Raw genomic sequence first — 144,179 nt, 5'->3', positions numbered from 1 at the left:
ATATAACATGAACAATGAGGAAGGAATTGGAAGGTCCACATCGGATGGTGGTGTGGAGTGGAGTGTCTAGATTGGGAAGAAGAACAAGAGAGACTTGTTCTAAGCTCCATTAAGGAGTCTGGTTCTGGGAGTGTTGAGCTGAGATGAATTTGGTTGTTTTGTGCCTTAGACCCGAGAACAAGAGATTGAAAGAGCAGAACTGGGAAAGAGAGACAGGAACAAGAGCAGTTCCTGAGATCAAGATAGCGAACCAGTAAGAGATAAAACTAAACATGAAGGAAAAGGGAATGCCGACTATGAGATAAAGATAGTGTACTACTAGAATGATCATATAGGGGACACTAAAGATGAATCTTTCTCTCATATATCAACTTTTTCACTGGGATTACGTTCCATTATTTGTCATGTAGGTGATATTATTAATGTCTGTGGGAAGCATTTATATTTATAACACTTTATATTTATATATATATAGATTTATTTTTATATTTAAAACACTTATAATATTATTATTATTATTATTATTATTATTATTATTATTATTATTATACTATAACAATAGTAACCAGGTCTCATTAAAAATATATCCATGAAAATAAACAGTCCATCGTTACTAAAAATGCCCACATTTCAGAAGAGAAATAAGAATAACAACAGGTTAATTCTGAGAGGGTACCATGATAATCTACAATCACCAGGGATTATGCCACTTTGAGCCTTGTGATGCAAAGACAATGTAATGTTTGTTCCCAATTGTAAAGCGCTACGGAATTTGCTGGCGCTATATAAATAAATGTTTATGATGATGATGATGATGATGATGATGATGACCTCTTATTTCCAGACTGTATGGAGTTGCTACCAACAGGGGGTCCAGGGAAGAAGATAAAGAGTCATCTGACCAGTCTCTGAAAAGATAAGACCCTCTAATTGGGATAAGAAAAGTGAATTGCTCCCACCTTTACCCAGAACGCTTTACCATGAGACTTGGAGTCGGTATAAAAGTACAAATTGGTTTTGTGTTTTCCTCTAGGGGAGAGTAGGGTTCTGGAGATTCAGAGGTATAACTAGATCTGGAGCAGCCTGATGTGTGCTGTCTGGATGTAGAAAGGTGGCTGCTGGGTGGATTAAGATGGCTGTCCCCACATGGCTTCCTTTGTTGTGGACCAATGATAGGAAAAGGGAGTGTCTCACTGAAGAAGGTCTAGAGGCCTTTAAGAAGTGAAGTGAAGCAGTGTATTGCATCTAAGGCTGGGGATTAGAGAGATCAACATTTCCACCTAGCAAGCTATAAAAAGAGAATGCCTGGCATTCAGATGTCAAAAACAACATCTGTGAATTGCTCACAGTATGGGCCTGTCTGAAAAGCAGGGGAACACTGCATCCAAGAAACCCAACACCTAATGATAATCCTGCCTCCTTATACTAATAGTTCTGGTGGTAAATGTATCAAGCTGCGAGTTTCCGGCGGGTTTGAAAAATGGAGACTTTGCCTACAGCAACCAATAAGATTCTAGTTATCATTTATGTAGTACATTCTACAAAATGATAGCTAGAATCTGATTGGTTGCTGTAGGCAAAATCTCCATTTTTCAAACCCGCCGGAAACTCACAGTTTGATACATTTACCCCCTGATTAGGTTTACTGTGTGGATTTTTAGGATGTGGAAAAGTTCTTGCTGAATGTAAGGCTATGTATTGTAGATATGTGTCCTTACTTTAATTTTTAGGTTTTAAATAAATGTAGGTGGTTATGAATTGTTATATCTGAGTAATTGTGTACCTATACATAGGCTGTGAAATAGACCTCACTTCCTTTTCAGCCCATGATACTCTCTGTTGGTCTTCAAGGATAAATACCCGAAGGGTAGCCCCGGTATTGTGCAAACCACACAATACTAATAATTTAGCAAGATGCAAATTTACAAATGCAGTGTCTAGAATGGTGTTCTGTGGATTGGCGAAGCAAAAGCGGAACTTAAAGATTGCGTCACTCAAACTTCGTACCTCGGCGAAATGGCCTATTCTGCCATAAAACTTGATACATTCGAAATTTTGCTAGTGACTAGTGCCTCTGGAAATGGTTTGGAGTCAGGCAAATCATACAAAAGAATTATACATAGTAATAGACATGGATATACACAAGAAGTCTCAGACTACAGACAGAGGCACTGCTTATAAAGAGTCTCACACCTTTTGAGTGAATACTAGTTAAGCAGTTTAGAGGACCACTCAACCGTGTCCAGGAAAGTTGGGAGGGGATGTTCATGATTACTAAATCTACATAATATACTATGTGGCATACCTCAGGAATAAACTGCGGGGATTGTAGGACATGGCACAGACCCACTTCTGGGCAGCACAAAGAAGGCAGAAATGAGGGTTTAACCACCAAAACCTGAGGCAAGGAGCTGGATGTTCTGGGACCCGTATGATGAAACCTCAGATGAAAAAGTTACAGCAGAGGTGCAAAGTACCAGCATTACAATCAGCTAGTACCATTCTTGCATCTCTCACAGTTCATCTTTGCTATTTCCAGCTAACTCTCAAACAGAATCCCTCGAATCCCTCCTATGTCTCTGCAAGTAAGGACCCCCTACCTGTGGTCAGTGGCACTTTCATCAACTATTATTGTGTCTGCTATTTCCTGTTAAATGGGGTATGTTGTCTTTACCTGTGAGCAAAATATATTTTCTGAAAACCACACACTTCTAAACACTAATTAAACTTAGCTTGAATGTATGTATGTATACGTTCATTTATATGCATAAGTCCTGGTTTAGAGTCAAAATGTATTCACATATTGGCGTAGCTTAGACCTAGGCCTATTACACCTGGAGAGACAGAGAAGGCAGAGACTACAAATATACATATAGATGTAAACTTAGTCCCATGGAGAACTGACCTATCTAGACTTGGCTGCATCTACTGATACACTTCTTAGGAGACATAACTTTTGCGGTACTGGTGTGAAGATATGCGACGATGATGATACCAGCACCACTATATAACCACTGATTGGCTGCTTGTGTATTGACTCCTTCATTCATTATGTCAAATTGCATCTGTCAATTCAGGTTTGTTATTGTCATTTCCATCTCGACTAATGCAGGAAAGAAGATTCTTATTGTATTAATAAAGTGTTAAACTACAGATGAGTGGGCATTTGTATTTAATTACACCTTATATTGAAAATGTAACTTTTAACACTGTCAAGGTGCATCTTATACGCTTGGGCGTTAAGTATATGCTTTTTTTACACTTAATATATGCCTAACGTAGAGATACTGCTCTATTTTGAGTTGGACGAATCTTCAAATGTGAGAAACTCAAAATACACACATAACACTGCAATTGTTGCAACCAAATTTTTATACATTGTGACAAAGGGAAGGGTTTGCCACAGGCCTCTAAGAGAGGAATCAGCTATTCAGCTGACAGTCTGCAGGTAAAGGCTTGCAGTGTACCTAGGTTAAGGTATACAGGTTTAAGACATGTATGACTAAGTATAAGCATAAAGAGTGATTTAACTTACATGCTTTGAAAATGGTTTGAAAGTGTCTTTTCCACAGCTAACAGCAAAGCTGACAAGGTGTGTCTGCAGTGAAGAGCAATTACAGAACACCTGCAGAGAACTCCATTTTAAAGACAAGTTGAGAGTGTCACCTGTTCATCAAGCTAAGATTGGGGAAGGAGTCTCAAGTATAAAAACCTGTATTGTGCTGCTATGCATTGCAACTGAAACCAAACAGTGACCGGGAACCAGACAGGACAAGTATGTCTAGTCAGTGTTAGGTTGCATGGTGTCATCCTGACGGAGTGTATGCTGTTTATTGTGATGGAACAATATATGAACTGTTAATACAACAAGAAATTATACGTGTGCATCACCAGAAGGATGGCCGTGTCCCAACTTGTATTCAGGAGACAAAAATTGTCAAATTTTACATCAGGCCTATAGTCACAACCCCTTGTAATATTAGAAAAACAATAAATACTGGGGGCATCACATACAATGACAATAGAGATTACTCTCTATCTTGTTTTAATATGTGTTTTCCCTATCTAAACATCTCACAGGATTAGTTGCGTTCTTGAATTGCAGTGTAATGTAGATCATCCAACGTGTTGCAGAACTGCCATAGACCCACAATCTTATTTAGATCTTGTACCCATCACAATACGATTAAACAGTGTATAGTGTACAGGGTCATTAATCCCAACTTCCTTCGTCTCCAGATTCCATATGCGTGCTGCTGACACCTTGCAGTCCCGAGGTGATGAAAAGCCATGTGTGATGTGAATGCAAGTTGGGAGGTGCATAGTCTATACAGTAACTCTGAAATACATACCAGCAGTTTGTGTCACTTGCTGTAGCAACCAGCAATCAGCACAATTTGTTGGCAGAGAGGGAGATAAAGGTCAGTGATCATGGATTAGTTTATGAACACACTTCTCTGCCAGCACGTACTGTACCAAATAATATCCTAGCTAGAATAAGGCATGCGGTACGTGCCCTATATTGTGCAAGTCATGGCTGCTAGATGTGACTAGCATGTATTATATTGACCTCCATGTAACAGAGAGGCAGCTTGCTTATTATAGTTATTGTATAGCCATTAGCTTATAAGATTTAGGGAGCAGGGCTTTTATAATGTTCTTCACTAAGTGGCATCATATTTTGATGTAGATTAAGAAGAATTCCTTTGTTTTCCGAAAGGCAGATAAAGATCTCAGTTATGGAAGTGAAGGTGTGTTGAAGAGGATGATCTAAAGCACACACAGGAAATCTGTGGTTCTCCAGCTCAGTGCTATAACGCGGGTGGTGCGGGCGGTGCCGTCGCCCAGGGCGCAAGGCCAAGGGGGCGCAGCAGCCACCCGCTACCTGCCTCCATGAGAGAGAGAGAGACATTCACATTCACTTACAAGACTTTGAAGCTTCAACCCTTATGTCCCGCATGTGCGTTCCACTGCGGGACTTAAGGGTTGAAGCTTCAAAGTCTTGTAAGTGAAAATCAATCTCTCTTTCTCTCTCTCTCTCTCATTTTTAAGCGCAGAAGCAAGTATAAAAGATATAAATTGGATTTTAAAAATAAAGGTTTAAAAAGAACAGGTAGGGGGTATTTATACATTATATTTGTTGCTTTGTAATGAAAATTTAAGACTATAAAATTGCTTTATGTACTAAGCTTCTATGGGATTAAAAAGATTTTGGAATGATACCAGTGTGCACATGGATATATAAAAATTAAGAGCAGATAATGGGAGTATTTCTCACATGTACTTTACAGGCTTTGCCTAGATCACTCCTATAGCAATACGCTAGTGGACGTGACATATTAATCTGAAAACTTGCGTGAGTATCAAGAAAATAGACAGGTAACAATAGCCACAGCCACTTGTCAAATGCCACTCCCACTTAGATGGGGGGCGCCGGTGCCCTGTCTCGCCCAGGGCACCAAAATTTCTAGTTACGGCACTGCTCCAGCTTTTGTTAAGCTACAATTCCCAGGATGCTTTGCCTGTTGAAATGGTTGCAGTTTTGCAAGAGCCAGATATTGGCTAAATGTGGGAACTCATGTTCAGCATGAACTAGAAAGCCACTAAGGGGTCTATTTAGCATGACCCTGAGGCTGTGATTATGTCCTTTTGCTGCATATCACAGTGGTAGAAAACATTCAGCCACTCATTGGCCTCTTTTCCTCCCTAGTCCAAGGAATTGTTAGAATTGGTATGTTCCAGGTATTTAGCTGTCCCATGTTCAGCATTCTAGAACGCTAGGCTTTTACCTCAGCCAGTTACATTCAGTCCTACAAGAGACACTGGTATGTAGGTAGCTGGGTATCTGCTGAATAAAGAAGCACTGTGTGCAACGTATAAGGCATTGCTAATAAAGATAAAGTCACCTGGTATTATCAGGAAATATGTCAGTAGCACTTCTTTGCTTAATTGCTGCCCTGTGGTGGAAAAACAATGTTTATGTGTTGGATTTTTTCCTAAAAGATCCTAATCGTCCCTTGGGTATTACTCCTACCAAGACTGTCTCTCCTTTTTCCAGGGTGCACTAAGTACATGCTCATCCCTCAGACAGTCCTGGAACCATGCATTAAGATGGATGGTCAGGTGCCATGTAGAACCTGGAAAACAATAAAGTCAGGAATGGTATCACATTTATCGACCATCAATGCTGTTTGTGCCCCTTTGTTCCTTGTGGTCCAGAGCCATTGTTGGCATTCCTTATCTTCAGTATAATACTGGTGATGTGTTGTCATATTTTAAGGAGAAGGGCTTGAGTAGTGGAGGGGTCTACTTTTTCTAATTAAGAGTGATGAGACATATAAGCAGCGATGAAGATGTGACTAATCTAATAAATCTTTGCTGTTGGTGATTGGGCGAGGGACAATATTAGGTGAAAGATGTATTGCCGTGACAAGTATGATTAAGTTCTGGACTCCAGATGTTTGCAATTTTGGGACAGCTGCAACATATATGGGATTAATATTAATAAATAAGTTCATAATAATACCATTTGTATATGTAGTATACTGGAGTTGTGTAAGGTGACAACACTTACCCCGACATCTTCACTCTGAACGTCTCCTTCCCGACGTAGTAGAAGCCTTTGTAAAGTACATTGTACATCACTGCATACTTACATTACCCCCTTAACAGCAGCGATAATACCATCGCGTTTGTGACTGACATCATTAAGTGGTGCCGGCTTCTTCCTACATCGCTATTGCTTCAAGTCGCATTTCAGAACAGTCGTCATTGATACTGCGTCCGGAAGGAGACGTAAGTGTTATCGGGGTAATCAGCATCGATATGCTGACTACCACCGGTATCCTGTCTATATTGATTGTTAATATTTATATAAAGTTTCTGTGTTATCTCTCAATGGTCCTGATTCCCTCAGGAATGTCCCAATTTTGGAGGACCGTCCTGCTCCTCCACTAACTTTATGAACATTTGAACGGTATCTGCCACTGTTCACTTTCTTAAACCAGCAGTGGAGCATGCATCATGTAAGGGAAGAGGGGACGGAAATGGAGGTGATTGGAGGGAGGACTACCACTGCCCGCTGATGATAGCCACACCCTCTCTGGTGGCATACTGCTGCTCACAATAGGCCCTTCATGGTTTTCATCTCCAGGGTTATGTTGCTCTGTTCTTTGTCCAATTAGTTTTGTTTTACTCTTTGTCATATAAATTGGATGTTAAGCAATTCTCACGTTACTGTTCTTCTGCTGCTTTTTTGCTTCATTTAAGGTTATTGAAAAATTTACAGCATTAGAAAAGTCTGTTTAAACAGAATAGTGCTGAAGATTTTAAACAAAATATATATATCTTTAAAAAGGCAAAATTAGTTTGTTCATTTTAGCTCCAGTAATGGTGAATACAATTAAAAGTAGTAACTCCATTATTTTATGGGAGCAAACTGGTCTCTCCATTGACTTTGAATTACATGTACATGGTGTTCCTGGAAGAGCCAGTAAAGGAGCAGGAGACCTAAAGGCCACCTAATTGTATTTTCTTTCATAGTGAAGGTGAACCTACAGCACTTCACAGGCTGATCAAAAGACCCCTAACCTACACTGATGAGTCCAAAACAAAGCGAACCAACCTGCCTGTAGACAGACGCGGGCTGGCAATTTCAACCCGGGGGGCACAGAGGCGGCCGCATCCAATGACACGGGATGCGGCCGCATCCCATGTCATGTGATGCGGTCGCCTGTGCGATGATGCGGCCGCATCTCGTGTCTTGGTAAAAATCGTCGATTTTGAATCTGGGGGGTGGCCGGCCTACCCCCCGGCCTAACATCGGTGATTCTGCCGATGCCCCCCTGCCCAGCCCGCCCCTGCCTGTAGATGAATTTCTCCATCAGCATCAGTCAGCAACACACTAAGGGTATATTAAGGTGCCATATAAATGGTGGTCTCAGAAGTCACCGCTACTGTAAAAGAGATGGTTACTTCTGTTAAATAATTACAGCAAATACTACAGAGACCATATTAGAGCGAAGAGAGACATGTATAAATACAGTATATTAACTAAACCTAATCTTCTGGCTGTACTTGAGCTGCTAAATTAAACCACCAATTTCTTATGTGTCATTATTGTTGTAAAAATCTTATAATGTCACTTTGTCTTCAAATACATATATGTGCCAAACATCCTAACCACACCAAATGAAATTTGTATGAAAGTCAAGTAATTTTTCTCTGGGTCTCATTTGTAGGGTGGGAGGGGTAGCAATACGTGTCCATTCACTCTATAGGCATCCGCACTACTCTTCTGGGCACTGAAACTAAAAGCCCAAAGAGCATCGCTGGGCACCATGGCCGTTGCACCCACTGCAATGACTATAATTGTGCCCTGTTTGTAGTTCTACTAGTAGAGAGGGGGAAGAGTTTGATGTAGAAATATGGCTGTACAGTGGAATTCTCCTTTAATAAGTAGGTATGGATATTATGCAGTCCTGGCCTGTAAGTGAGATCTAATGACCTATTGTAAGCATTATGTATATTGTTAGTAAAGTGACTCGTCCTTGGAGCTAGTAATATTATGTGGATTACAAGAAACAAATGGAGTTACAATAAAAAGTTCTTGGTTACTCAGAGCTGACCTCAGATGCTTATTGGTTGCATTTAAGCTCAGTTTCCAGTGTTGTCCTAAGAGAACAGATTCTTTATTGTATTACAATTTACACTAATGAGATCCATGTCATGCAGCGGACAGAGGAGAAATATAAACAGTTTCTTCCACTGTTACACAACAGAACACACAGTTTGCTTAAGAAATAGACTTTGCTTAGCTCCAGAAGTGGCTCTATGTATATTCAGGCCATTCAGCCTGCTGATTCCACCGGGTTCCATCAAACTGCAATGCACTGTCAGGAGTACTGGCAGGTATAACAGTGACAGTAAATGTACCCTGGACTGTAAAAAGAGAGTATGGGTATTAGAGGGTTATAGAGTAGAAGGGTGTGTATGCTGTAATACTTTATAGACAGGGCTTGGATGTGGGATTGTTGGAGGTTACAACTTCTGCTGCTACCACCCCCCTCTTTCCTTGAGCACGGTGTTCAATTATATAAGGTTTATTTTCTCACAGCTTTATTATTATTATTATGAATATTATTATTATTATCCTTTATTTACAAATCATCAACAAGGCATAAACATATTATGCAGCTCTGTACATTAAAGGGATCATAGTATAAACAAATAATGAATAATGACATGAAACAGAGGATAAAGATGGCCCTGTCCAAACGAGTTTAGGTGGTGATTTAAGTGCTATCAGCTGTAGGGATCAGTATGCAATCAGCCAATCAGAATCAGCTAGATGGTGCTGTCGATACCCGTCATCATCATCATGTATCATTGCACCAGCCCACTTGTACCTGCGAGAGATGTCTCTCTTAAGAGGAGTATCTGGGGATATGTCCATGTCTAATTATGTTACAATTACGTAAACATGACCTTACTGTAGCCTACGTTTGCCTTACCCTGTTCACACCCATTCCACCTCTCCATGTGTAAGTGAACACAAGTCAATATGATGCCAAAATCAGGATACAGGTGTATGCATACACATTTTTTGCGCGTATGGTCAGTTGGAAAGTGCATATATTATGTACAAGCAATTGCAACCCTCACTCTAATTGCGCCCAATGGTCAATAGATATAACACTAAAAGAAAAGGCAAAAGGGGCTTGGTATGCCAGAAAAGGGATGAGTTCTCAAATGGATGTGCTACGGGTGGATCAGGCATTATTTGGGAATGACTTTGACTGATTGGGAGATCAGGTTTTTCCCAGGTTTCCAACGACAATATTGGCAGTCCCTACTGTCCCCGTACTGCCATTAGTTATTTCATGGTGGAAGTAAACAGGGCTGTACATTAAGAGAAATTTGGTAAAGTAAAAATTAAATGTGTGTGGGGGGGGGTTGCAGATAGACCATAGTTTAAAGTTGGTAAGCTTTTAACCCAGCAATCATTGACATTACAAAACACAGGGTACAATGGGTGCAAAAACCCATAACATATGGAGATATGTTCCTGGGAATGTGACTAGTTTTCACTATTAACTGCTCCATACAATTTCACTTATTCTGCATATTGGACACCTCCCTCTACTCATATTCTCTGTGCTGTACCATGTTTTTTTATTGAAGTGGACTTAAAATGCCAAATATTTATTGCACGCCAACTAAGTTCTGCTAACATATCATCATGAGGGGCATAGTGTTCAGAGGTGTGTCATACATACATGTGTCATACATAGTTTTACATATGGCACGCTTAGATGCTCATAATCAGCACCTAGGTTTATTTTCAATTTAGGCAAGCATGCTGCATCCTTATGCATTTGTCCTTATGCATTTCAAGGGTACTAAGAGAGCATAATCATGGCTGAAATATTTATATATAGTTTTCATTCATACAATATTTCCAGAGTAAAATGTCATTTACTTCAATCTGCAAATTTGACAGCCTCAAGATAGATTTTAGCACTCCTACCTTCCTTGTCTAAAACAAAGTTGCTTAATATTTAAGAAATGAACCAATGAACAAATAAACCTATTAAATATTGACATGGGAAATCACAAGAATTGAACTTGGGTACCTCTGATTATATTGATGCATTGTACATGCTGCAGTGGAGTCTAAAGGCGCCATCTAGTAGTTGGGAGTAGTATTACAACATTATATTTGAACTATCTAAATACTGATTTTAGTCTGAGAAATCCCTGACCCCACCCCCCTCCCCCACCTGCACTCACACTCAAAATGTGCTTCTGTTGGAACACTGACTCAATTAAAAATCTGAATTGAAAAATAATTCAAAAGCTCTAGTAAAAGTGACCCAGAGGTTGATCACTGTCAAAGGAAGGCAGAATTGAATGCAATGTTCTCCATATTCTGCGTAACATATTTAAAAGGCGTGATTGAACCAATATTCCTGAGATGCAGCCAATCAATGAATTGGAAACTTATAACTAAACAGTGACAGGGGTTCTGGGCCTATAGTTACTCTATTGTCAGCCAAGTACATTTTGCTGTGTGTTGGGTCACATAGCTGCATAACAATGTTATAAAAAGTCCTTCAACTTTAACCTTTTATAAATTGCAGAATTATTGATCGAGAAGTCAAATCAATACATGCTGAAGCATCTGTTTAATTAACCTCACAAGCCATAGTTGGCAGCAGCAGCAGCTGTCTAACAAGTTTTAATTTAATAAAAAACCTGCTATGCAAGTGTACTAATTAGCTGGGCTCTCGTTAAATGGTAGCCCAGCATTTGTAACCCCCTCTCCTTCTATCACCTCTGCTGGTTCATCAGTGTGTTGTGTCTGCTTCACCTGTATTGTTCTGCTGTTATGATCTGGACCATGAACTGACTCTGAATTTATCTCCTGCCATTGTTGTTGGACCTGTTGTTAACCTCTGCCCTGACCTCGGGCTGGTTATTTCACTTTGTCCTTGTAATTCACCTGCCTTTCTGACTTCAGCCTGTTTTACTTTAGTCGCCACCTGCCTCCTTCCATGTGCTGTACACCCTACTTAGCAATATCTCCAACGAATAAGCCCTTACTACCATCAGTCAAACAGCCTCGCAACTTGAAACTGCAGTTTTGGGGGGATTTAAACCTCTTCAGAGGCCTGTTAGTGTCATCTGCAAATATGTACACCTTACTTCTCAGACCTCCTACAGAATGATTGATAAAACCAATGAAATGCACAGAGTGCCAATGATGTGAGGCTGTTAATGCTGGGACAGACAGGGGGCAATAACAAGACAACCAGTACTATATATTTGAAAACATTAAAATGTATCCTCTTCATTTCATTTACATCTTTAAAATACGACAGTGATAGCAGCTTATGTATTTCAGGTATCACCCCCCTAATCCATAGCAGTCAGAGAAGGTCCAACATAAGTCCCAGGTTGTGGCTATCCTGCTTTGTATAAACCTAGATATTAAATGAAATAATGTTATTATCCAGCTTAATTTATCACAGGAAATGTCTATTCAAATGACCCCCTTCTTTCTGTGACACCCAGGCCAAAGAACAGTGTTATAAATAGTACTGACGGCGGAAACACTTAAGTTCTGTCTGAATTCCAGCAATTTTTCTACTGAGCAGCTTCCCCTATTGCTGGGTATTTTCATAGAACGTGTATGTTTACATAATTAGCTAAAATTAGTGACAGTTTTTATGCTCGATATGTGATGTTCCCAAGCAAAAAAAAAATCCCCAAATAGTTCAAAGGTAATTAAGTGCAGAGAAAATGACTCAGATTACCCCTTCAAAATGGTACTATAAGAGAAAAAAAAAACCCTGTTCCTTTGTAATAAAACCGTGGCACGTTCAGGGTGATCTTAACACTGAATATCCCTTTAAGGAAATCTATTAGCAGAATTAATAATGGCTGACCATGGCCATTTGTTTCTGCTGAAAATGACATTAGACAGGATTAACCTCCAGTTTATTGTTCTTCTGTCTGTAAATGTAGTCACATAACGTGCCCCGAGCAGAGTTGGAACACAATTTATGCCACAAGCGCGGCGTAAATTAATTCGTCAAAATAGCGTAAGCTGTGCGCAACTTAACTCTGCATAGTACATGTCAATAAAATCTATTTTACTGAATCTAGAGAGAAGTGAATGTGTGATAGAGACAAGGCTATTAGCTGACTTCTCTGAGCAATCTACTGTAGGGAAAACCCTGAGGAATACATTTAGCATATTAGTTTAACAAATGTCAGTCACAGTTTGCCTACAAGTGATGTTGAAAGCAAATGAAACGTAAATTGCATGTCTCTACATGCAATACATACAGTGGGGTTCAATACTACATTATTTGGTTCTGTTGTATAATGTTGGTTGCTATAATCTCGGTATGAGTATAAGACTAGAATCATCTAGACTAGAGATATTAACATCAGTATAGTACACAATATACATTGTCTGTATGTTATCAGGAGAATACTGCACACAACTACTGCTGTGCAATTCGATAAAACAAATCACTACAAAAACAATATTTGTGAATGAGAACCACACCTTACAACTAAGTTTTCTTTTGTTTTTTTAAAATACACAGATAACCTCTGTAAGTTATTAAATAAGATGTACCCACTAATTCGGCGGTTCCCAAAGTGTGCGCCGCGGCTCCCAGGGGTGCCGCGGCGCTGTCACTGGGGTGCCGCGGGCCAGCCCTAGAAAAAAGAAAGCAAACAGAAATTTACCAATCCGAGCGGCGCTAGGACCCTGTAACCTCCTCTCTCCCGCAGCTGTCACTGAATATCGACGTCAGTGACAGCTGCGCAAGAGAGGAGGCTGCAGGGTCCTAGCGCCGCACGGATTGGTAAGTTTCTATTTGCTTTATTTTTTCTATAGCTGGCGCCTGGTGCGGGTCAGAGGAGGGGGACAGAGAGCAGAGGAGGAGGGCAGATGGCAGAGGAGGGGGACTGATGGCAGAGGAGGGGGACTGATGGCAGAGGAGGGGGACAGAGAGCAGAGGAGGAGGGCAGATGGCAGAGGAGGGGGACAGAGCGCAGAGGAGGAGGGCAGATGGCAGAGGAGGGGGACAGATGGCAGAGGAGGGGGACAGAGAGCAGAGGAGGGGGACAGAGAGCAGAGGAGGAGGACAGATGGCAGAGGAGGGGGACAGATGGCAGAGGAGGAGGGCAGATGGCAGAGGAGGGGGACAGAGAGCAGAGGAGGAGGGCAGAGGAGGGAGACAGAGAGCAGAGGAGGAGGGCAGATGGCAGAGGAGGGGGACAGATGGCAGAGGAGGGGGACAGATGGCAGAGGAGGGGGCAGAGGAGGGGGACAGAGAGCAGAGGAGGGGGACAGATGGCAGAGGAGGGGGACAGATGGCAGAGGAGGGGGACAGAGAGCAGAGGAGGGGGACAGATGGCAGAGGAGGGGGACAGATGGCAGAGGAGGAGGGCAGATGGCAGAGGAGGGGGACAGAGAGCAGAGGAGGAGGGCAGAGGAGGGTGACAGCGTGAGAGAGGGCAGAGGAGGGTGACAGCGTGAGAGAGGGCAGAGGAGGGTGAAAGAGGGCAGAGGAGGGGAACGGCGTGACAGATAGCAGAGGAGGGGGACAGATGGCAGAGGAGGGGAACAGAGAGCAGAGGAGGAGGGCAGAGGAGGGTGACAGCGTGAGAGAGGGCAGAGAAGGGGGACAGCGTGAGAGAGGGCAGAGGAGGGTGAAAGAGGGCAGAGGAGGGGAACAGCGTGACAGAGGGCAGAGGAGGGGACAGAGGGCAGAGGGGGCAACGTGAGAGAGGGCAGTGTGCCTGGATGCAGAGGGGGCAGTGTGCCTGGATGCAGAGGGGGCAGTGTGCCTGGATGCAGAGGGGGCAGTGTGCTTGGTTGCAGAGGGGGCAGTGTGCCTGGATGCAGAGGGGGCAGTGTGCCTGGATGCAGAGGGGGCAGAGTGTCTGGATGCAGAGGGGCATTTTTGCATACAACTAAATAAGTATTTCTGTCGTGACCTAAATACTTATTACAATTTTTTGACCCAACTACTTCTAAAACAGGACTGCTCAGTAATTATTTTGGAGGGGTGCCTTGAAAATATTTGGAGACTCTAAGGGTGCCGCGAACTGCAAAAGTTTGGGAACCACTGCACTAATTTATAAAAATAATACTGCAACCCCCTTAATTTATTATCAACATACTTAAATGACTTCTGGGTTACTTAACCTCACCTTGATAGTATCCATGAGTCAGTGATGGTGGATTGGGTTGTAGCAGACAGCTTTTAGTAAAGTACACTGAGGCTCAAGGAAGGAGACTAGATGACAAGCACAAGTGGGTGTAGGGTCGCAGAGGCGCACATCTAGAGGCTAAGCTGATGTGTAAATGGCCACGCAGTACAGGATACAGAGATACCAGCAGCCAAATAATTCAATTTGGGACCAGCCCTGCCTGCCCCATGTTATAAGGGGAATATAGGGACATTGGGTAAACGTCTGGCAAGAAAATCCAAAAAATAAAATTCAATAGCGCTGCAGATCCTTTGCAATTAGCAGCCTGGAATTACTGACCTAGTGTGAGGAAGTGGGGGGGGATATCCGAGCGCCCAAAACGCAGCAGGGGAAAAGGGCCCCTGTTCTCGTGCGCCGGGCACTCGTTATGCTGTAAGAGAAAGGGGAAAATACGAGAGGGGCAGTTCCGCAAGGTGAGAGCACCACGGGAACAGCCCTCGCCAGGCTATACTCACAGAAGCGTGTCTACAACGGCGACTCCCTCTATCCCTGCTGCTCGAGGGGTTCTCACTCGCAGGGGTCTTCCGAAGACCATGTCGGACAACCAATGCCTGCAAAACAAGGGAGACCAAGCCACACAGAACAATCCCTTCCCCAACACTCCAGGTACTCACACAATCCTGAGGGACCACTACGAGACACACCGTACCTTTCTTCTCCTCAAACGGAATCCTCCCACTCACACGTCCTTGGCCGCCTGGGTCCACTGGAACTCTGTTGCTCCACAGGCCTCCGCCCACAGCCCGAGCCCCGGCTGTTAAGCCTGCCTGGTCTTGGGACTCAGGACATTAGGTGCCCTTTCGGACGGGTAGAGGGGCTTTGTAAGCCCCTCTAAGCAGCTTAACCACTTAACTATCAAGGGACCAAGTGTCCTGCTAGACCAGGGCCTATCGCCTACTACCAACTAAAAGGGGCCTACTGCCCAGCTAACCACAAGGACCCAATGTCCTTTTTACAACTACATGGCTGCTGCCCTGCTACTTTGTCAGGAGCCTAGCGCTCCACTAATTTGCAGGCCTGCGCCTCTCTTCACTGAACTGCCTTGCGCCCGGCTACGCTCTCAAGGGCCTGTGGCAGGGGCGCTCCTAGCCCTTACAAGGGCTTCCCGCCGACGATTAACTCGCCAGCTCAGTCTTTTTCCGCATCGTCTTCGTGTGACAGGGTAGCTCCCAGCCCTTACAAGGGTTCCCTGCCACTTCCACCGGCGTCTCAGGCATCTCCACCGATGGACGTCCCACAATGTCCTCTTCCTTCTCCTCCTCTGACAAACTGGACTCAAGATGGCGGCGCCCGGCGGCGTATATAGCCGCTGGCGCATCGACGTCTCTCGACGGTGCAGTGAGCCCTGATTGGCTCGCCACGGCGCAAGCAGTTTAAACATTCGGAACACAGTTTAACACCTATCCGGCCGCCGATTGGCCAGCAGGGGGAGGTGAGCCCTGATTGGCTCACTTGCCTTCTGCTGCTAGGACCTGTCGGGTAAGAATGGAAGTACTCACCGCTGGAACGCAAGACTGTTGAGTAGCTTGCAGTCTCTTCTTTCTTCGCCCTCTTCTTGGGCATAGCAGCTGCAGGGACCCTCTCCACACTAGCAAGCGCTGAATTTTTTGGGGGTATTTTTTCAAACTTCTGGTAAGGTCTATGGCCAATCTGTACCTTGGTTCAAATCATCCATTGCCCTGCAGCACTTACCAGGTTCTTCCTAAGTGGACTATAACTGCATTGTAGGATAGGAAGGAGGTACAGAGTGAGAGTTAAAGGAGTAGGGACAGTACAGTTCAGGAGACAGCATTGCTGGTTGCCCCCTACACAATAAATCAGTTGTCAGTGCAGCGAGTAAAACTATGGTGCAGTCTATAGTGCAGGAGATGAATGTAGTGGCTGGTTATTGGACTTCTGACACTCACGCAGTAAAGATCATCATCATCATCATATATTTATTTATATAGCGCCACTAATTCCGCATCGCTGTACAGAGAACTCACTCACATCAGTCCCTGCCCCATTGGGGCTTACAGTCTAAAGATAATTTCCAGAAGTGGAAAACATGCTGGCACACAGAGCTTTTCTAGTTGCGCGATTGCATCTAGTTGTACACCTAGCTCATACATACTTGTACATCCTGCCAACATTTTAATAATTTCAACTTTTCAGTTTTATTTCTAAAATACTGTTCAGTTTAGTCTCATTTGTGGTATAAATTAGTAATAAGATTTAGCAGAGAAAAATGCTGCCCCCTTGCTAAATAGGAAATATAGATCGAATTGTCCTTCTCCATCCTTTCACTTTTATTGAAATAAAGTTATCCCATAAGATCCTTTTATTGTGTGAGTGTGCCGCACTCAGCAAGAATCTCCCCCCACCCAATCCAACCAGCTCCTTCCGTAAGCAGAGGCAAAATTTGTCCCACCCACACAAATCATTATCTAAAATCTATGCATTCCCCTTTAAAAACGTGTGTAGGAGCAGCATCCAATCAACCATTAGTTTTTATCTGCCTAGCACAAGTTAGACAATAAAAGCAATAGTCTGATTTGTCTTTATAGTTGAGGGTAAATTTTGCAATGTTAGGAAATGAGCTCCAGAATGTTGCAAAACTGGACTGTTTGGGTCAAAACCAAACAGGTGGTATCCCTAGATCCTTTGTATGCGCCATCAATAATGCCATCATATTGCTGGTGCTATATTTACTATGGATATCATTTACATTTTTGACTTCTAAGGGGTATATTTACTAAACTGCGGGTTTGAAACAGTGGAGATGTTGCCTATATCACCCATCCGATTCTAGCTGTCATTTTGAAGAATGTACTAAATAAATGCTAACTAGGGGCCTGATTCATTAAGGATCTTAACTTAAGAAACTTCTTATTTAAGTCTCAATGGACAAAACCATGTTACAATGCAAGGGGTGCAAATTAGTATTCTGTTTTGCACATAAGTTAAATACTGTTTTTTCATGTAGCACACAAATACTTGATAGCTTATTTATACACTGAAATTTAAAGTTGATATTTGTGTGCTACGTGAAAAAACTGTCAGTATTTAACTTATGTGCAAAACAGAATACTAATTTGCACCGCTTGCATCGTAACATGGTTTTGTCCAGGAGACTGAAATAAGAAGTTTCTTAAGTTAAGATCCTTAATGAATCAGGCCCCTAGTTAGCATTTATTTAGTACATTCTTCAAAATGACAGCTACAATCGGATTGGTTGCTATAGGCAACATCTCCACTTTTTCAAACTCGCGGTTTAGAAAATATATCCCTTAAAGAGTCAGATATATTCACAATAATGTAACTCCCACAAACAATTATATGCTTATGTCAAATTTAGTTCTTCAAAATTAAATCAAAATGCCATGTTTACTACATTCAGTAAGCTGTGCCTATACTCTTAGTTACAAATAATATCTGGTTTTAATTTAGAGGAAAATTATTTTTTATTACATCACTATGTACATAGTAGACTCAATGATTATTGCTCTTTGTGGCAATGTATAAGAACCTGCAGTGCCATCTTCTGGGCATAAAAAAACAAGCAAGTATCTCTACAAAATAATAAAAATATGGACTTAGACATACAATAATGGTCCATACATGAAAAGAATGCAGAAAATGACACTACTAATTTGAATGTATAGGATATATGATATCATACATGTACAATCAATGAAATAAAAAATGTTTTGTTATGAGCACTGTGGTGTTAACTAATAACATGCAATCAGACATTTGCTTTCTTTTTCTAAACTGCAATAAAAATAAAAACCATAATTTGATTGGTTGCTTTGGTCAACAGCTCATTTTTTACACAGTTATTTTTAGAGTACCTACAAGACATTGGACACTATAGTAAAATTTGGCAGCCCAACCGCCAATTCCTCGAAGCCACACAGATAAAAGTCACACTAATGGTGATTAAGGCAGGCAAGTGGAAAACATCAGAGAAAATGTTCTTTTGTGATGTTAAAGGCCTACTTTTGCACTAGGGCATGTAGCTTTCTGAAAACACATGGATCTTTGTGCCAATATGATGGCACTTGCAAAAGTGCAGAGTCAATTGGAGGTGGTAGGAGGATCGAGGGTGTTCCTTGCTAAGTGCGCATTAGGCACATGAGTGAGCCTACTTTTGCAATGAAGTGCTAAAACTAGATTTCACTTCGATGCCACAGTGCTTCACAGCTCGCTACAGTGCGGAGAACAACATACCCAAAAAAGGAACCCACAAGGTAGACAAAAGTGTAAGTAGCATCAGGACAGGTAGGCAATGTATCATGAATAAAGCTAAATCAGGTTATTAGGAAATTAATGTATTTACGTGGTCATCATCTATCCTAGAAAAGCTGCAATAGTCAAAGCAGCTGCTGTGCCCAACAAGAGGGCGAAGAAAGAAGGGGAGCTTTACTTACCATTCCAGCGATCCAGCGTTGGTAAGTATTCGCTTCTTCCCGCAGGTCTGGGCAGCGGAGGAAGGATGAGCCAATCAGCCAATAAGCGGCCGGCTAGGTGAGCCAATCATGGCTCACCTCCGGCCGTTTGAAAGGTTGGCGCCGCGTCGAGCCAATCAGGGCTCGCGCCGGCACCTAGTGATGACGTCGCGCCGGCGAGTATATAAACCGCTGGCTGGCTCCATCTTTCCAGAAGTACGGCATCTGAGTGAGAGAAGGACATCGGGGGTCTTCCGGAGCGGCGGAAGAAGAGATCTTCAATCAACAGAACGCCGGAAGTGGCAAGGAGCCCTTGTCAGGGCTAAGAGCACCCCCGGCATGAATAAAAGAAGAGGACCACGCCGGAAAGCGCATGCTGAGAGCGCCCCCGCCCTTGGAGCAGCTGGAGGATCCGCGCCGAAGCGGAGCAGAGGCGCCGCCGGCTGGAGGGACTGGAAGACCCGAAGAAAGAAGGCTGCGAGTCAAGCTGAGTATCCTGCGCAGAGCAGGTAAGTAGATTCAGCATTAGGTCGGGCACAAGGCCCGTGGCTACTGTCGGGCGCTAGGCCCGTGGGCACTGGATAGGGGCACAAGGCCCAGTAAACTGGGCATTAGGCCCTTATAAGGTAGTGGGCTGATAGCCCATAGTGCTAAAAGGGCACAAGGCCCAAGTTAGTTAGTGAGGGGCAATAAGCCCATCAGGTGTAAAGGGCACAAGGCCCTGGTAGCTAGTTAGTGGCCTAGAGGCCATAGTTAGGAGAGGTCACTGGGCCTAGTCAGGGAGCTCAAAGCCCATAGTCTATAAAGGGCACAAGGCCCTAGTAGTTAGGTAGTGGGCGAGTGCCCAGAGTTAGGAAGGCCACAAGGCCTAATTAGGCAGGGGCTAGTGCCCCTAGGTAACATGGCACAAGGCCGAAGGTAGTGGGCTCAGAGCCCAAGTTAGAGAGGGAACTAAGGTCCATAGTCAGAGCACAAGGCTCTGTAGGCAGCTGGGCAGAGAGGCCCATGGTGTAGGGCATAAGGCCCTGGTTGTGTGCAGTGGCGTGAGAACGCTGACCAGAGTAGGGTGCGGTCCCTTGGGAGTGAGGTGAATACACTGAGAGGAGTAAGGTAACAGTAGAGCAGAAGGCTCCTGTTGGTGCTGTAGCAACCGGCTGGTTGGCTAGCAGCTGTGTACCCTTGTTATTAGCTTGCCATATACTGTATATTGTTTTATTCTGTCTGTGCGGCAAGTATTGCTTTGTATACTGTATATTTGGTGTGCTACATATTTGTTTCCAGGTGCAAGACGTCAGGCCCCCATTAAAGGTAGGCTCTTGTTTCCTGTTGTTGTCCTGTACTAACCTGCACTGTGGGGATAGGTGTAATTACCAGCTTGTACACATAGCTAGGGGAGCGCACACGTAGTCTTCCCGTCCCGTAGGTCCCTGGGGTTACACTGGTTTCCAGAGGGGGTGATTGAGTGAGTCAGTGGCAGTGCAGCACAGCTCGATTCAGTTCCAGGGGCGGCCCGTGTTTCTAGTTGAGTGTCCCACTCCTAAGTTCCGTGCAGGTTCTCTGGCGGTTCCGGAGTGGGACACGTGTTCCGATACCTGGGTGGAGGCAATCGGGTGGTTCAGAACGATCGCCTGTTCCGTGCGGCAGTCGAATCTCAGGTTGGTGTGCTGTTCCAGTGAGCCTCTTTCGGGCCTTGTGCAGCCGGTCCTTAGGATCCGTGGGTGACCCCATAGTAAGAAGTCAGTCTTCTTGGTACGACCTGGGTGATGGGGTTAGGAACCGCCCTCCAAAATACTCCGTGAACCCTGGCTGGTGTTCCCTGTAGAGTATAGTGAGTAGTTCCCGTTAGTACACCACACCCAGTTAGTGTTATAGTCGTTTAATCTAGTTGCGTTGCCGGCCATTAGAGAGATGTTAGGGTCGGGTCGCTTGTTGTAGTAAGTTTAGTGTTGTGGGTGTACACCTTAGTCTCACTGATAGCGCAGAGGGAAGCTGTGTGTTCCTTATCATCCACAGGTGCGGGACACGCTATTGGAGGAGCAGGAGAACAGGACCGGAGGTGGGAGTGTCCCAGTGAATATAATGCTCATTTCCCTATTTCGGTTAGGCCGTCACCGAGAGGTGTGCGAGGTACTTGAGACGGGACTGTTCCTGGTCTCAATTGCCTGTAGTCCCCCTTGGCAAGAGCAAAGCGAGGAGGCGGAAAGTGAGCTTGACTAAGAGTGTCTTTGCTCATTGCCGTGGTCTCGGACAGCCCTTTCCTGGTAGGCACGGCCGTAATCTCTGTCTCTTTCTTAGAGGGACGTGGTTGGAGGTGACAAGAGTTGCGGTTGCTGATCTGTGGGGATAGGACAGCCGCTGGGGCATCGGAAGCGGAGAGGTGACCATTGTTTATAAAGTAAGTTCTTCTGTGTGCGTCTGTCCTGTTCCCCGCAGGCGCTTACACAACTTTACATGTTAGTGTATAAATAAAGTTATCAAGTATTTGTGTGCTACATAAAAAAACAGTATTTAACTTAAATGCAAAATAATGAACTAATTTCCAGCTCTTGCATTGTAGCATAGTTTTGTTCAGGAGAAAATGTCCTAATTTTTTTGCCTTACTTTCCTTAATGAATCTGGCGCGTTAAGCTTTAGGTAGTTTTGGAACATCCATGTGGATATAGCAGAGAGACAGCTAGTCACATAGAATAGTAGAAAAGAGAAGATGTATGTAAGGACCACGGCTGTTTGATGAGCTTCTAGAACCAGACAGGTAGAGATCTTCACCTATAAACTTCATACCACATGCACAAACCCCATTCGAACAGGCATAACACTATCTCTTACTAACTAATAAATAAAACACAGACAACTTCGGCTTTGGTTAAATAGTTCACAGTTTATTAAATAAGCATAGACCTGGTGGCGGCGAGAGCATTTGCCTTCGGTGAACTAATAAAAGCTAAACCAAACAGTGTACGACCAGCCGGTCTACCACTGGTACCGGGACCTAGTCCCTTACGATTGGCTGGTGCTAAATCTGGCATAATAGTGACCACATCACTTCTGGGCTCACAATTGAATTGCCGTACAATGCAGAACACCGGGTCCCCGTACAGGGTAACCACGAACCAGGGTGCTTCGAAGTATGTAGTGGCGTTATGCCAATCAGCGATAGCACCATACGCCATAGTTGCCGACTGCAATAGCTCTCCCGCCAAGCTGCAGTCCTTTAACGGAAAGCCAGCCCGCCACCAAGTGACCTAACCACAACCCTCAAGCTTGACCAAATCTGATTTAAAAACAAAACATTCCCCTCATTCGACAGATGTACCCCGTCCAACCTATACAAGCTAACTTTGCCAATTGTAATCAAGGGGTGAGGAATCACTACTCCCCTAGGACCTGCAACATCTTGCTCACCATTCTATTGGCTTTTGACAGCAGTGTACTCTTAATTCTCATCGATATGGGTGACCTCCACCTAAACCTAGGTATGATGCTGGACCAACATATGCGCACTAGTGGCCAGTAAGCCTGAATAGCGTGCAGATCTTCCCGTATTGCAATAAACAGATCAAGGGACTTCCCCTTTCCTAAATCGTTACCTCCTAAATGTAACACCAAAATGTCCGGCCTTCCTTCGCTAATCTACAGTTTTTTTAACATAGGGATAAGAGCACACCACTGCATACCCCTGTTACCGAACCATTTAATTTGAAAAACCCCAGGTAACTCTGAACCACTTACCGCTCTCCCGTGCCTGGATGCCCAGTACACGTAAGAGTGACTTACTAACCAGATCTGCCTCCTTAGATCAGCCGCACCTAAAAATAAAAGTGAATTAATATCAGATCGCGCACAACGATCAAATTCTGCACCATAACCAACACTCCAATGCTTGCTCATCGCAATCTGTACCTTGACACCCATGAACACTTCTCACCATCCCCTGAACAGACCCCATACCAGGGATATTATTTACCTGTATTGCATACAGTAACATAACAATAATAAGACTCCACGTCGTGGAGTGCCATACAAAAAAAAAAAAAACACTGTGATCATGCACGTTGCAATAATTATTGGCTAATCATGAAAGTTAAGTGACTGCGGGGAAAGGAGGGGGGGAGCGTTAACCCAGGTGAAGGTAAAAACCCATCTGACCATGGAGGCACACCACTAATCAGACCTTGATCCAGGAGGGACAGGGAAAATCCCTCCACGCCCCCGCTAAAAGCAACGAGCAGCAAAGCCCTGGGCTAACGTGTGGGGGCATTGGACTTCCATCTACCAATGTATTTAATAACAGCTATGGACGATCCACTCTCAGCCGCTCCAGTAGCTGCCCCGATTCTAAAGGAGTGGGTACCATAAAATGCGGGGTCCACACCAATATGCTTAAGGGCAGCTTTAAGCACTGCATTAAACTGAAACTTCCTCAATGGAGCACCATCCATATGAATCAACTATGGCTCAGATCCACGGGGACGGACCCCCTCAAGCACATAAACATAAAGCGACAGCACAAATACTCTAATCCTCGTAAGCCTCGATCGACATCCAATGTCCTTTGCCCATTTGATAGGTCTTTGATCTAAGAATCTTACACGATAGAACATTATGTGCAAGTACAACATGCCTAGCCACTAGTACATTACCGATATCATGTTTAGAGGGAGCCACCAATTTACTGACCCTGAACGCACCAAAAAAGGCAAGGGAAAATGTTGAACTGAACAACATAGATTCATATTCAGAACTTGTAATGGTAGCCAGCGCAGTTAGCAATTGTTTCAGTAAACTAGCATCTATAGGCCTACGATCAGGCCCGGCGCTCCCATTAGGCAAGGTTAGGCAGCTGCCTAGGGCGCCGGGCTCTGGAGGGCGCCTCTGAAATCGTGCACATCTATAAAGCTGTCCGGCGGCCATGGAAGTTAAACTCACCACCGGTGAGTTTAACTTCCATGGATGCTGGACAGCTTTATAGATGTGCACGATTTGATCCATGGCAGGGGGTGGATCAAATCGCGGGACACGCTATCTCATCTTCCCTCAGTGACTGTTGGGAGTGATGTCATCATCACGCCCCGACAGTCCACTAAGGAGGACATGGGGCTGCAGGGGGGGGACAGAGGACATGGTTCTTCAGGGGGGGGCAGAGGTCATGGTGCTGCAGGGGGAGGGGGACAGAGGACATGGTGCTGCAGGGGGGACAGAGGACATGGTGCTGCAGGGGGGGACAGAGGACATGGGGCTGCAGGGGCGGACAGAGGGCATGGGCCTGCAGGGGGGGAAGAGGACATGGTGCTGCAGGGGGGGGACAGAGGACATGGTGCTGCAGTGGGGAAGGAAAGAGGACATGGGCCTGCAGGGGGGGGCAGAGGACATGGTGCTGCAGTGGGGAGGGACAGAGGACATGGGGCTGCAGGGGGGGGGGGGGGGGCAGAGCAGGGCCATCTTTTTCATTGGGCACAATGGGCAGCTGCCCGAGGGCCCCATAGGCATGGCTCTTAATGAGAATAAATAATCCTGCAAAAGAAAAAAACCTGCAAAAAAAACCTACAAGTCACTGAGCAAGTACATCTATCTATCTCTATCTCTATATATCTATATCTATATCTGTATCTGTATACATCTTTATATCTATATCTATATCTAGAGGGCCCCGGTGCACTGCTTTGCCCGGGGGCCCATAATGTTGTTAAGATGGCCCTGGGGCAGAGGACATGGGGCTGCAGGGGGGGGGGACAGAGGACATGGTGCTGCAGGGGGGGTCAGAGGACATGGTGCTGCAGCGGTGGAAGAGAGGACATGGTTAAGCAGCGAGGGGGCAGTATGCTGCAGGGGGGGACATGGTCAAGCAGTGGGGAGGGGGGCAGTGTGCTGCAGGGGGAGCAGTGTGATGGGTCATTCTCACAAGTTTTTGTTCCCATATCTAATACTTGGATACTTCCCCTCTAGAAATCCTGTGATTGCCCCTGGACAGCAGTGGATTCTGGACAACGTTCTCTATGAAACATCACTGCAGCCAGACTGCTGTAGGAGGTGTCAAAGTCGTATAATTGGATGAACGAAAGTATATTGGTTTAATATTGGTTTGCCGTGCGTATTGCGAAGCGTACGCCACGTGTTACGTGACGTGGTGCGTTCGCACGGTAAAATACGCACGCACACACTCGCATTACAACAGTTAGTTATTTATATAATTTCATATTGGTTCTGTTACACTGTAATTCAGGAGCAGATAGTATTCGGTTTATTATTAGCCTATATATATATATATATATATATATATATATATATATATATATATATATAGATATATATATGTTGATTATATGTACATTGTAGTGTTATTAAAGGTTTAGGTAATAGGAAAGGTGTCATGCCTGATATCCTATTGAAGCCCTAATCATCAGCAGCTGTCCGGTGCAGTCGGCGAAGAGATCGCACATTGCATACTTTAGTTATTGATATTAGAGAGTAAACCTTTGTATGATACTGGCTATGAAAAGGAGCAGACCCCCTGGACAGAAGACCCCCACCTTTGGATTCCTTAGATTGAATCAACCTATTACCTGTCTGGCCTGGACCCACCCAACGTCTGGACCTATAGAAACAATCTACGTCATCTCTATTGTTCACAATGAAACACTGACTGTATATATATTAGTTGCATCTCACTGGGGCCTCAGTCAACTCTGACACAATATTCTATACAGAATATTGTCCATCGGGTCCGGTGGGTGCGCAGCGTGCGCAAGCGATTGCATTGGTATGTACTTATCTTTTGGTATTGGCTGTGCTGTACTGTACTGTATCATAATATAATAATGTATTGAATTGTTGACTATTTACATCTGCTAAAATAAACCACCATGTGCTTTGGATACACATACAATTGATTGGGCAATGCTTATTTTAAAACGATAGAATTACTTTAATAATTTGGGGGCTCTTGAGTTAGGAGTTACGTTTCCGGCAGGTATGCAACGCTTACGATATTCGGTTCCTCAACAAAGGGTGGATGGACGGACGCGTCGTATAAAGCAGGAAAGAACGTAATACGTCTAAGACCTGTGGTTCACTGTGTGTTGCGAAACCGAATGTCCGTTGTTGCATAGACTGAAGGAACGCTAATTAGAATCTAGGGACAAGAAAGAAAAATGTTTCTTTTTATTGTCGTTTTATGTTTTAAGTGTATCGCATTGCTGAGCGTATGTGTATTTCCTGCTGTACGTACGCGAACTTCCGATAGATTTGCCACGTGGTTAAACAATAGTTTTGATAGTTAATATGTGCATACTGTAAGCACATGGTAAAGTCTCTGAAAAGATAGTGCCATTGTTTGGGAAAGTTATTTTCTGTGCAGAAAACTAAGGTGTATATGTTTGGTGATTGTATGATTTTGAAGTGAAGTGAAAGATTTACTGTCAAAAAGACAGGGATATCGGTTGCCGCTTGATGAGGCGGGCTTGCAACCGAGGTAGTATACAAGGCAGGTATACTGGCAGCAAAAGCCCTGTTTGAAAAGAGAACAGTTAAAAAGCTTTTGGAAACTTTCTCCCCAAGAGTAATCGCAAAGTTTAGTAATAGTTAGTATTGCTAAGCGGTGCGATCGGACCGCATGGTTGTACAACCGTGCTTGTGACTTGGGTTGAACGGCTGAGAGGAATTACGCTGGTACAAACGGGTATAAAACCCCGGTACTACCAGTTCAGTAATACTCAACAGAATTTTGTGGAGAGCCAGGATATCGAGGAGCTGATATTTCTGTTGTCCATAGTGATATTTCTGGGTTAGGAGGTGCGTGGGCGTAGCCTGTGAAACCGTCCACGGATAAAAAATCTCTAGTAAGTTCTGTTTGAAAGGAGAACAGGTAAAAAGTCTTTTTTTGCGTAGCATTGAGAAATAGGTTGTTTTCACAATGGGTGCTAAGCAAACGCTAGAGATGGCTGATGTTGTGCTGCTTAAGGAAGGACCAATTGATTCCGCAAGGTTCCGTATGTTTAATAAATATGGTGCGTATGCAACAGCATACTGCGACAAATGGGTCAAGATGACCCTGGAGTGTGTGAAACCTTTCCCAAACATAGGTACTCTTGACTCAGAGGTGTTAAATAATGTTAGAGATAAAGTGCGGTTGATTAAATCAACAAAAACGAGAATTGAACATGATGACTGTTTAAAATTGTGGCAAATGGAAAGTAACACGTGGCAGAGCAGCGAACGCACAGCGGAAGTGAGTGTAAGGAAAAACACGTGTTCAGCGGAAGTAAGCGTACCGGAAACAAGCATTCCGGAAGTGTGCGTTGCAAAGCGTGGCGAACTGAGCGCAAACACGCCCCCGATAAATTCGGTTGGGGCGGGAAGTACAGCCAATACCAAAAATGTAAAAACTGTAACTAGTAAGTTGTATGTTGTTTTAAGTAAAGTTAAAAGTAATGTTTCAGGAAAAAGAAGAGGAACGGTCCCACCAGCAGGGGCAGCTGCTGAAAGTGGTGAGAATAATGAAAAGGTTAACACAGGGGGAGACATCCATTGTACTGCAGCAGCAATTTCAGCAACTAGTTTTAGTGATCTGGTAGACTTACATCCTGTCTGCACAGCAGCAGTTTCCAATGGGAAAGCAGACAGGAATAGTGATGTTCCCTTAAAACATGTAGCAAAGCATGATCCATGCACTAGGTCAGAAACATTTTCAATTTTGTCTGATTTCCCTGATCCTAGGAAAGATTTGACCAAATGTCAGCAGTTTATTAGATATTATGGTAATGTGTATGAGCCAACTAATAAAGATTGGCGAGTATTATTGAAGGCCTGTCTTCCTCTCAATACTGATATACAAAAGTTCATTAATGATTGTATGTTGGAGGAGGATGAATCCTTAACCGAGGATGATAATCAGGACAATATTAGAAATATAATCACACAGTTGGCCATATATTTCCCAGTGATAGTGGACTGGAGTAAAATTTTTAGTATCCAGCAAAAAGATAGTGAAAATGCAACAGACTACTTTTGCAGGGCTCTGATGGAGATGGTCAAATATACTGGGGTACCAGACATAAAAGATAATGTATATTACAGGGAGGTTGCTGTTAAAGTTCTAATGGATGGCCTCAGGGAAAACTTGAAAAGAAGGGTGCAAACTTCATTACCAAACTGGAAAGGAATCACTGTAAGTGTTCTCAGGGAGTCAGCTATAGGACATGATAAAAATATATGTAAAGAGGAAAAAGCACTAAGTGATAGGGTAATGATGGTAAGTATCCCAGCACTAGAGGGATTGCACACACGACCACCAGCATACAACCCACATAATAAGAAACATAGAAAAATCAGGTGTTTTAAGTGTAACGAAGAAGGCCATTTCGCAAGAGATTGTAAAAAAGAAGAGAAACAACATGAGTTGAGAAAGTGTTTTAGATGCACTAAAATGGGACACCAAGCACAGGACTGTACAATGACAAGAGTGGAAGCAAAGAGACTTGGCCCATCTAAGGGGGAATCACATAGACACCCACAGAGACGGTGCACACAAGTCTCGGAGACTTCTCAACAGTTTCCTGTGCACCTCATAGCAGCCAATTCCTGGGGGAGAAATATAGCCGACTCTAGAGTTAATCTGTGGTGAGCATTAAGGTGCAAAATGTAGAAAGAAACTTATTTTTTTTAAAAGTAATCTTTGTTGATTTTGTTTGTTCGTTTTATGTTGTCACATGTTTGTTTTCCTAAATCGCTAGCCGACGGCAAAGAATAGAAATGTTTGTTTTGTTTGCTGTTTTAAGATAACTATCTTGTTTTTCTTTTCACAGATAAAAGGGACACAAAAGAAGTATAGACAAGTGTTTAAAAGGGGTGAGATAGAGAAATAGAAGAATTACTCTTGAAAGACTAATTAACAATAGACAATTGGAACACTCTTTTGTTTTAGGCTGCAGTGACTCATGATAATTTGTTTGGCTGAGAATCATTATCCAACAATGAAGTATGTATATACTTTGCTCCAAAATATCGTTTTATGTATTTCAGAGAAAATATGAGTCACTAAGAGTACATTTTTACATTTCTCTATTATAAGTTAGAAAAGTCCGTTGAAAAGGTATGTAGTCAATGAGATACCGAGTTCTTAACGAACAAATGACGGACGACACTGGATTGCACTGTTAAAAACCCCTAGTCAAGTATGGGGAGGGGTCATAGTTAGCAAATAGCTAAGGGGAACAGTGGAATGAATACAGCCATTTCCCCATAGAGTCAGAGTCCAATCCAGCTGTCATTTTGTTGTAAAAATCTCCCTTTCTACATGTATGTTTGTATTCAAACCTTTGTATTCCCATCATTCATTGCTTTCCTATTTCTCATTCTTTGCACAAACGCTAGTCTCTCTCTCTCTCTCTCTCCCTCTCTCTCTACTTCTCTCTCTCTCTCCCGCCCCCCCTCTCTCTCTCTCTCTCTCTGCTCTGGTAGAGATAAAATCAGACACAGTCTCAACAATGGGGCTAAAACATATTTTTATGTTTTTACATAAGACAAATTCAGAGATACACACACTAGATTGACATAAGTTACAGAAACAGTCAGGGGTTTTGTTTTCATGTGTATAGAAACTGCTGATTTTAAGCAGAAAGGTTCTGTTGTGGAAATACGATTCATGTGTTATAGATTGCATATCTGTTTTGTTTTTTGTTTTGGTTCGTGCCTCCTGTACAAAAATGTGCCTTTTTATGGATGCACAAAGGGTGGAGACAGGAGATTGCTAGAGGATAGGCATATAGATATGCATCTCTGTGTAGAACATTGGAGTAGGATTTTTACCACAAGATACGACATAATGTGAAACCCTAGAAAATGTAGAATTTTCATGTTTTATAATTTTCACTGTTAGACAGGCATGTACTGGATACTGTTATATTTGAAGAAAGTGTTATAGAAAGTGACCTCTTTGCCTTTCCCACTTAGTCGAGTAGCTGAATATGAGGTACTGAGAATGACATGTGAGTTGGCAGAGGGAAAATCGATTGATATACATTGGTCTTTAGCATTTTTCTAGTCTAGAGGGCGATGTTGAGGTGACTGAGAAATTGTTTTATAGCAATACCAGCACATGATTAGGACACTACATAGAGGACTTTATACAGTGACACAGTTACCAACTGAAGTAGCTGCTAGTAAGGTCCACACTTACACGCACAACCATACAGGGCTGTCACACCAGGGAGAACATAGCTGTCAAATAGACAGCAGGGTTTTATGTGACAGCTAACAAATCTATGTTTTGTTTGTTTCGTTGTATTGTTTTAGTTTAAAAAAAAAGGTGAACACACACACATGCACGCATACACATATTGGTTAATATAGGAAGATTTGTGTTACCCAAGGGATAAACTGTCTGGAAGGTGAAGAGATGTGGTGAGGAGTCTGGTGGACTCTGGAGAGATGGACAAGGTAGACCAATAGAGCCATCCCATATCCCTCCTACTGATGGGTTTTTCTCCAGGTAAAACAAATACACGTCATCCAATTACCACCATGCAAGATCCTCAAGTATACACTGGTGTACCTATGAAATATGTCTAGGTAGAGGTGTATTGAAATGTGTCTAATGTATTACTGTTTCATACTCAAAGCTTTTGTTATTTAATGTGATAGTCCTAGAGTTATATAATAGATGATAGGGGTATTCATGTTATTGATAATAGATGTATAATGTATGAGTAGTGGTAACAAATCACATACTTTCAATTAGCCATAAACCAGTGTGAACATAAAGTAGTGGTACTCGGTAGAATGAATTGAATAGAATAAGAGTTGGAACTTGATTGAAGTGCCACTAGTCCTTTCCCGCTGCCAAGAGATCACCCCTGGGCAGACTCCTAACCTGTCAGTTTTTTTGAAATGTTCTTGACCCCTCGTGAGATGAGATTGTAACTGGGAGGCTAGGTTAGACCTTGAGAGAAGGTAAATAGTGAGACAGCAACTGAGAACGTCCAAAACACTGTTTCCTGAAAGGTCACACTAACTGTCAGGATGTTGGATCAGGAGAGTAAGTTGTGGAGCAGAAATTTCTTAAGCTTAGGTTATTTGCCAGACAGGTACCAGGTGTAGGCTACCAGCCTCACGGCTTTAAGGGTAGCAGAGACACACTGGTGCCCATACCACCCACTGCAGAGGGGCCAACACTCAGAGAAGGGTCCAAGGGCACTCATGAGTCTGTACTGGAAGGCCTCGAATGCAGTTAGTAGCACCTGACCCAAAGGCTAAGACTGTTGTCCAGCATGAAGTTGTAGTTTTTCCTGTTTTGTGTTCTCTCATTTCATTTTCTTCTCAGGGCGGTTAATTCTTTCGATTATTGGCAGGTGACAGAGACTGGTTCAGGTAGTGATAAGGAGGTATTGGGGAGGAAGAAGTTAGTAGCATAATCAGTCCAGTCAATTACTCTATTCAATTCAGGGGTAAAGGAAAATTTAGAAACCTTGGAGCTTGGAGAAAGTGGGAGGGGCTATTGTCTAAATAGCATTACGTCCGTAAGTACGGCGACCCCATAGTTAAAAAAGAGATACACCCAGCAATGCCAGTCCAGTAATATCCGGACTCGAGCAGGCATCCTTGAGAATGATTATCATTCTTGGGAGGGTAAGGTTTTAGACCAAACAAAGTGCTGGGCGTGCTCACGCGTGCCTCAGTGATTATATCAAGTAGGATTAGTTCTCTTTCCACTAAATATTCTTGAGGTACCCGAACTATGGGTGGGAGGTCACTAGGGGAAAAAGTAGGACACCTAGGTCCCTTAGTCTGAAGTCTCCCAATGCTTTACAAGCCGATCACTGTTAAATCTGGGTATTGGGAGACTGGGAAGAACGAACAGACAATAGCCCGCCCACAAGTGTTGATGAAAAGAACTGGTGACATTATTAGATGTGTGTATATTAACGCAAGCTGAAGGAGATTGCATATGACATTATTGATAGACATAGGATGATGCTATTGATGAACATGAAGTGTTTAAATGTATTCTGAGCTTAAAGACATGCGTTGGACAGAAGAACCTGTTAAACCTGAAGAACTGTAGTAGAGAATTCTGTATAGCTGATACACGTTCTACTGTACCATGTACCTTTCCAAATAATGTATTAAGTGTTTTATTGCACCCTTGAAGGGCATACAAAAAGTTATCTCCAAGCTCCAGAAGTGTACGGTTTATAGTAAAAGAAGAAGTCGTTTAGAGGATTAAGACTCTCTCTTATGATAACTTGTTTAGATCTACAAACAGCGTGGACATACACCAAGGGGGATTTGTATTACATAACAATGAAACGTGGTACTGAGATCCTGCTTATAACATCTTTAAGGTGATAGTTTATTGTACTATCAAAGGGTGGACTGTCAAAGTCGTATAATTGGATGAACGAAAGTATATTGGTTTAATATTGGTTTTCCGTGCGTATTGCGAAGCGTACGCCACGTGTTACGTGATGTGGTGCGTTCGCACGGTAAAATACGCACGCACACACTCGCATTACAACAGTTAGTTATTTATATAATTTCATATTGGTTCTGTTACACTGTAATTCAGGAGCAGATAGTATTCGGTTTATTATTAGCCTATATATATATATATATATATATATATATATATATATATATATATATATATGTTGATTATATGTACATTGTAGTGTTATTAAAGGTTTAGGTAATAGGAAAGGTGTCATGCCTGATATCATATTGAAGCCCTAATCATCAGCAGCTGTCCGGTGCAGTCGGCGAAGAGATCGCACATTGCATACTTTAGTTATTGATATTAGAGAGTAAACCTTTGTATGATACTGGCTATGAAAAGGAGCAGACCCCCTGGACAGAAGACCCCCACCTTTGGATTCCTTAGATTGAATCAACCTATTACCTGTCTGGCCTGGACCCACCCAACGTCTGGACCTATAGAAACAATCTACGTCATCTCTATTGTTCACAATGAAACACTGACTGTATATATATTAGTTGCATCTCACTGGGGCCTCAGTCAACTCTGACACAATATTCTATACAGAATATTGTCCATCGGGTCCGGTGGGTGCGCAGCGTGCGCAAGCGATTGCATTGGTATGTACTTATCTTTTGGTATTGGCTGTGCTGTACTGTACTGTATCATAATATAATAATGTATTGAATTGTTGACTATTTACATCTGCTAAAATAAACCACCATGTGCTTTGGATACACATACAATTGATTGGGCAATGCTTATTTTAAAACGGTAGAATTACTTTAATAGAGGAAAGGCTTATCTTTTTTTTTACCAAAAGTGAAGTGTGTGAGGGTCTGGGAAGTGGGTATTTGGTGTGTTTTAGGATGGAGGGGGGGGAGGTATTTTGAAATTTTGCCTAGGGCTCTGAGAACCCTAGCACCGGCCCTGCCTACAATGATACTCAGCTGATGGCCGCTCTCTTGCCCACCCCCTCATAGCCTTTGATATGAGAAAACCTTTCGTAAGATAGGTAAACCCATGCAAACAGGCCATAAATTAAATGCCAGCCAGAGCGGAGGACATAGCCATCTTCGATACACCCTCCTTAAAACGCGCCCAAATAAAAGCGACCATATCCTCATTCTGACCTCCATCTCGTCGACCCCTTGAATCCAGAAAATACACCCATTGCTGCCAGGCTGCAAGATACGCTCTCCTAGTAGAAGGGGCCAATGATGTTTGCGCTAGGTATTGCAAGCCTGTTCGACAATCTGCCAAATAGATGGAGGACACTGGGAACCAATGAGATTGGCCTGAGGAGCCAAAGTTCTAAAACGTGACCATTGGAAATGAGATAAGGCATCTGCTACCGTGTTATCTACGCCCGGGACATGTCTAGCGCTAAAAGTAATATCTTTTTCAAGAGATGAGGAACTTTGCCTATTAATGCACTGAACGACTCAGAGGTTATCACACCAGAAAACAACTTGTTGGTCTGCCAGCATTTCCGACCACAGCTCCACAGCAACAACTATCAGAAAAAGCTCCAAAACCTGCTGCGTCTGTGTGTAGATTCAGCTGTTCGCTAGATATAATGGGGCTAGGCCAAATGCGAACACCGTTGAAGTTTTCTAGAAGACGATTCTATATCCAACTTCGCTAATAAGGCCCCTCTACCGAACGACCTAACCAGCTGTAACGCCTCCTCAAACAACTGATACGTGACAGAGCTATCTTCCGGGTCTATGGCATCATTAACTGAACCTCCTTGAGGGTGCAACAGATGCTGTATCAGCCGATACTTCCCTGCCTGTTTTTTTGGGACCACACCTACTGGTGATAAAACTAAATCCGCTATTGGAGAGACGGCGAATGCACCTGCCATGCGGCCCAAGGCCACCTCTCTTAAAACCTTTTCCGACAAGATATCGGGAAAAGTATATGCTGATAGCAGATTTTTCTTAGCCTGAGCGCGCACCACGCCCTTAATAGGCAAGCTAAAACCAGCACTAAACCCCTTAAATAAGAATCCCGCCAGCTGTTTATCTGGTTAAAGACGCAGCCATCTAGCCAGTGCCTGCACCATTACCGGTGAATGCGCTCTATTGCTTAGCGCCCGATGGCGCGCCCCGTCCCTGGTTCTTGGGCAATCTCGCGCAGGGTGTGACCCTCTGCACAGAGTGCATACATGCTTGTATTTACAAGCTGCTCCCCTTGAGCATGTTCCGCTGTTAAGAGCAAAACATTTGTTCCTTGTTGAAAAGGAGGCACTCTGCCTCACCTGCCCGGGAAACCTCTGCCCCAAGTTACCTCTCAACTCTGATTCCGACCGCCGAACTATGTCCATCCACGTTTCAACATCCTTTGTACCAAACGGGATGTATGTTTGCCCACTCAATCTCTCTCTAAACACCTGATCATACTCCCTCCAAATAAACGGGGCATCCAACTCGTACATCGCGGTTATCATATGCAGATAACGCAGAATGTCGTGCATGGCATCCGGTCTGGTTTCCAGATAGACAGCGGAAAAAGAGCAAAAACCCGTTATCCACTTTGTAAACGACTTATATGAATCTTCGCCTATACCCCCTTTACTGGCCGCTTTAGCCAACTCTTTCTTCGCCCGGCCTGTAATTGCAAACTTGTCTACGTAAAAACCCTTGTTTATCCTGTCCCTAATGCATGGCCTAATCCCACAAGTCAAACCTGTGTTCGCGCAACGAACCTTATCGCTACCATCTCTTCCTTCCTCCTCATTAGGCTCTGTAAATTCTGCGATTTTTAACCCTTTCGCACCTCCAAAATGTTGCTGCAATACTTTCATGAGCTTGCGCGGCCCTGCTTCTGTGTCTGAATCATTACTACCCGAGGATGACATAGGTGAACTGCATGCATAATCAATAGGAGTTACATCATTGACATACTCACCGCTGGCTATTGCTTCCTGCCTGGAAGCAGGCGACGTCTCCCGAGTCCCTTGGGGCATTGAAGTATCCCTCCGTTCCTCCGACTCAGCACGCCTGACTCCCGAAGGGTGCTCACCTCCTGAATCGACCTGAAATACTGAATGACACACATTATCAACAGCGGGACCGCTCCTAGTCAAGTTAGCAGCCTCCCCCAGCCCAAAACCCGAACCTAGGTTACATGCGTAACCCTGTGCCGGAGGCGGACCAACATTAAAACCTGGTGGAATAGGCCAGGTCCTGTGGAAAGCAAGGGGCGGCTTGGGACAGTTGTGGCCGAGTACTTGATGTGAGCGGGTTGATAAACCCTAAAACTGGGGGAGGAATAGATGCGTGAAAAATAGGAGGGGGGTAAGGTGCTGGCCATCCCCTCATGGATTCCTCCCTGCGCATACAGCTGTACTGAGATTGCGCCTGCACTGGCGGATGAGACTCAAACTGCGAGGCGTGAGCAAACATACTCTGCACTGGGGGATAGGTGCTGGGAAAAACAAGTGCCTGTGTTGGAGCTTCCATTGTACGTTGAGGGACTTGACTGTGCCATGCGTTCATTGTGGACCCATATTGCTGGTACCGTGGGACAGCGCCATGCCCGCCTGCTGTTTGAACTTGAGTGAGATTTTGTGGAGGAGGGAACGGGCCATATTCACAACCCCTAGCATCCTGCGAGAATAATAATGGAGAACCTGCACTTAGCTGTGCACCTGAATAGGGAGCCTGCATGCTGACACCCTCTAATCCCCTAGCGTGACTATGTCCCCTGCCTGCCTGTGAAGGAAAAACCTGAACTGGTAATGGGTATGTGACCCGATCAGGCATACCCCAATTATTTGTGGGCTGAACTGACACATTAACGGGCCCTGAAAGCCCCACCAGTGACATGAGAGGGGGAGCACTACTGGGCCTCCTACCCTGGACCTGCACCTGCCTCAAACCGCCTCTTTCAGATTGTGCATAACCATGAGGTGGTCTGTTCATCTCTGTCCGCTCACTAACCCTCCCCAGACCAGCTATGCTGCCGCTGGCACCTAGCGGGTTAATCCTTAGGGCCCCACTACTAACTGAGTTGGCCGACGCCCGGGCCAGTGACAGAGACCTTCTCCTACCATTTCTCTGACCACCCTGCTCCATAACAACATCGTCGGAGACAGGCAGCTGAGCCGCCCTCTCCAGGGCATGCGCGCGCCTATCAATGGCTACCAGGGCCGTGCCCTTCCACACTACCCTACGGTGGGGAAGACTACACTACCGCGATGGGGAGAGCATCTATCTCTCTCTTTTCCCCGCCCGACCGCATCTGCTGCCGACCGCCTCCCTCTCGCACTCCCCCGGTGCACAGGGCCACTACTAGCGCCGGGAGATACCAGAGGTACCCGCTCAGCCAAGGAAGGTGGGAGAACGCCGTGCGCAGAGGGCACACTACCCTCTGTGAATCTGGAGGGAGCAGGGGCACCTCTCCTTGGGCAAACACAATTAGGGATGGTAAAAACCTCAGACACAGACAGCGGGATGGGAGGGAAGACAGATTTGAGACAAGGGAAAATAAACTACACAGCGATACCACAAATACAGAAACTATAGCCCAATACAGTCCTACACTTGAATATAACAACCACTACAGTCAATACAGATAACAGAATTATCAAAAACTGCAGCTAGTCAGCCTGACACGTCTATCCCACAGGATTTCTGCAATGGAAGAGACCCCAGCATCCTTTGCGTGAGAATATATGGGCATACAAACCCAACCACTCCCACAGGATCCTATTGGCCGGAGATAACTAACAACTTAACCCTTAATGGGTAAGTGCTTTGTATTTGAACATATGAATAAGTTTAAGGTCGTTTGGCTTCATGTGCCTCACTTCACATAGCAGCAGTCTTTCCTGTAGAACTAGAATGTTCGGAGGTACTCAGATGTCCCCAGGACTTAGCTCTATAGTAGTAGATGCTTATCAAAACTAACCGTAGCATCAGGTAGAGAGTAATTGGAATACTGGAGGCGGGTACTAGACACAATCCAAGGTCATGGGTCAGAAGCAAGCATGATAGCCGAGGAACAGGCAAAAGGTCAGGGAAGATAGCATACACGGGGAATCCAAAAACAGACAGGATGTCAAAGGGCACAGGAGTTCAAGCAGGGTCCAAAATCAAGCCAAAGGGTCACAATAGGTAATCAAATCGAAGGCAGCAGAGGCAAACAGGAACAGGGGAGTTGGTCAGCAAGTTGCGCAGGCACAAAGAACACTATAACTAGCAGGGAGGCCAAGCCCTCCCTGTCTTAAATACGGCGGCTCGCAGTGAAGCCATGGCTCGTGACAATGTCAGGGAATGAAAAGTGGGATTTGTTTGCCGAGAGAAAAGGCATAAAGTGAGAAAAGCAGAGGGCTGAGAACAGAGCCTAGTGTGAGAGGAGGGGAGGATGCGCTAGAGGTTGACACACTTAAGAAGCAATTGGTAGGAAGTGAACCAGGAAATAACAGTGGCACCATGAAGATTGTGTGGACGTTCAGACTCTTTATATAACAGCCAGAACGAAACTAGGAGCTCAAAATGAAGGCTTAATTTGGGGCAGGGCTTGAGCACTGAACATGGTGGACGTGTTTCCCTGTCGCTCCTGAGCCCCCAACTTCGGACTGACTCACATTGCGGTTCTTGTCCCTTTCACCACCCTCAATTGACTTATTTTGACTCCAATCGTCTGGAGCCCACCCGGATTAAATATGTTTGAAGATTGCGGCCCACAGCTTGCCCTTCTTTCTCACCCACGTAGCCCCGCATAGTTCCTGGGTCGCCTGCAATCATTGCTCACCTGTCACTGTGGTATCCGCAGACGTTCCTTCACCACACAGCGTGTACTCTGGAGCGAACAGCCTGGTGTACCTCTGCGGAGAACGCTCTACCTTCTAAAAGCTAGCTCAATCATCCATAACACGTGGCCTGCAGCGCTGTTCTGGCGCACCTGCCTGACCTTGCCAAACTCTGCTATCTATCTATACCGCAGTGAGTACTCAGTGAACCTGCTCCCCTGTGGGAGTCCCCTCTATTGGTACAATTCTCCTGTGCTGTAGGCTCTCTATGGTCAGGGCAGTCTCCACTACACGCAAGTCGGACACCATTGCCCATCCAGCGGTAACTCATACCCTGGTCCGCTCTCCACAGACTGGGTGGTGACCTAGTTCAGTGGTCTTGACCCGTCCCACAGATTAAATCCACTCTGTTGATCTATTGTATAGCCCTCGTCCAGGCTCCTAACATTGTCACAGCACAAATGGTGATTCGAACTTTATGACACCATCTTGGTTTCGTCTATTTATGTACCCTCCTGGTGCTGGTTTTGTCAGCCTGATAACGTTTATCTGGCACACTGATCTTGCCTGGGACTCTTTGCAGTGACTGGGGCTATACTGTTGTATGCTCTGCCTCTCAGAGCGATTGCTTTGCCCTTTTTATCACCCTCCGGGGACACTACCTTCACCCCGTCTTGCACCTCCAATGTAACCTCCCACTCCTGGTCCAGTATCCATGGACCAGTACTATGTATCTGTAGAATAGTGTAATGTATCTTCCTCTCCCTGTTTCCCATATGCTTCCCTCTATCTCCACATTTCACAGAGTGGCATTTTGACTGATTCTGATATAACTACGTCTCAGAAGCAGAAGAAACCCTCTCACGGTGCTTCAACCAACTTTTTCACAACAAGGAGCAAATCTGTTCTCCCCCAATATGAGCTTGCAGATGCCCCGGCCTTCCTGTCAACTTCGGAGCTAGAGAATGACCCACAAATGCAGGCAGTTATGACTAATATACTGGAAGGGGTTAAGGCTACCTACAATCACGAACTCTCTAAAGCTGGTACTGTGTTCAAACCATAAATAGCTTCATTGGGTAATAGGACAGATGCCTTAGAAACAATGACCGATGCTCTATGCCATTCACAGGATGTACTTGACAGGGAACTGACCCTCTCGCATAATGAGGTTGAGGCTGTGAAAGAAAAACAGGAGGATTCTGAAATTCGCTTCCACTGCAACAATATTCATATCCGGAATGTGTCGGAATCTGTTTCTCCATCAGAACTCAAACCCTTCATCAGGGTTTTTTCACAGATGTTCTGCCTGAACTCTCTGACACGGACTGTCTAATGGATAGGGCGCACAGAGGTTTCAGGGACAAACCCGCCCCTGATAAGCCCCCACATGACATTATTGTCTTTCTCCACTATTATCACATGAGAGAAGGGATCCTTATGGTAACCAGACCTGGGGGTACAGGTATCAAGCTGAGAGTTTTACGGCAGGTTTGAAAAGTGGAGATGTTGCTTATAGAAACCAATCAGATTCTAGCTATCATTTTGTAGAATGTGCTAAATAAATGATAGCTAGAATCTGTGAATCAAGCCGGAAAACTCTCACCTTGATACATTTACCCCCTGACCTCTTGCTGTGATATGGATGTATCAAGATACAATTGTTCCAGGACCTTGCTCCCTCTACAATTAAGAAACTGCAGGATCTTCCGCCTGCCACCAAGTCCTCCGCCACCATAACATCAGATGTTGCTGGGGATTCTCCTTCCAGCTACTTCTCAGGATTGGTTGCACACTAAGCTCTCTTCTTTCCAAAGTTGATACTTTTCCGACTTCGCCCCTATCCTCTTGATAGGGAATCTCTCGTGTCCCTCTCGACAGTGAACATGACACAATGCAACTATGCTCAGCTCTACTCCTGGGACTCTACCGCTGCCTGGAAGTCCAAACATAATATTATTAAGCTTTGTGCCCAAAAGGATAGTGGTGACATTGGCATTAATCAAGTGACATTTTCTCCTCATAGACGTTATTTTACTACATATGCATTTGGAGAGACCCATTTAAAAATCCTGCTTCTGCCCCTGCCATTACAGGGTGTCACTCTCACTCTTATGCAGGGTTGACCCTTGTAATTCCAGGAGCTTGTGCAATACCCATTGTGGGTGTGGATGGGGGGCGTAGCTATTGTCACAGTGTCTGGATAGACTCACATAAATGGAAAACATATCTTAACGTGGAAATACATTTAAATAAATGTGTAAGGGGTCCAAAGCAGCAGGTAATACTATGCAGTGGTCAGCAACAGAGGTTGTTCCTCTCCTGTAGTGCAGTGTTCAAACCCTCAATAAGCAGGAATAGTGTAGTTGACTACAAACAAAACTGGCAAGTTGTGGCCGAAATAAGCTGAGCTGAACACAGAGAACTATTAGATTTTGGAAAGTAAAAAAAAATGGTACTTTCATTAGAAATGTCATCCTTATGTAGAAGTTAGTCAGCTCTCTCCCATGTAGCATAGCCTAAAGTGTGGTATTAGGAATAAGGAGTAAGAATTGAAGTGCAATAATCATTGTGGGAGATAATGAGTGCATGAATTCCATAGCACACCAGGAACTCACTGCTTGTTTTTACTGAAACAACCATTCTCTCCACTTGCCACATAAGAGGACCTTTAATTTGAAACCTGCAAGTCTGAAAAGGCTTCATGGAGGTCTCATGGTTGCATATTACATTCTAAACATTTGTGGCATTTAGAGGCATTACTGCAATATCTTGCTGGCATGCACTATGGGGTGGCATAGGTTAGTAGAGGAGGATGATTACATTTGGTGAACCAGGATATGTGTGCACCTCAATTTACATCTGTTGCGCAACATTATTGTCTTGTGTGGCCTGTCTGTCAAGCATATAAAGCAGACAAAGCTGAGAAGACACAGGGCGAGCACAACCCTGGTCTTGGGGTCCATTTGTAAATACTCAATTTGATTTTATTCAAATGAAGAGGTGTTGCAAGTTTTAAGAACAACATTATTTGCAATTATTTGTTTGCATGTATTTTGCTTGGGTTGAAGTTGACCTATGTGCAAAAGCAGATACAGTCAGCAAAACGTTACTTAGGGAGTTTACTGCAAGGTTTGGGAAACATTTGATCATTATCTCAGAACAAAGCGATCACCTTACTTGCCAGATGACACAAGAAAATGTATCAGACTTTAGAGATGAAACATACATTAATTTGTTCTTACTACACACAGAATTTAGGTCAGGTAAAGAGACAGGTATCCTGAAAGGTTGCTGGTGCCCTCCGACTTGCACTCATTAACATGAGATCCACTGCCAACAGAAAGACTGGAACACGTAAAATATTAATGGGAAGACAAAGAGTTTGCCTTCATTTACAAAACTATGTACTTTGATTTAAACAAGAGGGAAAAAGAGAGTGACAAATTTGTTGATAGGCGTATGAGTATTCATATTAAAATTCAGTTGAAAAAGGCTCAAAAGATGAGAATGTAGAAGAATAGTCAGACCATGACGCATTAAATGGATTTCTGTAAGTGTGATGATAACATTGGTAATTGTGTCTGTAGAAAATGACTGTATGTAATTGTGTAAGAGATTATAATTAATCAGATATGTTATCTTATGTGTAGATAATAGAAAAAAGCTATTTTATATTCAAGATGGTTAAGTTCAACTCTTTATATATGAGACTTACATGGAATAAAGGCATGTTTACTGATAAGATAACTGTTTTCTCAGCTACATCTATCTTACTGTACTCTATGAAAGCACCATATGTTTTTTTTATTTTCTTTCATTGTTTCAAGCAATAAATACATATAATAAAAAGAGAGTGCCCTTTATCTTGCATGATGAATCTAGGCTAGTGTGAATCCATCGTGTGTTCCATATTTTGAAATATTTTTACATTTATCTGGGAATCCACCGATTGTTTACACACCCAAGTAGAATCATGTGTGAAACAAGGAAGATATTATAGAAGTTACTTTATTTATTTCTATATCGCAGATTATTTTATGTATAAAATGCAAGTGTTATATAAAATATATATATATATATATATAGTACTTTATACAATAATTGTTTTTGTTTTATTGGTCATAGTTGGTTTCTATAGGTCGAGCCATTCCAAGTGAGCAGCCACTCACTCTGAGTTAGCCTTGAACAGAGAACACGCCAAAGCTGTACAATACAGCTACATCACACACATGAATAGCAGGTTACTGTAGTTAGCCCAGCCTTTAAAGTCACTTTGAAAAAAGGCTTATTCCTTCAGGAAATAAGAAATGCACAAAGTAAATTACAGCAGTAATGGTCGGTGGCAGACTTTATATGACTCCAGTCATGCCGCCTAAAAGTGCTGATGTTCATGGTCAAATCCACTGCATCGGAAATCCTTCTACTTGTATCAGAAGAAGGCTTCATTCAGGGAAAGGAAATTTGTTACCGATTTTTTCTCTTTACTTTTCAGAAACCAAAATCAGCCTTAAATCCAAACATACCTCTGTGTCCATCCATTAGTATGTCAAGCATATGGTCCACAGCTTAAACCCTAGAATCAATCACTGTGAAATGTGTCTTATGGTAACAATGTATCTATTCTGGCTTGTTTCCCGCTTGGCTCATGGCCCTCACAAACCCCTGAATTTCCTGCTCCAGGTGCTTGTTTCTCTTTTCTGCATCATCTCGTGACCGCTCCATGTTCTGCAGTGTGATTTCCAGTGCCTTCCGCTGGTTCCTTTCTTTTTCCAGGTCCTCATTTAATTTTACCACTTTTTTCCAAACATCATAGTTTTCCTTCTCCAGGCTGCAAAAATTGTACAACAGAAAATCAGAAAAAAATGTATCAAACACTTATTACATTTCTAAAATGCAGGGGAGTTTACAAGTAATTCTTAGTAAACCCCATAGGGCGAGACCTCACCGTACCTGCTGTTTGGACATGAGAAGATGCAGATCCGCACTGGTTCCCTGTCCACCAAACCCATTTCAGTGTATATGGAGGTATATATGGAGGTGGCTGTAATGATATGTATTGGGAGGGGTCTGTAATGATATGTATTAGGAGGGGTCTGTAATGATATGCATATAGAGGGGGATGTAATGATATGTATATGGAGGTGTATATGGAGGAGGCTGTAATATTATGTATATGGAGGGGGCTGTAATGATATGTATATGGAGGGGGCTGTAATATTATGTATATGGAGGGGGCTGTAATGATATGTATATGGAGGAGGCTGTAACAATATGTATAGGGAGGGTGCTGTAATGATATGTATATGGAGGAGGCTGTAATGATATGTATAGAGAGGGTACTGTAATGATATGTATATGGAGGAGACTGTAATGATATGTATAGAGAGGGTACTGTAATGATATGTATAGGGACGGGGCTGTAATGATATGTATAGGGAGGGGGCTGTAATGATATGTATATGGAGGAGGCTCTAATGATGACTATAGGAGGTGGCTGCTATGAGGACTATAGGGAGGGGGCTGTAATAACTGAGACATCAAGGGGGCAATGGGTGAAATTTGGAGGGGGCAATGAGATAGAGATCAGGGTAACAATAACACAGCTTTCTCTTTTTTGTGAATAAAGACACTATGCCTTAATGTTAGGTCATAAGGGACCCCCTTGTCCTAAGCACCTCAGGAACCCCCAAGTCTTAATCCAGCTTTGGTTGAGAGTAATTAAACAACTTGTGCTCCTCCTTTCTGGAACCTTGCTAGGTGCACTCATGCAGTCATCTTATTCAAGAAATATCACTTTTTTTTCTACTTAAATAATGTTTAACAGATAAGTTGGTAGTATCCAGACAAATGTGTTATATTCTCTCTGTCAGGTTCCAGCATGAGGAGCAGTAGACAGAAAACAAGCGTTAGCATTATTCTTGCACAGCGCACATGTAAATCGCTTCCTTCTTTTACAGTCAAAACACAATTTTAACCAATATTAACTACTGCTAGTTTAGTTGATTTTGGGAAATGTTAAATTAATGGCCAATGGGAGCTTAACCTGAGGAACACAGATTAATGGAGTGGCAGAATATTTAGGGTAGTTCCACTATATTCTGCTTTGTGTAAGGACCAGCAAGATAGTTATGTGCAAAAAAGTGTTCCGGATAGAGCTGAATGTGAGATGTTTACAGGCTCCACATATAAAAATCCAATCCTGGTACTGACATTTGTAGACAAGGACTGAAATCATGAAAATGGTCACGGAAAGCATCAAAACGCAGAAAAACCCTGCACATATGTATGCGGATGGCAAAACACTAGGCAGCGAAGCACCAAAAAAATTAGCATCTCTACATTTTTACCAATTCATAAATTATTCACATAGGGCCTGATTCATCAAGGTATGTAAACAGTGATTTTGTGCATATAACCCGCAAAATCACTCTGCGCATGTCCAGAACCGGACCATGCACCACAGACTGCAGTAACGGTCAATTCAAAGGACAAGACACATAATATAGCCTACGATTTACGGGCATCTCTAAGGTACTTGTTTTTTAGCTGTATCTCTGGCTCCAACCACAGGTCAAGTGCTGATTGCTAGTGATGTCGGCTGTGTATGCATGCTGTTACATGTATTGGCAATCAGGAGCAACTGTTAAAATGTTTTTAATGTACAGTAGATATTCAGAACATACCAATAAATGTATTTCATAGACAAAGGAAAAAAAAAACACATTTTTTATTTTTTAATGTTTTATCATTATTGCCTATGGGCCTGATTCATTAAGGGAAGTTTTCTTACTCAAGTTTTATGGACAAAGCCATGTTACAATGCAAGGGGTGCAAATTAGTTTATTATTTTGCACATAAAGAAAATACTGTCTGTTTTTTAAAGTAGCCCACAAATACTTGATAGCTTATTCGTACACTGAAATTTAAAGTTGATCTAGGACATGCCCTACCCCAACTATACATCTGCCATCACATTTTAAATTTTACTCTCCCTCCAATGCAACATGGTTTTACCTTACTTATTTACTTCTGCTTAACTTTCCTTAATGAATCAGGCCCTATATTATTAACAGGTTCCATCTGTTGAATAGGTTTGTTCTGTGCGTTCTTTTGTGATTTTTCTTTCCACATATGTATTGGACGTATCCTGCAGTGTCCTGTCTAGTAGTGCAGAGCAGTACAATAGATATCTCCGGCGCTAATAGGTAGCATGAAAAACATGCAAATATCAGAAAAACATGCAAATATCAAATGCAGCAAATCAAAAAGAGGAAGTGCAAATCCTCTAATAAACATACAAAACAAACCAAAAAGCAGATTGCGCATGAGATGTTCAGGCGGCTTGAAGTTTCCACAGTAAGGTCTCGTGTGATGCGCACCACCAAATTTCATCCGGACTAAAACACAAATAGTGCAGAGAAGAGTCCTCTCAAGAGGAATAGAGCTTGTTTTGCCAACATTGTAATACAGAGTTACCCTATGAGCCTGTGGATCATTTTATGTGATTATTGATTTTACTTATGCATTGTATTCAGTAAACAGAGGTATTACTGTATTGTGAGCTGTTTGTACATTTATTTTCATATATATTTTTATATTTTTTATGTGTATTCATTTAATTTGAACATCTCATGCGCAAACTGCTTTTTGGTTTAGTAGTGCAGAGCAGACCTACACCCACTCCTTGTTGAATTCAGGCGAACGTATACTCGATTTATGTGCATTTTTAAACAAACACACTTTGCGCCTTGTATGTGTGCCTTAATTAATCAGCTTAAGATATATAACGGATTCTCACCCCTTGACTTCTTTGACATATGTGCTGGAACCCATCAATGTCAGTTCAGTGAAAGAATAATAATTGCTGAGTACATATTTATTTCATGTTACCGGCAGCTGCAGGTAAAACCTGAGAATTCTACGTGCAGCGATATTTGTGATAAATTTCTACAGAAGTATTTTTGTTATACAAGTGTATTTTTCTTGAAATACCATATAATTTGCTTCTTTCTTTTTGACTTTAGTAGTTTTCCACTTCAGTGGGGGGTTTTTACTTGATCTAGCTGGAATTTGAAAATGATTATAAACTATTCATTTAATGTTATTAGTGTTTCAAAGTCAGCAAGCACAAGAAGAAATCACATGCAGCCTCAGATATCCTCCCTGGGGATCTTGGAGGTGATTTTAGTGGGCCAGCAAGCAGAGATCCGGTTAAAGAATACCAGTTCTTAGGGGCGGAACTCTACATTACCGGGTCCCATAGAAAAGTTTAGGCCGGGGACCAACAATGTAGCTGTAACCTCCCGAGTATCCCGCTTTGCTCTGCAGAGAGTAGTAAGAGGGCATCTTCTGAGCATGTGCAGTCAGCAGTCCTTGTAGAAGAGGACTCTTCGCTGCTCTTGTCAGAGCAGAGAGGTAGCCTCAGGGGTGATGTTCGGGGGTATGGGGTGTATCTCGTGGAGCCTTGGAGGGGAGGCAATGACATTGCCCAGCTCCCCTCCACTCCTTTCTGCGCAGAGGCCACTCCCCCTGTACGCATGGTAGTTTCACCACTGCTAGTACTTCTATTTACTCTCTCACTAGCTTGCTCATTATACAGAAGCAGGAGGTAGCAAGCCGTGATCTGGTCATTCACTGACATTTTACTGGGATCAATTATGTATGGGTGTCACAGAGCAGAGCCTTAGGTAGGATTTGCCTGAGGAACAGCCCTGTTTATAAGTTATTCAGGAATTTAAAATGGCGATATGAAATATGAATAGCTATGGTGTAGTATAGTTACCTTTTAATTCGTTCCTCAAGTTTTTTCTTTTGAATTGACATTTCATCCAGGGCACTGGCCAACTTGCCACAATTGTTGCCATCATGATTCTCATTAATAAGGCCTTTTATGCCATTTCTGAGGTAGCTGGGACTCTGTTGGCTGGGCTCTTTGTCATCACTGCTCACAATACTTTCATTAACTGGGCCAGACCATGAGTTTTTTCCAGTGTCACCTTGGGGAGAAGGAACATTATCATAGGTTGATCTACGGTGTTGAGAAAACTCTTCTGATAGTGTCCTCTTGTGCCCAGGAGATGTAGATAAATATGCCTTTTGTCCATTGGGGGATGACCAAAACTCACTGTTGAATATTTCTTCTTTGAGACTGTTGGGATTGTTGTCATCTAGGTTCCTTGCCGTAGTAAAATTTGTGTTGGGCAGAGTTTGAGTACGTTTTCTGGAAAATATTTTCCATGATCCTAAGTTGTTCATTGACGAGGAGCAATCGTCTTCTTTAAGAGACAGACAGTCATCTGAGGTGGATGAGCTACGGGAATCACCTTCACCTTTCTGGGGGGGAAAAACAATTTGGCCTTAGAAAGGAATATGAACTATGAGAAGATGGGTTGTAATAGGAAGGAATACCTTTTCTGTCAGCAGGACACAGCCCACTGTGTTTAACTGAGATCTTACCATATATGCTTTAGGTGAGTCTCCTGAAGGTGAAACACTGTCCTCAGCTGCATCCCAACCGACCGAACTGCGCGGGATCTGCATCTTCTTAGGATCATTCTTCTCGGCCTTGGATTCCACGTGCTGGTCGTTGGTCTTAGGAAAGAACTTCTCATGGTGACTGATCATCACGGTCATCAGCTTCTGGATCTGAGGAGCACCTATACATGAAGATGATAAGATATTCTATTAATAAAGCAAAATTATATGTTTCTCTTATAAAGTAATGATGATTGAAAACATTTTTTGCATTCACTTTAGAATAGCAACAGCTAGATGTTATTCTCCAATACACAAATTTTAACATGGTAAAAATCATTTACAAACCACAACAAATGTAAGACTACAGTGCAAATACCAATTTTTCTACTCTATTTACGCAATCGTGCCCAATTTCATGGGTAAGTGCATGGCTTAGCAAACCAAGATGGAGGCGCAAAGCTTTGGGTGCAAAATGTTGCTTTTTTTGCAGCACAGGTTTGGGGGTTCCTTGCTGAATGCAACAGTAAAGCACCTAATCCTGCTCCCAAAAGCAAAAATAATATTACACGTTGCTGAATAGTAAGAGCCCAAATTCTACTTTTACAAGGACGTGGACTCTCCTTTCCATTATATTGCATGGACAGATGCACATTAAATCTAATATGGGAATGATAAACCATCAAAACATATTCACATGAATTACAATGAATATATTTCCAAAATACATATTTTTATTCATGAGAACAAGGGCTCAAAACATCTGCCCGGTTGCTCTTCAAACCACGGAAAATTTGTGTGCACTTGTGTATGCCTGAGGAGAACAAACTAGTGTATCTATGTGGGCCCATAAGCAGCAATATTATAATAGTAGGGCCCACAGCTGGTGTCCCCAGCCTTCCCTTTGAAAGTCCCATGTCTGATTTGTTTGTCAGTTGAGGATCACTCTCTGGGAGCAGCGGTGCACAAGTGTGCTGTGGGAGGCCAGAGTTGCCACCTATGACTGCTCAAATGCTAGGAGGACATGAAGTAAGAACAGAAGCTGTGTGTGTGAGATCACTGCTGATCAGCTATCCCTATTAAAACTGGAGCCTGAAGAAGAGCCAGTCTTCGAGATGCATTGCTTGTTTCCTGGTCAACTGAAATACATTGCGTGATGCAGTGGGGAGCAGCCTAAATGCTCAAAATTTATATTATGGCACCAGCTTTGCAACTTTACACAGAGCTACGCATAATGGAGGTTTTCCGGACATTAGCCTCTATTATTGTCACATTTGGGACTATTGTAGATAGTAGATAACCATGCCTTTTCCGCAGGGCAATGTTACTCTCGCTTTCAATCTTGGCACTTGAGGAGTATCAGGATGGTCAGACATTTGTACTTAAATTTGGTCATTGTACTTCCCTGACGTCCCTAAAAGAAAAATACAATTTTCTGCCTGTCAGCCCTTTCACATATCTTCAGATACGACATTATGTTGAATCCCTTTCAAAACTTGATGTTGCGAGAGAGCTGATTCCACTGGAATCTATTTGTGTTAGAGGTATTATTTCTAACCAGGCGCGGGCTGGGAGAGGGAAGCCCGGGGGGCACACAGGCGGCCACATCTCATGAAACGGGATGCGGCCTGTCATGCGATGCGGCCGTCTGTGCGCTGACGCGGCCGCATCTCATGTCATCAGATGCGGCCGCTGGTGAAAAGGTGGTATATTGCATCTGGGGGGCGGCCGGCCGGCCGGTCTACCCCCCGGCCCTAATAGCGGTCTGACTGAGCGGCCCGGGGGGGGGTCGCTGCCCCCCTGCCCCCCGGGCCAGCTCGCCCCTGTTTCTAACTTATATAATCTTCTCTTTACCCCCAAACAGACCAATTGCCCTGCTCATAAACTTAAGTGGGAGGTTAACTTGGGCAGGGCACCAGATGAGGACACCTGGTCAACAATTAGGGAACGGATCTCGAAAACCTCTATTTCCTCTCTTGTGAAAAAAAATGCTTACAAAATTTACTTTGGGTGGTACCTGGTCCCGACTAGGCTGAAAACAATATGCAGAACAACATTACATCCTTCCATCATATCTGGTGGTCCTGCCCATGAATTGCTCTGTTTTGGGATAGCGTGGCTTCTTTACTCAGCGAGGTTACACAGGTTCAGGGGCCTGATTCATTAAGGATCTTAACTTAAGAAACTTCTTATTTCAGTCTCCTGGACAAAACCATGTTACAATGCAAGCGGTGCAAATTAGTATTCTGTTTTGCACATAAGTTAAATACTGACTGTTCTTTCATGTAGCACACAAATATCAGCTTTAAATTTCAGTGTACAAATAAGCTGTCAAGTATTTGTGTGCTACATGAAAAAACAGACGGTATTTAACTTATGTGCAAAACAGAATACTAATTTGCACCCCTTGCATTGTAGCACACCTGGGGGTAAATGTATCAAGCTGAGAGTTTTCCAGCGGGTTTGAAAAACCAATCAGATTCTAGCTATCATTTATTTAGTACATTCTACAAAATGATAGCTAGAAGTTGATTGGTTGCTATAGGCAACATCTCCACTATTCAAACCCGCTGGAAAACTCTCAGCTTGATACATTTACCCCCTGGTGTCAATACTAAAGTTTTTCTTGAGACTCAACGTATACACAGAAAAGACATGAGTGTCTTTTGTACGTAGGCTCAGTACACAAATGCGTCTAGCTCTAAATGAGGACCTATATATACACATTATATTTTAAGTAGTACTTTACATTTTTCTCCTACTTGCTATTAAATACCATTGGCCTTTGTCCAGTGCCTCCATTCTTATCCATAGAATTAAAGGATGACAAACACTAAACAAGTGTGGATTACCTCTCATAATGGCCACTGGTTCTTCTGTCTTTGGTTTCAGAAGATTGACTCCTATCACCATGGCCAGATTATCTACACTCATCTTATTTACACTGGAGTTTTTCTGTACTTCATAAAGAAACCTGTAACAAACATAGAAAAGAGCAACAAAACCCCATAAAATATAAACATAGGCATTTGTAGTAACATACGTTACAATTGGATTTATATGGGAGGTTCAATAAAATATGCATAAACAGATGGAGTATAAAATGAAAGGCACAAGGATATGGTGGCAGGGTCAAGTTTAAAAGGATCAATATATAGGTGCATGTTTTGTAGGAAAAGACATGAGATGGCCTAGAGGAGCAAATCACAGGGTGTAGCAAATAAATTGTATAGATAAGACAGCATGACCAGATGATAGCTGGTTTATGTGTCATGCAAATGTGTGCAGGAGTTGCAAGTTAAATAGGTGGGAGGACTTGGGCAGCATGATGGCACAGTGGTTAGCATTGCTGCCTCTCAGTGCTAAGGTCATTCCCACTATGGCCCTAACTGCGTGGGGGTTGTATGTTCTCATCATGTTTGCATGGTTTTCCTCAAGGTGCTCCAGTTTCGTCCCACACAGTCCCAAAACATACCGGTAGGTTAATTGGCTTCCAAAATAAAAAAAGGACCCTTTTGTCCGTGTAAGTTCCAATGATCAGGGACCGATGTGAATGATTACACAGAAGAGCAGCTGAGCACACCCAAGAAGGTTGTCTCACCTTCTGCAACAATGTAAAGTACTTTAAGTCCTATTACGAGACACCCATCTTTGCCAACACCTTGCAGTGTATTTCCCCACTTCCTTTACCAGGTGATCAGCTCTGGTATAGTGAGTGATTACAGTCTCCTCTACTTGTCACCAGATCATGGACTTGGGCTGCTTTGGCCACTTAGAACACAAAGTTGTCACCTATGTCGCTTTTGTCAGGAACATGGTGATTTAGGTGGGTGAAAATATGGCGTTACATTACTTGGCTAGGTAACATATGGGGAATTTGAAGGAATAACACAAGATGTTATATGTTGGTGCTTTGGCTGGTGTGGGTAAATATTTTAAAATAAGACTTGATATATGTTAATGTAATTATGTAAGACAAGGAGTGTACAAAGATGTTTGTACAGTACATATTAATGTCTAGTTACAACAAGGTAGTTTATGAACAAAAAAATGGCTGCCCAATCATAGAGGTGTAAATATAGAGGCGGTTGTGTAGTATTATGGGTGTGTGCATAGAGGTGATTGAGTACCCTGACGAGATGCTGTGGAACAGTGTACATCTAGAGGAGATCATCTTATATGTGTGTGGCTGTGAGGAGTTATGCTACATGAAGTGCTAATACGTTTGTGAAGATTAGAAATTACCTGCATATAAAGCTGAGGAGGTTGTAATTCTCTTTAGGAAGAAGCTGTATTTGTTTCACTAGCTCTTCGTGACCCTGTAATAGTAAACATACAATAAACAGTAAATATCCATTCTCCTAGAGAAATTCTAGTCACTCTATGTGATACTTTGTACATTTAATGGTAGTACACTATTTGTGGTGCTCTTGTTCTCCTTTCCCCTAATCCTACTCACTAAATATATGCAATACTGTATTGTATCAATACTGTTGGCTACTTATTGTCCTAGCCGTTTATATTGTCATGTGACCTACCTTCACCTCATCAACGCTTATTGTATTTTCACATGCCAGACAGTTCTCATACTGGGACCAAGGTACAACAGGTTCAGGCAGCTCCCGCAGGTATAGTTTAAACAACGATGCCACTGTGTGGACATCTGTATCCCTGAGAAAAAGAAGGGAGAGGGAACAAGAGAGTTTGGTTAGAAGAGTATAGAAAGTACATAGTATCTCAGTTCTAGAGGTTTCCCAATATAGATCTAGCTAATTAGTCACCTGTGTTCCAGAAGATATATTTCTAGATTGAAGCGTAATACATGTCTCACCTGATTTACATTTATACAATTAGATTATAAAGGCTCTGGTTACACAAGTTGAGAGAAATCAGAAAGCATCCTAACTAATGGAGTGGCCTGAATATATAACTTGCTAAAATCCCTTTTTTTAAATAAAGTAATTAACAGCAGGTCAACCTGGGTTACCTGCTGAAAGAAGGTCTTTCTCCTGCATCGAAGGCTTCTTTCAACTGTTTCACAAGATTGTCCTGTCCAGGGAGTCGGAATATCCCTTCCTCATTCAGCCCTCTCTCCAGGATAAAGTCTGCACACTTTTCAATTAGTAAGGGGACCAAATGCCTTCCATACTTCTTCTCATATACTATAGTGTCTGCCAGACGCTGGCCAAATACGGCTGTAAAGACAAAGTAGAAAAGAAGAAAATCAGGGTGTCATTTCTACTACCCTAGACACTACACCTACCCAGCATGACCTGACCACTGACCATTATCATAATACAATTCTATTACACTGTATACATGCATAGGACACTACACCTACCCAGCATGACCTGACCACTATATAACAGAAATGAACCCCCCGGCGCTTGAATAAAATGACCTGACCACTGATCATTATCATAATACAATTCAATTATGCACTATACCGGCATAGAAAGCTTACCACCCTATATCTCAGTATATAGAGACGAGGCACTATGCAGTTGTCATAAAAGCAGAATTCAGAATATACTCTATATAAACATAGGACATTACACTTACCCAGCATGACCTGATCACTGTACATAAACATAATACAATTCTATTACACACTATACAGACATAGGACACTATACTTCCCAGCAATGAGTGGACCCGCCGCCTCTATAATGTATTCTGGCGCCGGGTCCATCCATTACCGCCTTAATAGCAGCAATCGCACTGTCAGCAGTGTGAATGACGTCCTTCCCAGCAGCCGCCTTTTGTTTATTCGGAATGTACAGGTGACGGGTATAAGATCTGTCGGAGATGCTGTACATATAAATTATGGTATGTACATATATACTCACTGTTGCAGCCATGTTAATCATTATTTTTATGTCGCTATCTATGTTGTCTGTGTTACTGTCATTGTGATGGTGACTACCACCGATACTGACATATAACACTTACCCCCTCAACATGACCTAACTATAATTATATTACAGCACATGCAGACAGACTGTAGGACACTACAACACCAACATCACCACTGGACATGATTATTATACAAATATATTACACTATATACAGACATGGGGCACTATACCTACCCAACATGGAATAGCCAGTGAACATGAGAGTAATATAATTCTGTTACGCTCTGTGCAGATAGGGAACACTACACCTAGTCAACATGACATGACCACTGACTATTACCATAATACAATTATATTATGCACTACAAAAGAATAGAATAGTTACCCCCCCCTCAACATAAGCTGATTACACTTATATTACAACCAAAGCAAAGATGTTGTAGGACACTACACCCCCAACATCATCTAACCTGGACATGATCATACTACAACTATATTACATTATATGCAGACATAGGTTACTGCAGCTACCCAATAAGGAATGGCAACTAAACATACCCTGTAGGACAGAGACATGCATAGGACATTACACCTACTCAACATGATCTGGTGATTGGATGTGGGAATAATACAATTTTATTACACTCTATGCAGCTATAGATGAATACACAACCCAACATGACCAGACCACCGGAAGAGATCACAAAAAATGATATTACCTTGTATGCAGGCATACTGTAGGACACTATAACTACCAAACATGACCATATTGCTGGACACAACATTAATACAAATGTATTGCAGTCAATGTAGATGCAGGATACTACACCTGACCAATATAACCACTGGAATGAAATTTTAATACACTACATAGAGACATAAGACACTGCACCTAGCCAACATGACATGGTCAATGGAAAAGATCACACAATTCTGGAGACAATTGACAGTACACATACCCAATATGACCTCACTGCTGGAAATGTTAACAATATGATTTTATTTCAGAAATCAAACATGACTGATCATAATACAATTGTATTACACGCAGTACAGATGTAGGACACTGCACCTATCTAACCTGGCATGCCATTGGACATGATCTTAAAACAATTCCGTTACACTGTATACATATAAATTACTATAAAGCAATGTTATTATTGGAGACATATGCCACATCAAGTGCACAATATGACTTAACTATTGGACACTTCTATTATACAACATACAGACATAGGACACACCACTTCCCAAAATGACATGACCACTGGATATCATCATCATAATGCAATTCTATGTACACTCTATACCTACATAGGATGCTATAGCTACCCAAATGAGATGACCACTAGGTCTATGAATATACCTAGTTGTCAGGAGCTGAAGACTGGACTGGAGCAGTGTTGGGACATTGAGGGACCCACTTTGGACTGAATGCCTGCACTAGGTAAGTAACTATTTGGGCCCATCCAAAATTGGACTATCAGGGGTTTTACGCTTTCAGATAACTTACGTTTATTGACTTACTCATGTCTTCCTGTTACTTTTAGTAAATACAAGGCTTTATCTTTTAAGCATCCTTTTTATTTATATGCTCAGACACAGATATATATTTTCATTGCCCTGGTTATATGAAACAAAGCTACACTGTAAATAAAACTGTATCCAATGAAGAAAGCACAGCAGAGTTGTGTCATATCCAAGGACAATGACAATAAACAGCTTTGCTAGATGAATGAATACATTGCAGAAAATCTCATAAGAACAAATAAAGTAATGCATTCAGTAAGTGTTGCAAAACGGCACGAACAACCCAATAAGTTAAAGTAATAAGACTGGACACCACCTAGAATACCCTACCACTTTCCCTTCTTACCCCATCTACTCATAAAAAATATTAAAACAAATCAAATCAAGCTAACTTTAGTGCTCATTGAGCAAAACTAAATGCATCTTGCAACCACCAATTATAATGGTAAAAACAAGAAAAGAGCACCTGATAATAAATACGTCAAACTCCTTTGTTATACGGAAGCATCCCATTTGAATTAAAGACAATTAAATAAGTTAGCGTGTGTCTTAATTGAACAGGTTCTACAGGGGTAAATGTATCAAACTGCGAGTTTCCAGCGGGTTTTGAAAAGTGGAGATGTTGCCCATAGCAACCAGATTCTAGCTGTCATTTTGTAGAATGTACTAAATAAATGATAACTACAATCTGATTGGCAACATCTCCACTTTTCAAACTGGCAGCTGGATACATTTAGCCCTTGTTGTTGAATTGTAAATTCAAAATACAGAGGGCATTAGAAGCAAAGAAAATTAAAGGAGCAAATTTGTGACATATGACTAAAGTTAGTATGATAATTTCAGTGTTCAGATTAACAATTCCGCTGCTTAAAGTGTAATACACTGTGATCAGATACAAGAGATAGTGTAAATGTACTTTTCATTTAATTCATACATACATAGAGTAGAAGTCATTACAACACTACAGTAAAATAATACACAGCCTACTTACATTACTGAAAATGTAAAACTGTATCTCCAAAGTAATTCACTATTAGTCACATCTTTCAAACTCATATAACTTTTTTTACAACCTTTTCCATAAAGCAAAACTACTGGATGGACCCACTATGGGACATTACAGCAGTGTAGAGATAACGGGAAACAGAAGTTACGCTGGAATTTAAACATCAGCCATTCTACTGTATGGTTTGAATTAATACCAGAAGCACAATGTTATCATTAAAGTTCAGGAACAGACCTGGGCTGCTAACTGTAAACATAATGTTATTGATTTGTTAATACAAACTACCTCTTTGTTGCAGCTTAACACTCTTCCTTTTGAGAGCAAGGCAAATCAGTCTCATCTTCAGAGCTGGAATACAGCCGAAATCCCACCCTAACTTCCCGGAACATTGAGGCATTAGAATAACAATGGGGAGACCACTCTCAGCTGCTGCTTGTTCTAAGGTGGCTGTAGCTGTCAGTGAGAGGCTGCCCTTGTCTCCAAACTTACTGTGGGTCTTGGGTTGGGGCCTGCCCATACCTGCCTCGCATACAAAAGGCTCCCTTTGTTTTAAAGAAATGGGTATAAACCAGCATTTCAGTCCCCTCCCTCTGAAACCTCACTTTTACCTGCTGATTGTTAACTCCTTAATGCCTTGCAGCAAGAAGAGCATCTATCACATGAACTATGCAAACTCTATATTAAATGACAAACTTCAGATTAAAAGTTGTCCGGAAAGGGGTTATATATTACTATATTGTTAAACTAATCATCTCACTGTGGTTAGGAATCACAGTGGGTACAATCAACATACTATGCTTAGAAGAAAGAAACATTGCAGACCGTTGCTCAATCTATAGAACCGTCTCCAGCTGTTCTCTCCATTGTAAACATGTGTGTGATAAATTACTTGCTGAAAGTTGCTGAGTATGATGATATTGTTCCTTCTGATCATACGTAAGGTTCCACTTGTTCAGGGAACTGAGGCAGTAAGGAGATTCTTCCAAGGCCACAGACATTCTTATAATGCTGGACGTTGTAACTTGCCACTATTGGATAACGCAGACAGTAATGTCTTCCGCAAAAGTTTTAGGACTGTGTTATAGACTGATGTACAGATATGTTGGGTCTGATTCATGTTCAGATGTACGTCCATTTGCGTAGTCTATCTTGTGTGAAATAGCAGAGGGCATGCCCGGAAACAGATATTACGCAATATATGCAATCACTTGCAGTTCATGTCCACATTCAACTGGCACTTATGACTCCCTACAACTGGAGGGGCAGAACAGGGAAGGGAATGGGCGGACTAACTTAGGCTGTGAGCAGTAAGGCCGTTCCAACACAGATGCGACTGATACAAGTCTTGCGTTGAAGTCCACTCTTGTTTTCAGCTGTATCTTCCACACCCACTACAGGGCAGGTGTTAATGGTGACTGATAGTGATGACACGGTATAGTCTTTGATTTAAAAAATGATGCATTTTAGTAGCTATCACATAACTAAATGCAACTAAGATATACTATAAAAACACATTGGGTATGCGTCATTAAGGAGAGCAAAGCATAAAAAAGAAGTAACTTTGCACCTGGGCAAAATCATGTTGCATTGGAGGGGAGGGTAAATTTAAAATGTGGGGACAGATTTATAGTTTGGATAGGGCATATCCTAGATCAACTTTAAATTTCAATGTAAAAATAAAGCTATCAAGTATTTGTGTGCTAGATGAAAAAACAGACAGTATTTAACTTATGTCAAAAATAATAAACTAATTTGCACCCCTTGCATTGTAACATGGTTTGTCCAGGATCCCATTTACTCCTTTTTTTGCCTTGCTCTCCTTAATGACTCAGGCCCATTGTATGTAGAATACGTATCGAAAGCATCTTTATTTATGTAATTAATGTAAAAAACAAATTAAAATGTGCAAGTTGCCTTCAGACATGAATCAGGCCAATAGAGTTTGGTTTGGATGCATCAGAGGAGTTCTGCAGTATTGCTCCATATTTAGACTATAGGCTGATAGAGGGACAGGCAAGTATCACTGTTAGCCATAAGCACACACAGTGGGGAGAGCCTGTTTATGGAGAAACTGTGTGTACAACCAAGGGAGTAGGGGGTTTTATTGCCATGCGGAATGTGGAATTCTAGAAAAACACTAGTAGGCATAATTGTACTGTTAGCAAGAGAACAGTGATCAATTATATGAAAGAAAAACAATGTCCTGCTATATAATGGAAATAGGTTAAAATATTTGTCATCTGATTTACCTAAATTTACCTAGGTGTCAGAAGAACTTGTCTATTCACAAAATAATTGTCTCTCCTCTTCAGTGCTCTGTGTGAGAAACAAATTCACTGTATGCTGCTTCCAGATTACAATGGTCTTTGTTTGGAAGAAGACACAGTAATGTTGTGACATTATCATGACAGCTGCTTTACGATCATGACTAATACACAGTACTGTCTAGTCTGAGAGAGATCTTCATGGCAACTCCAGTCAACAAAGGCTGAGCGTATAGAACATATACTGTAGCTGATTGGATATTTGAGTGCTTGCATTAGTGCAGCCACATAAAAGTCATGTGTACCAGTGGCAGGGGAACAAGGGGTATTTTTAAAGGAGGGGAAGGAGTCGGGGGGGGGGTACCTGTTCTTCCATTCTATGTCGTTTCATAGAACTCATCATCGTAATCTATTTATATTGCGCTAGCATATTCCGTAGCGCTTTTGCAAATAGTAAAAAACACAGTAATAAAACAATTTTGGGTAATACAGACAGAGAGCTCACAAGCTCACAATCAGTAGGACTGCAATAAAATGAATACATTTTCTTGTACCCATCCTGCACACAAATTTACCCCGGCCAAATATCATCCTCATCATCACCATTTATTTATATAGCACCACTAATTCCGCAGCGCTGTACAGAGAACTCATTCAAACATAAGATTCCATTGTTTGTGAGCTGCTGGATAGAAAGTGTTGTGCTCTGATAATAATAAGTAGTGTAGATAAGAGAGTGCATGTCCGCTGAGGGGAACTAAGCACTTAAAGTTATAGACACGGACTGTGTTGGGGGATAATATTTAAAGCTCAGAATGGATGTGGAAAGGGCACAAGATGAAATCAGCAGCTGCCTAGTTTTTGAAAGAGCCAGAAAAGATCACGGTAAAAAGGAAACTCTGCTGCCAACCAGAAGGTCACGTGATGATCTACTGGATGAGAGGGTTGGAGCACAGGGAGGTGCTCCGATATTTTTAAAGAAAATAAATATATGGAAAGAATCTACAGTTCTTATTAAATGCTGCCTATTATATAAACCATACTGGCACTTCTCCTACTGCCATTCACTTATATTTTCCATATATAACAATGATGATATTCCCAATTACAGTGTAGTGTCTTGTATCAATCAGTGTGTAAGAAAATATATTAGCAGCCACTTGAGTGTAAGGAACGATCATTGTTAAAATGTTACACTCACCATCTATATCTGAAAAAGAAGCTTTAATTAGAAACAGGTCCTTGAATACACAGCAGTGTCAGAAACATATAAGGAAATAAAGCATACGATAAGCAGTTTCTGCGCATCCAATCCACTATAGTAGTATATCAGACTAGTGTTGCCAGTGGATTTGGATCCGGTTTATTCAGAGTAACTCTAGTCTGATATGCAAACTTATCGCTTTATAATTTAAGTAAATGTTTATATAAAGTTTAGCTGGAGAAACAGTGTGCAGTAAGTTATTCTGGATTTTTTTTTGCAGACTCATGAACCCCTTCCAACGGTAACAGCATTTGGTGGAATATTTAATAAAGCTCCTTAAAAAGTGGAGATTTAGATTCTAGCTATCATCTTGTAGAATGTATTAGATCCATGATGGGGAAGAAAACAGCCGCAGGGCCACATGTGGCCCTCTGAATCTTCACCTGCACCTGAATCTTAACGCTGTAACACTTAACAATGTAACACTTGTTTAAAAGGCTTGCTGATATGTCATTACAGACATGGATCTCTTTATATTATTTAACATACTGTTTTAACTTATTACTGAGATTAAGGGAAATGTCTAGCCCTTTCTTAGGTTAGCAGGCCGCACTGTCGAAGTCAGCAAATCGGATAAAGTCATTTCAATTAAAGTCTAGCAAAACTTGGTTGTCTTTGTCTGAAAAGCTGCGTACGGTACGCATCGACGTACATGGGCACGCTACGGCGTGAAAGGGCGTGCGCATCCACTACACGTGGCAGCAACAGTAATCGGTCTTTTACCATACATTCGCACAAACACGCATACTTGTAAAATAGTATACATTAATGGTAGTTGCAACACATAGTCAGTTATGTTGAAATATAGTAGTATTTATATGTTATATTAGAGTTACATGCATATTAGTGAAATACACGGAACAGGTTGAAGGAATCACATCATGAGTGGTATCATAATGAACCTCGTTACATATCCTACTGTTTGGTTCACTCTGCGAGGGAATCGCAGAGTGCATACACAAGTTATGAATGATAGGGAATTATGATCTACTTAAGACTAAGGAATCTTGGCGGGAAGAGACGAGCATACCCCCTGGAGAGGTGACCCCCTCCTTTGGATTCCTTAGGATGAACTAGCCAATGATTGACAACCCCTTGGACCTTCCTGAGACCTGGACCAATAGATGCAAGCTATACCATCTTCATTGTATTACTGTATTTGATTGTGTATATAAGACCTCTCCCGTGCTGCCCCCCTTCACTGGAATGACCTCCCTCGCTCCATTCGTCTCTCACCCAATCTGTGCTCCTTCAAGCGGGCACTTAAAACTCACCTGTTCCTTAAGGCCTACCAACCATCCACTTAACCTCTCACCTCTTCTGGTTCTCCCCTGCCCCCTTTCTCTCTCCCCGTTGCTTCACTGGCTCCCTTTTGTGCCTGACTTTGTTTACCCTCCCTTAGGATGTAAGCTCGAATGAGCAGGGCCCCCTCCCCTCCTGTCTCCATACCTGTTCTTCTGCTCCGTCTCTACTGTATCTGCCTGCTTGGAGTTTCTGAAGTATTGGTACTTTGTGTTTATTGTTCTGTACTGTTATACCCTGTATAGTCTACTGTTTGTACCATGTACGGCGCTGCGGAAACCTTGTGGCGCCTAACAAATAAACGATAATAATAATAATAATAAGCAGCAGCCTCACATCCAGTGTTCAGACATCTTGTCCCCAGACTTCAGGATTGAATGACTGCACTGGATCCAGAGCGCCTGCGATAAGTAACGGCTGTATTTATTATCACTTCGCTTGAGCATATTATTCTACTATTTGCGAATAAATCTTTGTGCGTTGGAAACACAAATCGAGGTTCGACAATCGTTATTGGTTAGCGACAATACGCACATAACAGCACCATGCAGTCCCTGAAGAGAATTAGGTTGCCCATCTCTTTTGAGCTAGAATCTCATTAGTTGCTATGGTCAACACCTCCACTTTTCCTGTTTAGATGCTGTAGTAAATCTACTCCTTAGTTTGCTAGTCTGGAACTGACATAGTGATCTGCTGTGTGCCTCCGGGAGATCGCAGAGCAGGGGCAAACACAGGATTTGTAGAGGGGGGTTTCCACACCACGCCGCCAGTGGGCGTGACAAGCATGCATGGGGGTGTGGCTATAATATTAGACAGTGCTTGGCTGCTCTTCAACTCTTCCTATCCCCATAATATACATGGGCAATGCTGTGTGCACTACTGTTAGGTGCACACAGCTCTCCCTTTTCAAGCAGAGCCATGTAAAGCGGGAGCAGGATCCAGCCACCTCAATTATACAGTGCCCCAGGCTTGTAGGGGGGTTTCCAGACACTTGTAAACCCCCCCTCGGTTTGCCTATGCAGAGCTCCATATTTTATACTGAGTTTCTTTACCTAGTTACCTGTCCAGTCGTGGATAAATGTTTCTCATTAATTGTTTATTTCAGATACAGATGTTGAGCGTAAAATGTTAACAATGATCATTTCTTACTGTAAAGTGGTTGCAAATATATTTTACACACTGATACAACATGCTATGTTGGCTATAAGAACTGTCTCTTTAATTGACAATATCTTAATTGTTGTTGCTGTAAAGATGAAAATAATGGGCACAATTCATTAAATACTGTTTATCCGGTGAATCCTTTCCATACAATGGGTTATTTACTGGATAACAATTTGGATGTATAGCTCCACAGTGCCTTGGGGGGGACTTGATGATTAATACATTTGTCTTTCTTTTATTCTTTGCAATTTTTAATGAAAGTCAAGCAGTTCATCAGTGACCTAAGGGAACGTCATGCAGTTGAAGCACAAAGTGATAACGATAAGGATCCTCAGGAACAATGGCAGCCAGAACATTAACGGGATAATACCTCATTACTGAAAATAGCTTGTTCTAAAAGCTTTCAAAGATCAAGTAGGTTTATAGAGGAGGGCAGAGCACTTAGCGATAAAATTAAAGGTTGGATGGGAAAAGAAGAACCCGTGACATTTACACAAAAACCCTTCTATAATAAGTTACCAGAGGTTGCTATAAAAAGACTTTGACATTTCTGTAAAGATAAATAAAAGAAGACGGAAAGACAAACTGTCCTATGCCAACCTGATGCATCAGACTGATACAAGACTACCAAGAGGCTACTTTGAATCAGACAGTGGAAGCAGTAGTCCAGGCCTTCAGTCCTGGCATAAGCCTTAAGGCATGCTAGAAGAAAAGTGAGCTTACTTTACTGTAAATGAAAATAATTATAACAAGGTGGCAAATATCTCACAAGAAAACAGGATCCTAAGGTTTTTTTACATAGAGCAATCAAGTTTCAGCAAAATGAGTGTCAGAAGATATTCCATCATGCCCACAGGGGTTAGCGACTAACGTGAACACTGATCTGATGGTACCAACACCCAGACAGGAAATCATGAACCAAACCAACCAGTAACAGAAATCTGATCTTGAAAAGGCATTAATGACCTTAGCTCAGCAAGAGAAGCATGGAAGAGTGTCATCAGGACTGAGAGATTACATTTGCTAGCCTTACCTTGATGATACACGGTTCATAGCAAATCATTCCTTGACCACATAAAAAATGCACATTTAGTATTACAATAGTACCAGCAACATGGAGTCAAGTGGACTGTTCAAAGACAAAGTTAAATCATTTGAAAACAATGTGTCAAAAGATGATCATTCAATAGATGAAGCTGAAACTGCACCAGTCTTTGGCATTAAAAGAGAAAAGAACTGATACCATAGTAGAACTCTGGAAAATGTTGTGTTTTTCTCATACAACCAAAACTGCAAAGTTACACTATGAATTGTTATTAGTAGACCTAGCACCTTCTGTGCCAGAAAACAGCATAAGTACAAGCTGAAAGGTCAACTACCTTCCCAACATCTCCTCGTATGGACTGATCCTCATAAAGTGTTAGGGCTGTTCATCCATCAGTTATGGGATATCCAGACTTTTCCAGTCTGTTTTACTCTGCTGTTATGCAGCTGTAGATGGATTAGGAGCTGTACTATAACAAAATGAGGATGGGAAAAATAACAGCAATTGCTTGTGGCTCAAGAAATCCCTGCTAATCTCCATTTACACCCTTGAAAGCTGGATTCGTTAGCAAAGAAATTGCTATGAAATGTTCCAACTACCTAATCCATTGTCCATTATGTGTGGTATGTGATGACAGTAGCCCACACACTTATGTCCTCATAATATCAAAATTTAATGAAACTGGCCACAGGTAGGTTGCAGAACTGGTTGACTTCACCATAAGATATCGTCCTGGAGGAGAAATGTCCCTGAACCATGCCATTGACTATGCAACAGTCTTCCCATGAAGACCACAAAAGTCATCAGCATCACAGCTCAAGCCATCCAAACAGCTAAGTACAACAAGAAGAAAAATTGTCCTGGTTGTGTCCTTTAACAATAGCCAACTGGAATACTGGACAGCGACTCTACTCTTGTGGTTGCTAAACCTTCCAAATAGATCATAAGAAAGGTACAAAAGAACCTAGTAATAGGAACAGTGGCAGTAGAAAAGTCAGAAAGAATTCCCAGATGAAAGTAGGAGACAAGGAGAGTCTTCCGATCTTTCCTCATTAATCTACCCGAAGATATAACTAGACACTGAAAGAAGAAAAATATTATCTGGTTCCCATAAAGTGATGCCCAAGATATACCACAACCTACTATACACAGGATTGCGTGAGGAAATGGAACACTTAGGAGATGACTGTCAATTTGAACACAGATTATATTGGCCACATATGTAGTATGGCCTAGAACACGACATAACACGCCATTGTAGTTGCTTGAAATATAGACATCCAAAGAAGCTTTTCTATATAGAATCCAGTAGAGACAAAGGGCAACCAATGACTTTCACTTATGATACTTTGGGTCAAACCAATATTATATTCAGGAATCTAATCTGATCATGGACTTTGATACATTACTAGTTTTTTGTCTTAACTGGTATTTAGACAATGGTAATATATTTCAATGTAAAGCATCAATAGCACATTGACTTTATTTTTTATTGTTGTACCTTCTTTGCATGATGCTAATATGTCCACCTATAACTCAGTTTTCCCTATGAAAAATCTCTCTGCGGAGGTCATTTATATGGCTTCCACACCAAGGACGAGTCTCTCAGATGGAACGCATTTGGAGTGTTTGAAGAACTGTTCTAGTTATGATGTTGCTAAGTTGGCCCACTTGACTACTCCTGTGGTGATTTCTCTTTTGATGGTCCGTCATGGCTCATGTCTTGACAGGAGTTTTGTGTATTGAGACCCATCTTCTTGATTCCCTGTATGTTTTGTATCTGGCCAGGTTCTGTGTGTGTTTATTCTACTGTATGTTGTTCATGGGTTCTCTAGTAACCTTTTTTTTTCAGTGGTCAACAATGATAGCCAAGGAGCACTGAGCTGGAACCCTGAACCTCCACTCTACATTTTACCTGGACTAAGAAGAAGTAGAAGCACACCAGCACCCAAGGGCACCTGGGTTGTTGTTTAATAAATGTATTTTATTTTTAGTTCGCTTATTGTTTTTCTTCCATATAGCATCTCATGCAACACTGCTCTTCAGGAGGCCAGTCCATTATGTCTGGTTTCTGGTGGGAATTAGTTCACCTTGGGCAACATGGTTTAACTTTGTCCCTATATTGTTTCAAATAAGTATCTTTATTCTAGATCAGGCCTTGGCAACCTGTGGCTCTCCAGGTGTTGTGAAACTACAAGTCCCAGCATATCAGCTGGCAAAGCATGCTGGGGCTTGTTGTTTCATAACATCTGGAGAGCCACAGGTTGTCCAGGCCTGTAATACATTATAAATTATAACTTTATTAGAATCAGTTCAGATGTTCACTGTTCTGTCATTTAATGAAACACATATTTGCAGTGGCATAGAATGTAATCTTCTTATTGCTCTAAAGCAACTACACTGGCCGGATATATAACTGCTTTATATTCTGCAACTGTTCACTATGTTATTAAGGACTCTGATATTATTTAAGACTGCTATATGTCTTGCACCAGACCCTCCGGCTTACTTACGGTGGACCAGTGGACAGGTCTGGCCTCCTCCTCCGGCCGCCATCTTGGTTTGCGGTAGTGCGCATGCACACTCCTGACTTTTATAGTTTTCCATGTTGAGGCACTGGCTGATTACTTTACACTTCACCTCATCCTCCAGACTATTTAAGACACCTGTTCTGGTAATATGGTGCCAGATCTTCATGTCCAGTTAGCCTGCTAGCTGCTTGATTGTTTCGCTCCTGTAAACCTGTGTTTTCCTTGTGAATCCTGTATCCGTTCTTATTCAGTAGATCCTGGTATTCAGTGTTATGTGCTTCTCAGCTAATCCTGATATCCTGTATCTGTTCCTATTCAGATCTCAGCTAATCCGGAAATCCTGTATCCGTTACCCTTTAAATTATCCTTGTATCCTGGTCTCCCATTCTGGACCCTCCTTGTCGCTTAACATCTTGTTCTCCTGTCAGACTTGCCTGGTACCTATCCAGAGAGCCGCGACCTACTTGGTGAACATCAAAAACCAAACCTCCTTGCGGCGGTCCCCCGGACGAAAACCTTTGTCACGTTAGACTCTGCACCTCTGTGGTGGGTGGAGCTAAACCCTTCCTTCCTGTGTGATTCCGTGACACTATATAGTTCTACTATCAAAATAAACTACATTTGCATAATTTATAGGATAATTATTGTGTATGCTATCAAAGTAGCCTAATATTACAATGTGATAAAGAGATACTAAATATACTTATTTGCTAATGGTTAGATTTGTCATCTTTGTTTCAGCAGTTTCTCCTGTGCAGTATATTAGTTTATTCCAATATTGTAACAGCCACCTGCACCAAATGGAATATATTTACTTTTATGTACCCCTCGCACTCTTAATTTATTCCTCATGGGCCAGAGTCATTAAAAAAAATGAGTAACTCTGCATCTTGGCAGAGCCATGTTGCTTTGGTTGGGGAGGTAAATTTAAAATGAGAGCAGAGATTTGTAGTTGGGATAGGGCATGTCCTAGATCAACTTTAAATTTCAGTGTAAAAATAAAGCTATCAAGCATTTGTGTGCTAGATGAAAAAACAGCAAAGATTTTCCTGCAAAATAATAAATTACACTCTGGCCTGGTTTGTCTAGGAGCAAAGTTACTCCTTATTTTTTTTACTTTCCTTAACGACTAAGGCCCCATATGTGTGCAACCTATGTATATATATATATATATATATATATATATATATATATATATATATATTATATATATATATTATACTAGTTAATATTTATAAGGCACTGCAAAAACCAAAGCACTGTTCATTAAATTTACAATTGTATACAATACACAGGCAGCATTAATTATACAAAGACCAGACATCCACTAATTCACAGATTACACACAGATAACTTGGTATTATTGCATATCACGTTATTAACAGGACAGTGAGTAAGAGTGATGTCAATGTCCAACATGAAGTGGATACAGAGAGTGATGCAATTGTAGAAGGGAAAACACAAGGAAACAGGGCCCTGCTCGTGAGAGCTTACATCCTAAAGGGGGGAAGTGTAGGTGACATCAGAGGCAAAGGAGTTCGGAGGATGGCTTGAATAAAGATATGAGTCTTAAGGGCACAATTGAAGTCAAATTAGAGTAGAGGATTATCTGACAGAGTATGAGGACAGCCCTGGCGAAGTACTGGAGGCAGGAGTGGGAAGAGGTAATCAGTGTGTTAGTGAGGTGAGTATTCCTTCGCAAGCTGGAAGGATTGTGAGTAGAGCATACTTGCCAACTTTTCCTCATTGGCTTCAGGGAGATTTTGGGGGAGGTGGGCGTGCTGGGGCGGGGCTTGATGAATCGCATAATTTTGGCCCCACCCCTAAACGATTGTCACGATTGGGGCTAAGATGACGTGATATTTGCGCCATTAAGCCCCGCTCCCGCCACTTATCTATTGCAAGGGCGAGAATCGGGAAGTGTCTTTTACATTTCTGTCTCCATTACTGAAGTCATGTTGTCTTACCTGTTGATTAAATCTTGGTCTCCATGAAAATGGCCACCTCCATAGGCATCATTACATGGACATAGGACACAATTCCTGAACTGTGTCATCATGCCACAGATGGCGAAGCCAAGCACGTCTTGTACTGGCTCAGCATCAGGGAGAATGCCAGACTCTTCAGGGAGTGAGGGAGATCACCCCTATTTCAGGGAATCTCCCTGACATTCAGGGAGAGTTGGCAAGTATGGGGTAGAGATGATGTTGAAGATTTTTATTTTGGGGGCGGATTGCCTGAAGGCGTTGTAGGTGAGGGTGAGGAGCTTCAATTTAATTCTGCAGGCCATAACGAGCCAGAGTAGCGACTGACAGAGAGAGACAGCGGATATAGAATGAAGTGAGAGAAAAATAAGGTGAGCAGCTGCATTGAGGATAGGCTGAGAGTTACAAAGCAGGAATTGGCTAGGCCAGAAGCGAGGAGATTACAGTTATCAAGGCAAGAGATAATGGGAGGGGGGTTGCTGCAGTGCAAACGTAAATAATGTTGGAAAGCACAAGATCTGGAAAGCATAGGAAATATTTACATATATAATTTCGAGTGGATTTTGTAGCTCTTTTACACAAGCCAACTTGTATTTCATGAGGTTCTTTAAGTGATGTACTTAATTGCTCCCCAATGTCAGATAAATGTTAATTGCTTGCGTCAGAGAAGTTTTATCCAAGAATAGTTACCTCCTGAGGGGAATCCTGCTGCTTTCTTGATTGCTTTCACCCATTCCTCCATCTCAGCCTGTGAATTTGCCATCAGGATATAGCCATCTGGTATGGATTTGTTCTGATCGATGTAGGATCCTGACAATGTAGTGAAGACGAACAATTAAAGGTTAATCAGGAACACAGAATAAGTGTCACAGGCTGAACCATAATCAAGACCAGCGACTAAAAGGGGAAATAAGAGCAGCCTTATTAGAACTGACCTTTAAAATTCAACAACAAGAGTAAGGATAAAATCAACAGTCTAAGAAATGAGGAGTGAAAAGGAAGTTGCCTCCCACACAGTCTAAAGCACAAATAATTTATATATTTTACACACTGCTAAAATGTGTCCATTTATATTCATGTGAGTGCCATAAAATGATCAGTATACTGTAACAAGTATTCACAAGTTAGTATAAGGGTTTTGTTTTCAAAATAGACCTTTTGCACATTTAATCCCAAAAAATGTCCTCAAATGTGGTCTTCATATATTAACTATTAACTGTATAACTCTATATAATTATAAATATCATCATCATCAACATTTATTTATATAGCGCCAGCAAACTCCATAGCGCTTTACAATTGGGAACAAACATTAATAAGGCAATACTGGGTAATGGATACAGACAGAGAGGTACCCTGCTCGCAAGCTTACAAACTATAGGACAATGGGATAACTTTATTAACCCCAGTCAGGGGGCGGTAAAGTATCCTACACTTTTTCCATTGCCCTGCACCATTTGGATCAATTGTTAATTTGCACACTCTCATTACCTACCCCAGATAATGCACATTCATTTACATCCCTCACATCTCTGCATCATGCACCTACTCAATTTACACTCTCCTCTATTCACTATCACCACACTTCTATTCAAACTCCTCTTTTTTCTATATCATCCTATTTCTCCCTCCATTGTTGTGATTTCCCCTTCACTACTTCCCTCCTCACTAGTCTGCCCACGTGAACTGTTTTGTCTCCTGCACCCACCACATTCACCAGCCTACATAAATAGAAATAAACCTCACATCCACAAATCCTCCTCCCGTGTCCTCTTCCTCACCCTGCTCCTTCTCATGGCTGCTGGTGATATCTCGCCTAACCCTGGGCCCCGTACAATCACCATTCTCTGCTCATGCTCCTCCCTCCATCCCAAACCTTTCCATCCAGCCCATACTTGCAACCCCACCAACCTTATCCACATATCTCCACTACCCTCTCTTCCCTTCTCCTGTGCAATATGGAACGCCAGATCTGTTTGTAACAAACTTGCATCCATTAATGATCTATTAATTTCTGAATCTCTCAACCTCCTTGCCAAACAGACAAGGTGGTGGAGTAGGCATTCTACTTTCTCCAAGTTGCACCTTCCAAGTCATAAGCTCTGAACACTCACTCTTATTCACTTCCTTTGAAGTCCAGACTATCCATCTATTTTATCCTCTCCACCTTCATGTTGCTGTCATTTATTGGCCCCCAGGTCCAGTTTCCCAATTTCTTGACAACTTTACGACCTGGCTCACATATCTCCTATCCTTTCACCTGCCTACTCTCATACTAGCCGATTTCAATATTCCCATTGATAATGCCACTATCTATTCTACCACTAAACTTCTTTCACTTACTTCCTCCTTTGGTCTTTCCCAGTGGACCTCATCTACCACCCACTGTGATGGACACTCCCTTGACCTTGTCTTCTCCCGTTACTGCTCCATCTCTAGTTTCACCAACTTAGCATTCCCACTCTCTAACCACAACCTCCTTTCCTGCAGCCTCACTTTACCTCATGTCTAAGTCCAAGGGGCATTTCTCCATACTCATTCTCCTGGACCTCTCTGCTGCTTTTGACACTGTTGTTTACCCTCTTCTCCACACCCTTTACGCTATTAGCCTTTGTGGCACAGTTTTTTCTTGGTACATTTCCTACCTATCGAACCGCTCCTTTAGTGTTTCTCCCTCTGGCATATCCTCATCTCCACTCCCACTATCTGTTGGGGTCCCACAAAGCTCTGTTCTTGGTCCTTTACTTTTTTCATTGTACACCTCTTCTTTTGCAGCAATAATTCACTCATTCAGCCTCCAATACAATCTCTACGCTGATGACATCCAAATCTATATCTCTTCCCCTGACCTTTCCCCTTCTGTACTATCTCATGCAATCAACTGTCTTTCAGTTGTCTGCACATGGATGTCCCAATGCTACCTAAAGCTCAACATATCCAAAACAGAGCTTATTATCTTCCCTCCTGCCAGAATCACCACCTGGCCTCAGATCTCCCTCACTGTTAATAACACTACAATTTCCTCCCAAGCCCGCTGCCTTGGTGTCACACTTGACTCTGCTCTCTCCGTTATTCCTCACACCCAGACTCTCTCCCAGTCCTGTCGATTTCACCTTAAAAACATTGCCAGAATACACCCTTTTCTTACTCAACATGCTCTTATCCATTCTCTCATCATCTCCCGTCTTGAATACTGCAACTTTTTTCTATCCGGCATTCCCAACGCCCATATATCAACACTTCAATCCATCCTAAATGCTGCTGCAAGACTGATCTTCCTCTCTCACCGCTCCCCATCTGCTTCACCACTTTGCAATCCCTACACTGGCTCCCTGTGTCCTCCAGAATCCAATTCAAATTACTCACCCTTATCTACAAAGCCCTCAACACCACCACACCTTCATATATCTCAAATCTCATATCAAAATAACCCCCCCCCTCCCGCTTCATTATATTGTTTATGATTTATATATATGTTTATTTGTGAATAATGCTTAAATGATTTTTATATACAAATATATTTATTATCAGATTGTCATTGGTCCCGATTGGACTCTGTACACCCCTTCTTTCCTTCCCTTTGTATTATTGTATCCCTAAAAAATATATCAATTAACAAATTTTCACTCCCAAAAAAACACACATATCAAAATACTCTCTTAGGTCTACCTCTGACCTGCACTTTGTCTCATCTCTGGTAACCACCTCTCACTCGCTCCTACAAGACTTCTCCCGTGCTACAGCCTTCAATTAGATGTTCTTTAAAAACCCATCTCTTTTTTAAAGCTTACCTTATCCCTGATTATACTATTCACACTAATACACCCTCACAGCTGTCCCAATCTCCCCTCTAAGACACACTCGCTCCTCTTGTTTCACTGTGCCCTCTTCCACTTAGAATATAAGCTCTCTAATGAGCAGGGTTCTCCATACTCTGTGTCTGCATTTAGTTTATCTGCCTTGTATGTCCCTGTTTTTCTGTATGCCCTGTTTTCCCTACTGTACGGCGCTGTGGCACCTTACAAATCTATAATAATAATAATAATAATAATAATAATAATATATTGCTGGATAAAAGATGTACGTTACATTGAAATTTTAGGCACTATAGTCTAGATGTAATAAACACTGGCTTTAATTCATTGGCAGCACAGTGGCTTAGTGGTTAGCACTTCTGCCTCACAGCACTGGGGCCATGAGTTCAATTCCCAACCATGGCCTTATCTGTGTGGAGTTTGTATGTTCTCCCCGTGTATGCGTAGGTTTCCTCCCACACTCCATAAACATACCAGTAGGTTAATTGGCTGCTGTCAAAATTGACCCTAGTTTGTGTGTGTGTAGGTTAGGGAATTTAGACTGTAAGCTCCAATGGAGCAGAGACTGATGTGAGTGATATCTTTGTACACCACTGTCGAATTAGTGGCGCTATATAAATAGCTGATGATGATGATGATGTCAGTGTTGTTAGTCACTTGCTTCTGGATTTTAGAGCATAACAGTAACTTTATATGAGAAGAAATAAGGTGTATTTAATGTCTTCATTTTCTGTATGCTGTATGTTACAGCTGGACATTAGCGAGAGATTCATTTTCTTACAGATCCACATGTGCTGGTCATCAAGAAACCTCCTTTTATACTAATACATACATTTATATTTCCACATGCACTGCAAGAGCAGCTTGTAGCCATAGGGTTATTGCAATCATTATTTATCCAAGTACATGATTTGACCTTCACTGAACTATCCAAATCTATATTCACTGCATAGAGAAAGACATAATATTGCCCAATAGGCAGCCTGACTCCACTGAATGCAGCCTGTCTTGACAAAGCATATTTTGTTTGGCAGCTCTGCCAAAAATGTGCCTTTTTAATATTGCTTTTCTTTGCTTAACCTAAGACAATTATCATCGGCAATAAAGAGCCTGAAGGATTGTGTTTGGGATTAAAAATCCCAGGGTTGAATAAGAGGCCAGATAAAACTTGCAATCATTACTTCCAGAACATCTTTAACATTTTAAGCTATAATTAAGGCAATGTGTTTCATTTAAAGAACAAGTAAAGCTACTAGTTGAAATTACACATATATCAATGGATGTATATTGCCGAGCTGAATAATAGACATAGCTGAAATTTTTTATTCTGAGCTAAATATGCCCATCGTGCTCTCTAACTCGCCCCCTTGTAGCGCTCATGCCATGGGTGAGTACATGGAGACATGGTACAACCTCATTAGGGGTGTGAACAGGGTCCGAAATATATCCTAAACATGTCTAGCTTATAGATTTCCCTCTAATAGGCACAATTAAAGTGATTGTCTGATTTGGACAATGTTTCTTCCTCTGAAGCCAGCTGTCAATGCAAATATTTTTTGTCTTATTGTACCTGCTCCAACCCCCACTCAGCACCCCTGGCTTCAAAGTTTAGGTAAGAAGGGGATTCCCGGCAGGGGTTACATTATGAAGTGTTTACCCAAAAGTGGACAACCACTTTAAGAAAATAACATTCTTAAATTGCTTTGAAGTCCTACAGCCTTACTACAACTTACCTGGAATAACCTCAAAGATAAATTTTCCAGCATCATCAGGGCTACACGAGACCTCACTGACTGTGTTTCTAGGTAAGAACAAGGAGCCCTAAAGTAAGTAAAATACAACAGAACAAGTTAGGAACTTTGAACATTTTGGAAAAGAAACTAATGATAAGAAACATATAAGAAAGTCCCTACTTTCCTCAACATTTCCAAAACCAGCTTATCTCGTCCGTCCTCCCTACTCTGAAACCTCCCTCACCATCAACACCACCACAATGTCCACAGCCCCAAAGCCAGCTGACTTGGCGTCACTCTTGACTTTACTCTTTTCTCTACTCCTCACATTCAATCTCTCTCGCCGTTCTCTTGTTTCCACCGTCAAATATTGCTGTAATACACCCATTCCTTACCCAAGATAAAACCACAACTCTTATACATTCTCTCATCACCTCCCTCCTAAACTACTGCAACCTCCTTCTATGTTGAAAGCGCCAACCAGAGGTTTGAAAGGAGACAGTTCAGGGTCAGGAAAGACACATTGTATAACATGTACCCCAGAGACTGAACTGACATGCACATAATGCACAACATACATCAATTCTTCTGCAAAGTGCAAGGTCAGTTACACATTATAACACAATCTGTAGATACTGTGTCTATTTATGCAGACAAAGCTAGCTTTCATGACCTATCCACAGCTCTACTACACTAAGAGGAGTGTTGCATTCAACCAAAAAATACCACATTGCCCAGTGCTCTGCTTGGCAGATCTCTCCCCCCCTATTCCCCACCTGTCTATCTTAGCAGAGATGATCAGTGTCAGAAAAATTAACAGTAAGAAGCTAATTTATCAAAAGTTCCTCTATTGCCATGGAAAACAGATGATAGGGCTTGTTTTCACAAGGGGGCTACTGCCAACGACAACCACGTTGTCAACAGTGATAAGTCCACCTGCATTAAGTACTGCCTGCTCTTGTCACAGAAGACTCAGAAGCTGCCGCATTTGTACCACAGCAATGACTGCTCTGTTAGCGCCATCCAGAAATGATTCCTTACTTTTCAGTGCAGGTCTCTTTCAATTGAATATGGTTATTGCCAGTTCTTTAAAGGGGTGGTAGATATAAGTTCTATTTTATGTCTACTGCTGTATATATTTATGTGTAAAATATTTTTTAATACACTGTTATTTCATTTATTTGTAATAGCGGTAGAGCAACACAGGGATCTACAGAGCGATAAGTAGCGGTCTTGATAGTTTTTGCCGTTGAGGCTGGTTTTGCTAAATGGTAACGTTTTAGTCTGCTCCCTTAGTGGTTGTCTTTTCTGCAAGTCTACCTAGAAGTATTAGTCTATGTGGAGTTGTAAAAGTGAACCGGAATTCAGGGAATTTAACGAAAGTTTTAAGTTTTACTGTAGGCTTAACATAAACTCCAGCTATAAAGACTGTTTGATCAGCACCCACTCCCAATACATCAGTGTACAACTTCACAAGCTGAGCACATGGATGGATCAATTGTTGAGTCATAATTTGTTATTTTTATTATATTATAGTAACCTTTACTTGTATTGCTCTTGATGCACTCAATAAATAGTATAATACAATACTAGAGAGCATCACAGTATAATTAGTATACAGCTGTCTTTACTTAATGCGCCATTGCATAAACTAATAGCACGTAAAACACACCTATACTGACGTGATTTCTCATAAGGCTAGATGACAGAAAAAAAAACAATAATATAATCTTCCGTGGCTCCATGCATATATATACAAATAAAAAAAACACACTTTGCACACGTTTAAAGGGACAGACACATATACACAGAGACCCACAACAGCACTCATGTGCACTATTGTATTAACAATTTGCCACACAAAAAAACACTGCAAGACACAGTTCTCTACTTTAGTTCTAACTCATTTACAATTGTATGGCTGGTATTGAACAGGCCAAATCTGGTAGTACACATTTGTACAAGAGTTCCATTTAAAAAGACCACTGTCAAATCACCCTGCTATGACCTCTGACATGTTGGAGGCCCTATGTTGTTTTATCTGAGTGCAAACAAAATTATCTGTATTGTTTACATGACAAAGTGATGTTTAATTTCTAATAAATAGTATCCTGTGTATAACGTGCTCCTATCAGGACATCAAGAAAATTGATTCAATGCACAAATGAAAAATTGTTACAATAGCAAAGAAATATATCAGCACTAATGGAGTGGTTCCATAATGAATGATTAACATTGCTTAATACATTTTATTTTTATAAATTTGTGCTATTTATTTATGTTTTATTTTGTGAGTCTATTGAACACTTTTCAATCATTTTAAGTGAGCTCCTGCAATTTTATGTAATTTCTTTTTATATATACACAGGAAATGTATTCATTAAACCCTAGTTAGTGACTGAAGAAGAAAGGGGGAAATGTTCCAAAAAATAAGGCAGTAAACAATGAGCAACTAACACTTGCTTTGCAAAGTAAAAATGAAAAAGCTCCCTGAACCTGAAAGAAAATTACGACAATGTTATTCACTCTCGTGTGCAATATATATTTTAGGTTCACTTCACCTTTTTGCTACACTGTTGTACAATTTGGCTGCAAAATGTAGTTTTGTAATTACTACACGCAAGGGTAAAACGTAGGTAAAACAAGAACAGCATCATTGGCTTTGAGCCTAGGATCTTCAACCAGTCAGAAAGCAGTGGGGAAAAACATTTTTGCATCGATTTGGTTAAAACGCTCGATCACACAGGAGAGCTTGTCAGTAAATGTTTTTATATTTTGCCCAGCACTTTCAGAGTAGTTGAAGGCTGGAATTGTTTTGTATGTTTCGTTTCTGGTGTTCTTTTTTCTCTTTACTTACTGTTGGATCAAGATTATGGAATGGAGATTTCAATTATGACCTGGGGAGTGGCCGCTTTAAGATATTAGGCTGGGTACACAGCCTAATATCTGGGTACACACTATACAAAATTTCTCCCAATGTGATATTCTTAACAATTTTACAAACGATTAAGAAGAAAAAAGTCCTGATCAGTATGTGATTTCATGTATACACACTAAACACATTTTACATGATTTGCCTTCAGATCTGTGCTCTTCATCTATCATAACCATCAACTGAAAAGATCATAACTCTGCACACTGCATAGAGATCTATGGAGACTGCCGGTCATGAGTGTATACATGTTACAGAATTGGAAGGACATTGTTCCATCATTGAACATCATTTTTACTCCGGTTTCAAAATCAAATGAAATGATACAATGAGTTTTGGAACAATAATCGTTCAACATTGGAGTGTACACACTAATGCGATATCGGGCCGAGCGCTCGTTTATCATGTGATTGGCCCGATAATTGCCGGAAAACAGTGTAGTGTGTAACCAGCCTTAATGGGCTAAGATGACATTAGTGATTTCCCCTTTCCCTTATAACTTTTGCAAAACAAAGTGAGCAACTTCCAAGGTTTTCTCTTTCTTTGTTTTAGGCAAGGTCAATGTTCTGTCAGCTCTGCTAGTTTGACTTAATCTTTTGGCTAGAAATTAGATCTGCATTAGGGCTTGCTAGGCCTAAACTTAAAGCTTGGTGTAGGCTAGGCCATGGGAAATGTTAGGGCTTAATGCTTAGGACTGAGGATATCATGAAGATTGATGGTGAGGGTTTTGACTGTTGCTAACTACGAATAATTAAATATTTTATTAATATAGGTTGTTGTGGTTTGTCATTATTTTATTTTGATATATGTGCCAGGCATCTTCAGACGTCTAGACCAGAGCACAAATACTCCATTCCCAACAGCATGGGGGGCTGGGATAAACTGAAGTGGTATTAAATGTTCTCAGGTTCACACCAGATCAACGTGGGACAGAGCTAAGGGCTATTCCGAGGATAAGAGCCCCCAGAACTAGGCTAGTGCTATTAAATTGCCCTTCTGCACCTAGGGCAGCGGAGCAGGTGGGCCTGATTTTCCACCCCCAGCATACTGTGGCCAGGCAGGAGATTATTTTCTTATTCTTCAGCCACACGTGGCACCAAGTGGGCCAATTTAGGGCCCCCACCTAAATAGGGATGATGGCTTGTCATCCTAACCACCCACCTCACACTAGGTAGAGTCAGGTTATCACATCTAGACTGTAGTCTAGCTATTTTTAACCTGTACTAATTCTGTTTTCACCCACACACTATCCATCGTCACCAGTAGTACAGTGCATCACAGCTTAGTATGAAGCTCCACCACATGTTATTTTCCATAACAACTTATCAGACTACACAACTGGGCTTATAAAAAAAAAAGGCGGACCTGCCCTGGCCCGTGCTGTTAGCTAAACCAGCCCCTCGTCCAATGATCATTTCTTATCAGTTCAGATCAATCTGTTCAACGACACCTCAATCAATATTTTACTGGGACCATTAAGTCAGTGAGCGTCTAAACCATTGACAACTTGATACACTTTAGGGACCTAATGGGTGGCCCTCAAACCTTGAAAAGGGCCACACATTACCCTTACTCTCAGTAGTATGTCTAAAGAATACATTTAATCTAAGAAAGAGACACCTATCTGCAGGTGCGGGCTGGGAGGTATCAGCCCGGGGGGCACACAGGCGGCCGCATGGCGTGTCATGTGATGCAGCCGCCTGTGCGCTTACGCGGCCGCTTCGCGTGACACGCGGTGCGGCCAATCGCGACCGCCGGTAATATTAAAAAAAAAATTTCATCCACGGCGGGGGACGGGGGGAGGCGGCCAGCCCGAACAGCCACTAGACTGAGCGGCCCGGGTGCCCGCTGTCCCCCTGCCCCTGCCTATCTGTAATAACATATCAGCAGGTATAAAGTGTTACAAGCTATAACAAGTAAATCTGACAATAAAGCAGGAATGAGCTGGGGGCCTCATCAAAGGGCTCGGTCCATCACTGCTCTAAACTCTTTAAATGTGATTTTATTTAAAATTTTGAGAATCGAAAAAAGTTTTAGCATTGGGAGTTCGCAAGATCACGTATGATACCTTCCTCTAATTATAAATAGGCGGCTTACCTTGCAAATCTTCCCCAATGCCCTGTTTCCTGCACTGTAGGCAGGTGAATTTCTGATATGAAAAGTTCTGAATCAATTCTCTTATAATTACCTATATACTATATAAGTATTCAGTATTTTATAAACTAGTGCCTGACCTCAAACCGGCAAAACTCCTCTTACAGTCACCCCTAATGGTAGCCCTTGGTGATGAATCAAAGGTGAGCTTAAGCACAGCAAAATGCCAAAAGCATGTTTTTATTATTTGATTTCGATCATTAAAAAAAAAATTCTGCAAGCAAATGGGAGATGTTATGCCTAAATCCTTTAACCATTATCTAAAAAAAGAATAGGTAGGATAATAAGAGTAAAGACAAAGATTGTCTGTTCTGCTGTCACATCACTAAAATGAATAAAACCCTGCTGACACCATGTCCATAGGCTTATAGTATCCAGAAATCAGACAATATAGATATATCTCCATAATGAATGAATTATTTAGTGTCACATTGCTTATGCTGCCAATATGCAGCTGGGACAATAACATTAACAGTCTGTGTCCCTCTTTAATATATATTATCTATACCATATAACATAAGTAGCACATAATTTCTCGCACCCACTGAGAAGCTTAGGACTACTTGGATTCCTCTTACCTGTAGTTTGCTGTCATCCTCATCTTTGTAATAGCAGAGATGTTGCCCCTTTAACACAAAGTATTTCTGCTGCCAGTTCTTGACAAATGTTTTCTGCTGTTTCTTCAACCAACCACTTCTCACTGGCTTCTCCAAGGAGTTGTGCAGCCGGCCGGATTGCAAAGAGTGGTCACTGGTCATCGTGCTGACCGATCGCACTGCAGATGTGGATAATGAGATTAAGGATGAGCCAAAGATATTGCATATACTTCTAAATGGATCTTAAACAGTGAAAACCATCTGAAAATGACAGCTCTTCTGTCACCATCTTGCAGCACACTGGCAGGGTATACAATATCACAAGAGCTTGGGTCGAAATGACATCTGGCTTTAGACTCTTTAAGGAAGTGGCCAAAAACAGGTTTCAAAATATACTTCCTCTAGTGCGTAGGAGTGTTTTTTTGGAGAGCAGAAGGGTAGATTTAAATAAGTCTGATCGTCTATCTATATCTTACATGTTGACACTAAGAGTGTCGTGGAGCATAAAACTGCAAATTGAATAAACTTGTTTTTTCCTGCAGGCTGGGGGAAGATTATCAAACCTATCTTGTCAAATGCATTTCTTAAGAATGACAAGCACGTATTTAAAAAATAAAAGTACAAATGTCTACCAACAGCATATTTTCACAAAAGAATTTTAAAAATTTGAGATGTGTGTGTGTATATTTGTGTGTGTGTGTGTGTGTGTGTGTGTGTGTGTGTGTGTGTGTGTGTGTGTGTGTTTGCTATATATACAGATGTGCAATTCTGCAGTTTCATTTTCTTGCATTTTGGTCTAACACTATAATGCAACCCTCTATGCAAAGGTTAAACCCCTTCTCAAAGTCCTGCCTACTATGACTATGACATGCTAAACACACCTTGGTACATTATAAAAGTTTGCTTGCCCTCATTACTGGTGAAATAAAGGACATTTCAGGACATTTCAGGTCCTTATTTTAAATGTAACACTTTTTCAGTTTTTAATTATATTGGTTTATTTGCCCATATTAATTCACTTAAAATTGCATAAAAGGAGACCCAATGAAAGTTGTGATTCCCACTATTTCTGACGTGATGTGACTATTTACAGAATTATATTTATTCTCCACACAAATCCATTTTTTAATTATTAAGCCCCCTCCCCCAAGTATCACACCTGTGGGTCTATTTATGACCCGTTGCATTTTCTCAACACTAATCATCAACTTTTATCACAGTGATAAGAAATTAATTAATGTATCTATTTATTAAAATCATTCTACCAGGACAGCGACTAAAATAAGAGTCAATCCTGGCAAGTAGTCTATAGCAGTGGTTCTTAAACCTGGTCCTCTGGACCCCTAACAGGGCATGTTTTCCATATCTCCTTGCTTTAACACAAGTGTATTCATTACTGACTTACACATTGTAACAGACCCACAGACCCACAGGTGGTATAATTATTTCCTTTGTCAACTGGAAAACATGCACTGTTAGGGATCCTGAGGACTGAGTTTAAGAAACACTGGCCTATAGTAAAGTGTGCATGCTCAGAAAACAATTAGGGAACGGAGGGGGGGAGCACAAAGCCTGCCAGAGAGATCCGAAGACCCCTCTTCTGCGATGCTTTTTCCGTAGGACAGAACGGCTTACGCCATCTTCAGATGGCATTAGCTGTCAGGGTCAAGCTCCAAAACACTAAGCTTACCAGAGACTAATGGGGAGTTTTGTAATGCAGTAATATCTCTGATATCTCCTGTATTAGGCTAACGTTAGATAGCCAATTTACTTACATTTTCCAAAACTATGCAGAAATAGACATTTCTCCATTATTTCAGGCTTCATAAATGCTCGGAAACCACTCAGGAGATACTCATCCTCTAGGGCTTGTGACACATAGAAGACCCATGTGTAAGTCGTTCTGAATTGACAGTAGATTAGCAATGGAGGTACCAGGGAAAGGGGGTGAGTATATCCTGAATAGCATGTCTCCAGTACATTGTCTTTATACATGAGGATGGGGGAGGTGATCTTAATCTAAAAAAAATTTGGGTGGTCATATGTTCTCATTGAAACCACTCGGCTGCTAAACGCAGTGAAACACAATGGCTGACTCATAACCACTGTATATTCAGGGAACCTGGTTACAGATATCAGAAATTTGCGCATGCACTAAAACGATTCAATTAATACCATTTCACAGCTTCAGCAGTATATTTTCATGGACATAATTTTCCATGGAGTTAGAAGGTATTTTATGTTACTTCGTTTAGTCTTTTCTGTAGCTTTAATGAAGATTAGATAATCACGTAATCTATACCATCTTTTCAGTTTCGGTATTGTATGTTCAGTTATTTACAAACGCTGTGGTTAATTTTCATCATGGGAAGATTGCAGATAAACTAGAATAAGTCTTACACTAAAGCAATTTATCATGCTAGATATTGCAAGAATCATTCTAAGGGCAATCTAAATGAAAGAGTTAAAACTGGACCTATTGGTACAAACATTACTCAGGGTAAATCTGAACAGTAGATGCAGCCCTTCAGAGTGGGGTTTAAAAAGACCTGTCACCATCAGTTATAGTATCATATGTTATAATCACAAACATTTCACATGTCAGCCTCTGCAGCCACCTTTGTAAGAAGGACATATAACCCCAGAGAAATCAGATAGGGGCATTTCATTTTTTAAATAAATCTGGGCTCCAATTGACCTGGGGCCTTACAATGTTTTTATGTTGTGCTATATTTATATTATTCAATATTCCAGCTCTAAGAACAGGGGAGGTCCGCCTCTATTCTGCCCAAAGTAAATCAGGACTTTACTTCCATCCCTTATCCATGATCATTCTCTCTCCTGCCTCTACCTTGAATAGAACAACAGAAGTTCCACTGTTTGTTGGCTTTTCCTAAGGTGAAATTAATTGTTGCTGCCACTATGCATAACTACTGTCCACAAGAAGAGACAAATGGGACAAGGTACCCCATAGGATACAAATGGAGACACACAGAAGCAATGCTGTTAAGATAAAATATAGCTTTATAAAGGCAAACGCAATATCACACTTGCAATGTAATTGACAGCATTGAGTATCAAGTAAAAGGTACATACCTGAGACTGCTGCCACAAAAGTGATCAGTTATTTACTTACACTGCAAAGTGAAAGAGTCACTTTTCTATAGTCCTCCACCTGGATCTCTCTACAGTTTTGACACTGTTGAGCACCCTCTCCTCTTATACACCCTTCACTCCTCTGGCCTTTGTGACACAGTTCTTTCCCGGTTCACTTCCTACCTATCAAAACGTTCCTTTTAGTGTCACTACCTCTGGCGCATCCTCTCCTCCACTCCCACTGTCTGTCGGAGTCCCACAAGGCTCTGTTCTTAGCCCTCAGCTTTCTCATTGTACACCACTAATTCTCTCATTTGGCCTTAGTACCATCTCTATGCTGATGACATTCAAAATCTGCCTCTCCTCCCCTGACCTCTCCCTTTCAGTATTATCTTGTGTAACCAACACTCTCTCTTCTATCTCCACATGGATGTCCCAACATGTTCAAAACAGAGCTTCCCTCATCTTCGCCCCTGTCAAAGGTACCACCTCCTGTCAAATCTCCCTCACAATCAATAGCACCACAATTACCTCAGTCTCCCAAGCCATTTTTAAAAAAAGAAACTAAGCATAAGATGCTATTCAGGAAACAATATTTTATGTGGCATATAGAAACAACAAAACATAGTTACAAGTTAATTAAACCTAATGAACATCTATCTCTCATATCTCCACAAGGATGTACCCTCACAATCAACACTACCACAATGGCCTCAGTCTCCTAAGCCCACTGCCTTAGTGTCACTCTTGACTTCGCCTTATGCTTTATTCCTCACATCCAACATCCAGTCTCTCTCCCAGTCCAATCACCATCTAAATACTGCAAGAATATGCCATTTTCTTACCCAAGATGCAACAAAAACTTTTATCTACTCTCTCCAGCCTCAACTACTGCAACCTCCTCCTATCTGGCATGCTACTCACCCATTTATCCCCACTTCAATTCATTATAAATGTTACAGCAAAACTGTTCTTCTTCTCTCGCTGCTCCACATCCGCCATATCACGACACTGGCTCCCCATATCCTTCTGACTCCTTCATACATCTCAAACCTCATCTGGAAATACTCTCGCTCATGCCCTGTTAGTGCTACCTTTGATCTGCACCTTACCCGTCTCTGATAACAGCTCTCTTTCCCAGTTATAAGACTTCTGTATCATGCCCAGTAAACCTCTGCCACAGCCTTCCAACAGATCTAAACGCTTTCTGAAAAACCATCTCTATAATAGAGTTAACCCCGCTCCCACCTATACTACTCACATATACACCCTCACAACTGTCCCAATCTCCACTCTGAGCCACACGCGCTCCTCTTGTTTCAGGCTTTCCCATTATAATATAAGCTCTCCCATGAGAGGGCCCACCCTACCCTTTGTTTTAATGTGTGCCATTATTTTATCAACCGTGAATGTCAACGTTTTAAGTGTACCCTATTTTCCTCACTGTCTGGCATTGCAGATCACTGTGCGACTTACATATCAACAATATTTAATAATATAATGCACATTAGACTATAATGTGTCTATACATTTCTGTGCAAAACACCTTGTTGATCGATGAGTTGTGATCTCAGGACCATTTTGGGACACAGACGCTGACTGACAGGTAGCTTGTCCTCACATATACATTCTGGTGAATTGACTTATTTAGAAGCAGGAAATCAAAGAGTATGAATGGGAAAATAACAAAGTAATAGCCATTTTATTCCTTTCGGTCAGTGTCCCTAAGTTAATCATCATCATTTTAGCACCACTAATTCCGTACAGAGAGGGCCTGATTCATTAAGGAAAGTAAGGCAAAAAAATGAGTACGTTTTCTCCTGTACAAAACCACGTTACACTGCAAGGGGTGTAAATGAGTTTATTATTTTGCACATAAGATAAATACTGGCTGTTTTTTCATGTAGCACACAAATACTTGAGGGCTTTATTTGTACACTGACATTTTAAGTTATCTAGAACATGCCCTACCCCAACTATAAATCTACCATCACATTTTAAATTTGCCATTCACATCAATCTTCTCACAGCATCAGGGTTTGCTACAACAAAAAATTTTTTTTCAATTTGATACAATTTTATCACTTTAAGGAATAATGAAGGCAATACAGTCCAGAATATTAGCATATAAAGGTAGAGAGAAAGGAAAACATGTCTAGTAGGGGCACTCTTGATTGTTTGTTGATATAAAACATACTTTTTATTAATTCATTTAAAAACTGTGTTAGAGTCCCAAATTAGTACCATAGTACTACTAGTAGCGAAATAAAACCAAAAATAATAAACTAATTACTCGAGTTGAAATAAACTGAAAACAAATATAAATTTAAAATTGGCAGAACTAACTGCCTTGCCTCGCTGTGTTTATAATGTATATTTCCCTAGTTATACTGTATATGGGTAACTATGATCCTCATGCTGCCCTATTAAGGGAGGATCATAGTTACCCATATACAGTATAACTAGGCAAATATACATTATAAACACTGCGAGGCAAGGCAGTTAGTTCTGCCAATTTTAAATTTATATTTGTTTTCAGTTTATTTCAACTCGAGTAATTAGTTTATTATTTTTGGTTTTATTTCACTACTAGTAGTACTATGGTACTAATTTGGGACTCTAACACAGTTTTTAAATGAATTAATAAAAAGTATGTTTTATATCAACAAACAATCAAGAGTGCCCCTACTAGACATGTTTTCCTTTCTCTCTACCTTTATATGCGAATACCAGTTTCACATGTGTAGGGTGCACCAACCCAGCTAAATTGACGATATATATAAATAACAATAGACTGGGTATATGATTACCTGGTGCGTCGGTATATCTTTCTTTTAGTCCAGAATATTAGTAGCAGTATTAATTATTATAATAGGCAATTAAAAGTTACCTTACAGTTGCATGACTTCGATAAAGACCATGGAATCCCTCTGTGATTTCTAGTATCCTTATAGTCTACAGTACAGCATATAATATCCCTTATATCACCCCTATTTTTGTTGCATTATCTTATCAGGGGGACAGAGAGCAGAGGAGGGGGACAGAGAGCAGAGGAGGAGGACAGATGGCAGAGGAGGGGGACAGATGGCAGAGGAGGGGACAGAGAGCAGAGGAGGGGGATAGATTGCAGAGGAGGGGGACAGATTGCAGAGGAGGGGGACAGATTGCAGAGGAGGGGGACAGATTGCAGAGGAGGGGACAGAGAGCAGAGGAGGGGGACAGATTGCAGAGGAGGGGGACAGATTGCAGAGGAGGGGGACAGAGAGCAGAGGAGGGGGACAGAGAGCAGAGGAGGGGACAGAGAGCAGAGGAGGGGGACAGATGGCAGAGGAGGGGGACAGAGAGCAGAGGAGGGGGACAGAGAGCAGAGGAGGAGGACAGAGAGCAGAGGAGGGCGACAGAGGGCAGAGGAGGGGGACAGAGGACAGAGGAAGAGGGCAGAGGAGGGGGACAGAGAGCAGAGGAGGAGGACAGATGGCAGAGAAGGGGGACAGATGGCAGAGGAGGGGGACAGATGGCAGAGGAGGGGATCAGATGGCAGAGGAGGGGATCAGATGGCAGAGGAGGGGGACAGATGGCAGAGGAGGGGGAGAGAGAGCAGAGGAGGGGGACAGAGAGCAGAGGAGGAGGACAGATGGCAGAGGAGGGGGACAGATGGCAGAGGAGGGGACAGAGAGCAGAGGAGGGGGATAGATTGCAGAGGAGGGGGACAGATTGCAGAGGAGTGGGACAGATTGCAGAGGAGGGGGACAGAGAGCAGAGGAGGGGACAGAGAGCAGAGGAGGGGGACAGAGAGCAGAGGAGGGGGACAGATTGCAGAGGAGGGGGACAGAGAGCAGAGGAGGGGACAGAGAGCAGAGGAGGGGAACAGATTGCAGAGGAGGGGGACAGAGAGCAGAGGAGGAGGGCAGATGGCAGAGGAGGGGGACAGAGAGCAGAGGAGGGGGACAGATTGCAGAGGAGGGGGACAGAGAGCAGAGGAGGGGGACAGATGGCAGAGGAGGGGACAGAGAGTAGAGGAGGGGGACAGATGGCAGAGGAGGGGGACAGAGAGCAGAGGAGGAGGAGGACAGAGAGCAGAGGAGGGGGACAGAGGGCAGAGGAGGGGGACAGAGGGCAGAGGAGGGGGACAGAGAGCAGAGGAGGGGGACAGAGGGCAGAGGAGGGGGACAGAGGGCAGAGGAGGAGGGCAGAGGAGGGGGACAGAGAGCAGAGGAGGAGGACAGATGGCAGAGAAGGGGGACAGATGGCAGAGGAGGGGGACAGATGGCAGAGGAGGGGGACAGATGGCAGAGGAGGGGATCAGATGGCAGAGGAGGGGGACAGATGGCAGAGGAGGGGGACAGAGAGCAGAGGAGGGGGACAGAGAGCAGAGGAGGGGGACAGAGAGCAGAGGAGGGGGACAGATGGCAGAGGAGGGGGACAGAGAGCAGAGGAGGGGGACAGAGAGCAGAGGAGGGGACAGATGGCAGAGGAGGGGGAAAGAGGGCAGAGGAGGGGGACAGAGGGCAGAGGAGGGTGGCAGAGGAGGGGGACAGCATGACAGAGGGCAGAGGAGGGTGGCAGAGGAGGGGGACAGCGTGACAGAGGGCAGAGGAGGGGGACAGAGAGCAGAGGAGGGGGACAGAGGGCAGAGGAGGGTGACAGAGAGCAGAGGAGGGGGGCAGAGGAGGGGGACAGAGAGCAGAGGAGGAGGACAGATGGCAGAGGAGGGGGACAGAGAGCAGAGGAGGGGGACAGAGAGCAGAGGAGGGGGACAGAGGAGGGGGACAGCGTGACAGAGGGCAGAGGAGGGTGGCAGAGGAGGGGGACAGTGTGACAGAGGGCAGAGGAGGGGGACAGAGGGCAGAGGAAGGGGACAGCATGAGAGAGGGCAGAGGAGGGGGACAGCATGAGAGAGGGCAGAGGAGGGGACAGCGTGGCAGAGGGGGCAACATGAGAGAGGGCAGTGTGCCTGGATGCAGAGGGGGCAGTGTGCCTGGATGCAGAGGGGGCAGTGTGCCTGGATGCAGAGGGGGCAGAGTGTCTGGATGCAGAGGGGGCAGAGTGTCTGGATGCAGAGGGGCAGCATTTTTGCATACAACTAAATAAGTATTTCTGTTGTGACCTAAATACTTATTATTAATTTTTTGACTCAACTACTTCTAAAACAGGACTGCTCAGTAATTATTTTGGAGGGGTGCCTTAAAAAAATTGGGAGACTCTAAGGGTGCCGCGAACTGAAAAAGTTTGGGAACCACTGGTTTAGGCCAAGTACTTTTATACATAGCTAGTAAGGTTTAAAGAAAGATAAAATCCCAGTTGCCAAGTTATCCTCGCTGGTGAGAATCTTCCAGGCCAAATGATTTGGAACTAGAAAGGGTTCAGAGAAAGGCGACAAAATTGATAAAGGGTATGGAGTCATTAAGTTATGAGGAAAGGTTAGCCAGTTTAGGAGTGTTTACTTTAGAAAAGAGGCGTCTAAGAGGAGATATGATTACTATGTACAAATACATTAAGGGTCAATACAGAGAACTTTCATCTGAACTTTTTACCCCAAGGACTATACACAGGACACGCGGTCTCCCCCTAAGGTTAGAGGAAATTTCACAACGAGAAAAGGAAAGGGTTCTTTACAGTAAGGGCAGTCAAGATATGGAATTCATTGCCAGGGAAGGTTGTGATGGCAGATTCAATAGATATGTTTAAGAAAGGGTTAGACAAATTTTTAGCGGAAAAGTGTATCCAAGGATAGGACTGTTAATTACAATGAAGGATAGTAGTGGATATAGGGTAAAAATAGTACTGTAATATTGGGTCTAGGGAGATTTTTTTTTACAATTGAAATAGATTGGCGGTTGCTTAATCTGGATGAATTTCAAATATAAGTTCCGGATCGCAGGAGATCCAAAATAGGTTGAACTTGATGGACTGGTGTCTTTTTTCAACCTCATCAACTATGTTACTATGTTAAATGCATGTTCCCTTCTCACCTGCACAGGCTAAGGTATGAAAAGACGGACCTTTGTAATGACCTTGGATATATTTATACCAATTAAGGTAATCCCTGAGGCACCACTACTCTAATGTAATCAAATCCAGTACGTCTAATATTTTTAATGTATCCCCTACATCCCCTTAATTAATAACATATAAACCAGTGGCGTTTTGAAAAAAAACAATGTCTCAAAACTCATACACAGCAATAAACACTGCAAAAATGAAGTATTATAGTAAGACTTCAAGTAACAAATCAAAAACATAATGCATAAATATCAGTTCATAGGCACAGATTGGCCTTCTGTTTGTATCACTGCCGTATCCTCTGTAAATTATATGTCACCAAGGAGTTCCCTAACCATAAAAAGACACAAGGCCACAAACAGGTCATTTATTTCCAAAGAGACTTCTAATATCTATAATAATTTACAGTAGAGGGTGTGTTAATACACAAGGTTTCCTTATGAAAACTGAAGTGATAATATCAGTTAACTCACCAGTTATATGACCTTATTGGCACCTCTTGTAGATTATATTATTATTGTGCAGTTGTTCTTGTTTTTGTAGATGGCTATAGTAGGCTATATAAAGTCTTCTTCATGGTACTTGTTTTAGTCCTCTAACTCTCTAAAGTGTACAGGTAATGGAAAGAACTGTCTAGGCCACCTACAAATCCTTCTTTTATTGTTGGGTTCCATAACAAATCCATTGTTTCCTTACAAACTGATTCATGCCTCAGAGATGCCACTAGGTATTAATGAGCTGAGAGACCAAATATAGCTTCAGCCCATATAATGACTGTCTTCACTGTTTCCAGGTGAACTTTAATGTTTGTGCACAGGGCCATTCCACCATGATGTGGGGTGAGAACATTCTCTCAGTTGGCTCCAACCTAGAGTGATAACAGAAACAAGGTTCTCACCTCACCTCCCATGGGCAGATCCAGAGGGGGGGCGATCGGGGCAATCGCCCCATAGCAGCAATCTTCATGACATTAAATTGCGGTGGAGAGGTATAATCATCAGGGAATAGGGGGTGAAGTCAATCGGGACCAACCAGCCAGAGTGCATGAGGGGCGTTGCTATCATCATCATCATCATTTATTTATATAGCGCCACTTATTCCGCAGCGCTGTACAGAGAACTCATTCACATCAGTCCCTGTCCCATTGGAGCTTACAGTCTAAATTCCCTAACATACATACACAGACAACAGAGAGAGAGAGAGAGAGACTAGGGTCAATTTTGATAGCAGCCAATTAACCTACTGGTATGTTTTTGGAGTGTGGGAGGAAACCGGAGCACCCGGAGGAAACCCACGCAAACACGGGGAGAACATACAAACTCCACACAGATAAGGCCATGGTCAGGAATTGTACTCATGACCACAGCACTGTGAGGCAGAAGTGCTAACCACTTAGCCACCATGCTGCCAAAAGCCCTCCCTAAAAAAAAGTCTAGGTCTGCCCCTGTCACCTCCTGGCCCCAACTCACTTCTCCTCACCTCACCTGCCTTAGGAGTGACACTGGAGGAGCAATCGTGGTTAATGACAATGTAAGAGGAGAAGGGATAGGAGAGGTGGAGGAAGTAATCTTAGTCTTCTGCCCCGTCTCTTCTCTCCATGTCAGTGACTGTGCTCACTCCTGCAGCTGGAGACCAGAGCAACAAGAGATGGCCAATGTACTGTCCGTACCAATCAGGAAGATGTTATTCCTTGTTAGTATATAGGACTGTGATCTTAGAATCTGTAGCTATAATAGTCCATGACGGAGAAGTTGTAGAGCAGATAGTTGATTTAAAGCCAGAGCATTGGTGCCCAAGGAAACAACAGGACAACATACAAACTGTTCAATTGCTTCTGATATCTGCTTGACTATTTAACGTACTACTTCCAGACTAGTTACTGTTTTGTATCATGTATGTTGGCAATATTCTGGCTTTTTATTAATAGCATACTCCAAGTTGTTTAACATCTCAAAATGAGATGTGAAAAGTAAAATGATTAAGGGTCACTCTATAAAGCAGAATAAATGTGGCCATACAGTGCATCGTTATTCTGCAAATGCCACTATTTCACCATCATGTGCATACATACATACATACATACATACATACATATATACATATATACATACATACATACATATATATATACATACATACATACATATATACATACATACATATATACATACATACATACATATATACATATATACATACATACATACATACATACATAGGCGACCTGCATTTTTCGGTTTTGGAAAGTGTCGCCTTGTGTAGGTTTTGTACTATTTGTAGCATTGTGGTCTGATACAAGAAAGAACATCACATCAAAGTCCTGTTTGCCATCACCTTTGTGCAACCACCTTAATTAATTTAAACTTTGCCATTATTCTCCTAAAATAAAACATGGCCTCATTTACATCTTATATAACCAATAAATCTGAAAGAACTTCTAGTGAAACGTGCAGATATGTACGTAAAAGTATAAATATCTGATCAGAACGTTGGATGTTTGATATAAACTTGTGGGTGGTGATGTTTTCCTACAGACCACAGTCTTCCTGTCTGTAATCTCACTAAAGGGCATTGCAGACAGCCACACTTTGAATAAACAAAACAAAAAAACAAAGCAGAATGTTTTCCCTGCAGGAAAGTGTACGGTGTACTTAATAACCGCTCCAACATAACTATGTTATATTAAATTGAGCCGTATAACAGTTGAACAGTATGAGTCCTTAGTCTGCTTGTCTGTCTATTATGTGTCACATTGATATTTTTTAAATAGCTAACAAGGCTCAAGAGCAGCCTACAATCTCCACTAGTGGCAGCTTATTTAAATATCTTGTCCCGAAATACAAAATCTCATTTTTTCATTTGGGCGCTTATTGTGGCTATCCTGTTTTCTGCAAGGTACACGCTGATCCCATCATAAGTAGTTACATTTTGCAAAGCGTCGTTGCCACTATCTTGCAAAACCATGTGGATTCCTGTCCACACAGGAGCAATCACACAGACATACGCACATGATGTGCCACAAAAGGAGAAAAAATGGCCCTTGTGCTGCACGTCCAATTTCTTTGCTCCTCCCATGTCATGTTACATACACTATGTATATATATATATATATATATATATATCTATATATATATATATATATATATATACACACACACAAGTTAACCCGTGCATGATACCTATGCATTCTAGTCAAATCAAGCTACTTAAGGTGTTAAAAAGGTTCTTGTCATGCATTTGGGCCATAGCCCAGCCCTCAACCACCAACCACTCCCCACTGTCACCCCCGGCAACCACCAACCACTCCCAACTGTCACTTCTCCTTCAAGAAATATATATATATTTTTTTTAAATCTTTATAAATACTTTTAACAATTAACAAATTAAATTAACAAATTAAAAACATCTTAGTATACCAAATTTCAGCCCTTTCTGAATTTTTTTCCCCACACACACTAAGAATTTAGTAGGTCAGTGTATAACTCCGCCCAGCAGGTGGCGCTGCAGCTTGGTTTTATTTTTTCCACACACACACACAGACAGACTAACACACGCCACTAGACATTTGTATTATATATATATATATATATATATATATATATATATATATCATTATTTATTTATATAGCGCCACTAATTCCGCAGCGCTTTACAGAGAACTCATTCACATCAGTCCCTGCCTCATTGGAGCTTACAGTCTAAATTCCCTAATATACACACAGACATACACAGATGGAGACAGACACAGACAGACAGACACGGGTCAATTTTGTTAGCAGCCAATTAACCTACCAGTATGTTTTTGGAGTGTGGGAGGAAACCGGAGCACCCGGAGGAAACCCACGCAAACACGGGGTGAACATACAAACTCCTCACAGATAAGGCCATGGTCGGGAATTGAACTCATGACCCCAGTGCTGTAAGGCAGAAGTGCTAACCACTAAGCCGAGAGAGAGAGAGAGAGAGAGAGAGAGAGAGAGAGAGAGAGAGAGAGAGAGAGAGAGAGAGAGAGAGAGAGAAAATTGGGACAGATTGCGAGAGAGAGAGAGACAGAGAGATAGGGAGAGACAGAGAGATTGAGAGGGAGAGAGGGAGAGAGAGGCGAGAGAGAGTTAGGGAGACACAGGGAGAGGGAGAGGAAGATTGCTCGCTCGCTTGTCCCCTCCTATTACCTGAAGTTGGGAGCTGTATTTGTAGTCTGAGCTCGCAGCACATGAAGAGTAAGTCTGATCATCTCACCCATAAAGCTGAAGCTTTTATTTTGTGGCAACTCCTAGTTCCAAGCAATGGGTGTCCCCTACTTTGACACATGGGAGGACAAAATAGATAAAGAAGGAATTGTCCAACACTGAACTTCCTCTATGTACCACGCTGCGGACCATTTGTTATACACAAAAGATATAAAATTGTAATAAATAAAAGATAATAATAACTTCCCCTTTAGTTTGCCAGTTGTTCAGTGCCAACTAAGAGGTTATTTTCTTGGATGACATGGGCATAACACGGCACCTTATACAGGGCAATAGGCGAATTGAATGGCACTATGTAAATTTCCACAGATATATATATATATATATATACACACACACACACAATTTTCTATTGAGAGTAACATTCAAAATAAATAATAAAAGAATGAATGCATGGCTGTTCATACATATAATGAGAACATCTACTGAGAATTGCACATAGAATAGAGCCCCCTCCTAACCCTGCACAGGCCCCAACAGCCCTGAATAATAAGATGAAGGTTTACTCTTGTCACCTGACACAGCCGATCGGTGGCACTGGCACCTATTGAACGATAACATGCACAGTTAATGCAACATTTGAGGATGTATTAATATGTATTACTATTTGTGAAATGTTGTGAGTCCTAGATGCAGCCAAAAAGAGGACTAGAGCCAATCAGGACCCCTGGATAGTTAGCTGACTGCTGTCTCTAGCTGGGGAGGTGCGATATACACCAGATGCACAACCTGTGTGTCAGGTATGGAGTACTGAGTATGGAGCAAGTGAGGTGAAGAAAGTGAGTATATGGAGAGTGGAAAGCAAGCATGTCTGTGTGATGTATATAGTAGGCAGAATCCATGTGTATGTAATGTATGTTTAGAGCACAACATTTTATATTATATGTGTCTTGAGCAGAATATATATATGTATGATGTGTGATTTGGGCATAATGTGAATGTATGGTGTGTGTGATTTGGACACATTGTGTATGGTGTGTGTGTGATTTGGGCACATTGTGTATGATGTGTGTGTGTGATTTGGACACAATGTGTATGCATGGTGTGTGTGTGATTTGGGCACATTGTGTATGATGTGTGTGTGTGATTTGGACACAATGTGTTTGCATGGTGTGTGCGATTTGGGCACACTGTGTATGATGTATGTGTGATTTGGACACAATGTGTATGCATGGTGTGTGCGATTTGGGAACACTGTGTATGATGTGTGTGCGATTTGGGCACACTGTGTATGATGTGTGTGCGATTTGGGCACCATGTGTATGATGTGTGTGTGATTTGGGCACACTGTGTATGATGTGTGTGTGATTTGGGCACACTGTGTATGATTTGTGCGCGATTTGGCCACACTGTGTATGATGTGTGTGTGATTTGGGCACAATATATATGATGTGTGTGTGATTTGGGCACAATGTGTATGATGTATGTGTGATTTGGACACAATCTGTATGCATGGTGTGTGTGATTTGGGCATACTGTGTATGATGTGTGTGTGATTTGGGCACACTGTGAATGTATGGTGTGTGATTTGGGCATACTGTGTATGATGTGTGTGTGATTTGGGCACACTGTGTATGATGTGTGTGTGATTTGGGCACCATGTGTATGATGTGTGTGTGATTTGGGCACACTGTGTATGATGTGTGTGTGATTTGGGCACACTGTGTATGATGTGTGCGCGATTTGGCCACACTGTGTATGATGTGTGTGTGATTTGGGCACAATATATATGATGTGTGTGTGATTTGGGCACAATGTGTATGATGTATGTGTGATTTGGACACAATCTGTATGCATGGTGTGTGTGATTTGGGCATACTGTGTATGATGTGTGTGTGATTTGGGCACACTGTGAATGTATGGTGTGTGATTTGGGCACCATGTGTATGATGTGTGTGTGATTTGGGCACACTGTGTATGATGTGTGTGTGATTTGGGCACACTGTGTATGATTTGTGCGCGATTTGGCCACACTGTGTATGATGTGTGTGTGATTTGGGCACAATATATATGATGTGTGTGTGATTTGGGCACAATGTGTATGATGTATGTGTGATTTGGACACAATCTGTATGCATGGTGTGTGTGATTTGGGCATACTGTGTATGATGTGTGTGTGATTTGGGCACACTGTGAATGTATCGTGTGTGATTTGGGCATACTGTGTATGATGTGTGTGTGATTTGGGCACACTGTGTATGATGTGTGTGTGATTTGGGCACCATGTGTATGATGTGTGTGTGATTTGGGCACACTGTGTATGATGTGTGTGTGATTTGGGCACACTGTGTATGATGTGTGCGCGATTTGGCCACACTGTGTATGATGTGTGTGTGATTTGGGCACACTGTGTATGATGTGTGTGTGATTTGGGCACAATATATATGATGTGTGTGAGATTTGGGCACAATGTGTATGATGTATGTGTGATTTGGACACAATGTATATGCATGGTGTGTGTGATTTGGGCATACTGTGTATGATGTGTGTGTGATTTGGGCACACTGTGTATGATGTGTGTGTGATTTGGGCACAATATATATGATGTGTGTGTGATTTGGGCACAATGTGTATGATGTATGTGTGATTTGGACACAATGTGTATGCATGGTGTGTGTGATTTGGGCATACTGTGTATGATGTGTGTGTGATTTGGGCACACTGTGTATGATGTGTGTGTGATTTGGGCACACTGTGTATGATGTGTGTGTGATTTGGGCACACTGTGTATGATGTGTGTGTGATTTGGGCACAATATATATGATGTGTGTGAGATTTGGGCACAATGTGTATGATGTATGTGTGATTTGGACACAATGTATATGCATGGTGTGTGTGATTTGGGCATACTGTGTATGATGTGTGTGTGATTTGGGCACACTGTGTATGATGTGTGTGTGATTTGGGCACAATGTGTATGATGTATGTGTGATTTGGACACAATCTGTATGCATGGTGTGTGTGATTTGGGCATACTGTGTATGATGTGTGTGTGATTTGGGCACACTGTGAATGTATGGTGTGTGATTTGGGCATACTGTGTATGATGTGTGTGTGATTTGGGCACACTGTGTATGATGTGTGTGTGATTTGGGCACCATGTGTATGATGTGTGTGTGATTTGGGCACACTGTGTATGATGTGTGTGTGATTTGGGCATACTGTGTATGATGTGTGTGTGATTTGGGCACACTGTGTATGATGTGTGATTTCGGCACAATGTGTATTATGTGTGTGTGATTTGGGCAAAATGTGAATGTATGGTGTGTGATTTGGGCACAATGTGAATGCATGGTGTGTGCGATTTGGGCACAATGTGAATGTATGGAGTGTGATTTGGGAACAATGGGAATGTATGGTGTGTGATTTGGGCACACTGTGTATGATGTGTGTGTATTTGGGCACACTGTATATGATGTGTGTGTGATTTGGGTAGAACGTGTATGATGTATGTGTGATTTGGGCACAATGTGTATGATGTATGTGTGATTTGGGCACAATGTGTATGATGTATGTGTGATTTGGACACAATGTGAATGATGTGTGTGTATTTGGGCACACTGTGTATGATGTGTGTGTGATTTGGGTACACTGTGTATGATGTGTGTGTATTTGGGCACACTGTGTATGATGTGTGTGTGATTTGGGTACACTGTGTATGATGTGTGTGTGATTTGGGTACAACGTGTATGATGTATGTGTGATTTGGACACAATGTGTATGCATGGTGTGTGTGATTTGGGCACACTGTGTATGATGTGTGTGTGATTTGGGCACACTATGTATGATGTATGTGTGATTTGGGCACAATGTGTATGATGTATGTGTGATTTGGACACAATGTGTATGCATGGTGTGTGTGATTTGGGCACACTGTGTATGATGTGTGTGTGATTTGGGCACACTGTGTATGATGTGTGTGTGATTTGGGCACACTGTGTATGATGTGTGTGTGATTTGGGCACACTGTGTATGATGTGTGTGTGATTTGGGCACACTGTGTATGATGTGTGTGTGATTTGGGCACACTGTGTATGATGTGTGTGTGATTTGGGCACACTGTGTATGATGTGTGTTTGATTTGGCCACACTGTGTATGATGTGTGTGTGATTTGGGCACAATATATATGATGTGTGTGTGATTTGGGCACAATGTGTATGATGTATGTGTGATTTGGACACAATCTGTATGCATGGTGTGTGTGATTTGGGCACACTGTGTATGATGTGTGTGTGATTTGGGCACACTGTGAATGTATGGTGTGTGATTTGGGCACACTGTGTATGATGTGTGTGTGATTTGGGCACACTGTGTATGATGTGTGTGCGATTTGGGCACACTGTGTATGATGTGTGTGTGATTTGGGCACACTGTGTATGATGTGTGCGCGATTTGGCCACACTGTGTATGATGTGTGTGTGATTTGGGCACAATATATATGATGTGTGTGTGATTTGGGCACAATGTGTATGATGTATGTGTGATTTGGACACAATGTGTATGCATGGTGTGTGTGATTTGGGCACACTGTGTATGATGTGTGTGTGATTTGGGCACACTGTGTATGATGTGTGCGTGATTTTGACACACTATGTATGAGGTGTGTGTGATTTGGGTACAACGTGTATGATGTGTGTTTGATTTGGCCACACTGTGTATGATGTGTGTGTGATTTGGGCACAATATATATGATGTGTGTGTGATTTGGGCACAATGTGTATGATGTATGTGTGATTTGGACACAATCTGTATGCATGGTGTGTGTGATTTGGCCACACTGTGTATGATGTGTGTGTGATTTGGGCACAATATATATGATGTGTGTGTGATTTGGGCACAATGTGTATGATGTATGTGTGATTTGGACACAATCTGTATGCATGGTGTGTGTGATTTGGGCACACTGTGTATGATGTGTGTGTGATTTGGGCACACCGTGTATGATGTGTGCGCGATTTGGCCACACCGTGTATGATGTATGCGTGATTTGGGCACAATATATATGATGTGTGTGTGATTTGGGCACAATGTGTATGATGTATGTGTGATTTGGACACACTATGTATGATGTGTGTGTGATTTGGGTACAACGTGTATGATGTATGTGTGATTTGGGCACAATGTGTATGATGTATGTATGATTTGGGCACAATGTGTATGATGTATGTGTGATTTGGACACAATGTGTATGCATGGTGTGTGTGATTTGGGCACACTGTGTATGATGTGTGTGCGATTTGGGCACACTGTGTATGATGTGTGTGCGATTTGGGCACACTGTGTATGATGTGTGTGTGATTTGGGCACACTGTGAATGTATGGTGTGTGATTTGGGCACACTGTGTATGATGTGTGTGTGATTTGGGCACACTGTGTATGATGTGTGTTTGATTTGGCCACACTGTGTATGATGTGTGTGTGATTTGGGCACAATATATATGATGTGTGTGTGATTTGGGCACAATGTGTATGATGTATGTGTGATTTGGACACAATCTGTATGCATGGTGTGTGTGATTTGGGCACACTGTGTATGATGTGTGTGTGATTTGGGCATACTGTGTATGATGTGTGTGTGATTTGGCCACACTGTGTATGATGTGTGTGCGATTTGGGCACACTGTGTATGATGTGTGTGTGATTTGGGCACACTGTGTATGATGTGTGCGCGATTTGGCCACACTGTGTATGATGTATGCGTGATTTGGGCACAATATATATGATGTGTGTGTGATTTGGGCACAATGTGTATGATGATTGTGTGATTTGGACACACTATGTATGATGTGTGTGTGATTTGGGTACAACGTGTATGATGTATGTGTGATTTGGGCACAATGTGTATGATGTATGTGTGATTTGGGCACAATGTGTATGATGTATGTGTGATTTGGACACAATGTGTATGCATGGTGTGTGTGATTTGGGCACACTGTGTATGATGTGTGTGCGATTTGGGCACACTGTGTATGATGTGTGTGCGATTTGGGCACACTGTGTATGATGTGTGTGTGATTTGGGCACACTGTGTATGATGTGTGTGTTTTGATGAATGAAAGACACCATGATGCATACAGGTGTGGCAGCGCCCCTTGGCCCCTGTAGCAGCTTGCTGTTATGCCTATTGTTACGCCACAACACCATTTTATGAAGACCAAATTCTAGTTTATTTTAATTAAACCACTGCCAGGACTAGGACCAGCATTTTCACAGGATTTCCTTTTACCCTGCTAAGAATAGCCAATGCAGTGCAATAATGCTGGTTAGTAATCACTAACTAGGAAATGGGAGTAAAGTGTATAATCCTTTAGTAAAATAAAAAACATATACATGTGATTTTATTATAGGATTTGGAAGCACTTATTATTTACTGATCCCCTTCTCAAGAACATTCCTTAGAGAATATATAGGGAAATATTTACTGCAGGTTTGAACAAGTGAAGATGTTGCCTATAGCAACCAATCGGATTCCAGTTATCATTTATTTAGTACATTCTACAAAATGACAGCTAGAATCTGATTGGTTGCTACAGGCAACATCTCCACTTTTCAAACCCGCAGATTAGTAAATATACGCCCAGGAATAATTTGTTCCCATACTGTTCAACACTCTGATCTTTAGAAATAGCTATTATGTGAAATTTATAAACACAGTTGCATGTGGTTACTTTCTGGCTAACATCTCTGCCTTTATCAACCAGAATGACAGGAAACTGCTTTACCCATGAAGTTTCATCATGCTGTGAACGTTTCAGCAGAGGCACATGATACAATAGTGCGGATTCTACTTAACTGTGAACTAAACACTTAAAATATTTGTTAATTCTAAAACAGATCTTCAGAAACACTGACACAACACACAAGCCCTTTTAGAGGTTCATAGAGGCCCAAGGAAACCCAAATTAAGCTGTCCCCATCCCTTTTTCTTATAAAAAAAATTAGAAATGCATTTAAAATGTATTGTAAATTGATTTTAATGCTTAGCTTTATTAACATTTACAAATAAAATACTATATACATATACTGGATTATGGGAGATTTCAAATTAAAAATGCTGTTCTGCCCTTTTTTCTGCAAATGCAGCAATCAATTTGGAAAAATCCACCTTTTGCGAAACGCTGAGCATGGCAGCCCATTCAATCGCTCTTGTCCCATAGTTGAGCGATGATAGTTTTTTACGTTCTTCAGCTCAATGAACGTTCATTCGCCAGAAGAAACAGATCCTGGTAAACTGAGGAAAATGCGCAAAGCAATTGTGATGATGGGAAACACCCCAGAAAGTTTGTCACTGAATTCTTGGGCAATATCTTTCTTGTATTGTTGCTGAAAAGTTTTCCGCTGTGGAGCACAGGTCTTCATTACTCATTTTGTTGAGCTCCCAAAGAAACTTAAACAAGTTCCAAATTACTTACACTGAAGTAAATTGACGATGAAGACCAGAGAGGATGGAGTCTACGACTACATAGAAAACGTTGACCCTATAGTGCTTCTTCTGGAATAGATTGAGTAGCTAAGTGGTGACTGGTGGAGAACTCACTTGGAATGTCTATGTTTTTGCTACAATTTGCACTCTGTGACGATCTCATCCCATTTATCACTCATCTGTTCAATGTCTTTGATAAGACATTTAGGGGTATATTTACTAAACTGCGAGTTTGAAAAAATGGAGATGTTGCCTATAGCAACCAATCAGATTCTAGCTGTCATTTTGTAGAGTGCACTAAATAAATGACAGCTAGAATCTGATTGGTTGCTATAGGCAACATCTCCACTTTTTCAAACCTGCAGTTTGGTAAATCTAGCCCTTAATGTTGTCCAGCTCAACGTCTAATGTAGCATTGCGTGCTTCAATAAGGAGGGTAGTTTGGTCAATCATTGTAATTAACTTTAACCACAAAGATGACATTTGAACGAATTCAAATTTCAACAAGTACTTCTTAATGGATTGAGTTTCTGATAGAGTTTGTGCAGTGAGTGAATCTATACAAGCATGAGCATTGTAATAATAAAATATTGATGACATTAACTTACCTAACACGCCAATTCTGCAATTCCTCGATTAAACATTGAACATCAAACAGTCAGGTCCAGTTTCCTAATTATAAACAACCTATTGCATAGCTGGGAGTCACTCACCCCGGCAAATCTCAAGGACCAGTGACTTTCTCATGTGTGTGTGTGGATAGATGCACCCTGCACAGAGAGAGCAATAAGCACAAGCGCAACTGAGTGTTGTGTCGACCAAGTAACATGTTTAGGCGTTAGGTTTGAACTTTTATTAATTAGAAATTGTCATACTAGCAAATGAACAAATATATTTTAAAAAAACAAAAAAAAAATTGAGGCCTCTGCCAGTCAGAAGCCTGGGGAAATTTCTCCCCTAGCCCCCTTTACTGGTAGGGTCTGACAACACACTGCAACGGACACACAGTGCAACTTCAACTGTGAAATTCAAATGGAGGATCTGTCATTGTGACCTTCGCTGCTTATGTATGTTATACAAACAAGCAAAACACAACTATTTTTTGAGAAAGGTTCCTTGTTATGTGCTTACCACACATAACGCTGCCTAGACAGGATACTTGATCTCATAGTTGTCCCTGTTTAAAAAGTCAGGGAACTGAGCACTGAATCAGTTTTTCCAAGGGTTCTGTTTAGCTCACCACTTAGAAATGACCGCTGAGACGGGTGTGGGTGCAAGAACCAATAAGAAGCTGCAATATTCGCAATTGTTGCTTTTCATTTTTCCGAGTGGCCATGCTCCTTTCTGTACCTTCACACAGCCCTCACCTTTTGGTCAGAGCTGTGGAACAAAAGACTGAGAACTTGGAGACAGTTATGTGGGAGCCCCCTGGACTCCGGTGAAGGTAGCGCCAAGCAGGGTAATTTTTTTTTGTTACAGAACTTCTTCTTTAAATTGCACCAACCTATTCCTCAGAGATGTATAATCAGATAATATTAATCAAGCACATCAGTCCTTGCGCATGATCACAAGCGCAGAGCAGGCACCTCCTGGACCAGAATAGCTGAGTCCCCCCTAAAATTTTATATGTGGCCTGGCAATTAAATGTTACAGTGCTGGCAATACTGCTGCCAGAGATATTGTCCGTAAGGCAATGACTACGTACATATACATTGAGATGTAATTGCACTGACCGACAGCTGCGTACATCCTGTATTTCCATCCGGACATTCTTCAAAGCTGCATCAACCTGATACATCGGAAATCGGGGAGAGCTTTGCACTACGTAGGGGAAAGGGGTGTGGCCAAAAACAATTATTGGGGGTTTGTCTAATGTGGGAGTGATTTTACACAGCTAATTAAATATATTAAAATTTATTTCAAAGAGCTGTAATCAAATAGAAAGCAGCTCAATCTCACCAGTATTCAATGCAGAGGCTGTTTTATTGACCAATTTACACTACAGAGAGCATTCTAGTGAACTCATATTATTATTATTATTATTATCATTTATTTGTTAGGCGCCACAAGGTTTCCGCAGCGCCGTACATAGTACAAACAGTAGACTATACAGGGTATAACAGTACAGAACAATAAACAAAAAGTACCAATACTTCAGAAACTCCAGGCAGGCAGATGCAATAGACACGGAGCAGAAGAACGGGTGAGGAGACAGGAGGGAAGAGGGCCCTGCTCATACGAGCTTACATCCTAAGGGAGGGTTGACAGACCAGGCACAAGAGGAGCCAGTTGAGGCAATGGGAGAGAGGGGAGAATGAGTGGAGGAGATGGGGGTTAAGTGGATGGTTGGTAGGCTTTGAGAAAGAGGCGAGTTTTGAGTGCACGTTTGAAGGAGCACAGAGTGGGAGAGAGGCGGATGGAGCGAGGGAGGTCATTCCAGTGAAGGGGGGCTGCACGGGAAAAGTCCTGGATTCTGGAATGGGAAGAGGTGATCAGAGTGGAGGAGAGGCGGCGGTCATTGGCCGAGCGCAGGGAGCGGGCGGGAGTGTGAATGGAGAGGAGGTTGGAGATATAAGGGGCAGTAGAGTGGGAGAGAGCCTTGTAAGTGATGGTGAGGAGTTTGAAAAGAATTCTGTAGGGGAAGGGGAGCCAGTGAAGGGCAAGGCAGAGAGGGGAGGCAGAGGAGGAGCGGCGTGAGAGGTAGATGAGTCTTGCGGCCGCGTTGAGTATAGAGCGGAGGGGGGAGAGATGAGAGTGGGGGAGGCCGGTGAGGAGGAGGTTGCAGTAATCCAGGCGGGAGATGATGAGTACGTGTATGATGGTTTTGGTGGCCTCCTGAGAGAAAGGGACGGATGCGGACGATGTTGCGTAGTTGGAAGCGACAGGCTTGGGCAAGGGAATGAATGTGGGGGGCAAAAGAGAGAGAGGAGTCAAGGGTGCCACCCAAGCAGCGGAGTTGGGTGACAGAGGAGATGGTATTGTTGTTAACAACAATGGAGAGGTCATGGTGGGATGGGTGGTTGGGAGTAGGAAAGACAATGAGTTCAGTTTTGGAAAACCTTATAGAGTACAGAGAGCATTCTAGTGACCTCTATAGACTACAGCGAGCATTCTAGTGACCTCTATAGACTACAGAGAGCATTCTAGTGACCTATATAGACTACAGAGAGCATTCTAGTGACCTATATACACTACAGAGAGCATTCTAGTATCTCTATATACTGCAGATACTATTTACACTACACTACAGAGAGTGATCTTTATACAATACTTAGAGCATTATAGTGACCTCTATAGACTACAGAGAACATTCTAGTGACCTCTATACACTGCAGAGACTATTTACACTACACTACAGAGAGTGATATTTATACAATACTTAGAGCATTCTAGTGACCTCTATAGACTACAGAGAGCATTCTAGTGACCTCTATAGACTACAGAGAGCATTCTAGTTACCTCTATAGACTACAGAGAGTATTCTAGTGACCTATATACAGTACAGAGAGCATTCTAGTGATCTCTATACACTGCAGAGACTATTTACACTACACTACAGAGAGTGATCTTTATACAATACTTAGAGCATTCTAGTGACCTCTATAGACTACAGAGAACATTCTAGTGACCTCTATACACTGCAGAGACTATTTACACTACACTACAGAGAGTGATCTTTATACAATACTTAGAGCATTCTAGTGACCTCTATAGACTACAGAGAGTATTCTAGTGACCTCTATAGACTACATAGAGCATTCTAGTGACCTCTATAGACTACAGAGAGCATTCTAGCGACCTCCACGGGCTACATTGGGCATTCTACTGACCTCTATAGACTACAGAGAGCATTCTAGTGACCTCTATAGACTACATAGAGCATTCTAGTGACCTCTATACACTACAGAGAGCATTTCAGTGATCTTTATACAATACAGATAGAATTCTAGTGACTGATAAATATCATGAATATGGCATAACCAGCCCGGAGTGTAAGTAAAGGAGGGGTTAATCTAGCTATAATGCATTATGCATTAGGAGTCTGTTTATTACTTGGTAAAGATGTGTACACAAGAGAATCCTGCCAGGGACAGATGAGATGGCATGTCAGATAGGGTTCATAGTGCTGACAGAACTGGATAGTTAAAATGTGAGTGTGAGACATCATTTTTAGACAGACCAGGTGGTTTTGGATTGATTAACCCTCTCACACCCACATGTCTCAAGTGACTGTTCCCAGTATCTTTATAATTCAGGCCCACAAATATTTAGTGGTCATACGATGCAGACCACAAGTCTCTGGTGGATAGATAGTACAAAACCAAGATATCTTGTGAGTATACAGGGCACCTCCCAGAGCTCTGGTGGCTATACAATACTATCACAGCCCAGTCACCACATAAATACTTTAGGTAGTCTTGTGGAACTACATGTTCTAGCAGGCCCAGGTGGCCAGGGCACCACTGCTGCATGTAGCTCCACAGCCTCCAGCATGGTCTGGCAGCCATTGGAACCCAAGAGGTGCGAGGAAGAGACCCTGTCCTTTTCAGCACAATGCTGACTTGCCCTGGGGCGGATGCATATTTTTTGGAGGCCTGATTCCTCTAGAGCAGGCCTGGCCAACCTGTGGCTCTCCAGGTGTTGTGAAACTACAAGTCCCAGCATACCTTGACAGCTATTGGCTGGCTATGTACAGGCAAAACATGCTGGGGCTTGTAGTTTCACAACACCTGGAGAGCCACAGGTTGGCCTGGCCTGCTCTACTGAATTTCGCCCTGTTCTGACAAAACTGGAGCTGGTTTCACATTTTAGAAGGGATACTAGATATAGTGTGGTTACCTCAGCATGGTATAGCCTGGTTCTGGTTGCCATTGATTCTTTTTAATTTTTATATCTATATTTAATTAATTCATGTTTGTTTGTTGATTGTTCTACAAGTAAATGTTCAGCATTAATCATCATCCACTTTATGATGATGCCTGCTGTATTTTTACTCTGGTTGTATATCTACTGTACTTTACACCCACATATGGCCGGCAATATAGCAGACTACTCTAAATTAAGCCATTTGGGTCTATTTTGCTCATATAACCTTTTAAAAAAGTGCACGAAGGTCCGTTGAGACAGAATAGCACACAACGCCGCACTTAGATGCAGCTGCTGAATAGCAAAGTGTCCCTGGATATTATTTTACAATGTTGTATGTATGATACTAGTACTGTATCATCCCTCTCAATAGTCCTGATTTTGGAAGTATTGCCCCAATTTCCTCAAAAGTGGAAGAAGAATTACTGGGATGAGAGTGGAGATTTATTAGGAAGTGGGTGTGGATTGCATGGATCAGGGGTTGGACTTATTTTGACCCGGTTTTGTCCAAATGAACGTTGGAATAACTGTTGAAATAACTTGTATAGAATTGTAAGAGGAGATATTCCTGACTCGGACAGTAGAGGGAGACATTTCATGTATATTTTTCAGACGCTCTCTAAATATTTATTGTGTTCATTCTATTGCTATAAAAACCTCTGAGTACAGTATAATGGTATTATCTCTGAAGACACTGAGCTCACATACTCTCTGGAGGAACAGTACTCTAATACCCTATGAGATGCAGTACTAGAATAATATTGTCATTGTGTGTGTTCATTTCACACTTCACGCTGTGCAGCAGACAGGTTTGAGTCATCACCCCTCCTTCTGGTCTGGCCTGCTGCTGGAAGCATAGCCACCCAGTTTATCAGCATGTTAGTAACCTGAACCTGATTAAAACTTCAAGGCTCTGGTACATCAGAGCCCACATCTGAGTGTAATGGGCTTTTGTTTAAAAACGCACGTAAATCTGCTCTGCGTACTCCTGAATTCAACAGGAAACGGATCTGAAGATACGAGAACTGATGAATATGGGTGTAGGTCTGATCTGCTCTACTATACAATACACTGCAGTATACGACCAATACCTATGTGGATTATAAATTTGCAATAGAAAGCACATAAAACAAAATATTGATGTCATCTGTTAATAATATAAGCATATGATAAAGCAGTAAAAAAAAAATGTCCCCCCCTCTTGAAATACACTAGGATGTTCTTAATGTCCTTGCTCCTGTTTACAAATGTATGTTATAGCATGTATATGAGACTGTCATCACTAGTACTCAGGACTTAGACTAGTCCTGTAGCTGGAGCAAGAGATACAGCAAAAAACCAAGTAACTTTGTGATGCCCAGAGCTTGATTCGGACGCTGCTGCATGTGCTTCTGATTAAAATAAAATTATTTACTAATACATTAAACTGTTATTTTGAGTACAGAATTGGATAATAGTGCCCGGGACTTGCCTTTTATACAATTTGGTGTTTTATGGATTATTTCCTGGGACCCACACCATTGGGGCAATCCAGGAAGCCTGGCACTTTATGAACTGCTTTAAGAATGCTATATGGCTCGCCAGGAATCGTCTCATTTTGAAAAGGGAGAAGAGGACCATCCAGGACTGTCACAGGCTGATCCACAGACTGCTAAAAGACTATAACACCATAGACAGTCCTGAGGAAGAGGAAGATGATTGATTGCTGTCTCCCTCTTCTCCGTCTCCCCCCATGTGTCTGTTTTTTTCAATAAAGCTTTGGCTTGTGGCATCTGCTCTCTTACCACCTCCAACCCATTCCCCCATCACTGTTAGAAGTTTTTGCTGTAATGTCTTGCCGTAATTTATGCACCCTTCCCTATATTTGTGTTTGTCCTCAAGCTTTGGGCTTGTAATATCCCCACCCTTCCCCTCTCACCTACCGGCCCCTCACATCCACTGCTTATTTGAATCTGTTTTGTTGTTTAAATTTTGCATGGTTAGTGCAGTGCTTGATATATAGTGTAGGATGTCATGTCTTGTACCTTATGTCTTGTATTGTGCTAAAATGTATGAATGATTATGTTTCACAGTGTACTGTGTAATGCGGCGGTTCCCAAAGTGTGCGCCGCGGCTCCCAGGGGTGCCGCGGCGCTGTCACAGGGGTGCCGCAGCTGGGGGAAGAGGGAAAAAAAACAAAAAAGTTACCAATCTGGCGGCGAGGAAGAAGAAAAAAAAAACAGCGAAAAAACTTACCAATCTGGCGGCGCCCGGACCCAGCATCCTGCTCCCTCCTCGCTTCTCACTGAATGTTGGGCGTGACGTCATCACGCCAGACATTCAGTGACAAGCGGCAGGAGAGAGGAGGATACTGGGTCCGGGCGCCGCCAGATTGGTACGTTTTTTTGCTGTTTTTTTTTTCTTCTTCCTGGCCCCTGGGATGCAGAGGGGGCACAGTCAGCGGAGATGCAGAGTGGGCACAGTCAGCGGAGATGCAGAGGGGGCACAGTCAGCGGAGATGCAGAGGGGGCACAGTCAGCGGAGATGCAGAGGGGGGTACACAGTCAGCGGAGATGCAGAGGGGGCACAGTCAGCGGAGATGCAGAGGGGGCACAGTCAGCGGAGATGCAGAGGGGGCACAGTCAGCGGAGATGCAGAGGGGGCACAGTCAGCGGAGATGCAGAGGGGGCACAGTCAGCGGAGATGCAGAGGGGGCACAGTCAGCGGAGATGCAGAGGGGGCACAGTCAGCGGAGATGCAGAGGGGACACAGTCAGCGGAGAGGCAGAGGGGACACAATCAGCAGAGATGCAGAGGAGGCACAGTCAGCGGAGATGCAGAAGGGACACAATCAGCAGAGATGCAGAGGAGGCACAGTCAGCGGAGATGCAGATGGGACACAATCAGCGGAGATGCAGAGGGGGCACTGCTTATAAAACGGGACTGCTCGGTTATTATTTTGGAGGGGTGCCTTTAAAAAATTATGGAGACTCTTAGGGGTGCCGCGAACTGCAAAGGTTTGGGAACCACTGGTGTAATGTATCGTAAGTTTTTTGTACCTTTATACAAATAAAGATACTTTTTCACTCAAAAAATTGGATCATAGTAGGATAAAAGTTATAATTGGCAACTGTCCCTGATTTCAAAGAATTATTTCATATTTTAAGTTTTAAACTTTTTCCACACACATTTTAGTCCCCTACAATGTCCCAGTTTTGTTATTTTTAAACTGGCCATTTACTCTGTGCTACTTTGCACCGGGACATACTAAAGGGAAATTATTAAAAGCCATTAGAATTGTTTTATGATCAAGCCATCTTGCTTAGATATAGTGCCCAATGTCTGTACAGAGTGTAATAGAATTGTATCATGGTCATGTACAGTGGTCAGGTCATATTGGGAGGTGTAGTGTCCTATGTCTATATAGTGTTTAATAGAATTGTATTATGATCATGTACAGTGGTCAGGTCATGTTGGGGGTGTAGTGTCCTATGTCTGTATAGAGTGTAATAGAATTGTATTATGGTCATGTACAGTGATCAGGTCATGTTGGGAGGTGTAGTGTCCTATGTCTATATAGTGTTTAATAGAATTGTATTATGATCATGTACAGTGGTCAGGTCATGTTGGGGGTGTAGTGTCCTATGTCTGTATAGAGTGTAATAGAATTGTATTATGATCATGTACAGTGGTCAGGTCATATTGGGAGGTGTAGTGTCCTATGTCTATATAGTGTTTAATAGAATTGTATTATGATCATGTACAGTGGTCAGGTCATGTTTGGGGTGTAGTGTCCTATGTCTGTATAGAGTGTAATAGAATTGTATTATGGTCATGTACAGTGATCAGGTCATGTTGGGAGGTGCAGTTTCCTATGTCTGTATAGTGTGTAATAGAATTGTATTATGATCATGTACAGCAATCAGGTCATGTTGGAGGTGTAGTGTCCTATGTTTATATAGAGTATATTTTGGATTCTGCTTTTATGACAACTGCATAGTGCCTCTTCTGTTGTTCTATATACTGAGATACATGAAAGCACAATATTTGTAATTTGCTCAGTTAAGCCATGTAAAAATGTTTTTTAGACTATCAACATTTTTACAAAAACAATGAAACACAAGAAGAGAGCAGGCACAAGGATTGGTGGGAAAAGAGGAAATCCAAAATTAGAGACAGAAGTTTGTCATGGTGAAGTGTCTCTGACAAGTGAAAGCTCAAGAGAAGATATATGTTCTCTTTCATCTTGGCTGACCTGGTACAGGCTCTAGTAATCAGCCGGTTAGCATGTTAATCATTCTTGCTTACATGCTAATTGCTTCTCTATGTCAGAGCTCCAGACCAGTAAGTTACTGCTATGGAGCGGAGGTCCTGGCAGGGAATGAAAAGAGCCCTGTCCAGTATGATATTACCATGCTGGGCACACTTCTATCCCTCTCCCAGGTGAACTGAGAGGGAAAGGGGAAGCAATTTGTGTTTGCATAGCCTTTAGCTAACAGAAACATAACTTGTCTAAAAGGAGAAAACCCTTCCTTAAAGTAATGTGTAAGTACTGACTGTCTACATCTGATTGACGCGACAGCAGCCTCATTACATTACACTGACATAGATTAAAGTTACACTGCTAATTACACCCAGACTTTAAACTCTTATGGAAATAAGGGGCAAATGGTGATGTGCTTCATCCCAGGATTAGGTATGTGTGTATTAACAATAGATTAAATATTTAAAACATATAATTGTGTATAACTCATAGCAATTATTATTATTGTCAATTTCTAAGGCACCCCAGTGGGGAAAACAGATCATAAAGCAGGGAAATAGAAGGTCGATAAAATACAGACAGTAACCAACGAACAGTAGGTGAATGCAGGAGAAATCTCTGATTATAATGAGGCTGAACATACTGCACCATGAGTGCATTACATCTGCTGTACTAACAGCACTCTCTTCTATAATCTGTCAGTGACACTGGACCGGAGACAACTTCTGGTACAGGCTGGGTGCACCGGTGGGGTGAGCCTCAGTGAAAGACTACATGGGGGAATGACTAAATAGCAGGGGGTTATATAAAAGCGGGCAACTCCTTTAAATACAACAGGGATTATTATCAAGATGATTAAAAAAATTTCTTATGATGTTTAACACACTTGTCACTGTACAGTAAAAGTTTGCAACCATTAAATAACAAGACATCACAAACTTATTGCTCCTCCACATGTGTTTGTGTGAAGGATAACAGTGGATTTTGATCCTCCCTCAAATAAACTATATACAGTAGACTGTAAAAAAGGTAGAATTACATGTTGTCACACTCCTTAATAGCATACTTGCCAACTCTCCTGGAATGTCCGGGAGACTCCCGAAATCGGGTCAGTCTCATGGACTCCCAGGAGAGCTGCCAAGTCTCCCGCATCCCACAATTGCGGGGCAAAAATGACACGATTTGTGGCGAATCGCGTCATTTTGGCCCCGCCCCGCCCCCTGCGACAAACCGGCATATTTATCACGGGGCAGGGCCAAAATGACGCGTTTGGTTGCGCCCCGTCCCCTCCCGTCCTATAGACACGCCCCTCTCCCGGATTCAACTTGCCATAAGTAGTCAAGTATGCTTAATAGACTACCTATAGACCAGTGCTGTGAGATGGGCCTATTAGTTTTGCAGATTCTACAAATCTTGCAGCTGCCACACACAATTTGTTTTCTGTACTTGTCATGAGCACCATTAGCTACCTAGGTGTGAGAGCACACAGGCAATTAATCATGATTTCCAAACACACTGACCACCACAAAACACAATTGTTTCCTATACTTGTCAGTAGCGTCATTACCTATCTAGGAGTGCAAATACACAGGCAATTCATTGTAATCGCAAGCAGTGTATTTGCTAAAACTATACACTGAGAAAAAGGGGAACATCTTTTGCCACTTGTACATGGGAGACAGTGTTTGGACATTGTAAATAAATGATTCCATAAACTATTCAGTCATTCACGCAGAAAGAATATAATGGGTCAATGTGTTTTCAGCCCACGGTAATGAATGTATTAGTAATATTCAGCAAAACATCACCAAACTCCCTCCCAGAGAAAGGGAAAATTTATTATCAATACAATTTTTTTGGGGGATGGATACAATGCAGACGTTTTTCAACAAATAGTAAGAAGTGCCTATCATCATCATCATCATCATCATCACCCTTTATTTACACAGCCCCACTGATTCCGCAGCACTGTACAGAGAACTCATTCACATCAGTCCCTGTCCCATTGGAGCTTACAGTCTAAATTCCCTAACATACACATACAGACAGAGAGAGAGAGAGAGACTAGGGTCAATTTTGATAGCAGCCAATTAACCTACTAGTATGTTTTTGGAGTGTGGGAGGAAACCGGAGCACCTGGAGGAAACCCACGCAAACACGGGGAGAACATACAAACGCTATACAGATAAGGCCACTCAATTCTCTGTGATTACTGTACACATACCTGAATTGGGCAGAGGGCAAAATTATCAAAATTTGCCAGTGATACCCTTTCCCTCCCGTGTTCTAGTGTCTGATGCACGTAAAGCGCTGCCCATGGAAATATAACCAAAAAGCACAGTCAGATATCCCTCAAAGACATGGACATTAATTAACTATGAATAACCAGTAAATTTAAGTACAATAATATGCAATGTAAAAAATATATTGTAACATGATAGCTGTAACATTATATTGATTCTGCAACAATTAGAAACTAAATCCCTTAAGGATATTCAGCTGCACATACAATTTTTGTGTCTTAATTTCATTTTCAGCAGAACCCACTTGCGACATGTTGTCTAGAGCACTTAAGATGTACAATACTGCCTTAGTACAAAGACCTATTTGATCTCGTCACACACTTTAGTTTCATCTGGTGCGCCTAACTACATCGGGGCAAGAACGTGCCGTCTGCCCTGACTGGTGAGAAGAGGTGTGAGGGCATTCCTTACCAAGCGTGGACTATGCATAGTTTTGCTGACCTGTGCAAAAATGAGATAATGGAGGAGAGTACACATTTTATGGCATTTTGCTTGGCAGAAGGCCACACAACCATTTCCACTCCGCAGAAACACTTCAATTTTGAAGTGTTCTCCCACTCTCTCTCCCACTGCCTGCTCCTACCTGGCACACCTTTTTAACCTATCACTCTCCTCCGGTGTAGTACCCTCCTCATTTAAACACGCTCTTATCTCTCCGATCCTCAAAAAACCCAATCTTGACCCCACCTCTCTCGCCAACTACCGCCCCATATCACTTCTCCCCTACGCCTCCAAACTTCTTGAGCGGATAGTCTGCTGTTGCCTCACCAGATATCTCTCGGACTATTCCCTCCTTGACCCTCTCCAATCTGGATACCGTTCACTCCACTCCACTGAAACTGCCCTGGCCAAAGTTACCAACGACCTCCTTTCAGCCAAATCGAAGGGTCACTTCAACTTACTCATCCTCCTTGACCTCTCCGCGGCCTTTGACACTGTGGACCACCCCCTCCTTCTGCAAACTCTTCTCTCTCTCGGCCTCTCCGGTTCCATCCATGCCTGGTTCTGCTCCTACCTCGCTAACCGCACCTTCTCTGTCTTCATGTCTGGCTCTTCCTCCACCCCCTGTCCACTCCCAGTAGGTGTCCCCCAGGGATCTGTCCTCGGCCCTTTACTCTTTTCGCTATACACTTCCTCCTTCGGTGCGCTCATCTCCTCCTTTGGTCTTCAGTATCACCTGTATGCTGACGACATTCAACTCTACATCTCTTCTCCTGATCTCTCTCCCTCCCTTATCTCTCGCGTATCTGACTGCCTCTCTGCCATCTCCTCCTGGATGTCCTCCCGCTTTCTCAAAATTAACATCTCCAAAACTGAATTCATTGTCTTTCCTCCCCCCAAACTCCCCTCCCACCACAACCTCTCTATCGTTGTTAACAACACCACCATCTCCTCTGTTACCCAGCTCCATTGCCTGGGTGTCACCCTTGACTCCTCTCTCTCTTTTGCCCCCCATGTCCAATCCCTTGCCCAAGCATGTAGACTCCAACTTTGCAACATAGCCCGCATCCGACCCTTCCTCTCACAAGACGCCACCAAAACCATCATCCATGCACTCATCATCTCCCGCCTCGACTACTGCAACCTTCTCCTCACTGGCCTCCCCCTCTCTCATCTCGCCCCCCTCTGCTCTGTACTCAATGCGGCTGCTCGACTCATCTTTCTCTCACGCCACTCCTCCTCTGCTTCCCCTCTCTGCCTTGCCCTACACTGGCTCCCCATCCCCTACAGAATACTCTTCAAACTCCTTACCACCACTTACAAAGCTCTCTCCCAGTCTACTGCCCCCTACATCTCCGACCTCCTCACCATTCACACTCCTGCCCGATCCCTGCACTCTGCCACTGACCGTCGCCTCTCTTCCACTCTCATTACCACTTCCCACTCCAGAATCCAAGACTTCTCCCGAGCTGCCCCCCTACACTGGAATGACCTCCCTCGCTTCATCTGTCTCGCTCCCAAGCTGTGCTCCTTCAAACGAGCACTTAAATCTCACCTGTTCCTTAAAGCCTACCAATCATCCACCTAACCCCTCACTTACTCTCCTCACTCTTCCCTCTCTCCCCTGGCATCACCGCTCCCTCTTGTGTCTATTTCGTCCACCCTCCCTTAGGATGTAAGCTCGTTGAGCAGGGCACTTCTTCCTTCGTGTCTCCACACCTGTTCTTCTGTTCCGTCCTTACTCCATTTGTCTGTCCCGGAGTTTCTGAAGTACGGGTACTTTGTGTTTACTGTTCTGTACTGTTTAACCCTGTATGGTTTACTGTTTGTACTATGTACGGCGCTGCGGACACCTTGTGGCGCCTAATAAATAAATTATAATAATAATATTAATAAACTAGGGGCCTGATTCATTAAGGATTTTAACTTAAGAAACTTCTTATTTCGGTCTCCTGGACAAAATCATGTTACAATGCAAGGGGTGCAAATTAGTATTCTGTTTTGCACATAAGTTAAATACTGACTGTTTTTTTCATGTAGTACACAAATATCAACTTTAAATTTCAGTGTATAAATAAGCTATCAAGTATTTGTGTGCTACATTATATGATATTGCTTGACTGACAATCTGCAGAATAAGGTGACAGATAGGGTTAAATTCTTGCAGAGCGATATTCCTAGGTTGAACACACACAGGTGGAAGGCAGGGTCTAATGAGGTAATTAGACTAAGGGGAGGCGTTGATGTATTTAAACCTGCATTGTCCTATTGTGCAATGCGACCGATGCCAATCAGGTTGCCCGTTGACTAGGCAGGAAGTCTATGTCTAGGGTCGCCTGGTGGGTGTCACATGACAAAAGCATGCTGTTGATTATCGGTAATGTGTACAATAAAAGCACCTTTATTTAAGAAACAAGGCGCTGTGTCTGTCATCTGCTGGGTGTCAATTTTTTTTTATATATATATATATATATATATATATATATATATATATATATATATATACATACATACATACACACACACACACACACACAGTATATACCAAGATTAATTTACATCCAAGAACATAGGTAACTGGGGCAACCAGGGAAAATTCCAACAAACACAAGGTGAGCATGCAAATGCCACACACATGCAGTGAAGCCCAGCACTGTGAGGCAGCAATACTAACTGCTGTTCTCCAAATATGGTACAGAATTATACAGCCTAAAAACTTCACTAGATGAGGGACTGATGTGAATGATTTAACATTCTCTGTACCAACACTGCATAGGAAGTCGGTACTATATAAATAAAGGTTAAAAATAATAACAATAATATTATAGAAGAATACAATTATACAATTTAAAGTTAAATAAACATGAATTATAAGTGAAATACATTTTTCTTTACTGATTTTCAATGTGATATATTTGAGTCATGAATAGGGGTCCCATAATATTTAAAATATGACACCTATCTGAAGTATACAAAGTCCATTAAACTCTCCCTTTGCTTTCTTGTGGTCGACAAGATCTATTAAATAGGTACAGTGTCATTAAACAGGAAGGGAAAACTAGGCATAGTCACGCTGTGCAAGGAAGGCCCCCTCTCCTCATGAAACTAATGTTGACACACTGCTAGTTATAATAATACAAAACTAGAGCAGAGCCCTACATAAATCGGAACCTTCAGAGGAGGTTTTGCATATAAAATCAATTGCACAATAGTCTTCCACAGTATTAATTATATTAGAATATGCCTGTGTGCAAACTATATGATTAAATAACAAACATTTATACTGTCTTTAAATTAAACTTTTCTCTCCCTTTATACAAAGGAGACATAGTTGGTAGGAAAGCATTGCGAACAGGGACGGATACATGCGGTGCTATCGCTGATTGGCCGCAGGTCACTGTCCCCTTCGAGGGAAAGGTTACTCAATTTGTTTGTGTGGGGGACCCCGTGACCTGCTTTGTTGTCTAGATGGGGTGTAGTCACTCTAACGCCAGATTTAGCACTGGCCATTTGGTTAGGGTCAGGGCCATTAGGCCATCCACACGTTTGGTTCAGTATTTACTTGTTTTCGTCCCACACTTCAAAAAAAATACTTATAGGTTAATTGGCTGCTTTTAAATGAACCTTAGTATCTCTGTGTGTGTGTTTGCGTGTGTGTATGTTAGGGAATTTAGACTAAGTTCCAATGGGGCAGAGACTGATGTGAGTGAGTTCTCTGTACAGCGTTGTGGAATTAGTAGCACTAGATAAATAGCTGATGATGATGATAAAGTAGGTTAGGAATCTAGGTGAAATATAGAAGCCATTATACAGTAATCCAGTAAATTTGCCACTAATTATATATATATATAGATATATATATATATATATATATATATATATATATATATATATATATATATATATATATTTTTAGTGGTAAAGTATAAAAAAGTATAACTGTTATTATATAGGAATATGTATATATCTATAATATAAATGCTTAGTGGCGTGTGTTAGTCTGTCTATGTGTGTGTGGAAAAAATAAAACCAAGCTGCAGCGCCACCTGCTGGGCGGAGTTATACACTGACCTACTAAATTCTTAGTGTGTGTGGAAAAAAAACCTCAGAAAGGGCTGAAATTTGGTATACTAAGATGTTTTTAATTTGTTAATTTAATTTGTTAATTGTTAAAAGTGTTTATAAAGATTTAAAAAATATATATATATATTTCTTGAAGGAGAAGTGACAGTTGGGAGTGGTTGGTGGTTGCCGGGGGTGACAGTTGGGAGTGGTTGGGGGTTACCGGGGGTGACAGAGCGAGAGGAGTGTGATACTCAGAACCGCTGAGAGAGATCCCTGTGTCTGGATAGACATCTGGATAGATGTGGCGATGAAAATGAAGAATGAGGTGATGGAGAAGAATGATGAGGTGATGACATGTGGACAAAACCATGTTAAAAAAGGGCGCTTGCGTCGGGAAGTAACGCTCTTCCCCTGAGGAGGCCTGGGCTATGGCCCAAATACATGACAAGAACCTTTTTATCACCTTAAGTAGCTTGATTTGACTAGAATGCATGAGTATCATGCACGGGTTAACTTGTATGTATGTATATATATATATATATATATATATATATATATATATATATATTCCTATACAGTGACTAAGTTATTATAGTTGTAATATAGTATCTACTGACCTAGAATTTTCTGTCTTCAAATATATGGGCCATTGTTGTTGGCTTGGAGAGCTGCAGTATCTCTGAAGACATATGTCACAGAAAGTGATTGACGTTGAGTCTGTAAATAGTCTGGCTACAAGCTTCTATTTATACAACATTTCTATATTCATTATAAAATTCTCAATGAGAGCAAGATATTTCCATTATCATGGATACGTGTTGTTGTGGGTTAGCTCTGCACTGTGTTCCTGGCAGTGGCAATGCCAACAAAAACAATAATATTTTGATGATTTTTTGGAGGGTTATTTATTTATTATCCAAAAAACTCCACAAATGTTTATAAAAACTGAGACAAACACTTAATTCCTGACAACTTAGGCTGATGGGAACCTAACATGTTCTGTATCTCATCTGGTACAGGTCCAGCAGTAAAATGTAGTACTAGTATTTAACTTAGAGATGATTGGCAGTTTCATAACTATACCTGATTCTGCATTTGCCACAATATTTTACATTTTTAACCAGCAGAGATTGGTCCAATCCCAAACACACCATACAGCAGGATGAATTGAGGGTCATTATCCAGCTTCATTTAAAGACTATAAATGCTGCAATAATGTGAATTTACAGTCGGAAGGCATTACACACAAATAAACGTAGCAAAATTGGAACTTGAAGTTTGTTTTGCACTTCTGCGAAACATTCCATTCCCCTGTAAAACTCGATTCATGTTCATTTTGCCGAAAATTCTCAAACCTCTCATGTAACTCAGCTGCATCATTAAAGATCACTAAGGATGGGTTTGCTGTAATGGCACAACTTCCTGTATGTGAAGCTGTTTTTAGAATGCTGCAATTTTCTGACCAGAAAACCAAAGTGTTGTAAAGCGAGGGTATGTTGTAATACACCCAATCAAGATAACAAGGAAGAGAGTGGTAAACCCCGGTTCTCTGGCACACATCAATCTCACCGTCTAACGTCATATGGTGTGTCAGGGAAATAATGGTCACCATTTTATGTTATGGTAAATTGCCTTACCTCAGCAAATAACAAAATTGAGGTGTCCTAAAATGCCTGTATGACACTGACCTACTGATTGGAGGCCTCATGTAGTAAAAAATAATTTTTGGGTAGAATTTGTACTAAACCATAGCAACCAATCAAATTTACTTTCATTGGCTAACTTGCACATGACAGATTAAAGGTAATTGCTGATTGGCTGCTGTGCTGAAGTGCACATTTTTCAGTGCTAAACAGGCACTTGAATGTCATGGTTGTATGACCAGAAAGCCATAGCATTCTAATACAATGATATGCTTAGTCAGTGTTCCATGAAACTGAGTGGGGAACGCTGTTCCACCCCATGCAATGTTTTTTAGTCCTTTTTTCAGCCTGTGGAACATGTGATGAAATATAGGTGTGCAAGAACACATATGTAACATTTAAATTGCATTTACAAATGTCGCTGTCTTAAGTGACATAGAATGTGTCTTTCTGGTCACGGTAGTAGGAATTTACTGCCAAAGCGGTACTTCAAGTCCCTGAAAGGTCACCTGATAAGATGTTTTGTGTATACCTGCACCTTATTCAGAATTTCTTTTAGTATGAAATATTTTGAGATAATTTAAAACTTTTTTTATATATATTTATTTTGCTAAGAATTGTATTTTCCCAAATTGGCCAGAATATCAAATTAAACGTATTAGTAAGCAAAACAAAAAGGCCAAGGCCTAAATCTGGGTACAGACTACAGAAAATTACTGCCAATGCGATTTCTGTAATAATTGTACCAATGACTGAAAGCCCTGATGAGCATACAGATTTATCTGTACACACCTACACGATTTACCTTCAGATCTGTGATCTTCATCTGTCATAACCATCTGCTGAAAAGTTCAGGACTCTGTAAACTCTATAGAGATCTGCCTACACTGTTGGTTGTGAGTGTGTACACACTGCCACATTTGCTCGACATAATCATATTTGATAGTGATTTTTAGTCAGTTTATAAAATCAAAGCAAATGTTACGAATCACGATAAAACTTGGTAGCGTACACACTATTATTATCATCATCATTATCCTTTATTTATAGGGCGCCACAAGATTTCCGCAGCGCCAAATATAATACAAACAGTAGACTATACAGGGTAAAACAGAACAGAACAATAAACAAATAATACCAACACTCCAAAGCTCAAAGTACACTGAAGTTGGAGCAGAAGAATAGGTATAGAGACAGGAGGGAAGAGGGCCCTACCTGTAAGAACTTACATCCTAAAGAGAGGACAAACAGACAGGAGGCACAAAGGGAGTCAGTAGATGTGATCTAGCGCTAAAGGAGGGAGTAAAGGGAAAGGGAAGAGAGAATTAAGGAGAACAAGCATGGAGAGATGGTTAGGTGGGTGGCTGGTAGGTTTTGAGGAACAGGTGAGAGTTTAAGTGCCCGTTTGAAGGGGCAAAAATTAGGGGACAGTCAGATAGAGTATGGTAGGTCAGTCGAGTGGAGGGGAGCAGAATGGGAGAAATCTTGGATTCTGGTGTGGGATGAGGAGATCAGAGCAGGAGAGGCGACAGTCATTGGACGATCTCAGGGAGCGGGAGTGAGTGTGAATGGAGAGGAGGTTAGAGATGTATGCAGCAGTGGATTGGGAGAAGGCCTTGTAGGTGAGGGTGTGGAGTTTGAAAAGGATTCTGTATGGGAAGGGGAGCCAGTGTAAGGCAAGACAGAGAGGGGAGGCAAAAGAAAAACAGTGTGAAAAGATGATAAGTCTCCCAGCCGCATTAAGTATAGAACAAAGGGGGCGAGGTGGGAGCAGGAGAGGCCGGTGAGAAGGTTACAGTAATCAAGATGGGAGATGAGTGCATGGATAATGGTTTTTGTGGCATCCTGAGATAGGAAGGGTCAGATGCGGGCAATGTAGCAAAGTTGGAAGCAACAGGATTGGGCAAGAGATTGAATGTGGGGGGGCAAAAGAGAGGGAGGTGTCGATAGTGTCGACCAGGCAGCGACACACAAATGCAATATCGGACCTAATCATCGTTTATCGCGTGATTGAAGCGATAAAATGTTGAAAAACCTGTAGTGCATACCCAGCGTAAGTCAGGAACGAGCATTATCCAAGGCCTGGACCTGGAGAGGAGAGTTTACCCTGCTCAAGCAACATATAAGAATCGTCAAATCTCTACATATTAAATCAGATCTGAGCACCATGATAGGAAAAAAATAGTTGTTTCAAGGCATTATGTAGAACTCAGGAATATCAGTGGCGCACGCAGGGGGGGTTTCTGAGTCTCTAGAAACCCCCCCTGCGCTAACTAAGTGGCCACTGTCCTATACAGCAGCCGCGGCGCTGTCAAAGAAGCATCCGCGGCGGTGCTGTATTGTATACAGCACCGCCGCAGACGCTTCTTAGGCAGCGCCGTGGTTGCTGTATAGGACAGCGCTGGCAAAACGGAGCTGCTGCGCATGCGCGGGCGTATGCGCAGCAGCTCTCTCTCTCCTGTTTTTTTGTTTTTTGTTTTTTCGGTCGGCGGGGAGAAACCCCCCCCCCCCCCCCCCCGACAATCCTCCGTGCGCCCCTGAATATGTAGAATTTAGAGACCACCCCTCCTGGCCTCATATTATTATTATTATTATTATTATTATAGATATACCAAAATGAATCTTAAAAAGGAGACTGCAGCCTTAAATATTCATCTAGATAGCTAACTCTTAGTAACAGGAGCCCTCTCTTATAATAAGTGGACTATTTCTCATTATGTCATTATTGTATTTGTATGACTCATTTGTAGTTTTATTACTCTCAAAGACATGTTGACAGTCCTGCTATTTCGTAAATATATAAACTGCTGATATATGAAAGCGGCTCTTCTACAAATTATTATTCCATAAAAATAAATTTTAAAAATTATGCTTTTAAGTGTACGTTTAAGCAGAATGTGGAACCTCTAGATTGTAAGCTCTCTGGAGCAGGGCCCTCTTCCCTCCTGTCCTCTTTTCATTAATTATGCCTTCTGCATGCCAGTTATGCTTTTCACCTCCTTCCTGGGCTCTCTGCCCCTGGACTCTACATCTCCCTTCTTCTCACACCTCAATCACTGGCTCTGATCCTGCTAGCAGTGCCCACACTCATGGGCACAGGTTTCAGCTTGCGCCGAATCATTACCACACATACCCTTCATTATTCTCTTCATAATGTGTTGCTATACACCTTGCACCTCATTGCCCAGTGCGGCTGTTCATGGCCGTGTTGTTTATTGTACTGCAATGTCTATATTGTATTGTCTTGTAATGTACTGTTTTGTTGTATTCTCTCTTGTTGGCGCTGTGGACATTTGTGGTGCCCTATAAATAAAAGATAATAGTAATGTATAGTAGACAACTATTTTTAATGTCTTGTTGCTTTTCACTATACTGAAAATAACATGTACTTTGTATTACCATACAGAAAAAAATATTACTTTAAAGTGTTATTGTTGATAACAGAGGCAGTATTTAAAAGCATTATAGTTTGAAAACATAAATGTAAATAGTTCGGTTTTTCAGTAGTTCTAAATATCAGATAATATTACATATATAAACCTCATAAAGTTAATAAACACAATTTCACGTGTTATGTTTAATTATTTTTCCCCAGTCGGCACCAGGATGTCTTATAAAGATTTTACTTGTCATTTAATCTAGAAAAGCAATACGACAGGAAATGCAGTTGCATAATTGGTGCAACACAATCTCCTTGCCCTGGATTCGCAGGCCTAAGTTCCTGCAGAGTTTTTCACATTTTCAGGCCATATTTTTATTCTACATTTGTTACATCCTAACTTGAAAGGTGATGTAATGGGAAATGTAAATTTCAGTTAATTTGGTTTCATTCTTGCAGCTAAGGCTCTTTGACAAGTATATTATACAGAAGGTTTTATGTTTAACGCATTACACATCCTGTTCTGTCTGAGGTTAAAGTACATGCAAAAGAAAAAAGAACCTAGTTTGTGTAGTGCAGCCGATACCTAGTATGAGATCTACAGGTCCTTGAAATTGTATTTAGCCCACTAACCCTTTTGCACACTGAAAAATCTCACAGCCTGGAATTTCTCTTTAGTGTTTGAATGGTGATCTGCAAACTCTTTGCAGGCAAGAAAATGGGTTATTTTCCCGCCAAGGCTTCTTCCTTGGAACCCTGCCACAGATGCCCTTTTTGCGAAATATCTTGGAGATTAACGACCCAATGTAGAGGTTGCCCAAAAATTTCGGCACCCTTACATTTTTTCATATAACCAGGCCCGGCGCTCCCATTAGGCAACGTTAGGCAGTTGCCTAGGGCGCCGGGCTCTGGAGGGCGGCACTGAAGTGGGGGACCCAGTGATAATTAAATAAATGCTCCCGCCCGCCCGCTCGATCGCTATAATGCGGTGCTGCACTGTAGCAGCACCGCATTTTAAAATTTACCCAGCGCCTGGCAGCGTTGTGACGTCACGACGCATGACGCTGCCAGTGTAGAGGAGACAGAGAAAGAAGACAGAAGCGAGAAAGAAGACAGAAGCGAGGAAGAAGAGAAAGGAAGGAAAATGAAGAAGTTAAGGTGAGTACAGGAAAGAGGAGGCTACAGATAACAGGAGGGGACGGCGGACGGATGCTATACATAGGGGGGAGAACGGAAGCTACAGAAAGAGGGGAATGGAAGCTACAGTAAGGAGGGAGAATGGAGGCTATACAAAGGGGGGAGAATGGAGGCTACACAAAGGGGGGAGAATGGAGGCTATACAAAGGGGGAGAATGGAGGCTATACAAAGGGGGAGAATGGAGGCTATACAAAGGGGGAGAATGGAGGCTATACAAAGGGGGAGAATGGAGGCTATACAAAGGGGGGAGAATGGAGGCTATACTAAGGGGGAGAATGGAGGCTATACAAAGGGGGAGAATGGAGGCTATACAAAGGGGGAGAATGGAGGCTATACAAAGGGGGAGAATGGAGGCTATACAAAGGGGGAGAATGGAGGCTATACAAAGAGGGAGAATGGAGGCTATACAAAGGGGGAGAATGGAGGCTATACAAAGGGGGAGAATGGAGGCTATAGAAAGGGGGGAGAATGGAGGCTATACAAAGGGGGAGAATGAAGGCTATACAAAGGGGGAGAATGGAGGCTATACAAAGGGGGAGAATGGAGGCTATACAAAGGGGGAGAATGGAGGCTATACAAAGGGGGGAGAATGGAGGCTATACAAAGGGGGAGAATGGAGGCTATACAAAGGGGGAGAATGGAGGCTATAGAAAGGGGGGAGAATGGAGGCTACACAAAGGGGGGAGAATGGAGGCTATACAAAGGGGGGAGAATGGAGGCTATACAAAGGGGGAGAATGGAGGCTATAGAAAGGGGGGAGAATGGAGGCTATCCAAAGGGGGAGAATGGAGGCTATACAAAGGGGGAGAATGGAGGCTATACAAAGGGGGAGAATGGAGGCTATACAAAGGGGGGAGAATGATTGCTACAGAAAATTGGGGGGAGGAGGAGGCTGGAGAAAATAGAGAGATGGGGGATTACACTTAGAAATGTCCTTGAGTTAGAGACTATGGGGTCTTTATACTAAAATAGTGCCGTGACAAAATGCAGCGATGCATAATGAAGCACAGCTTTAATTCACCTTGCTGGGGCTACTCTAGGATAGTTAAGGAACCATTTATGTGCATTAGTATTTGCCCTCTATTTGGCTCTCCTTTGTTGCCCTCTATTAGTTTAATTTTACATCTGCAGAGTACATTAACAAATGCAAATAAAATAGAACGGTCTGGATTATCTGTCATTTAGATTACCTTTCTCTATTTATTTGCATGTGTTAGTATATTTAATATATCATCTACAGAATACATTAATAGACAGCAACAGAGGAGAGCCAAGTAGTGGGCAGGGGGGCATGTGAGTAAAGCTGGTGTTATGCGGCTGGCATATGTGACACAAGCTGATGGGCAAGGGGTGACATATGTGAGAACAGCTAGTGTGCAGATGGGCATGTGTGAGTGAAGTTGGTGGGCAGCGGGGTACATGTCAGTGTGTAACAGGTGAGTGATGTCATGTTTTCTTTTCTTTCGTTTGTTTTGTTCTGAAGTCTAGCATTTGGAGCCTCCCCTCTAGATATCCTGTGTTTGCGCCCGGGCAGCAGTGAAGCCTGGACAGCATTCTGCATCAGACATCAGTGCTGCGTCAGACATCTGGACTGCATTGTAGCCAGCCAAGAGGGGGTAAGAGTTATTATTTTTAAGTGTGTCAGTGGCTGGGAAATTAGAATTTTTTTTATTTGGGGGGGGGGGGGGGGGCAGCAAGCTTAAGCTTTGCCTAGGGTGCCGGGCAACCTTGCACCGGCCCTGCATATAACTCACAATTTCCTCTAAACATAAGTTTAAATTGACAACAGTATTTGGTCTCCACAATTCTTTCTCTGTTAATATACAGAACCTTTGTTTTTTTTTCATTCTGAAGGTAATACTGTATATCCCTTTAAATCAGAAAATGAAAAAAGCAAATGGGACTGCCAAAATTATTGACACCCCAGACCTAATATTTGGTAGCACAGTCTTTGGTCAAAATAGCTGCAATCAGCTGCTTCCTACAGCCATGGATGAGCTCCCTGCACCTCCCTACTGGCACTTAGATCCACTCTTCTTGTGCAGACTGCTCCAGTTCTCCCAGATGTGAAAGGTGCCTTCTGCTAACTGCTATTTTCAGATATTTTATAGGTGATCGATGGGATATTGATCTGTGCTCATTGCTGGACACTTCAGATTACTCCAGCGTTTTGTCTTGAACTATTCCTAGGTGCTTTTTGAGAAGTGTTTGGGGGTCACTGTCCTGCTGTCCTGACCCATGACCTTCAACAGAGACCCAGCTTTCTGTTACTGGGTTCGATATTGTGCTCCAGAATGGCCTAGTAACCTAACTCCTACAAGTTACATTTTGCTCTCAGTAAACTTAGGGATGATGTGTTTTCCAAAAAACTCTAACAAGGACTCATCTGTCCACAGGATATTTTCTCAAATGGAATTTGTCTTGCTCAGGTGTGTTTTGGAAACCTCCAGTCAGGCTTTCTTATGTCTGTCTCACAGTGAGGGCCTCCAACATTATTGCCCCCTTTCATTGAGTTGGTGATGGATAATGTGAGTTGAATCTGTTGTCTGAAGGAAAGACTGAATCTATTTGGCAGATGATCGAGGTCCTCTGCCACCATTCAAACAGCCCTGCTCTGTTTACTCTTTCCAGAGTGGTTGGCTACAGTGCCATGGAACTTAAACTTCCTAAAAACATTACGTACAGTGGAGACAAGAACATCAAGGTCTCTGGAGACTGATTTCTCCATGCCTGCTGCAATCTTCTGTCTGACCTCAAGAGAGAAATGGAAGGCGATCAATCAATTTATAGGTTCACAGCAGGGGCTTGAAAGGGTGAGGTTATCCAGAAAGGAGGAAATACAGAGAAGATCCCCAGCAACACTGCTGTGAACTAGTTTTCAGTTTTTTAAATTGCGGAAAGGTTTTAGAATATTTTGATTCGACCTGGTACTCAATACTAGCCAAAAAAATTCTGAATCTGCGGCAATAAAATGTACAAAAATGTGTTGAGGCCTAGATAATTTTTCAAGGCGCTGTATCTGGCCAAATACCACTGTGAAGCTTTATAGATCACAATGAATCGTATAGCCATTGTCTCAGTCTGAACTTGGAGCCATCTCCTCATTTAATTATAATACCTTATAGAACTTAAATACCTTACAAAACAGCACTTTAGTTATCTGTGTAGCTAAATTGTTATGTCTGATCAATTTATAGATGGCCAATGGCAGATTTGTCAATGCTCCAAGATCTACCCTAATGCTGGACACATACGTTATGATTCTTTAGTGATATCAGCAAATGTTGGCCTGAATGTGTGTTAAAAGTGGAAAGTGATCCTGTCATTTATAGATTGGACTAAACGCATACTTCCCGACTGTTCCGGATCTCAGCGGGACAGTCCCTAATTTAGGGCTCTGTCCAGATGTCCAGTCCGGGAAAATTTTTGTCCCATGAGTGGGGATGTTTGGTGCAAGGGGGATACCAAAGGCAGCCCTTGGGGGTATGACCTCACCCCCATCGAGACATGGCCACGCCACCTGTCCCAATGCCGGGGACTTGCATGTTGGGAGGTATGTAAACGGCATGACCGCCCCATATATACCCAATTTAATTGGAGCTAATAATCTTTACACTGAAATGGAACATTTAATCCAATCTAACACAGATGTCTGAACTTTATATACAATATTTTCATTCTCTGTAAATCTCAAAACGAATATCCAGAAGTGCAAATATTTTCCATGGGTTCCAGATTATATTTCCACAGCAGTGTTAAAGTGAGGTTTCTATCATCCTATGATTGATACTATTCTACGTTATTTATCAGCAGTTATTTGAAGACTATAATCCACCTTTTTTGTAGTACTCAGAGTATGGGATATTTTGACTAAACCAGTCTGACTCTTATTCAACAACATTCAATTCAAATTAATGAGATTACAGCATACTATAGCACAGGACAGGCTATCTATATGTCTAGAGGGAAAAATGACATTATAGTATAATTATATATTTGTTGTAGTAAAACTGATACAAATATGTGCCTTTGCATTATTTCCAATGGTTATAAACGGTGAAAATAAAAAATATAATAAAAGCCATATAGTGAATTATATAATGACATATAGGGGGTATTCACTTGTGCGCAATGCGCTGATGAACATTGCGACGGGGCACATTTCAGGGTACTATTGCATTCCAACATCACAGATTTTCCTGCGCACCTCTAATGAGAAATCCGCAATGTTACATCGCTGCAGAGTGCCCACGTGACCATTCAAAGGGCACCACGCGGACAACTGAATTCCCCCCATAGTGTGTTACCTAAAGAGATTTGATTCTTTTTGAAGGCAAAAACTTCACAAATTTCTAAGTACATAAATTAAATCTCCTCTTTCTTTTTTCATATACATAATATGCAGATAGATTGACTAATAGGTCCCCAAATAACAAATTATACAATATTATACAGAAGGTCCCAAAAACAAGAGAGAGAGTTTCCTTCTGTAGCTACAGTACCATGAGCAGCATTGTTAAAACACACATGCTATCGTGTGTCATAACATAATATACAAACAAAAGTGATATGGTTTCTTTACCTATTCTCCCGAAGTCAGGTTTCAGGGTGAACTCCCAGTTTCTTGGTAGTTTCAAGGACATGATAATGAAGCATGGAGTTTATCCCTAGGATGTACGGTTCAGTTGTCGGTGTCTCAGGCCCACTAATTACCCACCATGTAAAGCCAAGAGCTGCATGTTAATGAAATAACAGTCTTCCTCTTCCTGCTCCACTCAGCAGGTACAACTCTGCACAGTTCACTGACAGTCGCCTGCACACATCGCTTCTAAGGGGCTGGTGCTTCTTGGGTGCTTCCTGGCCGGTGACCTGAGAATCTGAGCTCACATAAAGTCCATCTAATTATGTTTATGATTTGCTCAGAAAAGAAACCAGTCTGACAGCTACTTTGCTTGCATTTGAGGAAGTTGTGGGCATTTTGCAAAAAGCATTTCTCAAAACAAAAAAAAAACAAAAAACATTTAGTGTTACCAAGCCTGTGTAATTCTGTCTGACAAATAATACATGAGTCAGTGAGTGTATGACAAATATATGAGAGGAAATAGAAATATTTATAATCTATATATAATGTACAATTGTACTGTGCAGATGCATGGACCATTGAAGTGTTACAATATGTACTGTATTATAACAGGATCATATATACAGTATTATATTATTATATACAGGACTATTATTATTATATACAGGTCTTTGCGGTGGAGATTTGACAGAAATCTCCTCCCATTTTCCTCGCACGGGGTGCGAGGTAAAATGAGCAGAGATTTCTACCATAACTGCCGGCAATGTGCGCTGCGCGATGTCTGAGTGTCATATCGCCGGCAATTGAATCTCTGCCAATATGTCATGTCCAAAGAAGCGCAGCCACGCCCCATGTTGACCACACCCCTTTGGTATACAACACCTTTGCCTGTGGCCTGTTGGGGGGTGGTGGGGGGGGGGGGGGGGGAGTTGCTGTTCCAGAGCTCCAAATTCCTCTTGGAATCTGGTCACATCCTAGATTCTAAAATCTTCCAAGACAAATCATTTGCATTTAGTGGATAACAAAGGTGCAGCCCTGAAGAACACTGTAGGTTCAAAAGCATCCAATGCTCAGGCTCACAATCTCAAGACACCCATAAAAGGGAGGAAGCTGTCACTGCGTTCCCATCCCGCAGGTGCTGTGTTCCTGTTTGCTCTCCCTCACCAACATCCCAAACTGATATCGTATCTCATCTTACACAACACTTTTTATTTAGTCATCCGCGGGGATGAGTGAGGGTGTTTCTATATTCAGACCCGGCGCTCCCATTAGGCAAGGTTAGGCACTTGCCTAGGGCGCCGGGCTCTGGAGGGCGCCACAGAATACTAAAAGACTTTAAAACTGTGCGGCGACCGCTGACCATACCTGTCACGGCCGCCGCACAGCATTCAGATGCACGGGGAGAGGGGGAAGAGGCTATTTTGCCACCACCGCCGGCGATTTTTTAATAATGCCTAGGGCGCCGTGGACCCTAGCACCGGCCCTGTCTATATTTCTGTTGCCTCTGCTGCAAGTTTTGAGCTGCGGTCCTCCATCTGACCCTCCTCATTCTCTCTCTTCCTACTGCATGCTCCAGCACAACATCTTAGGCAGATACAGAGATTTCACAACGGAAAATATCACAAGAGCGCTACACAATGTTGTCACTTTTCACTTTTTTGCAATATTTGACTCTGGCATGTCCATATTGGGGAAGCAACATTCATTGTTTGTCAGCATAGCTTCTGGCCTTAGAACAGAACTCCAAGATCATCACTGTGTAGTGTGAAGGCCATGTGCATCCATTGCTCCATGGCTGCCAACTGAGGCAATTGTTCCACTGTTGATACATATTTAACAATTAAAAGGGAAGTCATGGTCTTGAGTACAAATATATTTTATTTTATTTTTTTAAACTGTATTTCAAACTCCATTAAGCTATGAATAGAAATGTTTGGAAAGCCCCAAGTGAAAGTTATCTACTTAGCCAGCAGAATGAAGTTGCTGACTGTGTCAAGAGAAAGCTGTGTAGCCAATAAGAATAGAGAAACAGAGGCAAGGTGTCATACAGACTTCAGTCCTATCTACTCTGCACCAGTTATTTAGCCAGCAATCAGATGTTCAATTTCTTCTAGTTTTATGGCAATTATCTTCTTATACCATCTCTGCACCAGTTACTTAGCAAACAAGCAATTTCTATTCATTGTATTGTATGCTGTTCTACATGAATTGTAAACATTACAAATTCGGTCTGTGCTTGCTGCAGATCTAGGGTTTAATCCGCATTCGGATATTAGTCCATTTGTGTTCCGTATCTTGCGAGAAATAGCTGTACGCATGCTCATAAACGGACTTTACACCAATGAAAGCAATTGCATGCAATTCATGTCCGAAATTACACTTAGGAGGCATATTCAATTAGGATTCGCGCCTGCACGGGTCCTGGAACCACAACATCGTGGATTTCTGTGCATATCCCTATGAAATCCGCAATGACACTTTACAAGCGCAGCCGCATGTAATCGCAGCCATGAATCCTAATTGAATACCACCCTTACGACTGCCTACAGTTTGAAGGATAGAACGGGAGGGAGGGAAGGGGCGGGCGCAGGTGGATATTGTACAGTAGAGGCGTCCTGACGCAGATGCTGCCAACCCTAGTCCTGGGTTCCTCTGAAGTACGTTTGTTTCAGCCATATCATTTGCACCAGCTACAAGGCAGGTGTAAGTGCAAACTGATAGTGATGAGTAGCATGACATAGCCTTTGTTTGGAAAAGTACACATATACATGCCACTAGATAGTACAGAACATGTGTATGCAAGTAAAATAGACCATAGAAACGCATTATATACAAAGTGCGCATTACGAAGATCTTAATTTATGTTTTTAAGGTAAAAAAAAATATGAAAAAAATATATATTTTTTTAAACCAAACATATTTTTGTTAATGATTATACTATTTAGAGTCATTCATTTATTTTATGATATACAATTTTTTGTATGTGCTCTGATGTGACCTTATATTGCACATATGCTTGTGTGTATACTACACTCTGTTCTGTCTGTTAACATACAGTAAGTACAGATTAGGGCAGGGTTTCCCAAACCCAGTCCTCAGGGCTCCCCAACAGTGCAGGTTTTCTAGATCACATGTGACATAATTAGGACCACCTGTGGATCTGTTACAATGTGTCAGTCAGTAATGAATACACCTGTGCTCCAGCAAGGAGATATGGAAAACATGCACTGTTGGGGAGCCCTGAGGATTGGGTTTGGGAAACCCTGGATTAGAGCGTACAAACAGATTAACATCAAAACACATTTTTAAACCCGTTTGGATTTGAATATGGCCAGAACTACGATCCAGTTACGTGCTCTTTTTTTTTAAGCCCCCACGTGCGTTCTGATTTGTATCAGGCTCCTAGTATTAAGTATGTATTTCTTATAAGAGCGTGTTTGTTTCAAGTGTATAATAAGATTTGCATTAAAGTTAGAGTTATACAGGAGGTGAACATACTTCATAAAATCACCGGTACAAGAGAATGAAATCCAACACTGTCTTGTGAGTACCTGCTACCTTACACTTCATGCACCTGCCTTGTGTACTGCCTGGACACTCCATGTGATCCTAAGAATGCTATCTGGCAATGTTTACTTCTTATGTTTATCTTTAATGCTCTTTGCAACCTCACGTTCAACCTATTATCACTCCTTGCCTCACAACTCCTCTCCCTGGTGCACATTTTGGTCCTCATTTAGAGTTTGGAGCAAATCCATTTAAAAGTGCAAATTTGCACCTGGACAAACCATGTTGTGAAGCAACGGGTGCAAGTGCAACTGTTTCCTGCTTCTGCATGTAGCACACAAATACAGAGCAACTTTATTTTTACAATGATTTTAAGTTGTATTGGGATGTGCCCCTTTCCAACTGTAAACCCATGTGTACATTTTAAATTTGCCCCCCCCTCACACTTTTTTCACGGTGCAAAATTGTACTTTCTAGCTGGAATAATCCAATTTCTAAATGAGTCCCTTATGGTTTTCCACCATGGTTTATTTAGTGAAAATAAGTCATAAATATGGTTATTCATCTGGGACACTGCTTACCCTGTAGACCTCTCCTACATAGTTTTGTTCAGTCTCCCAATTCCTTGACAACATTGCACCCTGGCTCTCTCAATCTCTATTCACCTATCTAACCACTTTAATTCTTGGGGATCTCAACATCTTCATTGATAACCAACTGACACTACAGCCTCTAAACTCCATTCTTACTCTCTCTTTTGGTCTATCCCAGAGGACTTCATCTCCCAGTGATCGTGATGGAATTTCCTTGAACTTTATGTTCTTCTATCTGGGCTCTGTCTCCTGCTTCTCCAGTAACAACCTTTTCTCCTTTGCATTACCTCGCCACCAGTACCCCCAAAATCTGTGCAGACGAAGTGACACAAAGGGGCATATTCAATTGTCGGCAGAAACGCAGAAAATCTTGCGCTCCGCGCACTTTTACTGTTATTACGGTAATTTTCTCGCTGGATTTCAGCACAGTGGCCTAGTGGTTAGCACTTCTGCCTCACAGCACTGGGGTCATGAGTTTGATTCCCGACCATGGCCTTACCTATGTGGAGTTTGTATGTTCTCCCTGTGTTTGCGTGGGTTTCCTCCGGGTGCTCCGGTTTCCTCCCACACTCCAAAAACATACTGGTAGGTTAATTGGCTGCTATCAAAATTGATCCTAGTCTCTCCCTCTCTATCTGCCTATGTCTGTGTGTGAGTGTGTATCTATATTAGGGAATTTAGACTGTAAGCTTCAATAGGGCAGGGACTGATGTGAATGAGTTCTCTGTACAGCGCTGTGGAATCAGTGGCGCTATATAAATAAATTATGATATCTTTCCTCCCTACCTAGCTTTCTAACTACCTCTAACTCTAAATACCTAACCTCTTTCTCTCCACCTTGATCCCATACAATCTTGCTTCTGCTCTCTACACACCAAAGAGAATATACTTCAGTCTACCGCTCCTATCTAAATGCTCTGGACACTGCAAAACAAACATACTTCCAATCTCTTATCTATGCTCAGGCTTCTAACCCCAAACGCCTTTTCAATACATTTAAATCTCTTCTCAATCCTCCCACCCCGAACCCTCCATCTACTATCAATGCCCAGGATCTTGCTTCCTACTTCAAGGAAAGATTGATAAAATCATATTAGAAATGGTATCCTCCTCCTCAAAAAGCAATCGGCTCAATTCCTTCCCAGCACCCTCTGACGCCCTCTCTTCATTTGACCCCACAAATTAAGAGAACATTTCTACTCTCTTCTTATCTTCCTACTCTACCTCCTGTCCTCTTGATCCTATTGCCTTGCAAATTGGTAGATCCCTGTCTCCTGTGCTCATTTCACCTTTAACTCAAATCTGTAATCTCTCACTCTCTACTGGCATCTTTCCATCACTATACAAAGCATGCAGTGATTACTCCTAGTCTAAAAAAACCAAGATTCCGACCCAAACTCTCTCTCAAATTACCGTCCCATCTCTCAGCTCCCATGCCCCTCCAAGCTTCTAGAGAGACTTGCCTACACTCGCCTCACACACTTCCTTTCCGCAAACAACCTGTTGGATCCTCTTCAGTCTGGCTTTCGTTCTCAACACTCCACAGAGACTGCGTTGACAAAGGTTGTCAATGATCTGATCACTGCTAAAACTAAACGCCATTACTCTCTCCTAATTCTCCTGGACCTCTCGGCTGCATTTGACACCGTTGACCACTCTCTTCTCATACAAATGCTGCAATCCCTAGGGCTTCAAGACACTGTTCTATTCTGGTTCTCATCCTACCTTTCTAATCACTCTTTCACTGTTAATTTCTCTGTGGCTACCTCTGCTCCGCTTTCTATATCAGTTGGAGTACCGCAAAGCTAAGTCCTCTGCTGTTCTCTATCTATACCGCTTCTCTTGGAAATCTAATAAGTTCCTTTGGATTTCAGTATCATCTCTATGCGGATGATACCCAAATGTATCTATCCTCTCTTGATATCTCGACATCTGTGTTGTCCCGTGTAACTGACTGTCTTTCTGCCATATCATCTTGGATGTCTTCTCGCCAAATCAAACTTAATCTTTCTAAAACAAGTTAATAATATTTCCACCCACCAACAAGAGCATACCTGACATTTCTATCTCTGTTGATAACATGACCATAAATCCCACCCCACAAGCTCACTGCCTAGGTGTAATCCTTGACTCACACCTATCCTTTGTTTCCCACATTGACTCTATATCTAAATCATGTTATATACATCTAAAGAACATTTCCAGAATTCGCACATATCTCACGCAAGACACTGCAAAAACCTTAATTCATGCACTTATCTCCCGCGTTGACTATTGCAATTCCCTCCTTACTGGTCTTCCCCGAAACAGACTCAAACTTCTACAATCTATTTTGCATGCAGCGGCAAAATTGATTTTCCTTGCAAATCGTTATTCCTCTGTTAAATCACTCTGTACTTCTCTACACTGGCTGCCTGTTATCTACCGAATCCAATATAAAATACTTTTACTAACCTACAAGGCCATCAACAAAGCTGCACCAACATACATTTCCTCTCTTGTCTCAAAATATCTCCCAACTCGGCAACTCCATTCTGCACAAGATCTGCGTCTCTCATCCACCCTCATTACATCCTCCCATTCCCGGTTACAGGACTTTTTTCGGGCTGCACCCACTTTATGGAATTCTCTCCCTCGCACAATAAGACTCTCCTCTAGTCTACAAGCTTTCAAGCGTTCTCTGAAAACCCACCTCTTCAGACAAGCTTATAATATTCCTCAACCACCCTCTTAACCTCACTACATTACCCTATTACCACTTGTTATACAACTACCCCTTGACCAACATTGTTGTGTGACAGGATCATCTAGCCTATGAGTCACTTTACCTTTGCAGCCTGGCTGGGCCGAAATGCAAAATGTAGACTTGGCCTTAGCCTCATGTGTCAAACTCCCATTGTCCCATAGATTGTAAGCTTGCGAGCAGGGCCTTCTCACCTCTTTGTCTGTTTTACCCAGTTTGTTTATTAGTTTACTATGTTTGTCCCCAATTGTAAAGCGCTACGGAATATGTTGGCACTATATAAATAAATGATGATGATGATGAAAGAGAATGACGTCACAAAAGTGACCACATATCTACTCACAGCTAATTTGAAGGGTCGCTTCTACCTTTCTTCACTGAAAAAGGCTGGTTTAAATATAATATCTGTATGCGTACAGTTAGTGACACAATTCTGATTGAAAGTAGTTGCTTTCTTCCTTAATATATTGTCAATCTCAATTCCCCTTGATCTTAAATCCTGTTTATTTGGCATGTTAGGTGAAGAGATGTGGACCCATAACCAAGAAATATTCATTCAGGAAACAATATTTGCCATATACAAAGCAATGGTCATAAAATAGACGTCTCACATGTGGAAGAATTTAATAAATTAAATAGAAAATACTAACAAAATAAATTAAATAAAAATACATATACTACAGCATTTAAAATGCTACTTTATAGTAACAGTAAATATGTTTTGATGAGTTTTATAACATTTTGGGAAAGTGGTGTAACTCCCCCTTGGCACTGATAAAAGTCAAAATGTAATCCTATCAGGGGAGGGCTTGCAAGTTTCAGCCTGGGGTGCAAGACTCCACTCAGCAGCCTATTTTAATGGGAAAAGAGTACAGGTGGCCCAGCACAAAGTAGCCCACTATGGGACTGGGCCAGGGAGCAGATGCCCCCCAGTCCCCCAGCCCAGCCTGCCTCTGAATCCTATAACGAGATATACTTAGCAGTTTGCTTTTCTTCTTGATGTGTGAACTTGGTACTTCCCTATTAAAATGTACCAAAAATAGCTAAAGTGCTTATACACAAGTATTTTCCCCTAAACCATTTCACAAAACTCCTGCTGTTATGTCTTAGTCACAGAAGGAGGAGTAAAGTTCTTCTAGTGCTAGAACATTATAGCCATTGATAGTATTTTGCATTTTGAATGGAGAGTATGTAACTAATGTCAGACATGACTGGATTGGCCACAGCTCTTGTCCAACCAGGTGCTTCATTAATTACACAACTGCAAAGTATGCTGTTTTGAATTATAGTAAAGCACTCTATACTTATCCTCCTGGTAATGTTGGCTGAATCCAGGTAACAGCAGGTATCTGAGGTGGGGAGATTATTGAAGAAAGCGATGTCCTCAGCATGTAATCATTAATTTGTAACAGTTTTCATCTTCAATTAACATAAGCTTGATAGTTCGTAGATTGGACTTCTGTACAGATTGGTGGCACCAGTCATGGGGGAAAGATCAGTAATGTCATTGCACATTTGAAAGGATATTACTGTTATTGGGCCTGAGTCATTAAGGCAAAAAAGGAGTAAATGTTCTCTGGGACAAACCATGTTACAACTTAAGGGGTGCAAATTAGTTTATTATTTTGCACATAAGTTAAATACTGGCTGTTTTTTCATCTAGCACACAAATACTTGTTAGCTTTATTATTACACTGAAATTTAAAGTTGATATAGGACATGTCCTACCCCAACTATAAATCTGTCCCAACATTTTAAATTTACCTCCCCTCCAATGCAACATGGTTTTGCCCAAGTGCAAATGTTACTCCTTTTTTATGCTTTGCTCTCCTTAATGACTCAGGCCCATTGTCTCAAACTAGGTAATTGGAAGGCCTTAACTGCTGGTATTAGCGCTGCTGTGCAAGGAGGCGCGGAGTCTAACCACGCCCCAGGTCTTCACCAGGGAACCCCGCAAGGACTTAGCCGCTGAGACGTGTCGGTCGCGGTTCTCCCAGGTAGCCACCAGCGAGGTAACGTGAACAAACATAGTGAACAGTCCGAGGTCAAATCCGTGCAGGCAACAAAGTACAGAAGGATGAGGCAGAAGAATCGTCAGGAAGCCGAGGGTCAGAACCAGGAGATCAAAACAGGAACCAAGGACAATCCGAAGAGTAGTCAAACAGGCTAAGGTCAAATCCGGGAGATGCAGGCAGGAGATATAGGTAATAACAGGGAAGCCTAGAGACAAGGTATTAGACTAGATAATCTGGCACCCTAGTGATGCCAGAGTCTGGTTTAAATAGTACTGTCAGCCTTGCCATTGGTGGAGTGGAGGTCAGCGGTCAGCTGATCTGAGCGCCGACAGGAACTGCAGCTTAGCATCTCCGTTGCCTAGCATCGAGACGCGATGTTCGGGCGCGTGCCTAGCAACGGGACGAGCGGTGATCGAGAAGGCGTCCGTCCCGGCACCAGGTAAGAGTGCGGGGCGGCGCCTGACAGTACCCCCCCTCTCTCCATCGAAGAGGTGCAGACCTCGAGGATAGCTTCTTGAGGAACTTAGCCAAGAGACGAGGAGCATGAAGATCCTCCTTAATTACCCACGACCGTTCCTCGGGTCCGAAACCCTTCCAGTGGACCAGGTACTGGGGACGTCCATGGAAGTTACGGGTATCCAGAATGTGGCTCTCATATTCGTCACCGGTGGTATTAAAGAGAGGTTGAGAAGAGGTCTTGCAGGAGAATCTGTTGAGCACCAAAGGTTTTAGTAGGGAAACATGGAAGGAATTGTGGATTCTCAGAGAGGGGGGAAGGAGTAATTTGTAGGTTACTGGGTTGATGACTTGTGTAACCGGAAATGGCCCAATGAATCATGGAGCAAGTTTCATCGAGGGTACCCGAAGTCTAAGGTTCTGTGTAGAGAGCCATACTTTGTTTCCAATATGGAGAATGGGAACAAATCTATGGTGGCGATCGGCCGTTAGTTTATATCGTTGAGTTGCTTTTAACAAGTTTTCCTTAGTAGGTGTCCAGATGTGGGCCAGATCCCAAACGAAGAGAATGGGCTGCAGGAACAGAGGGTGCTGAGGAACGGGAGAAATCAGGAAGGATGGGGTGAGCCCCAAAGACAATAAAAAAGGGAGAGGAGTTGTGTATGTGATTGTTGTGTGTGAACTCTGCCCATGGGAGCAAATTATACCAGTCGTCTTGATTACTGGAGAAGCAGCGGATGAACATCTCAAGATCCTGATTAACACGCTCTGTCTGGCCATTAGTGAGTTTAAAATCAAATCGGGCGAAGAAAGAAGACCATCTAGCCTGGCGAGGATTTAGGCAGCGTGCCTCTCGGAGATAGGTTAGGTTTTTGTGGTCCGTAAAGACCGTCACCGGGTGTCTTGCTCCTTCAAGAAGGTGACGCCATTCCTCAAATGCTAGTTTGATGGCCAGTAATTCTTGATCGCCGATTCCATAGTTGCGCTCAGCAGAGGAAAATTTCTTGGAAAAGAACCCACAAGGCCGAAAAGTCCTAGAGGGGGATCTTTGGGAGAGAACAGCTCCTACTCCGACAGCTGATACATCCACCTCTAGAAAAAACGGTTCTCCTTGATCCGGTTGGGATAGAACAGGGGCAGATAGAAAGGCTTGTTTCAGGGAGGTGAAAGCAGAAACGGCCTCCGGGGGCCAAACCTTCGGGTGAGAGTTGTTATGGGCGCAATCAACGTGGAGAATTGGTTAATGAATTGTCTATAATAGTTGGAAAATCCAATGAAGCGTTGAAAAGCTTTCAAGCTCAGAGGTTGAGGCCAATTGGTGATAGCGGAAACCTTCTCCGGATCCATCTTCAATCCAGAACCAGAGACGATATACCCCAAGAATGCTATCTGAGGAACTTCAAAGATACATTTCTCCAGTTTACAGAAGAGTTTGTTTTGCCGTAGACGGAGTAGGACCTCTGAGACGTGAGACCGGTGAGCGGTGATATCTGAAGAAAAGATTAGTATGTCATCCAAGTAAACTACTACTGAGCTATAGAGGAGGTCCCTGAAGATCTCGTTGACAAACGATTGAAAAACAGCGGGAGCATGGCAAACAACATCTAAAAAAGCCATTACAGTTCTGGAACAACATCCTATGGACAGATGAAACAAAGATCAACTTGTACCAGAGTGATGGGAAGAGAAGAGTATGGAGAAGGAAAGGAACTGCTCATGATCCAAAACATACCACCTCCTCAGTGAAGCATGGTGGTGGTAGTGTCATGGCGTGGGCATATATGGCTGCCAATGGAACTGGTTCCCTTGCATTGATTATGATGTGACTGCTGATAAAAGCAGCAGTATGAATTCAGAAGTGTTTCGGGCAATATTATCTGCTCATATTCAGTCAAATGCTTCAGAACTCATTGGACAGTACTTCACAGTGCAGCTGGACAATGACCCGAAGCATACTGCAAAAGCAACCAAACAGCTTTTTAAGGCTAACAAGTGGAATGTTATGCAATGGCCAAGTCAATGACCTAACCTGAATCCAATTGAGCATGCATTTCACTTGATGAAGACAAAACTGAAGGGAAAATGCCCCAAGAACAAGCAGGAACTGAAGACATTTGCAGTAGAGGCTTGGCAGAGCATCACCAGGGATGAAACCCAACGTCTGGTGATGTTTATGCGTTCCAGACTTCAATCTGTAATTGACTGCAAAGGATTTGCAACAAAGTATTAAAAAGTGAAAGATTGATGTAGGATTGTTTAGTTTGTCCCATTACTTTTGGTTCCTTAAAAAGTGGGAGGCACATATTGAAACCGTTGTAATTCCTACACCGTTCACCTGATTTGGATGTAAATACCCTCATATTAAAGCTGAAAGTCTGCAGTTAAAGCACATCTTGTTGGTTTCATTTCAAATCCATTGTGGTGGTGTATAGAGCCCAAAACATGAGAATTGTGTTGATGTCCCAATATTTATGGACTTGACTGTGCATATATCCATATCATGTTTATGTCCATATCTCTGAATTATTATTTTTTTTTATAAAGGTAGGTTTAGTTACCCCTGGAGTGTTGGTACTATGAACACATCTATTTACACTAATCTTCAGTCCGCATTTGGCCATTCAAAATGCTGTAGGGCTTGGTTTATTAACATTACAGTTCACATGTCACCCACACATGGAGGCAGCCAGTTTGTGGGATGAGCCAACATTAATGAGTATGTAGCCTTTTTCAATATCAAGCAGTGGCCTCACAGAGGTGAAGAGGCATGGACTACATGCTAAATAAGGTCACTGATATTTAGCGAACTGAACCTTCTGCTTCATCAATTTTGATTCAGCCTACAAAATTGTGCACAAATTCACTTTAACGATTACCCTTAAATAAAAAAACAAAAAAAAACAAAACTAAAATGAATAAAAAGTAGGTGTAACTTTACATGAAATCTTTGTGTTATCCACAAACAGGAGAGTTTGTGGCTGAAAGGAATTTTAATCTCACGAGTGTGATATTACATTCTCACATTTTCTGCTTCCTTCTTCAATTCAAACACTTGGTGATAAATATTTCCTGATTTCCTTAAATGCCCTAAGACCTTCCCAGAGCAGATTTTTGCTTCATCAAGTGAACACAGATTTGAAACAAATGCATGGAAAATTTAATGGAACTTAAAACGTCTCTATGCATAGGACCCTCCCTTTTATCTTGACGTAGTTACAAGAACAAAGAATTGAACATTTCCCTTTATTGTAGAAAACACACAAGACCTCAATGACAAAAATGCAAGAAAGTCCATTGGGGGGAATGAATGTCTAGTTTGAATTGCACATGGTGGAAAGCGTAAAGAAATGTTACTTCGTCCTACCTACTTGTGTCTTAAATTAAAAGTATGTCTTAAAAATGAGCCATCTTATAGCCAGCCCATTGAAACTATAAGAAAACTGCCATTTACCAGCATCTCCTGAGCACCCATTTAAAGACCCCATGGCAAAACAAAATTTAATTTTTGCATGTGGACACCATTCAAGGCAAGCAAAGTAGCAACTTGCAGCTATACCCAACACCCTAAGTGCATCAATTCCTTTCTTGTATAAACACTTATATGAGGGCTAAGTGTCACAGCAAAAACATATGTGTTGCATACAGTTTCTTCTATTTGTATTGAAAGAAAAATATTTCATAGCAGCCAACGGGCCATTTTCTTATGAACCAATTGTCGTTGAATGTGACCCTATTTATTATTATCCCTATTTATAAGGCGCCACAATGTTACCGCAGCGCCGTACAGAATACAAACAGTAGACCATGCAGGACAGTATAGAACAAAAACGAGTAAAACCAAGACACCTATAGCTCCAAGCATAGCAAGTATTGTGAAGCTGTTGGAGAAGAACTTGTATAGAGACAGAAGGGAAGAGGGAAGTATGTAAGAGCTTACATACTAAAAGGGAAGGCAATACAGGCAGCAGGAGTCAGTGGAGGGGAACAAGTGCCAGAGGAGCTTGTAAAGCGAAGAGGGAGGTGAGGAGAACAAGCATGGAGAAGGTTAGGTGGATGGCTGGTAGACTTTGACGAACAGGTGAGTTTTAAGTGCCCGTTTGAAGGTGCACAGATTAGTGGAGAGTCGGAAGGAGCGAGGGAGATCATTCCAGTGGAGCAGGGTAGCGCGGGAGAAATCTTGAATTGCAATGTGGGATGAGGTGATCAGTGAGGAGGAGAGGCGATGGTCATTGGCCGAATGTAGGGAAATGACGGGAGTGTGAATGGAGAGGAGGATGGAGATATAAGAGGCTGTATGAGTATAGAGTGAAGGGGGGTGAGGTAGGAGTGGGGGAGGCCAATGAGAAGTTTACAGTAATCAAGACAGGAAATGATGAGTGTGTGGACGTTTTTGGTGGCATCCTGAGAAAGGAAGGGCCACATATGGGCAATCTTACATCATTGGAAGCAACAAGATTGGGCAAGAGATTGAAAGTGTGTGTGTGGGGGGGGGGGTGGGGGAGGGGGTGGGGGGGGGAGGAGGAGTCGAGGGTGACAACCAGGCAGCAGAGTTGGGGAACAGAAGAGATGGTGGCTTTAACAGTGAAAGATCAAGGTAGGGTGAAGATTTAGAAGGAAGGAAAACAATGAGTTCTTGTTTAACAATGTTGATTTTGAGAAAACGTGAGGACATACAAGATAAGATGGCAGAAAGGCATTCAGATACATGAGAGAGGAGGGGAGGGTGGGAAGGTCAGGAGAAGAAATGTAAAGTTGCATGTCATCAGTGTGTGTGTGAATTGAGGTATTAATATCACCTTAACCAGTCTGCACCTCATTTCTCACAAACTGTATATTCTATTTGAAAGTAGTTAAAATGTCTGCCAGCATGGGTTTTTTTTATCTTGCAGACTAGTCCATTGTTTCAGTCTAGGCAAAAAGATTATTGTCCACCAGTCCTGTATGAATGTCCATCACACCAGGAGGTCTCATGTATTAAGATAGTGAAAAGGTCAACAGATAGAACACTATATTTAATTACAGAGGACTGCATTGTGTATTTAAAATGTAATATGTCTGGATTGCGATATCTCCCGTTTAAACAAATTCTACTGTACAGCCACAGAACAATACCTATCCTTAATTATATCAAGAGTAGCTCATCTGCTTTCCCTTTGTCTGCATGTTTACCTGTGAAAAGGTAAACACAGAAAAGGACCAATCAGGCAGGTCCTAGAATTCTAAGGAAGGTCATTTTTGCCTTTAAATACCAACTCCAGAGAACAGCAAATTGGCATTCACTACCGAGTGATAGCCAAGTCAGTCTATATCTCTGCCTTGACAGGAAAGGGACAATCGGTCTCTGGAGTACTACCTTTGCCCTGATCTACCTCTCCAGGTCTTGGGGAGCTGTGTGTCTGCCAAAAGCAGAGTGACAGTGACTCTACCACTACCTTGCTGGTAGCCTTAAAGGAGAGAGGGTGATAAGTTTGGATTGATAGACAGCAGTCCCTGAGAGTGGCTAGGATACTGGTGAGGTGTTTTCATTATACCCTGTATGTTGCCTGTGCCAGACTGTAGTGTTAGTTATTGCTGCAGCTTATTCTTTAAAGATATTTATTGCTGTTTGGTGCTACCATTTTGTTAAATACTTATTTATTATACTTCCGATATTTGCCTCTGTGATTTTGAACCTTGGATAGGTACCGGGTAGGCCAGCTGTGCAGCACAGAGGGTTACATTAAACCCGGTACCTTCACAATTGGCATAAATGGTGATACTGAAGACCGAAGGAAGAGATGAGATCACCCAGGAAGGTAGTGTACAGTGAAAAGAGCAGAGGGCCAAGAACACAGCCCTAAGGAACTCCTACAGGGAGGGCAGTGAGGAGGAGTCAGGAGTGGAAACAGAGAAGGAGAAGTTGGTAAGGTATGAGGTGAGCCATGCAAGGACAGTGCCAGAGAGGCTGAGAGAAAGAAGGGTCTGCAACAGGAGGGGGTGGTCCACAGTGTCAAAGGCTGCAGAGAGGTCCAGGAGGATGAGCAAGAAGTGATCCCTGCATTTGGCCAAGAGGAGGTCATTCATAACTTTGGTCCAGACGGTTTCAATGGAGTGGAGGCGGCGTAAGCCAGTTTGGAGGGGGTCAAGGATAGTTTCACAAGAGGTGCCTGTTGAGGCAGATGCAGACAACTCACTCGAGTTTTTTAAAAGGTATAGGGGAGAAGTGAAATGGAGTGGTAGTTAGCGAGAGGTAAGGTCAACATTCGGTATCTTAATAATGGGGAAGATAAGGATGTATTTAAAGGAAGAGGGAATAATGTAGAGTGGCAAATTAAAAAGGTATGCAAGGTAGGAGTAGGCATTGAGGAAGAGGGAGTGAAGGAGGCAAGAATGGATGAGATCCAGGTGACAGGTAGGACGGGGGAGAGGAAAGAATAATGGAATGGACTTCATCACCCGATATAGGGCGAAAGGAGCTTGTTAGAGGAAGGTGGAACAATGAGGGTGGTAGTAGGGTTGAACGTGGTGAAGAGGTGGCAGGGATTGGAGGACTTAGAAGAAATGTGGGACTTAAAGAAGATTGTCAAGGGAGAGAGCGGAACTGTAAGGGGAGAGGATACATTTAAAGTAAAGGAAATTGGCCTTAGAGTGAGATTTCCTCCAGATGTGTTCAGCAGCACAAGTGCACTTTCGGTGAATTTGGAGTGCCATTGTTGGGGTAGCAAGCAGCAATGGCTGACAGAAGAGGCAGGGGCAAGAGTATCCAGGGCATTGGTAAGGGAGAGGTTATCTGGTCAGTGCATGCCAGGTGGAAAGAGGGGAGAGGAGAGTTTCAAGAAGAGGAGAATGGAGGTAGGGTCTAGAGCACCAAAAGTTTGTGCCTAAGAAGGGTAGATTTAGGTGGGGTGGGAGTGCAGGAGAGGGTGACAAAGCGAAGGAGAGGAGATGGTAGTCAGAGAGAGGGAGGGGGGGAGTTAGAAGTTAGAAGCACATTGATCAGAGAAGATAAGGTAAAGGGAGTGACCAAAACAGTGGATGGAGGATGAGGTCTGCTGAGTGAGGCCAAAGGAGAAAGACTGCAAAAAATGTGATGGTGGCAGGATCAGTGGGGTTTTCAATAGGGATGTGACATTATTCCAGTGAAAGGGATAAGACTTTCACTTTAATCATGAACACCACAGTTTCCATGCCTCTGTTAAATGTAGTGTGTGGTAATATGTATTAACAGTTAGCATTGTCCCAAGAGCCACAATAGCTCACAATATGGCTCCAAGATCGGACTATCAAAAGGAAACACGAGGGCTGCAAAATACTTTTTTGTTGAACACATTTATTATTTGTTTTCAGTTGCATAAGTATATAAATAGAATAAACATACAATATATTCACATGTGGACATTTAGTTCAAAGAAAGAAACACCTTGTATTGCTAAACACTGGGAGGCTGCACAGAGAGAGGTCGACACTGCTAAAGAACACAAGGAAGGGACATTGGAAACTAGAATATACCTCTAATGTTTCAATCCTACAAACCACTGGGGGAAGGGGGGGGGGGGGTATTTACTAACTGGCGATTCAGACAATTCTCTGCGACTTTTTTCGGGCTGCACCCACTCTATGGAACTCTCTCCCACGCACAATAAGACTCTCCTCTGGTCTACAAACTTTCAAGCGTTCTCTGAAAACCTACCTATTCAGACAAGCTTATAATATTCCTCAACCACCATCTTAACCTCACTACCTTTAGCCTGTTACACAATTTCACACAAGACAACTACCCCCGGACCAACATTGTTGTGTGACAGGATCATTTAGCTTATGAGTCACCCTACCTTTGCAGTCTGGCTGGGCCAAGATGCAAAATGTATACTTAACCTCATGTGTCAATCTCCCATTGTCCCATAGATTGTAAGCTTGCGAGCAGGGCCTTCTCACCTCTTTGTCTGTTTTACCCAGTTTGTTTATTACGTTTGTCCCCAATTGTAAAGCGCTACGGAATATGTTGGCGCTATATAAATAAATGATGATGATGATGATGATTAGCCATAATTTTCCAAATGGCAATTTTATGAAGGACAAAACCCGCTGGGCTTTGTCATTAATAAAATTGGCATTTTAAAAAAATGACAGCAAAAGCTCAGAGATTCAGCGGTTGTTGAAATCGCCACCAAGTTTAAATACCCCCGTGTCTTCCGCACAATACTTATGGTCAGTTCTGCCCCTTCCATAGAGCTAGCCACCTGTATTCTGCAATTCAGAGACAAGTGTGTGTCAGAAGAA

The 144,179-nt window shown here is 42.2% G+C and overlaps 1 protein-coding gene across 6 annotated transcripts; it reads right to left on the bottom strand.

The window, feature by feature from the left end:
• Positions 1 to 42,453: 42,453 nt before the first annotated feature.
• ARHGAP25 (Rho GTPase activating protein 25) lies at positions 42,454 to 127,061 on the bottom strand. 6 transcript variants are annotated; one of them, XM_075207392.1, is made up of 11 exons: positions 126,607 to 127,061; positions 79,097 to 79,293; positions 73,433 to 73,520; positions 68,575 to 68,694; positions 52,923 to 53,130; positions 52,474 to 52,606; positions 52,181 to 52,254; positions 50,788 to 50,909; positions 47,918 to 48,117; positions 47,244 to 47,794; positions 42,454 to 43,289 (listed from the first exon to the last, which is right to left on the bottom strand). In XM_075207392.1, exons 1-11 carry the CDS (start codon positions 126,665 to 126,667, stop codon positions 43,079 to 43,081), a joined length of 1,965 nt encoding a protein of 654 aa, XP_075063493.1. In that variant the 5' UTR covers positions 126,668 to 127,061; the 3' UTR covers positions 42,454 to 43,078. The 6 variants fall into 6 exon arrangements, with proteins under 6 accessions (XP_075063493.1, XP_075063494.1, XP_075063496.1 ...); XM_075207393.1 differs by lacking the exon at positions 126,607 to 127,061 and adding an exon at positions 120,581 to 120,614; XM_075207395.1 differs by lacking the exon at positions 126,607 to 127,061 and adding an exon at positions 100,496 to 100,514.
• Between the last annotated feature and the right edge of the window lie 17,118 nt (positions 127,062 to 144,179).

Source organism: Mixophyes fleayi, chromosome 4 (genome assembly GCF_038048845.1).
Source record: "Mixophyes fleayi isolate aMixFle1 chromosome 4, aMixFle1.hap1, whole genome shotgun sequence".
In the NCBI taxonomy this organism is placed as follows: Eukaryota; Metazoa; Chordata; class Amphibia; order Anura; family Limnodynastidae; genus Mixophyes; species Mixophyes fleayi.
This window is presented reverse-complemented; position numbering and strand designations above follow the sequence as displayed.

Bases quoted from the DNA above. Each gene is read 5' to 3' on its own strand.
- ARHGAP25 (XM_075207392.1), bottom strand. From the start codon at position 126,667: ATGTCCTTGAAACTACCAAGAAACTGGGAGTTCACCCTGAAACCTGAC. The intron at 53,131-68,574 runs GTAACTATTCTT...TTGTCTTTACAG, and splicing joins AGCAGGATTCCCCTCAGGAG to CCGTATTTGGCCAGCGTCTG. The intron at 52,607-52,922 runs GTAACCCAGGTT...TCTTTTTCTCAG, and splicing joins GAAAGACCTTCTTTCAGCAG to GGATACAGATGTCCACACAG.